Source organism: Periplaneta americana, chromosome 15, assembly GCF_040183065.1.
Source record: "Periplaneta americana isolate PAMFEO1 chromosome 15, P.americana_PAMFEO1_priV1, whole genome shotgun sequence".
Lineage (NCBI taxonomy): Eukaryota > Metazoa > Arthropoda > Insecta > Blattodea > Blattidae > Periplaneta > Periplaneta americana.
In genome coordinates this window covers 148754727-148898905 of record NC_091131.1, presented here as the reverse complement: position 1 = coordinate 148898905, position 144179 = coordinate 148754727, and the positions used below count along the sequence as shown (strand labels likewise).

The 144179-nt window shown below is 35.6% G+C and overlaps 2 protein-coding genes and 1 long non-coding RNA gene across 3 annotated transcripts; 2 read left to right on the top strand and 1 right to left on the bottom strand.

Moving 5' to 3' along the window:
• The first annotated feature begins 72899 nt into the window (after positions 1–72899).
• Positions 72900–109673, top strand: LOC138715443 (uncharacterized). The gene is made up of 4 exons (XM_069848348.1): positions 72900–74454; positions 76697–76876; positions 90601–90744; positions 109554–109673. The coding sequence occupies exons 1-4, from the start codon at positions 74208–74210 to the stop codon at positions 109556–109558; spliced, it is 576 nt and encodes a 191-aa protein (XP_069704449.1). The 5' UTR covers positions 72900–74207; the 3' UTR covers positions 109559–109673.
• Positions 109674–115761: 6088 nt separating this feature from the next.
• LOC138715442 (uncharacterized) lies at positions 115762–138708 on the bottom strand. Its single transcript, XM_069848347.1, has 2 exons — positions 137616–138708; positions 115762–115838 (listed from the first exon to the last, which is right to left on the bottom strand). Exon 1 carries the CDS (start codon positions 138652–138654, stop codon positions 137749–137751), a length of 906 nt encoding a protein of 301 aa, XP_069704448.1. The 5' UTR covers positions 138655–138708; the 3' UTR covers positions 115762–115838; positions 137616–137748.
• LOC138715441 (uncharacterized) lies at positions 126303–136062 on the top strand. Its single transcript, XR_011336340.1, has 2 exons — positions 126303–126540; positions 135860–136062. It is a non-coding gene; the product is annotated as an uncharacterized lncRNA (long non-coding RNA).
• Positions 138709–144179: the final 5471 nt, after the last annotated feature.

Sequence of the window (144179 nt, the reverse complement as noted above, 5' to 3'; positions counted from 1 at the left end):
TGGTTACTAATCACTTGCTGCTGTACTGCTACATATCTCGTCGATTGACCCCTCACTCGGTGGACAAACAACCACCACTGTTGTCAGACATCAAATTCTGATGTGTACTCGGCTGCACATCGCAGATCATGATGCACCACCACTCCAGTCGAATGCTGCCCGACAGTCACTTCCAATGGATGATGTCCGGAAAACAGGAGTAGGGATTTTAACTGACAAATTTGAAAAAGCACCCATAGTAGAAGAATCACACAACAAGACAATGGCCAATCAACATGCATAATTTGCGGGTACTCGTGTAAAGGGGGTTAAGTCAAATTATAAGATATGTAAACTTCTCTTCTTTGGTACTGAACAAAACCCCTTTGTCACAAAATACAGAGCACTGTAACTGCATCATGGATGGAAGCATGATTTAACAGAAGTAATTGTGGAGGGTTCAAATCTTTACTTATCCCACTTTAAGTTCATACTTAACCCCTTTACACGAGCACCCGCAAATCGTTACCCTCATTCGAAGTGCCAAGTGATATGATCAAAAGCAAAGATGATAAGCCACTAGGATTGCCATCTATGTAAAAGAAAGAAAACAAACAGAAATATATGAAAAAGAAACACGAGGGAAATGGAAACAAAATGGCATTAGGACACAACACCACATAACTTATACCATAAATTTAAACTCTGATGATTCTGGTTCCACTTATTGAATTTAATTTGAAGAGCATTGGTATTTGTTAGGAAGTGGTTTGTTATTTCGCTCAGAAAACTCAATGGTGATTTCCAAGATCTCAAACCATAAACGTCAAGAGGCTGAACAATCGGAGTTGTGTGTTTTGGAATTGTTAACACTTCCACCGTTTTGCCTTCTGGAGTTATTCTTTCCATGCCTGTCTACCTCAGCAACTGGTCCACGAATCTACCAAAAGAATGCTATGATCACTGACAGATGGAAAGCATAGTTCTTCAAATAACTTGAAGAGGTCAGTTTTCATAAGCTTCCTCGATTTTGAGGGCAGTGCATAAACATTTGGGGCCTTAAACTTTTTCTTCTTCACGATGGCAATGGAGATAGACTTATATGAGTGTCAGGCGATTATTTTGAAATATCATATCTCAAAGACTAGGTCTTCTCTGGATGTAGAAATTTATAGGGAGATTTATTTCAAACGGAACATATGGGTGAAAAATCGTTGTGAAAATCCATTATCATTTAGTGAGCTTTCCTTGTCAGTTCACTCTCTTCTTTTCCTTACACTCAGATAGGTTTCACGAGACAACAAATGACCTATAACTATATTGAAAGAAGAGACTACACGTCCTACACGTGGTCTACACTTTTAATGTTCATCCAATAATGATTAACATTCAGATTCAATAAAGCTAAAGCAAGACTCCCATGTGCAAATTGTATCCGAACAGCAACTGCAACTGCCAGTTAGAAAAGCAATCAGAATGACCAATACCAAAAATAGTAAGAATGTAGACTCATGCTCATATTTTTTTTATAAACAGCTTTCCCAATGACGGGACTGCCTCATTGGACAAAGCATAATAAACATATTGAGTGAAAACAAAAAAAAAGACCACAAAAGAGAAAGGAAGGGAACGAACAAAAGGGAAAAGTAAGTACAGGAAAGATAATAACATGCATAACAGGCCTAAACATAGTAAACAAACAGATTAGATATTCGAGCAAAATTCTCCCTTTTTAAGAAACAAAGTACAGAAGGTATTTTAAAATGGCAAGTGATCCTCTGATAGTGGCAAGGGAAACATCACGAATGAAGTCGTTCAGCTGGAACTTCTTGCAGAAACTGACAAAGAGGCGAGGTATTGTGCCCCTAGCGCCAACCATTAGCCCAACTACTTCAATGGAGGTGAGGTGATATTTCTCCAAATAGAATGGAACTGTGGGCTCATAAATTCTGCATTTTTCTGCGTGGACGTCAGCGGGCTGTTGTCCCTGTGCCTCGAACCTGACTGTCGGGTCGATAATGTAGGCGGATGTAGAGCCTCGTGGAATGGCAAGCATGTCAATTCGCCGACAGGATCCCTCTTGAGAGATGCCGTGGACTTCTTCGTGTACACTGAGACCTTTCTTCCTCAAGGCTTCGGCAATCATGGACCTGATTCTGTGATGTCTAGAGTTCCGCAGTGTCTCGCTGAAAGGACAGGCACCCAAAACGTGACCAAGAGTTTCAATCTCACTGACGCAACGACGACAGTGGTTTCCGTCTCGGGACCTTCCTGGTATAGCACGCAGCGGACAAACATTAGCTGTCATTTTAAGAGCTTGTCTCCATTCACTGCTAGTGAGGCGATCAGGTTGTCGGATCCATTTATTAGCGGGAGTGAACTCCTTATAGAGGATGACGCCTTTCCCTTTCTGATTTAAAGAGCACCATTGAGTGTCAGAGGGAATAGAATTGCTACCAGTTGAATATTTGCTAATGAAATCGGGAAATTTTAAATAGGTACCTATATTTACTTTACTTTACCTATCACGTAAATAATATTATCTTATGTAGGCTGACCAGACGTCCCCGATTTCCAGGGACAGTCCCCGGTTTTGCGTTGCTCTCCCCTGAGTGCAAATGTCCCAGTTTTTGTCCCTGGAAATTAATTTTGTCCCTAGAAGTTTTGATTTTGTTTCAGTAACATTTTGCACGTGAATATTTAAGTATCGTGTTGAAACTCCTACGTTTCATGCTCATTTCTGAACGGTTCTCAGTATGAGACAGAAGAACCAGCAAGCACAATATGAGATAGTCTGCACTCTTTAAGAAGAACAGCATCTTCGCCTTCATTCACTTTGTGCAGAAGCATTAGAACTGCTGCAGCATCCATTTCTAAGTAAGTAAAACAACGAGGAGTTTTGTGACAAACCAACAGGTGAAAGTGGTATGATGTTTTTCAACATAATAAAAAATCATTTACATTTGAAAATCTTCTCAAAATAGTGTCCTTAATCATGTGTCTTTCAGTCAATAATTCATCAGTTGAAAGACTTTTCTCCACATTGAACTCAATCTGGACTGATGAAAAATCAAGAAAGAAAATTGAAACATCTTTGTTACAAGTGAAAACAAACTTTCATTTCTCATGTGAAGAACTTAGTGTGAAGCTGTATGGGAATAAACAGATCCTTAAAGAAATACATTCTTCAGACAAATACTTCTAAACTGTGTGTATTAGAGTTCAGTGTTTACAATATTTTGTGAAAGACTTCCATGCATGCGTCAGTACTGAAATTGAATTCTTAGTGGCCATAATTATTTATAGGAGTTACTTGTGTTTATGCATTTAGTTCAAAAAGTTAAGATACTCTACAAATTTAGTGTGCAAAATTCTGTCATTATATCTACTGTTACATGTATCTTCTGCAACATTTCAACGGATAGTGACTAGGTAAGTGCTTGTGTTTTCTTTAAAAATTGTCGATGTCCCCTGCTGGACCATAAAAAATCAGGTTAGCCTAATCTTATGCTTTAGAGAAAACTGGGACATTTGACATCCTGGACACACTCTTTCGTGAGAGGGGTACAGATATTAGAAATTCGAGTTTATCCTGGCTAAACTGGGACATCTGGGGACCCTACTAAGGTAGCAAGAAAGGATACCATATAGAATAGAAAAGTTATTTATGTGCAAGAAAATCTGACAATGACGGTGCATTTTATTGTGATTTGGTGATTCATACACTATCTGCAATATCTCGTCACAATTTCCTAACAGTTTATAAGTGTTACTGTTCCTGAAGCGTATCAAGTTCTTAACCCTCCTGCTATCAAAATTTTTCACAACTTACTATTACAAAGGAGGGGTGATAAAATTACCGTCATCAAAATCATATACCGATCTTTGTTAAGCATTTGGAATATAAACAGTTGATGTATTATTGACTATAGACTTACAAAAAATATAAAAATATAAAATAATCATCCTATTTTTAAAAATACAGAGTGATTCAAAAGTTCTGCTTCATTTTGTTGAAAGCATAGCATACCAAAACTAATGAACTTTAGATATGTTACCGGTGACACTATGAGGCAACATATACAGTAAATTTAAATTTACCTCCCTTCCATTTCAAGACAAACTGCTCAATGCTATATAGTTCTGACATGGTAGAAAACACATTTACAAACAATGAAAGTCACAGTACTATAATATAAATTGAAAATCACTTCAGTTAATTCTTTAAATTTAAATACAGTGGGGTTAATTGGGGATGCTCGGGTTTTGCAGGAGCCATTCCCCACCAAGAGAAGGCATGATCACCGAGAATAGTGCATCCACATTCTCGGCACGCAAGCAATGAGTGACACTGCAGTTTCGCTTTAGTTGTGTTGTGTTGTGTTGTGTTGTGGGAAGTAAGTTGGCTGTGAAAGTTATAATCTTAAAAGTTTAAGTTAAGTTTAAAGTGCTCCATGTAGGCTACTGTTGTATAACGTATTCATTAGGCGAATGTACTTATCTGCAGTCTATACAATATATGCATATGGAAACGAAAATCTTGTGTGGCAACAAGATGCAAATTTCGGGAAAAGTTTCCAGATAGACCTGTTCTAGCTGTCAATAAAATAAGAAGACTTTATAAGAAATTCATTTGGACTGGTTCGGTAAACGATGAAAAACCGAAAAGAATGTCCTGTTCTGTCGAAAGAGAAATTAGACGAGATTGATGAAGGATTGGAACACAAATCTCAAAAATCCCTCAGAGTTTAGTGCAGGAAGCTGAAATAAGTAGAAGTTCTGCTTGTGTAAAGACAAAATTACTGAAATTAAGGCCCTACAGAATGCAAGAATGTCACACGAACTTAAACGAACTTAAACAGAATTTAAGAGATGCAATAAATTCGGTCAGTGCTGAAGAACTTGCGAGAGTGACTGCAAATTTCTTAAAAAGATGTGAAATGTATGTTACAGTAAATGGAGGACTTTTGAACAACGAATGTGAGCTTGGTAAGTATTGTAACTTCTAAGCATTGTAACAGTAGCATTGCAGGCCTAAAATGTGTTTCCCGCGGTAACCAACACATTGATAGCTGGGCTGGCTTTGGACGAAAACCTAAGCGTCCCCAACTAACCTCACTGTATTAGAACAATATATATATATACGCAACCATGAGCAGTGCTGTAGTTGGGCCGGTACGCCATACCGTCTAAAATAAAAATTTGCTATTATCGTACCTGAAAAAAAATATCGACTCGAAAAATTTATTAAATATGTTTAAATAATCTTTAATAGACTTTTAAATGCAGGATGTAAGGTGCACTGAAGCCTCAATTTTAGGCAGGGAAAATGTCTTGTTTATCCTTTCCTTATAAGGCAGTAAGTTGGGGGGGGGGGGGGAGTGAGTGAACGAAGATGAGGTATTGGTGTACAGTTGTCTCTTGGTAGTAGTCGGGTGTTTCATATTGAGCTCAACCACGTTTAAAAGAAAAAATAAATTCGTACTCGAAAACTAAGTTTGCTATGACAGATAGACTAAAGAAAGGTGAAAGTGTAGCAAGTTTAGCTGTAGAACTGTCTATACCAGAGAGTACATTAGCGAAATGGAAGAGCAGTATTACTGGCAACAGTGATTTTGATACTACTTCCAGTTCAATTCTTGAAAAAAACCAGTAAAGAAACCAACTATAAACAATGGACAGTCTATGCTCTTTCTTTGCTCTCTCAAAAGGCTGAGTATGTACTGTGATATATTAAGGAAGTAATTAATTGATGAACTAGTGGACTTACTCGTGTTGTAAGTCCACTAGTTCATCAATTAATTATATTCAAGTGTTAAAAGTGGTGTATGCAAGATTCAAAATGGATTAAGGAAGTATATTTTATGCGGTGGCACAAGCAATAATTAACTTTATTTTATTTATGTGTATCTTTTAATTCTCTAGAGTGCAGAGTTCTTCCATGAAAAAGATGTCACAAAAGTTTAAAATTTTTTCTTGTTTTAATAATCGTCCATTTATTTATCAGGTGTTTAAATTCAACCGCAATAAATTTATTTCTTTTAAAGTATACCTATTTGTTACACTATTGCGATCTAATTTACGAAATTTCCTCGATTCTCTGTTGGTAAAATTACGATAAGTTATACAATGAGAACCTGAAATAGTGAACATTGTTCTTGCGGACCCTGTAATGTGGCTGAACTCTGAGTCAGTGTCCTCCATCCTAGAACCGAACTGCCTAAAATAACACTGCCTATAATTCAGACTCCACTGTATTTGAAAAACATTTTGATATCTGGCATAAAAGTAGCAGCTGGCATCTTATATCCTTTGCTTAAACGCTTGTCCAGTCGTTGTTTTATTGAGCAACATGGTCTGATACTCCAGGGGTAGTTGTGATTTGCTAATTTCAAGTTTGCATACCACCATCGTATTTATATCCTAATTAACACTAACTTCATGGCATGGCGCCTCAAGAAATCTGCTACACTGATTCGCTAATTTCAAAACTTGTGTAGATGCCTTCGCATAACACTAATTTTATGATGTGGTGCCTCAATAATTCTGCTGCACTGATTCACTAATTTTAAAACTCGCTCATAATGCTAGCAGTTTGCTAGAGGAGGGAAATATTGTTACTTTTGTGTGTTCATGAATCTTGACTCCAGTTGCATATTATAGATTCTATTCCAATTAAAACTTAAGAATGTGAATGAGCATTACTGTAATGAACGATATCTGCACTAAGAAAAGTAATACTCTTCCAGTAAAAGAGTTTCTAGGTTTTTGTTCCTAAAAGTGTTGGGTCACCAGTGTCAGCGTTTATGGGGAGAGGATGGTATTTTTTGGGGAAAAATGAATAAATAAATAAAACAAATTCTTTAAAATACTCTGTGATATGTGTGGAATGCATAGCATAATATTTTGTGGGTATTTGTGCCCTTATCGGGTGTTGAGTCGCCATTTTTAAACTTTCTGCATTATGGATTTTTAAATCACTCGCCCACTTTTATTGTTGTTTCCGGTAAATTTAATTTTCAAAAAATTTTTTTTTTCTTTAAAATACCCTTTGATATGTGTGGAATGCATTGCATAACATTTTGTGTGTATTTGTGCCCTTATCGGATGTTGAGACGTCATTTTTAAACTTCCTGCGCTATGGATTTTTAAATCACACGCCCGCTTTTAACGGTTTCCAGTGACTTCATTTTTTTGCTACATTGCCAGACAAAAATGGATATAATTTCTGAACTATTAAAGATACATGAATGAAATTTAGAACACACATTCTTTAGACTATTAGGAAACTTCTCTGTAACAGAATTTTGTTAATTGATTTCATTTTAAAAATACGTCCATTTGTTTGCAAGAAAGGAAATCAGAAAATTGTTATTAAATTTTAATTGTTTATTTTACAAACGTAGGGACTGATATCAAAATTCTGTTACAGACAGTTTGTAGAACATGCTTTTGCAAATACATTGCAAAAAACTGTTTGAATCTATCTTTAAAAACGGTTTAGATATATCGGTTTTAGTACAATCCTGCATTGGGTATATTTTTTTCAAATTTGGGCCCCCAAATAATTTTCTTTTTTTCAAAATATATTTATTTTGTTGAGTTGCCACAGCTATGAGCTCTCTACATACAAAAAATTAATATTTTACACCAAATAGGAAAAAAGTTAAAAAAAAATACCATACTCTCCCCTTAATTTCTTGCCTTATATGCAATTGTGGCTGTGATCTGGAAGAAGGTCTGCAGAGACGACTGCATGACAAAGAAGCAACCTTGGAAAAGAAGTGCAGTACGAGTCCATACAAAATCTAGTCTGACCAAGGAGATTTCAACAGTAGCCTCTAAAATTGCTTCCAACTGAAGCACTGACAATGATGATCTCAAAAACATTTGTTTATAATAAAATAAAATCTAAAAGGAAAATGTTTTGAAGTTATAGAAATAAATAAATAAAAATATAAAACTAATAAATCAAATTGTAGTTCTTTGTTAAAATTCAAATATTCTAACACCACCTATATTACAGTGTGCATCTCGAAAAAAGCTCCACTAATAATTATTTCAAACAAAATCACATTTAGATAAACCATAACACACAGAAATAATAAGTAAAAAATTGAGAACAAAAGCTAATGGTAATATAAATAACAATATAAAAATTGGTGTATAAATAAAATAATTTAGAAGCAGACTAACTTAGAAATGAAGAGAATTAAGCTATAGATTGAATTTCACATCCGGGAATTCTCATGACATATACTACGAAGAGGGGTAACCAGATCACCCCACATGAATAATGTGAATTCTATCTTAAAGTAGATTAACCCTTTCAGTCACGAATTATGATTTTCGTTTATAAAAGTCTAATTTTGTTCTTGACTCTTTTTAAGTTTTTGTGAATTGCCCAGTTCCATTTTTACAGCATGATGCCTAGATTTCCAGATATGAACTTCCCACTTGAGAGGACAAGGTAGTTAAAAGGACCTGTCAACAGCTGTCCATGAAGCGGAATTGGAGTTGCTGTCCTCCTAGAGGACGCAGTGAATGAAGGAGTTAATTATTTAGGTTATTCTTAATTCAAATTGTTAGTAAGCATATAACGGACAAATACATGGAATTTCAAAAAAAAAACATGAAGAAAAATTAAAATAATATTGACGAATCAACAATGGGGTAATTCTGTTATCCCTCTGGGTAGCAGGAGGGTTAATGAAGAACTTAAAATACACAAGTATAATAATTTTAATAGAATATTCAAACTTACATTTACACTTCTGATACTTTTTCTGTGCGTTTTCTGACCATAAGTTAATGGGGAAAATGATGTTAAAAGATAGAGAGAAAGACTCTGCGCATGCATAGAACACCACCTAACTTACACTGCTACATTTCCAGAAAACTTTTTCTCTCTGAGTAAAGAACACGTCTGCTTGTCATGTGGTTCTAAAAAGGGTATATTTCCTGCTTCTGTTGTGTTTATTTCATTTGTGGGGATAACGCCATAGTGTGTTTGTGCATTACGCTGTGCTAAGTAGGCATCCTCGTGTTTTTGGTTTCTTTTTTAGAAACAATGGAAATCAGGAAAGTTGAGGGGTCCACTCTGTATTATTCTATCTGTGGCATTTGAAGAGTCAACTTAGAAAAAAACTTTTATTCATGTGGAACAACTGGATAATGCATACCATACAGCAGTGCCAACTATGCTCGCCATTGGGGCTCACGACAGGAAGAACTTGGCTGTGAGATCAAACTGTGCATGCACGGATTCTCTTGTAGTGTCAGCGTGATCCTTATCTGGATTTATTTTCGCGTGTACATTCCAAATCAAATGAAGTTATCTTTGTACTACAGTTATATATCTTGCATATACGAAGGTTAGGTTTAGTTAATTTAGGTTTTTATTAACCAAGTCCGCGCATGCGTAGTTTGATGTCACAGTAAGTTCTTTCTGTCGTAAGCTGCATGTGTCATTAGTGACCAGGCCATACTAAGCCATGTGAAACAAAATAGAATCGAAATGTTGCTAGTAAAATTGGTGATGATATTCTTTAATACTAATTCCCTGCACTTTTAAATGCAAGATCTATGGAGTATAATGACGACTTTTTTCATAACACTAAAAGAAGATATCATAACACTTTAACACGGCGAAATTAATGAGAAATATGATGTGGTCCAGGGAATATCGTTCAAATCAACAGTGTGTGTAATTGACATTAATACATTATCTCCTCGTCAAACCCCAACCAACCTTATCACTGGCAAAGTGTGTAATTAAACTAATGTACTTATCTCCTTATCTAACCTTGTTGCTAAAGTCTATTTTATATCATGGAGTGCAGTTTGGTGGCTCCTTTGAACACCCACTTACAGATTTATGACTAGAGCACTGCAAAGGGCAACAGGGCAAGGGTTGTTAATTCACCTTGTGTACCTGCAGAGGTCTGACTCTGCGGTACACAGGATAGCTGCAAGCAGTAGGTACAGCGTAGTAAAGCTAACGTCAGTACTGAAGAAACATAAGAACAGTTCGGTTCTAGTGTTACGATGCCTAAGGCGAAGCAAATTCATTCAGCGAAGTTTAAGAGACTTATTTCTGAATATGGTGATATTTTTTGTCGCAACGAAGATAAACTATTCTGCAAATTGTGTAAAATATCAGTTTCAGTAAATAGAGTATATAATGTTCGAAGACATGTAAATAGGGATGTACACAAACGTGCTCTCATGAAGTTCAAAGAAGAAGGTGGAAAATGTGAGGAGGGTCATAGTTCTTCATCCGTGTTCCATGAAGAAATGTGTGATGCGTTTTTAGCAGCAGATATTCCTCTTCACAAACTTAACAAAACCTTGTGCAACTTTTTGGAGAAATATACCGGTAGATCAATTCCACATCCATCAACATTGCGCAGGACATATATACGGAAAAGTTACGACAAGTGTATATACGACATAAGAAATACATTGAAAGATAGTAAGATTTGGGTGTCAGTTGATGAGACAACAGATACAGTTGGTCGTCATGTGGTTAGTGTTGTTGTCGGTGCAATGGATGCAAGAGGACCTAATGGACCATATCTTCTTACGTGTGAAATAGTATATATAGTGAATTATAGTTCAGTATGTACTGTATTTGAAAATGCTATGAAGTTGCTGTGGCCTTCAGGTGTTAAGAGTGAGAACGTTTTCTTATTTGTGACAGATGCAGCGCCGTACAGGATAAAAGCTAGTATATATTTGAAGCTCAATTTCCCCCATATGATTCACGTAACGTGTCTCGCCCATGCCTATCATCGTACTGCAGAAATAATTAAACGTCAGTTTCCTCGTGTTGATGAACTTATTAGGGTTGTGAAAAAGATATTTGTTAAAGCACCTGCCCGCGTAAAAGCACTCAAGAAGATATGTCCTGGTGTATCTCTTCCTCCTTCTCCTATACTTACTCGTTGGGGTTCCTGGTTGAAGGTCTGCAGTTATTACTGTAAATATTTCGACCAGGTCCAGAATGTTATTCAATCATTTGATGTGAAAGATGCATCTGCAATACCAATAGCCCAACGTCTGTTGATTGATTCAAGCATAAAACAACAATTGGAATACATTGAATCGAATTATGGGTTTATTTCTGATTGTATAACAGCTTTAGAAAAATCTGGTACAAAACTGGTTGATCAGATTTCCCTATTGCGAAATATCTGGAAGAAAGTGACTCAAGTAGACGATAAAATTGGTAAAATAATATCTGTGAAAATAACAAATATGTTGAAAAAAATTGGTGGATATTATAAACTCTGCAAGATTAGTGACAGCATTTCTGGAGATAAGGATTCCCTTGAAGAACTAACAGAAGTTGAAAAAAATGTTGCACAGGATTTTACGTATGCCCCAGTTGTTTCAACAGATGTAGAAAGAAGCTTCTCCACATATAAGGCCATGCTATCAGATAGACGACATTCGTTTCTCTTCATAACTTACAAATGTCATTTGTTGTGCATTGTAACAATATTTGGAAGAAATCTGATAACGTATCACATGTGCATTAATAAATCACACTCATTGCAAAGAAAAGGAATGACAAAAAACAATTGTTCAAGTGCTTTTGCGAATAGAATATCATGAACCCGTTACAAATAAACAGTGATTTTGTTTGTGTTCTATATGAAATCATACATGTAAAGTATATATTATTTGTTTGGGATGAAATGGTTAATTAGTCTTGTAATTTTGAAATCTTATTAAACTATCTGCATAAAATTATTTGCAGAAACGTCAACACATCGTGTACATGACTGTCGCTTGTACACAGGGAACACGCCGAGTAACGTCGGAATCCTTGCTATGATGCCATTCTGTCTGTCATGTGCTCCGTCTGCACCGCTCTATTTATGACTTTCTACACAAACACCTCTGACCAGTCCATCGTCCCAACATTGCACAGTTGCCACAATCTTGGCGATCCTCGAAATGAGAGGATTCGTCCCCGTCATCCCCATTTGGACGCCACGTGTTTTGAAAAAGACAATGTAATATCACGAGCCGACCACTTAATGAATACTACAGAATACAATCTCAATTATACTTTCATGCTAACTGACGGAATTCTTTGAATTCAGAAAATCTTTGGCAACTCTGCCTCCACGTGGATTTGACAGGATCCTGTCAATTCTTCTGAACGAGAGTTGTGATTGGTTACTAACAGGTGAAGACAAGATTTCCGTCACAGTAAGGAAGACATTTATGACAACCAATTAGTAGGGGGCAGAAGAAGGTCTGTCGGCAAAGTCCTTTCTATGAAACTGCATTCCATGAAATAAAATGGACTATAATAGTGAAGCTACCTCTCAATAATGTTGAGAACGGAGGAGCGAACAAGAAAAAAATAAATTTCTCCTGGTAACGACATCACAGTAAAAGTCATGCCCTTATGTTGGCAACATTATGTACTTGATTATCATTGCAATGGCATGTTGAAAGCTGTGGTACCTAATTCTCCAGTTCAGTGATTTATTTTTTTCTGTGATGTTTCAAATTATTCAATCAGTTATTTGAGAAACTACACATGTTTCCTTCTGCCAGTTTTGAGAAAAGTGTAAAAAGCTGATTTGCAATATTCTTGACTATTCTTAAGAAACTTACTGTGTAATATGAAGGCGCATTGGTGCCCGAAATGTCCAGTGCATGTGTGATTTCTCAAATAAAATATTAGTAGCAAAAAAAAATCAGTGTATTTTGTTTTAAGTATAATATAGTTTTGTTAAATTACGTTCCTATGTCATAATTTAATAATTATATATTTCAAATCTTCCTTTATACTGCAAAAATGGAAGGCAAAATTCTATATTTTTTGTAGCTACAAACATTCATATATTAAAGCTCTTCGGGTGCTGTAAAAGATTTTGATTTTATCCTCATTGAGAAAATACTTTGTAACTTTTTCACATTATATTTTACATTAGCAGATGAATAATTTTGCAACCAGCCTATATGTTCTTACTTTTGTCATTATCCCAGTGAATGTATGCATGTTACTTTAATTTACATTATGTTATCTCAAAACCCGAAATCCATCAAAACCAGTTTCAAATAGGGCTAGTAAAGACTAGTTTAAGCAAACAAGGGCATAAACAAAAAGCGTATATGCAAAGTGAGTTTTTGTAAGGTCCAGCCCAGCTCTGGGCACAACAGGGAATTGAAACGGAACTCTGAAACCCCCACCCATGCCTTTTTCGCTTACACTGCCTTATAAACAAACACACAAAAGGCTCTATGCATCGTGATGGATTGCAGGTAACCAGCGAGAGCTGAAAGTTTGTAAAAACTATGATGCCTGCCTTCTACAATCTATCACTCAGCAATGCTTATCTTCCTGTCTACTCATCTCAACCCGGGAAGGTGGAGTGGGGAGTTAAGGTGAAATCTGCAGTGACTCGATTGAGTTACTAGTGCCCAGGCCTGGTCTAGCCTAAACAAACCAAACCGAGCCTGTCACTGATTCTAGACTTACGAAAACTCGCTTTTTATCTATGTTCATTTGTTTAAGCAGGTCTGCCAAGTTAGCTCTGTGTCAGCACGTCTGCCTCCAGACTAGCCAGCGGGTTTGATTCCCGATGGGATCAGAGATTTTCATGTAAAATTTGTGGCAGTGCAGAACTTCTAATCACTAAATTGTGCACCAATATGCCTGGGTTAAATCCCAAATCTCTCTGCAGTGCATATGAAGAGACGGCATATGTCACTGTTGATAGTGATTAGACCATTTGATGAAGACGTTAAGCCTGATGGCCCCCTTGTTGCTATTCGACAGGAGTAGGCTATGTGCTGGCACCAGGTTTCCCCTTCTCCCTTCCTCACTTTCACTATCATCCTTACTCATTCCCTACACTACACTTACACGAACACTTACACATACGCTCATACTAGTACACAACATAACTCTTCACATGATACACATCATGTACAGCATGGCCTGCCGAAGTGGTGTACAATTGAAAATGGATCATAGTCCTGCCATCTATCCGAAATATGCGGAATCCGAATCACGCAAGTGAAGTGGGTAGGCATTAGATACACGCACACATTTAAGCTAGTTTTTACCATACGATGAAAGAGTAATGGAACAGAAAAATTCTCTCCGTTCCATTACTCTTTCATCGTATGATGACGCAGAATATCTGCATGGAAATATCATATGTACTTCGGTACATTAAAATAATATATAGTTTTTACCAGTTGAAACTGATTTTAATGGATTTCGGGTTTTAACCCTTTGCTGCATAGTGGTTGCTCAGAAGAACCACCGTTTTCTTTCCTTCTAAATTTTATGGCACAGATATTCCGTCAAGGAACCAGCTCTTAAGTATACATAGAGGTGCCAACTATGTTTTGAAATTGTGTACAGAGTTAAAATGTTTAAAAAAATTGATCGAAGCTTTGTTATGATCCATTAAATGAAAAACATAAAAAATTAATTTGTGCTGCAAAGGGTTAACAGTACTGTTAACATATACATTTTCAAGTTAACATACACATATAGCCTACACAGCTTAGATTTGCCTCTAATAAATATGGTTTCTTTGCAGGTAGATGAATGAACGTTATTTAGAATCATATATTCATTTCCTGCTGCCTTTAACTTTTTGCTTTCATTCTGTTCATTGCCAGACTCTTTCAATTTCCCTTCTTAATGACTGGTTCAGGAATTTGAAACATAATATACGCAACTACCTAGTTACACTCGCTAAGCTATAACACCAAATACAGCAGACCAGCTGTTACAATATGTTGAAGGAGGGCAATGCACACGAAAATCATTGCTACTTGACACTTTTGTAAGCAAACTGGCGTGGCTGACTGGGTTGTGGCGTCATTGAAGCCATTTGATGCTCATAGGAACTACTTACTAAGTTAAGAATTTCACTTAGCACTCTTGTAGGGAAATGCAGAATATGAAATAACTTTATTCTGCAATAAAATATGAATTGCACTTATTTATTTTTAATTTGGCTCTTTAGCCCTTTTGTAAGGTTAAGTAGATACTCAATTAAAAGTGAGTTAACACAGTTTTTCTTTCCATAATGAAGGATGGATTGCTTAGCAAAATAATTTCGCGTGAATATCTTTATGAATTTGTCATAGGAAATGAAAATTCTGTGCTCACACTAAAATATGTTTTAAATGTGACAGCATCATGCATTATACAAGTAGGTATTTAAATAAAATTGAACTTACAGTGTTTAATCCTCCTCGAGGCTTGTCCTTCCATAGAAACGGCAAAGTCTTGAATACAAATGGTGTATTCTGATATATTATATCGTCAGTTCCAATAAATGAAACTTTTGAAATAAATAATATGTAAAAAAAATGTATATAGGCCTAAGTTTACCAGTATTTAGATATGGTGGTAGTTTCCTAGTACCCGGTACTCGTTACATATGTCTTTCGTTGTTTACACAGTGGCTTCTTTCTGGAAAGAATTTTAATAGTTTGTTACTAGATGCGATTCTAGTAAGTTTGTAATATACTTTTGGTCCAGGGCAAATATACATCTCTTATGATTATACAATAATGGCTGACTTAACAGCTTGTGCAGCGAATACCTGGTACTAGGAAATTTCCAATAGGTATATAGTAGGCTATATAGCAATGAAATGATTCAGTAGAAATTAATATAATGCAATTGAAAGTTATCACATTTTTACATGTCGTGTCATTCAGTCAGATCACTGCTTGTTTAATTTGTCCACAATGTAGAACTGGTTGTTAAATGTTTTAGATTAAAAAAAAAACATTTACAGGATGGAAGAACACTGACAATACGATATTATCAAGCATTTTAATATTGCACAAAACATAATGTAATAGTTATTTAGATACTAATGTCGTAACGTTTTATTTTACAATACGAGATTTTGTCAAACAAGGCTGCAGGCCGAGTTTGATAACCAGTCTACTATTGTAATATGAAGTTACAACATGTGTATCGTACAAAGTTTTATCCACTTTGATAAAAAAATAATGTAAAATTGAATATTGTCTAGATATAAAATCTTTAAGGCCAGCTATATCCATTTGCTTTCGATTCATATAGAGGGCCTTGTACGAGAAACATTTGAAGCTATATACATTTGCTTTGTAGGTGATCGATTCATATAGAGGGCCATGTACAAGAAACATTTGAAGAATGTTATTATTGTCGGTATTGTCACCATGACTATTTATAAATATAAGTGTCAATGGTATTGCATTAACAGCTGTACTGATTTATTAATTCCAACAAAATCGCGACAGAGGTATGAAGAGGAATATAAGAAGTTTGAAGAGTGGTGTGAAACAAAAAGTAGAGAATAATTCTGAAAAGTTTATGCTAGAATATTTTTCAATGAAAAGTGAAAAGAAGAATCAAGTTCTCTGTGGATTCATTATTCTATGCTGCGGTGTACGATATCACTGAAGAAAAACGTGGACATCAATCAGTAAGTAGACACAATAATTGTTAGCTTTTTAAAGCAAAAAAGTGAATTGTGAAAATGTTACCATTAATGTGTATAACAAATAAAAAGCTTACAAGGACAAGGATCCTGCTGATCCAAAGTTGCACTCGGGCATGGGTTCGATACCAGCTTGTGCTCATTACTGGTAGTTTTTTCCGAGGTTTTCTCCAACCATAAGGTGAATGCGAATGTCAGGTAATCTGTGGCGAACACTCGGCCTCATCTTGCCAAATACCATCACGCTATTACCAATACAATCGATTCCAAATATCCTAGTAGTTAATACAGGGTCGTTAAATAACCAACTAAAAAAATTGCAGAGAGCAATCAGAGTGGTATAATGAAGCATTAATGGTTGAAGTGTTGATCAAAACTTTTTAGTGGTGGTGGTAGCAGTATGTGTAAGAAAAGTAAATAGTTGGTGTGCTATGGTTGATGTTTAAGGAAGTGCGAAGTTAATACAGTGCTAATAGTACCTCCCTCATGCCAATAACTCTGCTACAGAAAAGAATAATACAATTATGCCTTAATAAACCCTTGATTATCCTTCAGAATTGTTATATTCAGGATTTAAAGTATTTGACTTCCATCAAATTTATAATAATGTATTATTGAATTTCGTACATAAAAACCGAAATACATTTAATTTATATTCACATAAATATAAAACCAAAAGATCAGAAAACATATATTATGCTTAACAGAACCTAAATGTATCATAGCTGTAGCATATAATCACAGTAGCAACTTCGGTCCAAGGCTTTATAACATGATAACTTAATAGCTAAATTCCCAAATATACAATTTATTAATGCTCCTTATTTAAAAAAATCAATTAAAAATTCCTGTTTAGAGAGAAAATTTAAAGTTCAATTATTGTGATATGTGTTTTTTCTTCTTCTTTCTTCTTTTTCTTTTTTTACTTTTTACTCTGTTATTTAATAAAATGTCTTAACATTATGTGGAATACCCTCTGAGCACGAGTATGTAACTTACTCTTTCTGGGGATGCTAGAATATTTTTATGTAAAAAAGCAATATGTATCTTTGTTCTACAAGGGCTATTCATACAGTTACTTCTGTTTATTTTTTACAAACCTGTGAATGACGTTACAGAATTGGGTTACAATATGTTTGAAAATGTACACTTTATTTTATTTTTCCACATAGTTTCCAGTCACATTGAAACACTTTTAGCATTTGACGAGCTTTAAAATTCCGCAGTCGTAGAATTTGGCCACGTGTGACTGAAGCCAACCTACGATGCTGGTTTTCAACTCTTCGTCATCGTCAAAGCACTTCGAGCCAAGCCACATCTTCATGTGCATGAAGAGATGGTAATCGCTAGGCACCAAATCTGGGCTATAGGGAGGATGATCCAATACTTCCCAGTTGAACTCTTGCAGTTTGGTCGCAGTACAACGCGCTGTATGCGGCCGGGCGTTGTCATGCAGGAAAATCACCCCAGAGCTCAACATGCCACGACGTTTGTTTTGAATGGCCCTTTTCAAGTTTGTTAGTGTGTTACAGTAATGCTCAGTGTTAATTGTGGCATTCCTCTCCAAGAACTCCACTAGCAAAATTCCTTTTCTGTCCCAGAAGACAGTTGCCATGAGTATCCTCGTGGAAAGTGTTTGACGACACTTTGTGGATTTTTTCGGGGAGTGAGTATGGCTCCACTGCATTGATTGAAGCTTTGTTTCTGCATTCACATACCGCACCCAAGTCTCATCTCCTGTCACAATCTGATCTAGAAAAGCATCACCTTCTCTTTCGTAACGCTCAAGAAAGGACAGTGCTGCCCTCATCCGCTGACCCTTTTGTTCCTCAGAAAGGAGTTTAGGCACCCATCTGCCAGAAAGTGTCAAGTAGCCCAAATCTTCGGTAATCACTTTGTACAGAAGAGTACAACTAATCTGTGGAAAATCCTCACTAAGGTCTGACATGGTGAACCTGCTCTAACCTTTTCGTCAACCAAACGAATCAGATCTGCATTCACGATACTCGGTCGACCACTTCTTTCTTCATCATGGACATTGATTCGCCCATTTTTGAACATACGACACCATTGTCTTACACCACCTTCACTCATTACGTCTGGCCTATAAACTTCACAAAATTGACGATGAATTTCACTGGCTTTACAGTTTTTGGCCACAAGAAATCTTATTACAAAAAGTACCTCACACCTGGCGGGACTTGTGATGCAGCACACATTTTGACAGCACGTGGCTCAGGGAGGAACAAAGACAAGACCTTGACTCTACCGCTGCTCGACGCATACTGCTTCAAAGTACACTCCACCGCAAGAGTGGCACCATTGTCTGTGTTGTTACGCACGCTATATGAAAATGGAAGTTACTTTATGAATAGCCCTCGTAGCAGTAAAGTATTATTATTATTATTATTATTATTATTATTATTATTATATTGTTGTTTCAGTACATCACTGCCACTTCTTATGAATGCCATTGTGTATTTTTGATCTAGAGTAGGGTGACCAGATTTCCAAAATAAAAAAACGAGATGTTTATTAAAGTTGACATGAATCAACATTTTATCTAAACATTCATTATTAGCTTACTTGTGTTTATATAATGTCAGTGAGCAATAAGGTCCAGTTTTATTTATTTTAAAGTAACAAATACTACACTGTTTACAATAACTAGGTTATAATAATTATGCAAGTATATAATATAGTAGTATGGATACTTGTCTTAAGTCATTGTTGACAATTTTTTATGTTGCAGCTAGTCTGAATTAAATAGGTTAACTTATCTGTTTAAAAATACTTCAGGTTAATTGGACCTTACAATCATATTCATGTCACTGTATTCTGAACTTGTTTCGTAACAAAATTTTTTGCCTCATATTACCTTTTAACCATTGGTGATATTCAAGAAATTTAACACCAATTCACTCATCTGTACCTACTGTCAGTGACTCAGGAGAAGACGAGAGCAGACTGAGGAGAAAGGGATGTGAACAGATAATGTACGACAACACGTCAATATTTGTACTGCAGTAAGCGGAAACATTAGGTCTCCTTCTGTTCAACTTAGCTTTAATTTCCATACGCATTGTAACTCATGTTTCCTGCACGAGTAATAACCTGGCTACTGGGATGCTTATCTGAGCGATCTTTATAATAACCAACAGCGATAGTCAAGAAGGTCACATTCTTTCTGCTCGTCTTCTCCTGAGTAATGGACAGTATGTTTAACATATACGGTATATGTCCATGGTAATTGCAAATATTACTGAGAAATAATAAGTATTTTAACATTCTCCATGAAGATCAACTGTACAATCTGCATCATATTTCTTTGATGAGTGAATTTGCTTTCCTTCAAGAAACTATAAAAGCCCATGCAAGACACATTTTTGAAATTACATTTTGTGATTATGGTTTTAACTGCAAACTGATTCCTTTCGTCAGACCAAATTGAATTCAACAACGAAAACACTCTTTCTGATGATGCATTGGTACCAGGTATTCCTAACACAAAACTTACAATCTGAATTATGTTTGTAAAACTAAGTTAATGTATTTATCTTTCATAATAAAATAGAAGAAAAATAAATACGTTATCTTGATGATAATTTAGGGAAATGCGATGCCATTTAAAAAAACGAGACATTTGGCGCACTGAGCATACTTTTCTCGGGACAGGGGACAAGAATCTGAAAAAAGGGACAATCCCATTGAAAATGGGGCGTCTGATCACCCTAGTCTAGAGAAAATATTAATACTTTCTTACAAAAACGTTCTTATTTTTTACGAGTATTATTGTAAAAGAAGTGTATTTTCCCTGGACCAAAAATACAATATGGCATGCTAGAAAGTGGCGGTGATGTGCTAAACATTTAATGTTAAACTAACCTGATGTAACAGTAGATGATATAAAGTACTCTGCATATATATTCTGTACCGGTACTAGCGTGATACATTGCGATTTTCCTTTATTTATAGCTGCTTATTATTACCTTATTTACTATTTTTATAATCAAATTTTGAAATTTGTAGTTACTAGGAGAGAGAACCAAATGTTAGGAAATTAGAATATCACCACTGCATTTATACATACAGTCCGCATTTCACGAGAAGATCCGAGCAAAAAATGCGAGTTTATCCCCCACTTTTATAACCTATCCCTGTTGCGGAACCGGCCGTCCATTGACTGAGCCTTGCTTCTACCAGCTGGCCAATGACACCACTCCTATCCACCTGCTCCTTCAAGAACGCTGAATTACTGGTTACTCTCTCCTCTTACTCTGGAAGGACCATACTCCCCTCGCAGGGATCCTCTCGTGAAATTTGGACAGTATCTGCTTTCGTTATTCCTGTAGTTTTCTTTAGTTTTGCTTTCTTCCCTCAGAGAGATGGAAGAATGACGGTCATTTTCTTGTGGTATTCCTCAAAGTTTTATTGGAATGCCTTAGATATTTTGCATTCTACAGAATTTCTTTTATTATTCATTAAAGTGTGTTGTATTTTGTTCAATGCACTCTATGTTCACTGTTGATGAAGACTGAAATAAATGTTATATGCACAACCACAATTAATGCAGTTCGAGCATGCTAAACCCCTTTTGATGTCACGGCAAAAAACCGACGAACTATGGAACACAGCAGTTCAAGTAAGACAGGATACACACCAGTCGATACAGACACATGAAGCAGTATGCATGGAACATTAAGCATGCATCAAATGAGAATAAACGAACGCCTTTAGGTGCTACTAGTCAGGCCAGATAATGCAAGACACAAACAACATAATGCATGTGCCCTGCATCATAACCAAGATAAAGCATGCTGATTCTTTGTGTCGTACTTCATGCAACCTGGCCACTACAGCCCAGAGTTCAGTTGTCAGTGTACACTTTCTGATCATCATGGACTACCAGAAATTTAATGCGATGGAGAGACATCCAGTTATTTACGACTATACAGGAGCAGGTTATTCAAAGAAGAATCTCATAGATAAAATTTGGGCAGAGATAGCTGCAGAAGTAAAACATAAACTGAAACAGGATTGTCCGGGAAAGTAGCTATTTAGTTCTCGTATTTATTTGTTTTAAAATATAAATCTCCACTTAAATATAAATATCCCACTTCATAACAAGTTTTATTAAGTCACTGGGAATTAATTGCCAAGGAAGAACTACGCTAGACTTAAAAAAATAAGAAACTGACCTATCCCTCGTATAGACACTTTTATCTGTAGGTCAGTCATCATACAGTGTGCGGAAATCATTTCGAACTACTGTGGCATCAAAGTCTGGAATATTTTCCACTGTAGGTTGGCATATTTTTCTTTCTCTTGTTTTCTCAAAGTTGTGCAGAATAAGTGCACACTTGATAATGATACCAATTGACAGTTAAATGCTGTGTCCAGGACTTTAAATTTAGAACATAACATCCCAAATGCACATTCTACATTCTTTCTAGCCCAGGATAGCATATAGTTAACAATTATTCATCACTCCTTTGTCAATATGATCTTGGGCAACGACCGCATCATATGCTTCAACAAGGGAAATGTCTCATCAGCGAAATAAAAAGAAAGTTTAGTTTATCTTGTGTTCGTAATGGGCAGCACAGCACCAACTAGTGTTGCCAACTCTCCCGTATTATCCCCAATTTTTAACAGTCTCCCAACTTTCGTATTTTTCTTCTCTTCGATCCTTTTTCTCCCTTATTTTTGCATAATATAAAAATTTATTTGAAACATTTAATTTTTATATGAAGGTGATTTATATGGTGGATTCTGTTGTTCCAGAGATGCACTGAAATGTGCAGCTAAGCTTATGCAAAGAGTGTTTTCTTTTATGAACAGTAAGTGAACATATATATACATACATTCATATATGAGGTCTCGCCATCCTCATTGAATAATCGAGACTACTATTTTTTGTTAGCAGTCAACATGTAGATACCTATTAATTTTGAGAAAAATTTGTTCCAGCACCGGGAATCGAACCCAGGACCTCTCAACTCTGCGTGCTGAATGCTCTTTCCAACTGAGCTATGCCAGGACACAATCCATGGTGCCAGCCGAACTCTCCTCATTATATCATCAATGGACTACTACCTGCATTTTAGACATATACCGGTAAGTCATATATGCAGGAGCACATATCGACGGCTTAATGTCAAAGAGCACTAACTCCAAAATCACAACTTTACAGGAGAGGCAAAAAACAGTTTAATTGTGTACATTTTCTTATGTTACTGCCTTAATTTAAGAGATATGTTGATAAAATTTAAACCATATGTAGAGAATATAACCCTAAAGACAATACAATACATATTTTCTAGAAATATTTAATATTGTCTTAAAAATTAACACATTTTGGAGATAGTGTTCTTTGTTACTAACATGAAGCGTTCAATTTTGTAGATAGTGTTAAAAATAAATGCCGAAATTTTGAATTCAAACACTTTAATAACAAATTATAGATCTATTTGACAATGCAAATTAATAAATTTAACTTATTGTGGTGAGCAGCAATTATCATATTTCTTCGTCTTTATAAAGGAACATTATCTAAACTCAGAACATATTAGCATTATTATAAAAGTACCAGTTAATATTATTTATAAAGCATAAAAGCATAATATTAGCATTATTAGTTCAATTTATACTATTATCTAAAATAATAATTTTAACAGTGCACTTATAAAATTATAAAAAAAGCAAAGTTATCTTCATTTTTACATTGCATTTTAGAACAACAGTGCTTTTAAATAGTTGCTAATGTTACTTTAATTTACCACAGCTGATGAGGGGTTTGGACGAAAAAGCTATTTAACTAATGATCGATTTATGTTAAAAAATAGCAAAGCCAACAAATTCAGTTGATTTAAAAGTCTATCTGCACCTAATGAAAAGAAAATGCACACTTAACTCAGAATTTATGCCCTAAATGACATTGAATAAAATTATAATCCGAATATATTATATTTTATTTGATTGAGTATTTTATGTTTTGAAGAGTATCAATATCCATACCTCTCATATAAAAATTTAAAATTTCCTCTTAATTTTATAATCACTCATTGCTCTTCATTTTGAGATTCTTCTACTACGATTTCCTGTTCTCCATTTTTAAGCTGGTGTAAAAGAAATGGTAATTTCCTGGTATAATGTTCTGTTTACACAGTTGCAATATATTTTTCGTTTGATAATCTTGTAGATTTTCAGTGCCCCATTATGCTTTGGTTTAAGCTGAAGATTATCCAGCCTAAATCCACGTGTAATCTTCCTCTGTACCTTGAATTTATGGAATTCTTCATCATAATTGTATTTAAAAAATATGCGTTCACTGTCACATTTCCGATACTGGAACCACACTATATGCAGCCATCTTACAATGTTTCCATTAGTGTCAACTTTCTTGTTCTTTATTAATGTCTTCTGAATTTCTCTTACATCATTACATTACTCTGTTCCACTTTTATTTTTGATACAGCTCTAACTATAGCATATCACCCTGATGGATCAAATATTTCTGTATATTTTGCTGTTTTTTTTTCAATGTTTGCATGAACTGTGTCCATTTGTGAATGTCCTGGTTAAAAAAAAATATGTTCAATTTGAGATACGTCCAAAACATTCACAGCGTAGAGGAGCATGGATGATATAAGCACATTCCGGTTTTGTCTTCCACAGGTATCGGACATGAAACAGAAACTTTTACCATTCTGCAGTTTTTTCATTTGAGCAAAGAGACATGATGGTACCTCTGCAGCTCCCTTTCCTGCAATTCCCTTGTTCTATATAAAATTTTCAGCTGTTCTGATGGCTAAATCATACACGGTCAAATTATATACAGCTAATAATCTAAGTTTATAAAACACTAATTCCGTTTTAACATTTGGACTGTAACGCACAGCTTCGAAATCAAATTTTAAAAAATAAAGATTGTTTACTGATTCCATAATTTTGTAATCGTTTTTTACTTGACAAGCTGCTTCCTTTCTTTCAATGTCGGCTGATGAACTGCCTCCGTCTCTATCTTCTTACATTCAGGCATGTGATCATATTTATAACATTTATGACATTGATCCTTTGTGGGATTATGGAAAGCTATATTAAAATTATTTTTGAAAATGTGACGATAATATGAAAACTTTTCTGCCCGAACATTAGCATTCCTGAATTTTTCTTTGTACAATTCATACATTTTTTTTTTTTTTTTTTTGTAAATTTAAATCACAAAACAGAATATCTCTTGCAGTGTCGTTTCTTATGCTCTTGTTGGACAGTACTCTTGAAAATTAAGCAGTGTGGTTCACTATATATTCACGAGTACTTTCAGATTTCTTCACTCCGGGCTCAAGCTTTCCTCTTTGATCAGTATCTATTATGTTATTGTCACTTTTTTTCAAAATATGTTCTATTATTGTGTTGGATATATCAAAGATGGCGAGAAAAAACTCCTGCATACCCACACCTTTTCTTTATTTTTCATCAGGAAAAATGGTGTTTCGCCTTCTAGATTCATCCTTTTTGGATTTGGATTTCCTTCACTTCTGTAAGGCCCATAAAAAATTACCGCTTCAAATCGTTAGTCTCAATATTGCAATATTGTTTATGAATTTCATGTCTGTCTTCAGCACTACATGAGAGGTTGCATTTAAGGAGACATTCTGTACAATCTTTGTCTAGAACTTTTTTACCAGCAATTTCTTTCCTCTATTTAAGGACTTGCGGGCTTTTCCTGTTATCTGGCGTTGGAGATGGACTAATAACAGCTATGCTCTTATTAGCTTAATCACACATTCCTTGCGAAATTTTAGATGTTGCTAAAGCCAACTTCACCATAACCTGCCCCTAGTATTCAAACTGAGTATTTCTTAGCTCTAATAAAAGAGTATCAAATTATCAGAACAATCCTGTGCTGTGTTTCTTACAAACTGTAAACTTATTACGAACTGGATTGATTTAAGAATGCTTATTCAATTAATTAAAAACTTATCAATTCTCTAACAATGAACAGTATGGTATAAAAGTATAAAAAAGGTTACTAATAATATTTTGGAAACCAATTTTATCAATGTATGGAAGAAAAAAAAAATTCTGCAGTTAACTATATCATTTGGTAACCATAACATTGTTATGGTCTCTGTGACATCTTTAATATTTTTCCTGCATGTAATAAACACTTATTTCTGAAAAGTAGACTACTCTCAGACATGTAGAGTTGTTTATTTTAATACAATTATTTTTTTATTTGTCCTATATAAAATATATAAAAATTTACATAATGTTTTGTGACCTAATTTTTCTATTTTCAAAGAAATGGGCATTATTGTAGTCTACATTTTCCATAAATGCATGTTAAATCAGTGTACAACATTTCAGAATTCTATCTCTAATCGTTGTGGAGTTACGAAATAACGTGTGAAAATTTTCAAATTTTCGAAAATTTAATTTAAACTAAAAAGTGAATTCTAAAAATTATTATTAGTAGCATTTTTTTAAATACTTTTATCAGTTATTTAAATTCTAACAAGTCTAGTTGTGGTACCTTGTAATTTTTTTCCAATTGTAAGTTCATTTCCTTATAAAATTTTAGAAATTTACAGCCTGCATTTTTTAATAATACTTGTGGTCATTCACGTACATATACCCTTAGGCTATGCATTGACAGTCTTGGTTCATTGTCGACAAGAAAGTGACATCCATCATTCTTGCAGTGGACTCTTCATATTATACAATGCAATATGCTTACCATTTAATAGTACTAAAAATTTGTATACAATACTGTGAAATGTCAAGAATTTATCTACAGAATAAAAAGTGAGATATTAAGTAATTTTTTAGTTTTATCTTAAATAATGGAGACTTTTGGTTATAATTCTTAATGTCTTCAGGAAGACCATTGAAAATTGTTATTGCCATGTAACGCACTCCCCTTTGATAGCAAGATAAATTTGATAATGTGTATGAAAATCATTCTTTCTGCGGGTATTTGTGCTATGTATGGCTGAATTAGTTAGAAAATTTTCTTTATTACATAAGAAGAAATTTATTAAAGAGTATATGTACTGATTTGTTAAGGTCAGAATCTCTCATTAAAAAGAATGGTCTACACGATTCTCTATCCTTTGCTCCAACTATTATTCTAATTGTTAAGGAGACAAGGAGAACAAGTGTGGGTTATTATTATACTTGGCTCGGAAACATGACGGCCTCTCTTCTTGGAATTGGTAATCCCTCATAAACCCCCATCCTCTACTCAACCCCTAGCCGCGTGGCAGAAATACAATAGATCTCAGCATTGCCAAATCTAGTAGTCATTGCCTCTACCTGTTGGGTTTCACCCGTTCTCAGTGTCTTTGTCGATGCGTTGTTTTATACCGTTGTGCGCTTCAATATGTCTAATTTATTCCGGCCATGATTAATGAGTGCTGTAGCAGATGATCCGCAGCCAGGCCTCCTGATACACCTGAAGATCCAGGACCATCACAACAAGAACAACAAATAACACCGTCGAAGAAAACAGAGTATCTTATTTGCAGAGGAGCGTAGCTAAGAAAACAAAGTGTTAAAATTGTGTCTAACGTTAGAAATTCTATCCATAAAGTAATCGAAAGTTCAGGCAGTTTAATAAGTATAAATCTTAATCACTTAACATCGGACGCAACCGGCGGAGTTGGATATATGGGCATAGAAATTAAGAATTACGGTTCACCAACTAAAGAGAAAATAAACAAATTAAAACAGAATTCGGTAAGTAAGATAGACGATTTTATACGTGATTTACTTCGCCGAACAGTATGTGAACAGTATGCGAAAGAGATATCGCCAACAGCAACACCATCCTTAGCAACCTAAATAATAACATTATTCACAGCAGTGCTTAAAAGTTTTCTAACTTACAGCAGTGAATTAAATGTTTTAAATCACTCTCTACATGACAACCAACATATTAGCAATAGTAAAATGAATGTATATGAACTTCTTCGCCAACACATTACAAAGAAAAGCCCTACAATTTAAAATTAAATTTACATACCAGTAATGAATAAAATATTGTATAGCACACTAGAGTAAACAGATTTTATGCGTTTGTGGAAATTATCACCCAAGGCGAAGTAGATAAAATCTAACTTTACTCTTTTGTACTATACATTTATAACTATTCAATGGTCACAGTTTCAGAAAATTTTACCAGCGCAACATTCTTAATTAAGTACAAAATTCTGGAACTTCAATAACATGAGAATTTAACACTTATTATAGAAGTCTACATTTTTTTGTTTATTTAGGCAAAACATGTTAGTGAAAATATAAATATAAAGTGTTTTTAAAATAAGTTTGTTCACTTTTATACCAATTTTGTTTTAGTATTATAAATTAAGGTATATTTACAAAGATAATATAGTCTTTCTGAAAATCGCGGTTTCACGGAACACAGTTTGAAAAGCGTTCGCAAATCACAATGACTTCAAGAATTGGCAACTTGGTTAAGGGTTTATCCCTTGCGCGTGCCTGCAGTTAACTGGTGAAGGGTATGAGGGAAGGTCGTCATGTTTTCGTGCGAAGTATACTACTTATTTATTTATTCTGGTAAGGTTAAGGCCATCAGGCCTTCTCTTCCACTCCACCAGGACAGTGACAGTTAATTCCAGAGTTAGTCCACTGTTGTGGCTGAGGGGTTAGCGAGTCTAACTCTAAACCCAGTGGGCACAGATTCGATTCCTGGTCGGGACGAGTTGCCTGGGTGAGGTTTTTCCGTGGTTTTTCCCTCACTCCTATGGATGAATATCAGGCAATTTTATAAGGCAATTGGAACCCCACTCAACTTCGCCACTTCCTTTCCTCCCCTATCATCCTTTCATTCATCATCCCGTTACTTCTTCTGGTTTTCAGATCATTCTACAGGCGGCCCTCCGAAGCTCCTGGCTCTCTCAACCGGCCTCTATGGATTGTATTCAAGTGATGATGGATAGCTTCTGCAACGGAACCCGGGGCAAACCTTCTCTGTGGAGGACTTCTGCCTCGGACCGTTAAGGGAGCCTTGGGGGGGTTGCCGAAGCAGGAGTGGTATGTGGATTCTGTTGGCTGTAGGGACCAGTTGTTAAGGGGGTCAAGTGGTTAGGTCGGTGCGCATAGGGGATTGATTGGTGGGCACGCAACTCATCCCATATAGGGGGTATACAATAGACCTCAGGTCGTAGTGCGTGGGATGTTCCCTCCCTCCTAACAAGAAAAAAATTCCGGAGTTATCATTCATAGGTACCTTCTGAGGAAAAAGACGTAGTTCTACGTGGACAATGGATAAAAAAAGAGAACAATAGGGCATACACTCATTCATTCATAGGGGTCTGCTGGGGTCTTCGCTACAAGTTCTTTATCAGGACTGGATAGCAAAATCGTGACGTCATACAAACGGGGCATGCAGAGCATGCCATTTCTCTTGAGTATATTTAATAGCGGTGCTTGGCATTATTTACTCTAGTTAATAGTAAATTATATTAACAAGACAGTAATCAGCATAATTATTATTTTATCTACTACTACTACTACTACTACTACTACTACGGTACTACTACGTACTGCGGTTGTTAAACGAGCGTTGATCGACTTCTTTTCCTATTGTGAATATATGCATGCTGAGCAGTCTTACATGTACCAACATAACTTACGAGACATTACAAACATTTCACACTAGTTTGCAATGTTCCAGCGGCATAGAAATTCGGCCATTTTCATACCTCAGGGAAGTGTGTAGTGGTAACAAAATGGAGTGTTATGACAGACTAGTTTAGACAGGTTAGTTTAGACTTTTATTAAGTCTTACGTACTTATCTGTGACAGGTTAGGTTACGGTAGTTTAGTTTGTTAGTTTGTTATGCCTTGTATAGGTAAATCTGTGTTAGGTTAGGTTAGTTTAGAATTTTAGTAACAGGTTAGGTTAGATTAGTTTAGTTTAGGCTTTTATTATGCTCCGCATATACGAAACTGTGACAGGTTAAGTTAGAATAGTTTAGGCTTTTGTTATGCTTTGTATAGGCGAATCTGTGAAAAGTTAGGTTAGGTTAGTTTAGGATTTTAGTGTTAGGTTAGGTTAGGTTAGTTTAGGCTTTTATTATGCTTTGCATATACGAAACTGTAACAGGTTAGGTTAGGATAGTTTAGGCTTTTGTTATGCCTTGTATAGGCAAATCTGTAACAAGTTAGGTCAGGTTAGGTTAGATTAGGATTTTAGTGACAGGTTATGTTAGGTTAGTTTAGGCTTTTATTATCATCAAGATGAAGGTGAAAGCGATTGAGTATGGCGCTCTTGAACAGGTAGTGGTTTTTTGTTTTCTGTGTTGGCAGTTCAAGTCAGTCTATTCCAAATTCGGCGGAAGTCATTCAGAGCTCGTTTCTTACTACTGTTAGTACAGAAAAACGACAGGAATGAGCAGTTCTCTAAAGAAGTAGAAGCAGTAAAGTTATTCTTCAGATGTCATTTAAATACATACTGTTACCGGTAGCCTACCTGTTTTTTATGAAAGTCTGCACTTTTCTTTTTGTTCCTGAAGCACCGGCAATACTATCTTGTTTCATTTTAGAATATTATCCAATATAGTTATGGCTCTAGAAACTAGCATACTTGTGGAATGTCCGCAATCACACACTGTAAGTCACCACTTCTATCAACAATTTCACATTGTTCACGTATTAATGTTTTTAAGAGACGCCTTTGATTTGTTGCACCGACGAAGACAGAGTCGAAGAAAATTGAAGAAGTTGGTATCTCTCAGTCTATGGCGCCAATAAAACGAGTGTTGCCAACTGGACGGAAATTCCGTCAAAACTGACGGAATTTCAACGTAGTGGACGGCAAAAAAAAAATGGCTTTGATGGGTGACGGATTTTCTGGCGGAAATTACGATTTACATCAACTTTTGACATTTTTAGCTGCTGTCATTTTTAATTATTTAATTTTTGGAAGATTTTACTTTTTATTTGAACAGCCCTGTCTGTTCCGTACTAAGTTTAAGAATCCCCTGTTTCATATTTCCTCGTAATCAAGTTAGATATTGACGAAATATTATATTAATCAGGATTGGTAAGTAAGTTGTGTTAAAATTTTCTTTATATATGCTGGGTCTTATTATTATTTTTTTTTTTAATTTTGACGGATTCTGACGGATTTGTAGGTGTTATACTGACGGGATATAATTTATGTGTTGGCAACACTGAATAAAACAGCTGAACCTTATTTGAGAAAATAACTCATGCAGTCTAGGGTTAATGAAGTCGCTCTCATATTTGTCCGAAATTAAACACTGGAACACTTTATATGCAAGTACAGTCACATTTGTTACGAATTGTGTGCGCCACAAGAGTCCGCCCCTGTCTATTATTCTTAAATAATTATTCAGTTCTACTGTATAACTGGAATATTCCAATGTCTGATCACTGTATAAAACATGTCTACATCTAACACACTTTACTACTACACTTACACACTTGGCAACATAACCTGCAATGTAGTAGGCCTATATCAGCGCCATCATATTATTTTTTCTACCTCAACGTCCTCACAATCAAAAATAACATCTTCACAACCACATTCCACAACAGCATCCAAATCTCCCCTGTAGTTACAATCATCTCCACTCCCATTTTGAAGGGATTTTTAGAAGTAGACGTTAGTTGTTCATTACATAATTTCTCTAGCTGTCTAGCATGTTCCAGTTGATTCTAGTGTCTGAAATGAGAATCATAACTCGAAAACCTCGCTGATTCAGGATGTTTAGAATTGATACTGCGAACTCGTAAAGCTTTCCTGAAGTCAAATTCCTTACAGGAAAAAGACTTTATGGTATATCTTTATTGTTTGACAGAGTGACGTAATCATAAATTCTTGCACTGTGGTAGCAAGTTGCAATTTATCTGCGAAATCCTGTACGGTGTTTTGCCACCCTTAAAAGAAATTGCAGGTTTAACATAAATGTCGTCCAATAATAAGTTAACAACTTTCTCGTGATCTTCTAATGTCTGAGCCTTTTCAGAAAGATATTTTAATGAATAGAAATTTGAGCTTTCTGGACTCAAGGAGTGGGATAGCTGTCTTAGGTAATTAGGATAAGGAGTGGTGAGCACATTGGAACTCCATAATTGTCTGTAGCAGCCGTGGCGAAAATGTGATCATGCGCCGAGCCACTGTGTAACCTGCAACGTGCATAGCACCTATGGAGGGAGGCGGACACCCGAAGGGGAAGTGAAGCAACTGTCTGACTTATTAACGGATTTTCATTTTCCTTACCTCAAGCGCTTAAATATAATTTTATACAGTACAAGGCTACAAACTAATGTTTAGCACGTGTAACGAAGAAAGAAATGAACAAGGAAACATAGGACACATTATCACAACCTAAAATTAACTGTCTTCAGAATGTCTCTGCGATAGAGTTTCAGAATCAGGAATTAAGTCACTTACTGCCAGTCGTAGTTGATCACGAAGGTATTTGTCTGTCAGTCGTGATCTGAATTTGGTTTTTACTATTTTCATTGTTGAAAATAATTTTTCACAAATGTAAGTTGTAGCGAACATGGCTTCAACAGAGCAAGCGAAAGAACGAAAATTCGGATATTTATTTTTTGGCAAGATTTGAAAAGTTCAACATTTGTGAAATATTTACATCTAGCTTTGATTTAACATCACATTGTAAATCTGTGAGTTTAAACTGAAGATCTAACCGCATTATTCGTACATCTGCTGAAAAAGAATCGACGTACAGAGATAATAATAATAATTATTTATTTATTTTATTTATTTATTTAGATTATTAATGTGCAAAACAACAGCACAAGGCCAATTACTGTTTAGCACAAGATACAAAACAAAACAAAACAACAAATGATGATGAGAATGAATGATAGAAAATGGCAGTGAGATGAAATATAATCAATAAAATAGTCTACATTAATCAACTGACCAAATTCAACAAATAAATAGTACAAATAATTATTAAAATTAAATAATATTGTAAAGATATGCAATTGACAAGAATAGTATGATACATATCTTAAAAAATGGCATAATTAATAAAACTGACATAAAGACTCAAAAGATATACTACACATTAAATGGATCCAAGTTCAATCCATGCAAATTAGCATATTTAATACATCTGCAGAGGCAGGGTTTGGAATTGAACGGGTTACATCAGCTTCTTGTCTATGCGGATGACGTGAATATGTTAGGAGAAAATACACAAACGATTAGGGAAAACACGGAAATTTTACTTGAAGCAAGTAGAGCGATCGGTTTGGAAGTAAATCCCGAAAAGACAAAGTATATGATTATGTCTCGTGACCAGAATATTGTACGAAATGGAAATATAAAAATTGGAGATTTATTCTTCGAAGAGGTGGAAAAATTCAAATATCTTGGAGCAACAGTAACAAATATAAATGACACTCGGGAGGAAATTAAACGAAGAATAAATATGGGAAATGCATGTTATTATTTGGTTGAGAAGCTCTTATCATCCAGTCTGCTGTCGAAAAATCTGAAAGTTAGAATTTATAAAACAGTTATATTACCGGTTGTTCTGTATGGTTGTGAAACTTGGACTCTCACTCTGAGAGAGGAACATAGGTTCAGGGTGTTTGAGAATAAGGTGCTAAGGAAAATATTTGGGGCTAAGCGGGATGAAGTTACAGGAGAATGGAGAAAGTTACACAACACAGAACTGCACGCATTGTATTCTTCACCTGACATAATTAGGAACATTAAATCCAGACGTTTGAGATGGGCAGGGCATGTAGCACGTATGGGCGAATCCAGAAATGCATATAGAGTGTTAGTTGGGAGACCGGAGGGAAAAAGACCTTTAGGGAGGCCGAGACGTAGATGGGAGGATAATATTAAAATGGATTTGAGGGAGGTGGGTTATGATGATAGAGACTGGATTAATCTTGCACAGGATAGGGACCGCTGGCGGGCTTATGTGAGGGCGGCAATGAACCTTCGGGTTCCTTAAAAGCCATTTGTAAGTAAGTAAGTAATACATCTGCAGACCGGAGAGAGAGATTTAGAATTCCTATTATAAAACAATTTATGAAATCTTAAACCCTTAGCAGGAATATGAAGACTGATATTGCTTATGACTGATTCACAATCAATATCACCCTTAATGGCTTTACAAAAAAATAAATAATCAAGATCCTGACTTCTGGTGAACAAACTACCGCAATTGAAATATTTGCAATTAATCTCATAGTTATGATCGGAATTTGGTAAAAATCTATAAGAACACAAGGAAATAAATTTTCTTTGAATATTCTCCAATTTAGCCAAGTCAGTGGAAGTAATGGAGTTCCATACAACAGATGCATATTCAAGCTTGGATCTAACTAACGTATAGTATAAAATTAATAAACACATAGGAGTGGAAAAAGAATAAGTTATAGATCTAATTAGACCAAGCATCCTTAATGAATGGGTATAAATATATTGCACATGATCATGGAAATATAATTTTGAATCAAGTAGGACACCAAGATCTCTAATACAACCTTTCTTAGTAATTACAACATTACTAAGAGAATAATTAAATTTTAGGGAAGTAGTTTTCCGTGAGAAGGAAATAACAAAAGTTTTGGATTGATTAATTTTCATTCCATTTTCAACAGACCAATGTGAAATTCAGTTAATATCATTTTGAAGAATTTTACAATCAACCGAACTATTAATTTTACGAAAGATTTTGAGATCATCCGCAAATAAAAGGCAGCTAGAACTTATTCTTTTACTTATATAATTTATAAATAATAAAAATAGGAGAGGTCCCAATGTAGACCCTTGAGGAACTACGCATAATCTATTAAATGGAACCGAGAGAAAATTACCTAGTCGAACACAAGACTGTCTATCTGTTAAATAATTTTCAAACCAATTAACGTAGTTAGTGGAGAGACCAAAATTACTTAATTTATTTAATAAAATTTTGTGAGGAACAACATCAAACGCTTTGCTAAAATCAAAATAAATTGAGTCAATTTGACCTTGATTTTCAACTATAGGCATTATAAGATTCAGATAGGAAACTAAATTAGTAGTAGTAGATTTCCCTCTTGTAAATCCATGTTGGGCCGAATTGATCTTATTTTTGACATAAAATGAAATGTGTTTGTGAATAATTTTTTTCAGAAAAATTGTTTAGGATAGAAATGGGTCTATAATTAGTAACACTGTTTTATTACCGTTTTTGAAAACTGGAATAATGGATGCTTCCTTCCAAAGTGATGGGTAAATTCCTGTTTTTAAACTAAGATTGAATAAAAAAGTTAAAATGGGTATGAAAATATTAGAGCAACCCTTGATTATAAAATTAGGAATGCTATCTGTACCTTTAGATTTATTAGGCTTTAGCTTTTTAATAGCTTTAGTTACATCATCGAATGTAATTTTAGGCAGGGACAAACATTCAGTAATATTAGAATGATAAGTAATGAAATTAGAGTTACAATTTTGTTGAACAGATTTAAATTGACTAGCAAATGCATTTGCAATTTCTTTTTCATCTGTGATGTGAACGCCATTTATTATTAATTCAGTGGGATTGCCATTAGTTTTTCGAAAAGTTTCTACATATTTCCAAAATTTATTTGGTTCATGCTTTAGGTTATCATCAATTGATTGTAACCATTTGAATTTATCGGATTTAATCATGGCTTTAACTTGTTTTCTAAAATTAGAAAAAATTTGATAATGATGATCAGTTTTATATTTTTTGTAATTTTTATGAGCTTTATTTTTTTTCTTTATAAGCTGACGTAAATCGTTTGAAAACCATTTAGGATAGTGCGATTTTTTTAACAAAGGTGACAGGGACACAAAGAGATATAGCATTGCATATAATTTGAGACAAGGAATTTGCAGCAGTGTTTACATCAGTAGTCTGATATATGCTAGTCCAATCATAATTGTATAGAATAGAGTAAAGATTCAGATAATCACCTTGAGAATAATTTAAATAAGAACTGATTTGACAGTGTTCCGGTAACGATAAATTTACTTCAATATAAATAGAGATAGATGGATGATAAATGTCCTCTAAAACTAGAGAGTGATCGGCAAGTTTAACTGTACTGTTATTGACATTAGTAAAAACCAAATCAAGAAGATTTTTACTCGTAACGGTAGAGTTAATTTGATTTAATCCAAGAAGGCAGGACGAGGAATATAAATCCTTAGCCTTAATTTTAGAGTAATAATGAGTGTCATTAAGATTGGAACCAGTTGACCAGTCCATACCAGGAGTATTAAAATCACCAAGGATTACTATTCTAAAATTATGAGTGTCAAGATTTTTTTCAAGAAAATTAAGATAAGATTTTAAGTGAATGTGATCTGTATCAGGAGAGAAGTAATGGTTACCAATTAACAGATTAATACCATCAGTCATTCTAATTTCAACCCAAACGCATTCACTAATAATTTCTAAGTCTAAACGCCTTCTAGTGAAAGGTTACTGGTTGCTAATCGCTGTTAGGACACCACCACCTCTTTTTTTTATTAGTGTCTTCAAACAGTCTGTCTGCACGAAACACAGTATAATTATTAGGAAATAAATTTGAATTAATAACTGACTCAGATAACCATGTTTCAGTGAGACAGATAATGAGATCATTATTACTCACTATATTTTGAAAAATTTCATCAACTTTAGTATTAAGTCCACGAACATTTTGGTAGAAAATCTCAAGATGATTAATAGAACTGAACATAGAAAGTGAGAGCGAACAAGACTAAGATTGAGAGGCATTTCCCTGAGAATTAAGAGAGTTCGAATTAGCAGAATGCACAAAGTGCTGCTCAGGCTTTAATTTACCATAAAATGGTGCAACTAGGCAACCAGCAGGCCAAACTTCAGGTTTGTTAATGGAATCGAAATCCCTCACATCAACAGTGATGTGAAAGGAAGAATATGATTGATATTTAGTTTTTAGTTTAGTTACAACAAGAGATCTTAGCTGAAGTTGATTCTTCAGGGAGTCCTCTATACTGTTTGTGTTGACTTTGGAACTAAATCTCGAAACAAATAGAGATTTAGTTTTAATTCTCTCAGGGGCCATTTCAATGCTACTCATGGCCAATGTTCCAATAATAATAATAATAATAATAATAATAATAATAATAATAATAATAATAGTAATAACACTTAACCTTTTAATGTTTCATGAGTGACATGTAGTATAATGCCGTTTTATGTTATACAACCGTTTTCCTCGTAATACTTGTGAACAATTCATATATTTAATATTCTCATCATATTGGCAGAAAAAAAAAAATCTTTCATTTTTGTAGAGGTACATGGTTTTGAGAGAGACATTGCGATGGTACGCCACTCGCAGGTCAGAGACAAATACAAATGGAACGGAGTTTGACTCCAGTGAGTGAGAGGGTGGGGGTTGGGGAAGGCAGGAAGCAAGAGAAATGCACAGCTATCATTGTGAGCCACAATGTGCTCATGAGTCATATTTTCGCCACGGCTGGTCTATAGGATGGCGGATTTGAAAAATAATTCAAGGATGCCCATACTAAAATATCAATCGAGTATTTCGGCACTTTGTTGTTAACAGTGATACTTGCTCCCATAGGCAGAGAGAGAACCGTTTTCTTTGGGGGGGGGGGGCAAAGAAAAACCATAGAATCCCCATATAACAGAGTTATGGGGGACATCATTTACCTTCGGGGGCATGTTTCTTACAGGTACATCCATATCCGCGATATTTCGGACAGAGTTGTATAGGGCTTGAACTGTAGGTCTACTACATATTATAATAGGGCATAACTTAAAACAAACTCCTTCCTTGTTGTCTGTAGTACAGAAATACATGCATACATCAATAAAATTACGTAACAGTACTAACAAACTTTTTTTTATATGAAGCTTACTTTCCTGAAGATATCATAACAAATGTAAACTCTTATTTTATTTAATCTCGTTTTTAAGTTTATACATTATACCGGAATCACTTTTCTTTTTTCTGCAACGTTGTGCAGTATGTTATTCATATTTCTCAAAGTGGCGGCCTGAACACCTGCAGACTTCTAACACATGAGTACAGGCTGTTACAAAAGAAACATTACAATGCTTTCATTTCTCAAATGAATGGAAATATTGAGAAACCCGAAATGTCCACTTTTTTACGAAATTGAGTTACATTCCATTTTGTATTCTACACACCAGGACGCATCATTCTGAAGAGAGACACTACCAGTGGCGACTCGTGATATTTTTTGTTTGTAGATTGATGACTAATGACCAAGACAGAAAATAATAACAACAATAATAATAATAATAATAATAATAATAATAATAATAATAATAATAATAATAATAATAGAGCATGAGCAACTAACTTCTTGCTACAATTAAATTCTTCTAAATGATCAAATACAACTTCAGATATTCTTTCGGGAGTCCTGTCATCTGAAAGTCCTGTTAATATTTGTGTTTTATTAGCCTATAGCTTATTTTATTTATTTTTATGTAATTTTGGTTTCGATTCATTTTATGTTTTATATTATATCATTTTAAATTATTATTTCGTTTATTCCGTTCTTTTAAAATGACCAATGAACTGCATTTAAGGAGGCTACAAGGGTACTTGAAATTCGTATTGTAGTCTCTGACAGGGTTTCCTCACCACCACCCAGAAAGAAGGGTCGTAGTATTAGGATATACGGTCATATCCTCAAATGCGGTTAAAGGCAAGCCATACCCCGCCCTTCGCACTCATCCCTGTCCGTAACTTCACTGCTAGAAAAAACCGTTTGCTGTAAGATATTTGGATGGTTCCTCGGAAAGTTTTCCTAAGGTCTGAGATGTGCAGTGGCGACAACTCACGACAGAAAGTGAAAGTTTGAAGAAAATTATTACATCAGGAAGCATTAAAAATGAAATCAGTAATTGAAATGTTTTCTCTCCTCAGAGGCACGAAATTAAACTGTAGGATCATCCTCATATCCTTCATGGAGGAATCGCCATCATATCCTATGCCAGAATTCAGCTCAACTTATTTCCAATATGAAGAGAAACCACACATGTTCAGGACTTGTGGGGTTTCTCAATATTTTAGATTCTTAGATTGGCAGCACCTGCATAAGATTTACCATCAATTAATTAAAAATAATTATTATAGTTTGGTAACATTGTATATTAAATACCATTTTCCCCAGCACAGGGGAGGTTTGAAACAATCACACATTACTTCCCCATAAGAGGCCATTCCTTCCTCCCCTGTGACCGTGATTTTGGCGTTATAGAAAGGAAACTGAAAAGGACAATCAGTTCAAAAATAACTTTAAGTTACAGTTCCAGAAAGAACTGAAATATTGATTTTAAAGAATGGTGGCCTCACCATTATCGCAAGAATACATAGCTTAGTCTCTGGAAACTCAAGTGAGAGGAACTTCACGTTCTCAGTAAGAACCATTTTAAACTGAATTCCATCCGTTTCATTACTCCAGTGAAAATCTCAGAGTTGTAAAAGCAAAAGTACACATAGGTAGAAGAATAATGTAACATACTTTTGTATTATCAGAACGTTCATTGATTCCTCATACCATATAAAGGAAGTTTGCCAAAAAAAAACGGATTATCTGAAAAAGTCCCACAGATTCCATCCAGAAAACGAAGGGGTGCAGGAAGTTTACATTATGATTACACATGAAAATGATCGAGTATTATAATATGACATTGATGATTTGTACCCTTTGTTCTGAAGAATGCGCGCTTCCTCCTCATGGGGGAAGAAATTTTCTCATGAAATTTCGGCTAGTGTAGGCCTGTGGGACCGATGTGCACCCAGCATCGTGATGTACTTGGGGAGCTGCGATAGGTCGCGAAAATCCGGTTTCGCAAACCAGCTTTGACGGCTGGGGGCATCATCGTGCTAACCACACGATACCAGTCCACACCTGTGGGGTAACGGTTAGCGTGTCTGGCCGCGAAATCAGGTGGCTCAGGTTCGATTCCCGGTCGGGACAAGTTACCTGGTTGAGGTTTTTTCCGAGGGTTTCCCTCAACCCAATATGAGCAAATACTGGGTAACTTTCGGTGCTGGACCCCGGACTCATTTCACCGGCATTATCACCTTTATCTCATTCAGACGCTAAATAACCTAAGATGATGATAAAGCGTCGTAAAATAACCTACTTAAAAATACCACATGATACCTCCATTCTGGTTGGATGATCGTTCACCTCTGCTTCAGCATGTGGACGTGAGACCAGCAACTGGCTGGTCGGTCTTGGTCCTTAATGTGCTGTAGTGCCACGGATTTACTTTTTCATTATTATTTTATTAGGTTATTTAGCGTCTGAATGAGATGAACGTCATAATGCCGGTGAAATGAGTTTGAGGTCCAGCACCGAAAGTTACCCAGCATTTGCTCATATTGGGTTGAGGGAAAATCACGGAAAAACCTCAACCAGGTAACTTGCTCCGACCGGAAATCGAACCCGGGCCACCTGGTTTCGCGGCCAGACGCGCTAGCGTCCACAGGTCCGCAAGTGTGGACGATTTACTTTTTGACTTTTACCCTTTGTAACCGCATATTTATTATGTATTCACTCTGACGATGCCATGAAATCATTGTATTTCCTAAGGCTAATAAATATCTATCTATCTATCTATCTTTGTTGTGAATAAAAATTTAATTTTATTGTTCTAGTCTGACGTTTACTCTTTGAGTACGCATAAAAATAAATGAATATTGCATTATATTGATGATCTGTGGATGTTTCGAAATAAGTAACAATTTTTACTGAATAAGAATATAATTTTAACGTTCTATTCTGAAGCTTAAAGTTTGACTACACATGAAAATGACTATTTTATTATATTGATGATTTGTGAAGGATTTGCAATCCTAAGTAACAATTTATTCTGAATAAAAATTTAATTTAATTGTTCTGTTTTGAAGTTTATAGGCTAGTAATACTGCACATGAAAATGATATATTGATGATTTTTTACAGTTTTGCAAAGTAACCATTTGTTGTGAGTAAAGATGTAATATTTTATTGTATTCTGCTAATTAATGTATGTTCAAAATATTGAGAAACAACACATACCCAACGCTTTTATATATTTTTTCTCGGAAAATAGATGTCGCATAGGGATGAAATCTACTGTATATCTTTAACTTACTGTACTTAACCTCATATATTTTTTTACGGGGTCAAAGTTTTAGATAAAAGTAGCTGTGTGGTTTTTGTCGTTCATGAAAATTGTACTTTTATGGACGTGTGTGGTTTCTCAATATCCCATTCAAATGATGTATAGAGATTATTATACATTCAGAAATTTAAAATAAAGTATATTATAGTCCAGACACATGGTCTGAAGACATTAATTCGTCAATTAAGCACAGAAACTTAATCATAAACGAAAACAAAAAACATCTTTTGAATTAATTACTTTCTAAGTTTAATATACAGGATGATTCAAAACCTCTGCGACAAACTGCGGCAAACTCTGAGGAGTGATAGGTCTCTTTTTGTTAAACAACCTATGTCGTTTCAAAGTTACCGTTGAAAATGTTTTTTTGCACGGGCGTACGTCAATGTATGTGAATGTGTGCACCCCTGTTTGTTTGTTTGTTTGTTTGTTTGTTTGTTTGTTGAGATGTTTGTAAGAGAAGAGAAGGGTTGTTGTTGTTTGTTTATGTTTATTGTCAATGCCTTTTCGTTTCAGTTCTGTGTAATCATCAATTGAGAATGGATGTTTACGCGGTCTTCCACCAGTGCGCCAGGGATGAAGAGACCCATCGTCTCGAAAGCGCTGATAAAGTCGAGCAAACATTGTGTGGTGAGGGTGATTGCTGTTTTGAAACTGTTGTTGGTACATGTGGAGAGCTCTTCTTCCATTTCCGCGAGCCTCCCCATAACACATTACCATGTCGGCTAACTCGGGAAAAGCGTAGACATCCATTCTCAATTGATGATTAGACTGAACTGAAAGGAAAAGGTATTGAACATTAAACGTAAACAAACAACAACAACCCTTCTCGTTTCTTACAAACATCTCAACATTAAAACAGGGGTGCACACATTTGCCTACATTGACATACGCCCGCGCAAAAACATTTTCAACGGTAACTTCGAAACGACGCATCAAAAGACATAGGTTGTTTAACAAAAGAGTTCCTTATTATTAGATCTGTCACCCCTCAGAGTTTGTCGCAGAGGTTTTGAATCACTCTGTATAAAGAAAAAGGAGTTGACACAAGTTTGGGGGGCAGTGCCCCCATGCCCTCCCATAACTCCGCCTATGCTTGCTCCTTCAAAAACTTAACCTTACTGTATAGTCCAGGACTTTAGTCAATTTGATCGCAGTAGTTGCGCAACAAGTTTCAAGCTAGTTCAATTTTCTCGTTTGGTGATAAATTCCAAATTTTGTAAGACTTCAAATGACTCAACAGAGTGTCGAATTTAGACCACTTATGCATTATCATATCTTTGCCAAGCACCCATTTAAATTTAGAACTAGCAATGGAAATGTCGTTGTTTGAAATATTAATTCTAAGTTCGTTAATTACTTTTAAACTCGCAATAATTTTTGGTACAACAGAAGTACTGCCAATTTTCAAAAATACAACGTTCAATATCATTTACTATTACCGTGAACCCATCAATTTTCATATTTTCGATACTACTTTTGTACTGGTTAAAATCTGAAATCACGTCATTTGCCAACCACTTGCTAAACGCATCTTCATCTCTCGCCTCCGCTTCTTGTCGTCTTTCTTCTGGTTCTTCACGTTTTTGTTTACATTCAGAGGACAAATATGATGGCTGATTTGGAAGTTTTGAAGGGACTGCATCATCTGTGAGTTTAGGTATTTTTCTGGGCACTACAAGAACACTACCGTCACTTCGAACTGCTCTTCCACATTTTAACCAGTTCAAAAGTAGGATCGAAAATATGATAACTGTCTCTGGTAATCGACTTGGATACCACGAAACCTGCGACATGAGTAGCACAAAGGATTTTTTTTATTTTACGACGCTTTATCAACATCTAGGTTATTTAGCGTCTGAATGAGATGAAGGTGATAATGCTGGTGAAACGAGTAACGAAAGTTACCCAGCATTTGCTCATATTGGGTTGAGGGAAAACCCCGGAAAAAACCTCAACCAGGTAACTTGTCCCGACCGGGAATCGAACCCGGGCCACCTGGTTTCACGGCCAGAGCACAAAGGAAACTGGATTCTGTTCACTATGTGAAGACGGTTGTGCACCACTCAATGACAGTGAAATGGTGTGTGAACTAGATCCATATAATGGAAAGACTATTATGAAATTTAAATGTGTGGAATACTATTAAAAATGTGTTAGAAATGCTCTACGCCAACTAGCAAAATCAAACAATCTAGGTTGTAGAGGGGGGCTAACGCACAAACTTATCAACAAGCTCCAGAACTACTTTGGCATTGCTTTGAGGGCCAATACTGGCAGTGCAGAAGATACGTGTAGAGCAATCTGGGCTTCCTTGTTCCTTATCGCAGCAGATGATGACCAGCCTCTCCATGCTAAGTGTCCAGTGCGTGAAGGGAGTTGGTGTCCTTACCAAGTAGTAAAAGCCAAAGGAGAAACATGCAAACACAAAGGACCTGGCATGAAAATAGATATCGTAAGAGCGATTAAATCTGTATATAAGAGGTTGATTGACATAACATTGTTGGCAAGGTGCTTACATAGAAAAACCCAAAATGTGAACGAGGCGTTCAATGGAACAATATGGAACAGGTGCCCCAAGGAAGTTGATACAGCTCAGGAAACTGTAAATTTGTGTGTTAGTAATGCTGTGTGTCATTTTATTTTTGGATTCAGAAGTAGAAATTGAAATTCTAAGGAGGATGGATGTAAACCCTGAAACAAACACCATCGCAGGAGTTGCCGCATCAATGGAAAATGAGGACAAAAGCCGCATCAATGGAAAATGAGGGCAAAGCCGCATCAATGGAAAAAGAGAACAAAAGTGCCAGAAAACATCAACACCTAAAGTTAAAACAAGGAGGAGGTATCTGAGAGACAGAAAGAAGCTGAAACTGGACCAACATGAAGCTGCTGAAGGGGTGACATATGAAGCTGGAGGCTTCTATGCTCTGAAAGTTCGTGGCTCATTTCCTGTAAGTAGTAATTTTAGAACATTTAATTTTTTGAGACATGATATCTCAGCCAAATATGATGATTAAGGAGCGGATTCCTATGTAATTAAATATCATTTTTGTTTGTGATAAAACACAATTAACAAAGTTAAAAATTCCGAACATGAAGTTTCAAGTTTAAAACCCGAATTTTATTTCACATAAAAACACATATTTTTACAAAAAATTGTGTAAATACATATTTTCAGGAAATCTATTATAAACACATAAATCTTGGAGTTTTTTTACTTAAATAATTTTTTACAAGAATTTTTAAACATTTTAAAACTAAATCAATTATGTAACTCAGAAGGACGTTATCTTTTTAAGAATTCTTGGTTGCTTCGTGTTTCTAAGCGCTGTGTGGTGTATCCATGGTACATTTTTGTAATAGTATCGCCTCAAGTTCTGAGAACTGCTAGGCAGCATATCAGTGTTATTATTAGAGAATAAATTAAAATGGACAAGAAGGAGAGATCTTGCAACACAAAATTAGGAGTTTATTGTTGCTGAAGATGATTTCATTCAATGCTTTGTTTGTGAAATACAACAGATAAGAGCTCGGGTATGAATATTATTTTTTTTTCTTAATTTAGACTGACCAGAGGTCGTTTACCAAAGTTATCTCTTTTGTTTTCTGTTTTCGTTTTTCATTTGTTTTCCTTTGTTTTACTTATACTATACAAACACAACACCCATGCCCAAGGCGGGACTCGAACCCACAACCCTTCGGACCAAGTGATAAGGACATGCCATACCCCTACCGCTTGAGCCATCTGGGCCGACATTTTATTTTGACCGGCCAGAGGCCATTTACTGAAGTTATCATTGTTTTCCTGTTTTCTTTTATTTGTTTCCTTTCACTTAAACTAATACAAACACAACACCATGCCCGAGGCGGGACTCGAACCCACAGCCCTTCAGAGCAAGCGGTAGAGACAGTCCGTGCCTCTAGCGCTTGCGCCACCCAGGCCGGCTAATTTAGACAAATCTCTCACCTCTCGCTCGGCAATAAGTCTTGTGATTCCCTGTTATCGGCTTCGTCAATCGATATCCTTCAAGATATACTGAAAGATGGTTGTTTAAAAAACGATTTGGCTTTCCTATTAGCAAATCTAATCTTTTTGTGTGACACCACAAAAAAAAAACTCGATACATCCAAAAACCTGTTGTCTGAAACAGGGAGGTGCGTGCAGTGAAAATTAAACTAGACTCGCTACCAGGTTCAGAAGTACAAGTACTAAGGGACAAATTCCAGAATGTGTTTGGGAAAAACAGTAGATATAAAAAAAAATGTGTAAAGTTGCTCAAGTATTGGAGGGTGTGCCTGTAGGTGAAATTGACGGTGTATGTGTTTGTGACATTCCTCTCTTTAAATATGCACGTCTGACGTCCTGTGATGTGGAAAGATCGTTTTCACAGTATAAGTCGTTGTTCAGAGATAATCGGCAAGCATTTGTGATGGAGAATTTGGAGATGACCTTTGTTGTTCACTGCAATTCTCGGCCAACTACTAGCACTCAAGTGTGGTTGGTGAGTACCTAGTAACATTTTTTTTTTCCAAGCTAAGTAAGGTATTTTTGTCATATTTAAAGAAAATATTTTTTAATTTTTAGCAAATATTTTCATACTTCTAGCACATAAAAATAAATATATTTAAATTTTTTAGCACATAAAAATCCGCTCCCTAATGATGATACCAATAAGATATTGGTATCATTTTGAAGCTTCCTTAGTGCCTGACAATGAATAAAATTACAATAATATAGTTAATATCTTTGGATTTTTTTTACATAATTATGGAACATAAAACACTGTCATATGTTACATATATGGTAATATTTAATTAATGTAAATGAAAATAAAAAATAGCTCTATGTCAGGCATTAAACAATAGTTTTAGCTATAAAATAGTGAAAAAAACTGTGGCTCTATCTTGAAAACTGCATGAGATATGTTTCAGTTTTAAGTCAAATTTAAAAACAAAATAATTTTTAGAAACAATTTAGAAACAATTTTAAGGGATCTGTTCAGTTCATTCTCTTTCCGGTACCATACTCAATTGTTTAAAAATTGTATAGGGCAATATTATGCAAAACAAAATTGTTTATATGTAAAGGTGTACATATAGGCTACCTAAATGCAATTTATTCATTTTGTTTGTCTATAGTTGAGTTGAGATGTCTGAAAAGTCTAACCAGTTTAATTAAAGATAGAATCAAGAAGGTGCTTTCAGATGGTACAACATAAAGACATAAAAATTACATTATTTTGTTTTGTTATAAAATAAAATTAATTGCTCTATTGAAGGACAACGTTTTATAGCTTCTTCTTCTTCTTCTTCTTCTTCTTCTTCTTCTTCTTCCCTTCAAGTATTAGGCCAAATGGCCTGTTACGATCTCACATTTTATAGCTAAAAGAAAAAAAATAATGACATTTCATCAACATACTCTAGGATTCTAGAATTTCGTTGAAATTTTTTAATTTTCCGAAAACGAAAGCTTCGAAAATTGGAATGCAATGTTCATTACAGTGGTCAACAGTCATTTTGCGCCAGACATAAAACTAACAAATTGTTACTAATTTCGACTCATGAATTAAAAAAAAAATAACAAGAAAAATGTTCCATCAGTTCGGGTTTTCGAGGTGAACAATATAATTTTCTATGTATTTTATTTAAAAAATTTCCGTATTTCTTGTGAAACTATTTGTGATGACCTATTATGTGGAAAACAATGTTAGAAGCACTTGTAGAAATGTAAATTATTTTATTGCCCTTTTACGAATCGATTTGGAGGAGGTGAAGCAGGTTCGCGATATGAATTCGCTAGAGTTTACATGATTTTATTGAGATGTGTATTTATTTGATGACACTACTGTAGTTTATATTTTGCAATATACTACTCTGTAAACACCATTTATAGAAGCAGAAATTGTTTTAATGCCCTTTTCGGTGTCATTTAGAGAGGGAGATTCGCCGCATGAAATCACTTCAGATTACCAAGAGATTTCCTTGGTGTTAGTATTCTGTGTAAGAAGTGTATTGCTTTAAAATGTGCTTTAATGATAACATTCAAAGTACGAATGTTTATATGAGCGAATTTGAAGGTTGTAGCATTGCTTCTTAGAATGCAATTAGGTTACACAAAATCGTTCTGTGCGAATGGGACAGTCACACTCGAAATAAGCATTATAAAATAAAAGTATGGCCAATGCAACAATTACTAGAGCCAGGGAAGAAAAATATTATATTATACCTCAAAGTAAAGTAATTTTATCCCGTTTACACATTATGTTAGGGTTAATGAAGAATACTGCTAAAGGGATTACTCATGAAACTAATGCATTTAGTGACAAAAAAATGAAAGAGAACGTTTTCAATGGACCACAAATTACAGTAATAATGAAGGACAATCACTTCGAATCTTTGTTGGAAGGAAAAGAGAGAGCCGCCTGGATTGCATTCAAGATTAAATTTTCTGGGTAACCGTGAAAATTTATTTTTATTTTATTGGGTTATTTTATGACGCTGTATCAACATCTAGGTGAAATGAGTCCGGGGTCCATCACCGAAAGTTACCCAGCATTTGCTCGTATTGGTTTGAGGGAAAACCACGGAAAAACTTCAACCAGGTAACTTGCCCCGACCGGGATTCGAACCCGGACCACCTGGTTTCGCGGCCAGACGCGCTGACCGTTACTCCACAGGTGTGGATACCGTGGAAGTGAGTACTACGAAGAACTAGTACAAAATTTACTGTTGGCGTTTGACGCTATGGGTTGCCCGTATCCCTTAAAATTCACTTCATTTACTCCCATCTTGACTTCTTCCCTGAGAATTGTGACAAATTCAGTGATGAGCATTGTAAGCGCTGTGATGAAGAAATTTTATTTAAAAAAAAAAATAGCAAGGACAGTGAGTACTAATATGATAGCAGACTATTGTTGGACTTCAGCTCGTGATGTACCTGATGCCCACTATAAAAGAAAATGCAGAAAAAGAAAGCTGTAATCTTCTGAATAGTGAGTATTTAACTTTATGGTCATTATATAAAGCAGGATTTTCAATAGATATAAATTCGAAAATTTCTCAAAAAGCCGTAACCTAAAACTGCTTTTTATTGTCATATTCGTATTCAAGAGGTTCAAATTATGTAGAAAACTTTTATCACATGCCCAGTGCAAAAAAAAAAAAAAAAATGTTAAAATTTGTTACGCAGTGATCAATATTAGTTTTAAAAGTAACTACTACGGAAATAGACATTTATTTCAATGAACGAATGTCGAATTAACCTATTTCTATTGTATTATTATTTTAAAAAGTTTTGACTCCTACAGATGTTTCTAATCTATGTCTTCTATCAGTAAGTTCATTACCACATGACTGACATAATGTAGTATCAGAAACTGTCGTAGTGTGATAAAAAGCGGTGAAATTTCACCTGTCTACTTTCACTTGTCCAAGAGAAAATGGGGACACATGCAAATAAATGTAATTTTTTAAAAACCAAATACACAGATGAACACGTGGTAAGAACTATATTTCCTTAACTACACAGTCGCAGTTCATCTCCTAACTATTATGAAAACGCAGCCAACATAGTATAGAATTAATTTCTGCTACAAAATTAATAAAACAAGAGGAAGAAGATCTCCAAGCCTAAGAGTGAATTTTATAATAATAAAAATCAAGTAACATGAGTGCAATACATAACTGCATCATAAAATGTAAGTTATATCAGTTTCTTTACAAAACTTAAAAATAGGGTTTAAATATAAAATACGAAAACGACAATATTTAAATTCCATTGCGGCCGGTTGACTACATTTAAAATCAGGTCGAAAGTTGTCAACACAAGTACCATCAATTTTCTCACCTACAGCTTCTATTCCCTGACGCTAGTTCCATTTTTTCATTCTCTATGGAATTCGCGTTCATCTCTCAACGCGTAACAAAGCCCTCTTCAACAATGCAAATGATATATTGGACCGCCATTATGAGTTTTGATTTCATTTAAAGCAAGAAAAGATAGCGCATTATGTGTATTGTGGAGCTCGGTTCGATTCTCATGGGACAATCAGGATGAAGCTCTTCCCACTGAGGTAAGCTTTCTAATTATATTACGATTCCTGCTTGAAAACTACAACAGCAAGTAGGGAAAAAAAAACATTTACGTTTTGTAGCGTCAGTGGCTATTCTAGGAATAAATGTGTATATTAGGGGGCTGATAATTAAGACTACATTGGACAGGCATATTTAGAAACACTAACGAATGCACGACGTAGTTTAAAAGTTACTGAGGATAATGAGGTTTTGTGGTTTTAATACATTACACTGTTTTATGACCATCCTTCCTTACTAATGAATAGTAATAAAATAAATCATATAATGCTACACGTGTGAAAGTTTGGAAACATGTGAATCGTAAATAGTATTTAAACAGTATTTTAAATTTGGATAATACTGCAAAATGTATACAAACTCACGAAAATACGAATCAATAAAAACATGTAATATCACCAATAAAATTATTATAATATAATCGTACTATCCGAAAATATGTTACTGCGAAATTCTATCTTTATAATCACGTTGCAAATGTAGTATGTTATGCATTGTGAAAATAACAATCTCTTAATTTCTAAAATACCGTTAAGCCTATACGTCTCTCAGAATATTAGTCTTTATGTTAAAAAATGACTTATTGCAAGTTTATATTGTATCTGTAATCTGTGTATAAAATAAGAATTAATATAATATGTTCTGAATTTGTGAGATATAGTTTTCCAAGTCATATTAAAAAAAACTGGGTATGATATAAGTGGGTGTACAGCGGTCAAGGGTAAAAAATCTTCCAATATAAATTAAATTACTGTATATGTGTACATATTGATTCGATGCTGAAACTGATCAGAAAGAGGAAAAGGAATCATATTTTCGTTGGGTTTTACTTTGTTTATAGTTTGATTTTCTATTCTTTTATATGTATTTCTGGTGGTGTGGAAGAGAAGGCCTAATGGCCTTAACTACGCCAGAATAAATAAATAAAAACAAATAAATATATAAATTAAAAAAGAAAAACCTTGAACGTCAGGCACATGATGACATGTTTTCTTTTCGGTGCCTGATTTACAACTGTTTTAAATTGAGTTAACGCTGCCAGGCATTTCGCTAAGGAGTTCATCAAGTCATGTAAGTGACGTTAAGTAAAGATTAATCTTAGCTTAGTAAAGGCAATTCGTTTTGGTTGTCTATAGTTAGATTTCCGAGATTTCCGAAAATATAATAAGCAGTTTAATTAAAAACAGAAGCAGAAAGGAAAACCCGTGCAACGCCGGGTGCTTTTAGCTAGTTATAAAATAAATATTAATAATTATTTTGATATCATTAATGCTATTAAAGATCTAACAGGAAATATAATATTTATCAGTTGCATATCTGGATTCTCTGCGTATTTATCCATGAAAACAAATTACAGTACAAAAACAGGCTAAATGAAGAAGCAGAAATGAGGCTACACCTTCCCGCCCTAAAACCAAATAATTATACAAACAATTTGTAGCCTTTAAAAAAGAACATATTCAACCCACCAAACAGAACAATTAGGTTCTAGATTTTATATATTTACGTGTGTTATTTATTAAATACTATTAAAATATATTAATATTTGCATCGTAAGGATTATTTTTTTTAATTTATTCTTTTAAAAATTTTATGAAAATTCTTTGTAGGCCTACTCTCATTAAAGCAAATGTGCACTTTAAACTAAACTGAAAATGCAAGTATTGACAATGTATGTGCATTATCAACACAGTTTCAATCTACAGCTACACCCATTTCAATAAATTTGTAATAATAATTACTTACAAATGGCTTTTAAGGAACCCGCAGGTTCATTGCTGCCCTCACATAAACCCGCCATCGGTCCCTATCCTGTGCAAGATTAATCCACTCTTTATCTTCATATCCCACCTTCCTCAAATCCATTTTATTATTATCCTCCCATCTATGTCTCAGCCTCCCCAAAGGTCTTTTTCCCTCCGGTCTCCCAACTAACACTATATATGTATATCTGGATTCGTCCATACCTTCTACATACCCTGCCCATCTCAAACGTCTAAATTTAACGTTCCTAATTATGTATGTATTTATTCACACTGCAAATGGATAAATACCCGGTGGCAGTGGTAACTAATTACACTCAATAATTACAATAATAATAAAATACAGTCATAATATTAATAATAAAATAATAATAGCAATACTTATATAATATTAACAAGGAGCATCCTAAATTAAATGAATTACTTAATATAGTTTAGTTAATTAAAGTAAATCTAATTTATATGTTAACCCTAAGTTAGAACTTAAAACCACGAGTATATATGATATATGTACAAACTTGCACAAGTACCTTTCAGCACTACACTCATTTCGCTGTCAATTCACTCACTGCACTGGAACTAAGACACATTTTACTGACACTATCCTGATTTCACTAACACTTCAAAAACATTTCTCTGTTCAAATACTTTGCACTACCACTGTAAACTATAGAACTTCACTGACACAAACACACTTCACTGACACAACACACTTCACTGACACAACACACTTCTTCACTGATACAACATTTAAAATAACAGAACATCAATTACATTCTTATTATTCCGTAGAATTGTACTTACTATATTAACCTCAAATCGCTAGCCTAGACCCCATTACAAGCACTATAACTCACACCCGTTCACTATAAATCTATTTTTTCTGCCACTATAACTCTCAGAATTTACTTATAAGCTTACTGCACTTTCACTACAACACACTCCACACTCAATATAAATCACTGGAGATTTACAATAGTTCTGTCCTTACTTACTATACTTGTAAAACCAAAAAATAGTCTGCATAATGTATTACCGTCTATTAGTAAAGTCCTTAAGCCTAATTATGTCAGGTGAAGTATAATATGCATGCAGTTCTGCGTTGTGTAACTTCCTCCGTTCTCCTGTAACCTCATCCCTTTTAGTCACAAATATTTTCCTAAGAACCTTATTCTCAAACACCCTTAATCTCTGTTCCTCTCTCAAAGTGAGAGTCCAAGTTTCACAACCATACAGAACAATGTGTAATAATAATAATAATAATAATAATAATAATAATAATAATAATAATAATAATTCTAACAATAATTCTAACAATAAAGGACCTTCGAAACCCTCCCATACCACATATGAGACTGTTATTTGATTTGCGTTGTGTTAATTCATGTTCTAATGAAAGTGAGAAATGTATTAATAATAGTAATGAATAGCCATTTTTAGAAAGGAACTAAGTCAAAATTTGCTGCTATTCACATTAATTTTTATTTGTTCTTGTTTACGTTATGATGCACAATTCGGTCAATACAAAAAATATCTTCGTAGGTTACACAATGCACGTTATTGAAATTGGTGTGGAGTGATTTATTATGGATAGTATACAAGACTGATTTAGAAACGTGTTAAAGGAATTATTCTTACATCAAATGTATGCTTCATGGACTAAAATTATCGTATTTTATTGTTTAGATATAATTAAGTTAAGTTGAATTCACAAACATGTTGAAGAATTTCTTCTTGTGCAAAATCGGATGCAGCCCGGACCAAATGATCATATCTTTATTATGTAATTTACTTTATAAAGTTTGTTCCCGCATGGTTAAGAATAGATATTGAACTGCCTACTCATGCGCAGGGTACGATTAAATATAAACTTACAATTAAATAAACTATTGAGGGAAATTAATATAGGGTTTGATAATTAGTTGCTAAATATGTCTTATTCATTCATTCGTTCATAGTGTTCTGCCCAAGGTCAGGTCTTTCACTACAACCCAGCATTCTCCAGTCTTTTCTATTTTCTGCCTTCCTCTTTGTCTCCGCATGTGATCCATATATCTTAATGTGATCTATCATCTGATATCTTCTTCTGCCCCGAACTCTTCTCCCATTTACCATTCCTTCTAGTACATCCTTCAGTACGCAGTTTCTTCTCAGCCAATGACCCAGCCAGTTCCTTTTCCTCTTTCTGATCAGTTTCAGTATCATTCTTTCTTCATCCACTCTTTTCAACACAAATTTGTTCCTTATTCTGTCTGTCCATTTCACACGTTGCATTCTTCTCCATATACACATTTAAAATGCTTCTATTCGCTTCTCTTCACTTCGTCGTCATGTCCATGTTTCTACCCCATACAATGCTACTTTCCACATAAAGCACTTCACTAAATTCTTCTTTAGTTCTTTCTCCAGAGGTCCGCAGAAGATACTTCTGTATTAGTCTTATATCCTTGTGAATAATGGTTATAAATTTTTTCAATTTTGATCGCTTTATATCATAATTACAGACTCTTGTTTTTGTAAGTTTTGCTACTTTAGCCTATTGCTTATATTAATTGTTTATTTTGTCTTCTTCTTTCAGCTTATCTACAGCGCGGTTTTGATCTCCCGACCATGAGCATTTGCTCATACGAGAGACAAATTCCTTAATTTATATATCTATTTTTGTTTAAGTATTTGACACGTACATTTTTGTTCCACGATGTAATAGCTCTTTTAATGAATTTTTATGTCTTTTGTATTTAACACCTATTTTTGTAGTTTCCTGATTGCAATAATTGTAATCGTTATTGTAACATGATTGTTTCCTAAATAAATTCAAAAAATTACAAAAATATAATAATAATAATAATAATGATAATAATAATAATAATAATAATAATAATAATACAAATGGCTTTTAAGGAACCTGCAGGTTCATTGCCGCCCTCACATAAGCCCGCCATCGGTCCCTATTCTGTGCAAGATTAATCCAGTCCCTATCATCATATCCTACCTCCTTCAAATCCATTTTAATATTATTCTCCCATCTAAGTCTCGGCCCTCCCAAAGGTCTTTTTCCCTCTGGTCTCCCAACTAACACTGTATATGCATTTCTGGATTCGCCCAAATGTGCTACATGCCCTGCTCATCTCAAACGTCTGGATTTAATGTTCCTAATTATGTCAGGTGAAGAATACAATGCGTGCAGTTCTGTGTTGTGTAATTTTCTCCATTCTCCTGTAACATACCTCTTAGCCCCAAATATTTTCCTAAGCACCTTATTCTCAAACACCCTTAACCTATATTCCTCTCTCAAAGTGAGAGTCCAAGTTTCACAACCATAAAGAACAACCGGTAATATAACTGTTTTATAAATTCTAACTTTCAGATTTATTGACAGCAGACTGGATGATAAAAGCTTCTCAACCGAATAATAACAGGCATTTCCCATATTTATTCTGTGTTTAATTTCGTCCCGGGTATCATTTATATTTGTTACTGTAGCTCCGAGATATTTGAACTTCTCCACATCTTCAAAAGATAAATTTCCAATTTTTATATTTCCATTTCGTATAATATTCTCGTAACGAGACATAATCATATACTTTGTCTTTTCGGGATTTACTTCCAAACCTATTTCTTTACTTGCTCCAAGTAAAATTCCCGTGTTTTCCCTAATCGTTTGTGAATTTTCTCCTAATATATTCACGTCATCCGCATAGACAAGCAGCTGATGTAACCCATTCAATTCCAAACCTTCTCTGTTATCCTGGACTTTCCTAATGGCATACTCTAGAGCAAAGTTAAAAAGTAAAGGTGATAGTGCATCTCCTTGCTTTAGCCCACAGTGAATTGGAAACGCATGTGACAGAAACTGACCTATACGAACTCTGCTGTATGTTTTACTGAGATACATTTTAATTAATCGAACTAGTTTCTTGGGAATACCAAATTTAAATAAGAATTTCGTATAAAACTTCTCTCTTAACCGAGTCTAATGCGTTTTTGAAATCTATGAATAACTGATGCACTGTACCCTTATACTCCCATTTTTTCTCTATTATCTGCCGAATACAAAATATCTGGTCGATAGTTGACCTATTACGCCTAAAACCACACTGATGATCTCCAATAATTTCATCTACATATGGAGTTAATCCTCGATTAAAACTTTAAAATCATTATTCCACATTTCCGAAATTTTCTAGAAACATCAGGAGCCCATGCAGTTGGAAGGCATCGACGCCAAGAATGACATGCAGCCCATGGAGTGGGAGTCTGCAACTAACCCAGTCGAACATCTGGCTGCAACAGAATACCAGACAATGGAATGGGATACCCACTGGAAATAATGCTAGTGAACTAATCTTTCGCCAACAAGGTAAGATCTTGCGGCTTTCATCTTGTTTATTAGGTCACATAACTTAATTAGCATGAACTATTACTCCAGCAGTATTTCTGGTCCGCACTGCACTAGCAGGAACCTGAGGATTTAAGATTATTTACCTCCAGAAATATAAGGCTTTTGTTTTCAGAATTATTCTAATTCAGTGGTGGGCAAAATGAACGCAACCCACAAGACAGGATTTAAATGGCAACTACATACCGTGGGAGGGGTTGCACTCTACAGTGCAGTGACGGATTTACAGACAGTTGCGCCACTACACCCCTACCTACCATATGTAATTAGAATAGTCCATTCGCGTAATATTTAATTAATCATTTTTCAAAGTCATTTCTTCGAAATTGGGATTTATAGCTGTGTATGCTGTTTTCAGTTGCGCATGAAGATGAGCATCGCTTAAGGGGAGTCTGTACTGCCTATCCCAGCAATGTAATTTTCATCTAATTTAGGTGCACTTTTCTCGGGACTTACATAAGATACACATTTGAAATTTTTAGGGGTTATTCTTCAAGTATTATTGTATGTGACAGGCTAAAATTACGATCTTTATCTTTTATTACTCTGCTTTACATTGATGGGATGGCAGTACAGACTCCCCTTAAGCGGGATCTGTGGCTGGACTTTATAAATTTCATTTTAGAAAACAGCTGTTCGCACTTAGGTTGATGAATACATACCGTCATTTCCCATAACTATGGTCCTGGAACACAACTATGGTCCACGATACAACCATTCAAAGATCATTGCAGAAGTAACATAGACCGTTCGTAGATAGCTGCAGTGACTTGAATTCAAACTACAGTACAGCAAGAATATAGACAAACGACGTACTACATTATGGAGTACAAAATTTGAATGGTTGTATCGTGGACAATAGTTATGTTCCAGGACCATAGTTATGGGAAATGACTGTACTCGTTATTTTTGAAGCAAACTGTCTAAGCAGTGGATATGTAGTACTGAACATCTTTTAAAAAATTTTAGCCCCCAGTAGACCTTCACATTCTGCTTTCAAGAAGCCATCATTCTGCAAATCCAGTACCTCTAACTGCAATTCTGGGATAACATTTTCAATTTAAACATGAAAAGGAGTGGCAAAAATATTGAAATCTTTCTCCATCCTTTGAAAATCACTGATTCTGTGTTCTTTGAACTCGTATAACAGGTGATCTATTTTAAGAATGTACATATTTAAGTTCGCGTCCTGAATATTTGTAACTAATCCTAAACATGAGAAATGAAAGAACCGCCTTTCTTGCAAGTGTGATATCCTCTCGATTCATATGATTCTGCGAAAGACATTGCATCACTAATGAAGCTCCGAAGTACAGCAATCCAGTATAATCCGCCACGTACACGCGCAGTATTTTCATGGAGTGGGGGAAGGGAAAGGTAGGGGATAAGTTTGATGCTTCACTGAGATCTGACGTCACTGCGGCAATGCCGCAGGAATGCCCACCATTGTTCTAGTTAAATGATTGCATTTTCATAACATCTTGAACGGGCAATTTTAACGAAGTTAGAACACTATGTTTTTTCGTATATGTTTTGTGTCTTTTGGGATTTAGGCAAAACCAACTGTTAGAGACCGCGTACAAAAGTATCAATCACAGATCTACGAGTATGTACTGTATAGATACGGAAAAAAAATTTGGAGCTCCCTTATTGTTCAAGTTTCGCTTACAACACACGCGCATGTGCAGTAAACAAGTGCCCCTGTATATATGCTACTTGTGGACAGTCGTGCGAAACTGTTGCCTACTTACCAGTGGACTTCCATCAAGACTCGCTCCATGAAAGAATTTCGAGAAGAATAAGTACTCAGTGCGTTTGAGAATGGGTAGCGCTTCTGTTTCATTACGATTTTATTGAGACGGGCTGTTCGCTCTTAGTACCGCCTGTTCGGTCTGCTTAGCTATGCTTTTTCTACGTGAATCATCAGAGGACTGAAAGCAAGCAATGGTCTCTTAAACCAAATTATAGTAATTTAGCAATTCCTTCTAATGAGAAAACATAGGAACTTCACAAATTTTAATACCTTGCATAGTATGTATTGAAACAATTAGAAACATAATTCGACCTGGTGTGTACAATAAATACAGAAAGGCGGGAGTAAGATTATTCCAATATTCATGTTAAACAATGTGACGTATACAAATTTACAATATGAATAACACTGGGCAATTCTGTAAAGCATAGCCCAGTGATGTCAAAGCAAACGCATTTTTCTGACCTTGATGTCGTGCGCGGGCAGCAAGTGCTAAGTATGGAAAGAGGAAGGGTTGTGTATATGAATAAGCAACCTGTTGGGTTAAGAAAACAGTGGTGCACAAACTTCAAACGGAACGTGAAATTTTATGTCGTTATTTTTATATGGCTTCTTTCTGTTTAATGTTATCTATATTGTCTGTAAAACAGAAGTACTAACACTGATTTCTTAATATTGTACTTGTGTTTTAAATCTTAATAACATAATAGAGAGTTAAGAAGGAATATTCACTTATATTCCTTAGTAGTATAATATTATACTGTATTAAGTGGATGAAACACATCATTCATAAAGAAAGTGATATTCCAAAGAAAGAGACTGAGTATGACATGATAAGTTGGAATTTATATTGATTGTATCTTTAGCCTTACAAAAGTAATCAGTAAACTAATCAGGTTCAATTTATATTGTGATGAGTAGTCAGACCAAATGAAAAAAATACTGAAGCTCCACTGGCAGTACCTCAGTCTGGTAAGATGCTGATTTTACTGCATCTACAAAGTCTGCAAAATCATATACTTTATATCCACGTCTTTTCACTGACCGTTCTACTTTGTGATGAAAGGATCAGAAGCCATTAATGAATGGCCTGGTTCAAAATATCTTATCAAAATTTCATTAGTACTTACTCCATTTGAATTAACAACGTAAATCAAAAATGAAAATAATGTCCAATTTTTGTTCTGGACCGTGCAGTTGTCCAACCATAGAGTAATTTTGAACAATCTCTCTTGTACTTGAAAAAATTGTAGAAAGTGCTTACTATTTCTTCTTTGCTCCTTTTAAAGAGAGCCTCGTGCCGGACAGCTGCAAACGGCTTGCACATTTCCCCCCCCCCCCCCCATCAGGAACGAAGCTCTCATGTAGACAGTCAAACACTTGTGAATATAGCTACTTTAAATATGTCCAGTCTTGGCAACAAGATAACTTTTTGAAGATCTGCATAATAAATTATTTTGTTAACCTCTTCAATTTTTTCAGCATCTTCTCTGTATTCGGCCCGAGATTTTGATGCTCTCTCAATATGTTTTCCACATTTTACAAGTTTAAAAATTAGTGTTAAAATTTTCCTTTGTGTGGCTTTGCATGCACATTGAAGATTTCACAGTTTATCGGAAGATATGTCCATTTCACTGGCTACCATTCTGTACTTTTCATATGAACATTTGTAATTAACATTCTGAGTAATAAAATCATGGTGCATGTCAGTCAGAGTTATATCACTTGGTAAATAAAGACGATTAGATGCATGTTCCCTCCGGTAATGTACTAATGTGATATGGTAGGATTAAATGAATTTATGTGTCTACGAATAATTTCATTGTCCATTTCGTTGTCTCTAAAACATATGTGCATATGAACTATCAGTCCAATAGTGATAAAAATATACATTATTTTACTTACATGGTGATTATAATGGTGTTTCTAAAATAAGGTTGAGTAGAATCAATATTCTGCGTCTTGGCTACATAACAACTAACAAGCAAATCAAAATTGACATGTTTTCAATAATAAGCTAGAAAAATTAATCGGAACACTCCTTGCATATTAATTTTCATGATCAACAATGAATTAATTATAAGAACTATGTTTAAACTATGGGAACTGAGCATTCGGGTAGTGGCGATTACATGCTGAGAACGGATTAAAACACAAAGGATTTGTTACTAATGCAGTTACGTCTAATTTGACTAGAATGGCAAATAGGAAATACTAAGCGAAAAGAACGTATGCCTGAAAAACGGCCTTTTTGCTTAGAAAAATGAACTTCCGCCAAATTCGCTTAGGAATTCATATTAATTTTGAGATACGGCTTTCATTAAATCACATCTTAAAGGCACAATTTATTGAGAAACGGCCATTTCCTTTAGGAAATAGATATATTAGCATCTGAAGTATCCAATTATTTCAAAAACTGATTTTCAGAAAATCCTTGAGATACGCCCTTTTGGCTTGGGAGGGCAGAATATGCAAGCTTACTAATGAACTGATGGTGTGGCTGTGTTTTCTTTGGGATATAGGATTGAACTTGAAGTAACAATATGTATACTTATTACTAATTTCGGAAGTTTCCTAGTACCCGGTTCTCGTTGCATAAGCCATTAAGTCGCCATTGTTGTATATTCATAAAAAGATGTATATTTTCCCTGGACCAAAAATATTTTACAAACTGACTAAAATCACATCTAGTAACAAACTATTAAAATTCTTTTGAGGAGAAACATTAAAAAAATTAGGCGTTACATAAACCCTGATATGAATCCGAAATTTAACCTACAACAAAACTGTTTTATGTGGAAAATGAAGATACTATGTGCTACGTTAGACTTTAATCTCTGAGTATTATGATAATAATAAATCTCTTTTATTAAACCCTTTTATACTCGTATTATGACAGTCTTTCCCCAGTCATTGGGAGAACTTTTTAGGTGAATTAAAGGCAAAGCTTTCATTTTATTAGAGTGTAATTATTTTCTTTTTTCAGAAAGTAAAAGAATTTAATTTGTGACGGTTTTCCACATAAACTTAAAATTATGGGAAAATGAAAAATGGTGATTTTTGAGTTGTGATTATTTTATTCCAAGGCAACGATTTGTCACCAACAGATGTTTATAACGGTCATTATGAAAATTGTTTATAATTTACATTATCGTTATTTTAAATGTTATGTATTATTATTATTATTATTATTATTATTATTATTATTATTATTATTATTATCATCATCATGTTACAGTATTATTTATTTTTATTATGTAGCACTTATGGCCGAATCCAGAAATGCATATAGTGTGTTAGTTGGGAAACCGGAAGGAATAAGACCTTTGGGGAGCCCGAGACGTAGACGAGATGAATTTGAGGGAGGTGGGATATGATGGTAGAGACTGGATTAATCTTGCTCAGGATAGGGATCGATGGCGGGCTTATGCGAAGATGGCAATGAACCTCCGGGTTCTTTAAAAGCCATAAGTAGGTAAGGTATTTATTTATTAATATTGTACTGTTTTAATAGAACATATTCTTGAATATCCGTATAAAATCTTTGAATCGTAATTTTTTCACAGTTATCTAATTTTTAACAAATTTCAACCTGTTTAATTTTGTATAATAAAAAATACTTGTGTTATTATTACACTTACATTAAAAGTTTAAATTAAAGATATGAACTGTCAAATGCACAAAACGTTAGACGAACGTTTCACAATAAAGTCAGAACCAGGGGCGTATACTGGTTAAAGGGTTTGGACTACCGCAGACCCTATTATTACACAAAATATATCTAACAATTACTTTAATTTTAATTACTATGGTAAAACTAATAATACAAAATTATTACATTATGTTATATTATAAACTTTTTCTTTTGTAATTTCCTTGGGCTACCGCCGGTAGCCCGCAAAATACGCCCCTGGTCAGAACTCTAACTAACGAACGGGTGAATACCACTCTTAAGATTAATTTAAAATCGGCAATGCACAATATTTAACATCTGCACTGTAAAACTGACAAAACAAGTTTTTCAATATGTTTCACAAGAAGTTAGATTTCATATTGTGTTGGCTTTATTTTATTAGGCTGTAGGTCTCTTTGTAATAAAGATAGCATGATTATAATTCGTACGTGCCGCGGCATCAAGCACAGGGATTATATTGAACAAGGATTAGGAGGGCTATGTCTTATGTCGATGTAGATTTTGTTACTCTGGCAGTGAAAAATTAGACAAAAGAAAACGATTATGGATACAAAAATTACTCAAATCTAAATATGCCATTTTTTTAAGTTCAAGGGGGGGGGTTAAAATCCCGTAACCCCCTCTTACGTACGGCCGTGTTAGGACCTGATGATGTTCGACATAAGTGAAGACGTTAGTTCAAATGATATAAAATTGTATTAAACATGAGTTATTGACGGAAATAAAAACTTGTAAGTAAGATTATTTAAGTTATCGGAACCACAATGTCATCAAACTATGACTCATTCATTCATTCATTCATTGTTCTGTCCAAGGGCAGATCTTTCACTGCAAACCCAGCTTTCTCCAATCGTTCCTATTTTCTGCCTTACTCTTAGTCTCCACATATGATCCACATATCTTAATGTCGTCTATCATCTGATATCTTCTTCTGCCCCAAACTCTTCTCCCGTTCACTATTCCTTCCAGTACATCCTTTAGCAGACAGTTTGTTCTCAGCTAGTGACCCAACCAATTCCTTTTTCTCTTCCTGATCAGTTTCAGTATCATTCTTTCTTCACCCACTCTTTCCAAACCAACTTCATTTCTTATACTGTTTGTCCACTTCACACGCTCCATTCTTCTCATATCCACATTTGAAATGGTTCTATTCACTTCTCTTCACTTCGTCGTAATGTCCATGTTTCTGCCTCGTACAATGCCATTTCCATATAAAGCACTTCACTAGTCTCTTCCTTAGTTATTTTTCCAGGGATCCGCAGAATATGCTCCTTTTTCTATTCAAAGCTTCCTGAGCCATTATTATCCTGCTTTTGACCTCGTGGCAGCAGTTCATGTTACTACTTATAGTACACTCCAAGTATTTGAAGCTGTTCACTTACTGTACTGCCTCATTTAGAATTTGAAAGTTTACCTTTTCTATTTTTCTTCATCGATATTTTAAATTTTGTGTTTTGTTGTTATTATTATTATTATTATTATTGTTATTATTATTATTATGTTGGGTATTATTTATTAATATTGTACTATTCTAATAGAACATAGTCATGAATATCTTTATAAAATCTCTATAACGTGATTTTTTCATAGTCAATTGTTAACAAATTTCAACTTCTGTTTAATTTTGTATAATAAAAATACTTATGTCATTATTATACTTACATAAGAAGTTTATACTGTATTAAAGATATGAACCGTCAAATGCACAAAATGTTAAACGAACTTTTCATAATAACTAAGGAACGGATGAATACCGCTCTGAAAATGATTTTAAAATCGACAACACTGATTTATGAATACGAAAAACGTTAGTTCGCTGATCATACACTGGAAGTCCGCGCTAAGAATGTCTATGAATATGACCCATAGACATTAATTTTCATTTATTTTAATAATATTAAATTAATATTCAATATGACTCGGTTAAGAGAGAAGTTTTATATGATATTCTTATTGAATTTGGTATTCTCAAGAAACTAGTTCGATTAATTAAAATGTGCCTCAGTAAAACTTACGGCAGAGTCCGTATAGGCCAGCTTCTGTCCGATGCTTTTCCAATTCACTGCGGGCTAAAGCACTGTCACCTTTACTTTTTAACTTCGCTCTAGAATATGCCATTAGAAAAGTTCAGGATAACAGAGAGGGTTTGGAATTGAATGGGATACATCAGCTTCTTGTCTATGCGGATGACGTGAATATGTTAGGATAAAATCCAGAAACTATTAGGGAAAACACGGAAATTTTATTTGAGAAAGTAAAGAGATAGGTTTGGAAGTAAATTCAGAAAGAAAAAAAAGTATATGATTATGTACGAAATGGAAATATAAAAATTGGAGGTGGAAAAATTCAAATATCTTGGAGCAACAGTAACAAAATATAAATGATACTCGGGAGGAAATTAAACGCAGAATAAATATGGGAAATGCCTGTTATTATTCGGTTGAAAAGCTTTTGTCATCTAGTCTGCTGTCAAAAAATCAGAAAGTTAGAATTTATAATACCGGTTGTTCTGTATGGTTGTGAAACTTGGACTCTCACTTTGTGAGAGGAATAGATGTTAAGGGTGTTTGAGAACAAGGTTCTTAGGAAAATATTTGGGGCAAAGAGGAATGAAGTTACAGGAAAATGGAGAAAGTTACACAACACAGAACTGCACGCATTGTATTCTTCACCTGACGTATTTAGGAATATTAAATCCAGACGTTTGGGATGGGGAGAGCATTTAGTATGTGTGAGCGAATCCAGAAATGCATATAGAGTGTTATTTAGGAGGCCAGAGGGAATAAGACTTTTGGGGAGGCGGAGACGTAGATGGAAGGATAATATAAAAATGGATTTGATGGAGGTGGGATATGAAGATAGAGACTGGCTTAATCTTGCACAGAATAAAGACCGATGGCGGGCTTATGTGAGGGCGGCAATGAACCTGCGGGTTCCTTAAAAGCCATTTGTAAATAAGTAAGTAATTTTAAATTATGCGTAAATTCAAAATATAGTTCTAGCTGACAGCTTCAGAATTGTTTTTGCTTTTAAACATTTTCTGTGAGGGACTTACATTCCATGATAAAGAAAACTGCGTATGGATTTTTAAATTTGAGAATTGGTTCACGAGATAAATATTTTCTTACAAATAATAATTTTTGCTTAATAATTTTCTTTAATTTTTTTAAAGTTAAAAATTCATGTCATGAAAAGTTTTCGGTAAAGAACTCATTCCATACACAGCTTTGTGTATTGGACTAAGCTGGTATTATTGCAAAGTTTCATGTAAATCGGAGTAAACTGAAGCCTTCAACATAAATGATCCCATTAAGTTATGCAACTCCTGAAATAATAGCCGTTCTATGTTGACCAAAGCCCTAGTTTTGAGAAAACTTTATTTTTAGTGGGTGTGGTAGGTTTAAGAGAGCTGCGCATAGCATCTTAAAAATGGTCACCAGAGCTTTAAAATTTGTAGGTGGGGATTAAATATAGGACAGAATGTTAAACAAATTATGTTGTTGTTTAGTCAACTGTTCGAAGACAGGTTTGAACCTCACAAGTGACATCAACAAAGCACTGAGGCAACTAGACCAGGAGATAATGGGGTAGGGTGGTCAGTTACTTTTCCCCTCCATTGCAAACATCGCCGACTAGCTGCATATTACACTAGACAGACTTCAGATGCATACAAACAATTATTTTTCCTCTAACACATATCGTCAAGTGAGATGTACTGCCTGATAATAGATAGGCTATACATATCAGCCAGAACTTCAATCAGAGGATATAAACAATTGAAGAGTTCGCGGGAAAAACGATGAATGTCACAGTTTTGTTAAGGTTGATGTCATTATCTAATTCAATGGATCACTGCGAAATTTAATGTTGTTCTTATGAAAAATGGCAAAAAGGAGAATTAGCACCACGAATACAGTAATTTTTCCTTTATTTTCTATAGAAACAGCACTACATCTTGCAGTTATAGACTCAATTAGATCATTATGTAATCCTTAACAGAAATGTGAAATTCATCGTTTTTCCCGCGAGCTCTTCAATTGTATAAGATAATTATTTATGGAAAGAAACAAAAATGTTTATTTTTACTATTTTGGCCAAAAATTCAGTCCTAGTGTCCCTCAAGGAAGAGTTTTCATGAAGATTCTAAATAAAAAATAGTGCAATAAGTAGTTAAAATATTTTGTATATTTGTTTCATTTCAGTAAGAAATCTTTACCAATATTCCTCTCATAAAACTAGAAAAATTTGTACGGAAGTGTGTTTAAAAATATCCTAATTTAGTTTACCCTCGAGCATATGGATGCTAGAGCCCGATAAAATGTTAAAGAAAAGAACATCCAAATTGGCTACTCGGAGGAGACTTTTTTAGAAAACGAGAACGAAAGGGCTGAGATTCCCGCATGCTTTACTATAAATCATTCCACATTAAGAAAAAGTCATTGGTTTCATGGACCTTGCAGAGCACATTGTGGAAGCTGTGGCAGGCAGGCGTTTCTGTGCCAACTGATCATTTGATCGAACAGCCCTATATGCTCAATGCGTTTTTCTTAACGTGGAATAAGTCTATAGCAATCAGTAAAAAAAATGAGCTTCTCCACCATTCCTGACAGACTTTACGTGAGATAAAAGTTTTTGAGCCTATCAAAAGTTGTTGCTTTGTCAGCTGTCCGAAGACAGGTCTGAATCTCATAAGTGACACCAATAAGTCATCACTCATGAAGCAACTAAGCCGGAAGATAATTGGGTAGGTGACCAATTTCTTTTCCCCTCCATTGCATACATTGCCGACTAGCTACATATTACATTAATCAGACTTCAGAATTATATGATACAAACAATTATTGTTCTTCCTCTGGCACGTATTGTCAAGTGAGATGTACTGTCTGATAATAGATGTACATATCAGCCAGAACCTCAATCAGAGGTACTATCAAAAGTGGCTGGGAATATTTCAGCCTTAATTCTGCAGTAGCCAACGACTGGACAAGAAGTGTATGGTTACAGAAATAAGAGAATTGATAACTTGAGTTGTGAAACGAAAAGACGAATAAAGGATTATGAGAATAAATAAATAGGTCTATACAAATCAGTTTGCTATTATATCACTGTCTCTATAGCACTGATGAATTCTTAGAGTTGCTCTATCTTAGATCTTGTCTTCAAGATAATTCAGAGTAGTTAGATGAGGAGTCTATTCTACAATTTTACAAGTATTTGGTTTACACACTGCAAATGGTCCTTTTAGCTGAAGTTGGCTCAGCCTATAGTTTTCTAAAATTAAGTTCCAGATTTTGTGTATTTGTATTTAATATTATAGTCATTTATTATATTTAATACAGCACTGACGAAAACGAAAATAATGGCTTTTAAAGGAAAGGACCCAGTGAACTCAAAAATTGTAGTTGATGTTAAAATTTTCAAGCAGACGTCACATTTTAACAGTCCAGGTTACAATGTTTATTATAAGAAGGGTATACATGCAGATGGGGCTCATTGCAATTTTACGAAAAATTGGTTTATTGGCTCCGTCTATAGCATTTTCAGAGGACTTTCATTTAACATAAAGTGAACTGGAAAAAAAAAAAAAAAAGACTAACAGCGATTAGTTCATTTTAAAAAACACTGAAATTTAAGGGGACCTGGTAAGCCAAAAAATCTTGAATTTTTCATTTTTCATTTATCTTTCAGATGAGCCATGATTTAAGTTTGTATCTTATTCCTAAGTATGTTTTTTTTTTTTTTTCGGTTTAAATGAACAGTGACATTTAAGTGGGCGTGTCCATAGGCAGAGAGAGAACCATTTCCTTGGGGAGGCAAAGGAAGACATAATTAATTACCTCCTCCTCCGTTATAGCTTGACCGTGGTACAGTATATTGGAATATGATCAGTTAATAAAGGTATTTTCGGGGGGAGGGGCATGTTTTTTACAGTGTTACATCCATATCGGCGATGTTTCAAACCGAGTTGTATAGGGCTTGAACTGTAGGTCTGCTACAAATTATAATAGGGCATAACTTAAAACAATCTCCCTCTTTTTCTCTCTCATGCAGAAACACATGCATACATCAATAAAACTACGTAACAGTGCTAACAGAAATATTTTTATATGAAGCTTACCTTCCGAAGATATATGAAATGTAATTTCTAATAATTATTTTATTTAATCTCATTTTTTAAGTTTACACATTATACTGGGATCACTTTTCTTTTTCCTGCATTGTCGTGCAGTATGTTATTCATACATTTCGAAGTGGTGGCCTCAACAACTGCAGACTTCAAAGACAATAGTACAGGCTGTTACGAAAGAAACATTACAGTGCTTCCATTCCTCAAATGAGGTAGTATAGGAATTCTTATACATTCAGAAATTTAAAATAAATACAGTATTATAGTCCAGGCACATGATCAGAAGACATTAATTCATCAATTTAAGCACAAAAACTTAATCATAAACAAAAATAAAAAAAAAGATCTTTTGAATTCAATAGAATAATAGAAAAAAAAAAAAAGAGATCAGACAAGTTGGGGGGGGGGCAGTGGCCCCCATTACTCCGCCTATGGGCTTGTCTCCTGTTCATCTAGCATACTACCACAGTCTACTATATACAGTCACGAAGCTTGAGTTTTGAGGGTGCTAGAAACAATAGACTGTGACGGTACTATTTTGTATTGCCTGTAATGAGGCGATATTAGCGATCCTAGTGGTGAGCAACTATCTAATGTTTGCATATTTACTACGTATTGAGCTTCGCGACTGTATATACTAGACTGTGATACTACTATGTTAGTTTCAAATTTTGCGCCTTATGTGCGAAATTTTTTCATTGTAGGGAATTTATGTGTATTGGCACACCTGGTTTACCGTCTGTGCTTTGTTTCGTAGCAACGGATTTGTTTACAGTGTTGTGATGTTATACACGTGCTGTACGGAGTTCTATTATTAATTGTGTTACGATACAGTTCAGTTGCATTATAGAGGTGCATTTTGTGATATTTTCTTACAATATGGGTTACAAAAGTAGTTTGAAAGTATTTAAGAAGAGAAGAAATGTTGGTAAACGTAAGAACACTGTTAGTAAGGTGAATTCTAACCTACAACCCTCTAGCACATGTGGTCAGTGTGAATCTGTAAATAATGGCTGTGCATCAGGAAAGAAACTTGAAGATTCTAAAATCAGGTATGAAACCCTGAAACAAGAACACAGTGTTAGTGATACCAATGGGGTTATAGATGTTGGCATATTATCTAGTGTACTGCAAAATAATGTATTCTGTAAAGGCTGTGGCAAAGGTGGGATATCTCTTGAGGTAAAAAAGCATATTGGTCTTGCTGCAGAATTAGTTTTAAAATGTAAATACTGTGAGTATGGTGTAAATTTTTACAACTCTTCATCTATTGATATTTCAAAGATAAACCCAATAACAGTGTAAACTCTACACAGTAAATGTTTGACTATGTATGGCCTTAGGGCTATAGGAAAAGGTAAGACAGGTGGAGAGACTTTATGTGGCATTTTGAATTTGCCACCTCCTCCAACCAGGTCTACTAGATATAACATAATAATTGGATCTGCGATTGAAAATGTTGCATTACATAACATGAAGGTTGCTGTGGAAGAAGCAGTTGCAGAAAATGATAATGTCAGAGGCATATCAGCTGCCTTTGATGGGACGTGGCAGAAAAGGGGCCACATTTCACTAAATGGCGTTGTGACGGCAACTAGTGTGGACACTGGCAAGGTAATTGATGTTGCTATATTATCAAAACATTGTAGGTGTGAAGGTAGAACAACAAATAAACATGAAACCGATTGTGAATGTAATTACAGTGGGTCAAGTGGTGGAGTGGAGGTTGCAGGTGTGACGAACATTTTCAATCGGTCACTCAATTCATATAATGTGAGATATGTGAAATATTTAGGAGATGGGACTCTAAGTCATTCATTGCTGTTGAGGAATTGAAACCACATGGGAATGACGTACAAATTAGAAAATTAGAGTGCCTAGGCCACATACAGAAGAGAATGGGCATTTTGAGGAGACTGAAAACCAGTGTGAAGGGACAAAAATTATCGGATGGTAAGGGTTTATTAGGAAAGGGGAGGCTAACTGACTCAGTTATAGACAAAATTCAAAACTATTACGGCATGGCCATAAGACTTCTATTTACTATTTTCCCGAAACACATAACCACAGTGGACCATATGACGATTCACCACTGTTATTCTCATCCCAACCGACACTTGAGACAGGCATTGACAAGAACCGAGTTCTGAATGGGAGAAGTGAAGGCTGATGGGTGGGGGAATACCTGCTAGGCCACGAGGCCACAAGAAATGTGCCTGAGTTTCAGCTTTCCCAGTGCAACCTTAAAACCCGGGGAAATGCAGAAGCCAGACACGGCATGAGTGATCCTGGCTTCAGGAACAAATTTTACTGCAAGACAGGTCTATATACATCACAAGGTTTTCTACTTCTACAACTCTATATGCTTCATTGAAAGAACTAATATAATAGCTATGATATATACGACTAAAAACCACTAAAATTTTGAGTTTAAGAAAACAAAGTGACTGAGGCCCAGCCTCACTTGCCTCAGCCAATCAGCCGCCACTGTACAAATCTACCAACATGGAATTTCATCTCAGACTAAAACCTGTCTTGACCCTTTATACCCATTGGTGACTGCACATGATAAGGTCGCAGGGCAGATCTTGCCTCCTCTGCTATACCAGATAATGTTGTTGTTTTCTAATGCCAGGCGTTTGACAGTAAAGTCATTTGACCTCTCCCACTTCAATATTTTTCAAAGATATTATCATGGCCAGCCACTGAAGCACAGATTTTGAGGTGTTCCGAATCCATTTCTTGGTTTGAGTTGCACAATGGGCAGTTAGGGGACTGATATATTTCAATTCTATGCAGGTGTTTGGCCAAACAATCATGGCCTGTTGCCAATCTAAATGCAGCTACAGACGATTTTCGTGGTAAATCGGGAATTAACTGTGGATTTTGATGCAGAGAGTTCCATTTTTTTCCCTTAAGATTGTGTTATCAAATTTTGTTTGTTGAAGTCTAAGTATGTAGATTTAATAAATCTTTTAACAGAGTAATACGTAGATTTAGTAACAGGTCTGTAAGTAGCAGTGCTGCCCTTCTTTGCTAAAGCATCCGCATTCTCGTTTCCCAGGATTCCACAATGGGATGGTATCCATTGGGATACAATTCTTTTATTGAGTGATATTAATTGAGAGAGCATTTTAGTTATTTCTGCTGTTTGAGATGAAGGTGTGTGTTTAGAGACTATTGATAGAATAGCTGCTTTGGAGTCTGACAATATAACTGCATTCTTAAATTTATTGATGTGGCATAGAAGATTCCTGAGACTTTCACGTATTGCAATTATTTCACACTCAAAACTTGTTGTCCCATATCCAAGAGATCTATAAAGTAAGAAGAGACAGTACGTAACACCTGCACCGGCACCTTGTTCTCTGGAGATCAAGGATCTGTCGGTGTATAAATGAAGCCAGTTTTGTGGAGGGTACCTAATATTAATTGTCTCTAAAGACAATTGTTCCATTATTTCAGTGTTTACTTCTGATATCAGTATTTCTTCTGTTAAATTTAGATTATATTCTATATTTAATAGAGTTAAGGGGTTTGGTTTAATTTGTAAGTTTTCTTTTAAATTTCGGATATTGATTTTCTGTTTTAATTCTTGAACAATGGATATGAAACTTTTTTGAGTTTTCAATCTACAGAGAGGACTGTATGAATGCCAATTGTTTCCTGGTAACCTGATAAGTTTTTCATATTGAATCAGTGCTTTTTCTTCTATTGTCATTTTGATGCTGTTAATATTGGTGAGGAGTCTCATACAATATACGAGATAATGTGTAGTACATTATTAAAAGATTATGGGCAAAATGAACTAGAAAAGCAACTCAGCTAAAATTTTACATATGTATGACGACACTTACTTCTCAGGAAAGTGAATGGTGGGTAATGTAATTAACATGAAGATTAAAGCCATATAGAATCCTCAGAAATTAAATTTTTACATACAATAAAAGGATGCTCATGAGTGGACCAGATTAGAAATGAAATAAGAAAATAATTAGAACACGAACCTGTCAATGAGCAGATAAAATATGAACCAAAGTGGAGTGAACATGTGAAGAGGATGAACAGTGGTCAGCATGGAAATGTCGGACACATTATAGAAAAGATTTGGTAAATGTTGGAGTACTGAGCCAGGACAGTCCACGAAGATGAATATGGCGATATACTCTTGTGTATTATCTAACTCTCTATTAGTTTGTAAATATGACATGTCCCATGATCTAGTGCATGTAATAAATGGTTATGGTTACGATCAGGGCGCGGATTTTGATGACATGTCACCTTTCTTTTTTTTTACATTCTTTGCAATGCCTGTAAATAAATACATTTTGGATATGAGCTGCTGGTTACAGAAATGTAGAGTTTTTGTCATTCTTAGGTCATTTTTCGCTGTTTTAATTCTTTGAAGTCAATTTTTAAATTTAGAGAGCTTTTTTTTATCATTTTTCAATTTTAAAATGATTTTTTTAGTAGGCCTAATTTAAGCTAGTCTTCAATGACGAAGTAAAATTTCCCAATATAGAAAAACTCGCAAAATTAGTACTGACACTACTTCATTCAAACGCAGAACTTGGAAGGATTTTTTCGATAGTCATGTCAAAAGGAAGAGGAGAATAGAATAGCACATGAAGCTCTCAGCTAAGTTGTACGCTTTGCTTCCAAATAAAAGAATTGAACTAGAGCACCTTTGAAGTCACCAGCATCCATTTTAGTTTCTGTTATTGGGATACATGTGCTAGATGTGGAGGAGATTTGGTGGTTGGTACATCCACCCTTCTCTTTTATTGTAGCTGAATGTTTAATTATGACCTAATTAATTATTTTATTGTAGCTCACACTGTAAGTTGTGGGAAAATTTGTGTTCGTGTGGGAAATTTTTATACTTTTATATGGGAATACCATAGTAGACAGTCTGAAGAGCTGTTAATTTAAGGTAGTATATTTTGACTACTTATGCATAGTATTGTTTGTTTTTAGGTCTGTTTTTTCAGCATTTCAGGTCATTATTACAGCCCGAAATTTTATGTCCTAAAAGTTAAGAATGTCACTGAGTGTAGATGAATAGAAGTAGGCCTAGTGCCCGTGAGGAAAGTTTTAAGCTTAGTTCACAAGAGTCCATTATGTAATAATAGACAACAGAGTCAGAAGGACTGAGCAATGGATCTTGTAAACCGTGTGCTAATTTGTAAGTGATGTTAAGAGGATTAAAGACCTTTAACGATACCAAAGGGAAAATACTGAATGACAAGAATGGCATTTCAATGAAGTGGAGGTATGGCAATGATCTGTAAATCGTGCGCTAGTTTGTAAGTGGTGGTTAAGAGGATTAGAGACCTTTAGCAGTACCGAAGGGAAAATACTGAATGACAAGAATGGCATCTCAAAGAAGTGGGGGCATGGCTTTTATATTAAACTATAGCGAGGAACAATATTAACTTTTAGCACCTAAAATTCCGGGTTCTAGCCATTATAATATAACTTTTTGGGTCTTTTATAGATAATTTTTTAAGTAATCAAAATCCTCACTCTGGCTGAGGATCGTCCCATACATCAGGGGCAATGTGGTAGCTGTACAGGCTGGTCAGCACCAGAGAGAAGCTGTGTCATATGACGCCTTTCCCCCCACAACACACGTGATAGACATGAGCTTACACTCACCTTTGGCACGGAGTACGTGTGTGCAATGCCCAGACTGAAGACTGACACAATCCCCATGACCTTGCAATCGGGAAAACCTGTAAAACTTCCTATAGCTTTGCCAGTTTTCAATTCCATTACAGCAGTTTCTTGATTTCATCATCTTATTTATCGAAATAGAAACATCAATTTTGAGGCGTACTTATGACATTTCACTAGTTTCTGTGGCATCTCATAAACATTTCAAGACATATTCAAACATTAATAAGGATCATTTAAATATTTCTGCTGATGCCCAGTTCACTCTCTCGTTGTACAATTTAAGTTCTCTGCATTGATTGATGATTCAGTAATATAACCGTATAAAATGTAGATATAAACAAATTATATTATTAATTAAAGTTTTACAATTTAGAATATTATGCATTTATTGTTTACAATAAATTATATTCTTTGAATGTAACTTAAACATCCTTCAAGAGCTTACTTGTATATTTTTGTGAATGTAAACACATATCCCTTCAAAATGATCTGATGAAGAGAATTGAGAAAATGCATTAAATTTAATTGGCATTGGGTTGTAACAAAGGGCTGCCATATGCCTCGGACAGTCCATGGCTTTATAGTGTAGGGAGAAAAGACTGATGTCCACGATTTTGAATGAAGTCGGACAGAAATCTGGAAAAATGCAGTAATTTGTAAGATACTGTTCAAATGATACTCAAATGGGTGCAAGATAATACATCTTACGAACTCAGTAAGAGCCTTCTGTCTGACTAGGTGATAAAATTTAATTTTTTCCTACTGCACAACAAAGAGGAAATTTCTAAAAATATGATTTCACACGAAATCTCGGTAAATTTTTGTCGCAGTTGTATTTCCGTGGTGCAGTAGCCTACTTAGAACTGCTGCAAATGGTAGAATTGTTATTTCTCTCTACGTGGATATAATACCAACGTTCAAAGATCATTTTCTTTGATGAATGGCCAGTGGATACAAGAAAGAAACAAATTATCACTTAAGTTAGTAAACGCATCTGCAGATAGAGTATAATGTAAACTGCAGTTAGCTTCACAACTCATCCTTCCTTCTCTTCACAGTTCTGAGAAGTATGAAAGGTTCTGTGACTGTGATCTACAGACATGAATGGTGTGGTGCTAAAATAAATGGTAATAATGTAAATTGCATGCCAAATAGTGTGCTAGATAAGGTAAAGTGTATCACTGAAGTGGCCAGTCTCATCCACATTAAGTAAACAAGTGATATTAATGTGAAAAATAAATTATATATACAAGTTTCTTATAAATTCCTGCGTTTTTTCCTGTCGATCAAATTGACTTTTGAATCATGTACTGATTTCTTTGTTTCTTCATTATGGCAACCCTAGTTTTAACAAGTTTCTATTGTTATGACATTCGTAATGAGAAATAAGATCAATTAGTATTATTTTCATTTAAAACGCCCCTGTATTCGACTGCATGATATTTAGAGTGCAAGTTCCCTATGAGCTTGAAATTTCCAAGATAGTAATTTATCTTCCGTGACTGTACCATATTATTATTCTGTGAGCCCAACTTGAGTGGTAATATTGAATTTCTTTAATCTCTTCTTGACACAAAGTCGGACATTATCTAGTGAGATTACTGTCGATAAAAATCAAGTAACCTAACAATAATGTAATACATAACTGCTTCATAAAATGTACGTTATATCAATTTCTTTAGAAAAATTAAAAATACGTTTTAAATATAAAATATGAAAACGACAATATTTAAATTTCCTTGCGGTCGGTTGACTACATTTTAAAATAAGAAGACCAGCTTTCTTGGTGTCATGCTCGATAAGTATCTTAGTTATCTTTTCACATTGATAACCTTTGTAATGTTTTAGACTCAATAAGGGGGGCAAAGACTAATTGGGATTTCCCAGTCTCTGATTGGGTCAAAAACCCTGATGGAACTGATATTTAACCCTAGTGGTAAATTTCGGTGAAGTCCGGAGGGCCTAATTAGTCAAATCCACTCTCCTCACCTCCACGCTGGGGCCCCCTGGGATCTTTCAAGATGCGAAAGAGAGAGTGGTGTGCGGAAAGCAATGGGAGGCTACCGCATTTATATATCCCAAGAAGATATGTTGAAAATGCCATGATGAGTCTTTCCCTGGTAAAAAACTCCGGACGTAAACTATCCCCCCAATCAGATGTCCGGGTGGGGGATACTGGGGAAGGACATGTCATGACACAAGACACAGAAGAGAAGAAAAGAAGATCAACGACTGCAACGAGGGATGAGAAGACACCAGTTCTACCGGGTGAGTTGGAAAACATGAAGGAAGCAATGAGAAGAAACAGAGTGGATGTGATGGGAATGTCAGAAGTGAGGTGGGAAAAAGTGATGAGTTGATGAGTGATGAATAGGTCTCGGAAGTTGATGAAATATCATATTTTTTCTTATACTTCAGAGACAATGCAGGATACAATATAAACTCTTTACACTTCAATAGAGACCAATATAGCCTACTTTTATTTTGCATTTATTTGCACTATTTGGTATTTTATTGTTTTTAGGAAATGTTCTACTTTCTGTTGCATTATTGCCCTATTGTTTAGAAAGGACCTTTTTTACGGTGTAATCATAGTCTACATTCCAGAACCTACTGCGGATAGCGTCATGCAGGAATTTGCCTTATGGTTGCAACAACCTTAACTTCTGATCACGTGTGTGATGTGATTGTCCCCCATTCAATGCAACAGAACAAATACTGCAGCCGCAGTGCTCGCAGTTAGCATATTGTATTGCACAAGTAAAGACAGTATTGATAGAGAAAGTGCTGCTTCTATAGCAGTTTCTCAGGGCTTGCTGGCTGATCCTCAAATTAAGGAATGTCAATGTTGAGGTTTTCTCTGCAGTTTTCCCTCAACCCATATAGAGCAAATGTGTCTTTATCACGCTTGTTTTTGCACTTAATTATTTTATTCAGATGCTAGATAATAATAGCATTTGATAAAGAGTCGTAAATTAACGCATGAGAAAAGATTACTAGCACACGGGTTCAAAAAAGTGAAAAATTACTTCATTATTATTGATTTACTGCATTTGTTAAAAGATTTCAGTATTATATTAGCGTATAAAATGGACAGTTTCTAATAACATTGCAGGAGGAAGATGACTGTTTGTACAACAAAGATGCACTTATAATACATCACATAAGTATTTTGGCATTATATTTAATGTGTTTGAAATTTGTTCCAATAAACATAATACTTCGAATACTTCCTACAATAAAGCATTATACTTAAGTAAACATACAAACGTGGCCAACATGCTGTCGTGTTAACACTAAACATCATTACACCGTAATAATTATTATAATTTACGTACTTCAGAAGAATGCTCTCCAATTGAGACCACATTTCTAATTTCATGTGTGCACTTACCAACTCTGTGATGCAATGAATATCATTTTGATTATTTACACACAATTGCACTGATAAATTGTCATATATTTTAATACATCAATATATTTGTGACACACCCTCAAAATTAACCAAAAAAAAGTACAGAAACACTGGATTGAGATTAATGATCCACCTGCTATCTTTTTTAAAGTATCTATGTTACATAGGTCATCAAACGAATTAATTTTGTCCATTTGCAAGCACTTAATTTGTTGCTGCCCAAATCTTTGAATGCACTTGTTAGCAGGGTCCATTCTTGTTGAGGAATAAGATTATCTATTTGTTCCCGTAAACCTGGAAATAGTTATAAGAGATCTGCTTTAGGATTATTCTTGCACATTTCCTTCTCTGTCTCTAGAAATATGTACTAGATACAAATCGTTTACTTCAAAGTGTTTAATACACACAACTGAATGCTTTGTTGGCGTGAAAATATTTCATAGTATACGAGTAGCTTCCAGCCACATAACTTATCTTTTCAGTTGGAAATTTGAGAACTGTAATGTAACACACTCACTTAAAGCACTCTAGTAATTTTTGGTACACACAGAAACATAACATTTAGGAGCCATCTGTAAATAAAAGAATATGGATGATTTAATTTCATTTTTTAATAAAAGTCTAAACTTCTTCATTTCAGTTCTCTGAATTTATTTTTCTTAGAGGTTATGCCATTACTACGTGCTTCATCTTTTGATTCCTTTTCAGATTTTACTTTTATGATTCACTTATAGTTAATAGTTTAATTTGGTGATGTACATGTTGTCATGCTACTCTCCGTCCAAGTGGTTATGTCACACAGTCGTCAAAACAGGGGAAATGATATGACAATTACTTACTTAACGGGGCCCTTTTCTTTAAATTATTTTAAACAGTTGTATAATATTATGTAAACTTCCAATTCCGTACAGCAAATATTTGCAGAGAAGAACTTAACAGCTCAGCCACTAGCCCTTACAGAGAGGACAGGAGAAACGAGTGGGACGAACTGGGATGAGACATAACCTTTCAGCTGGACAGTACCTATTTATTCTCTTCATAGTTAACTATCAGTGTATTACGAAGATTTCAGTTCAGAATTACACTGCCTTTTAGCTCGACATGATACAACTGGCAAGCTGATGATGCTAGACACTGCCACCCAGACCTCGAGCAGCGACCACTTCGAGGAATCCAGCAGACAGTACGCCGAGTGGGAGGAGGAAGTCAGGCTGGAGGAGCTGCAGCATCTGCAGAGAGTGGCGATTCGTCTTTTCGACTTCTCTATGTACTCAGGTACAGTAACTGTTTACATCCTGAAGTAGATGCTCTTTCAGCTATGCACAAGCAGAATCCCAGAGCAGTGCAATCAACTAGTCGGCCACTATTGTTATTCCATTTCAACATGCTTGGGATGGGAACATTTAAAGTAAAACTCAATTTAGGCCATGGCCCTTAAAATTAAAAATATTTGATTCTGATTTAGGCTACATTCATTCCCTTTACAAATGTGTACGGCAAATAGCAAGCGCTGTAATAAAAATGGCTGATTTGTCGGCATTTCCAGCGCAAAGGATTGCGGTACTCTGGATATCCACATACTCTGTGAACAAGTTCAGGAGACTTGGATTCTTACTGGTAGGGAATAGGGCATTTATCCAGTGGATTCACTTGTTCAATTTGCCTTAGTTCATAGAACCTGTTCTTAAATGTTTGTAGTTAAAACAAATTAGGTTCTTGACATAAAAGGAAGAATATTAATTTAATATTTTAACACGAAATTATCTAGTTTTTTAATTTGACATTAAATATAATCGTGTCATATTATTAAATTATTGTTCCTTATCCAAGTGTGCAGGCAGTCAAAACAGAAATACAAAATCGACGGCCCAGCTTGAAAGGGAAACAACTCAAAATTTAAAGTTTAAAGAAAGCTGCATTTTGAAGCTTTATGTTGCTGTGAAGAATCAGAGGATCGTTTAACTTAATCCAAATTCAATTAATCATGTTTTATGTATGGTTGAAGCTTTAAACTTCATTTTTCTCACAACTTTAAATTTTGAGTTGTTTCTCTTTAGAACTGGCCTGTCGATATTACTATGCTTGCAGGCTTGAGACTGATCTGCAATTACTTTGGCAGCCGTCTACCAATATCCCTTTCTCTTTGAGTGCTAATATCGCATACACAATTATGAACCATAATTCATTATTCAAAAACATAATTTAAATAAATAAATATATTTTCAGCTACAAAATACATTATTAAGCACATTAATAAGATAGGGTAAAGGTTGGTAAAATCGTGATATGAGTAATATCGTAATAGTTGGTATGAGAATTTATTACAATTTTACTTATCGAGACAAAAATCTGTTTTTTTTTGACAATGTATTAAGGACAAGTTCATGGACAAGTTGCTGCATCAAATCGGTCCTTCTCTCGCTCTGTAAAAGCATGATAAGCTATCAAACACAGTAGCACGATATTACTCTTATCACAATATTAACAAGATTTACCCTACTTCGTTTTCCTCTCTCCTACAATTTGTTATTCCATTTGAATGAAATATATTATTTCCTTCTTTTAAAGTATTGACAATTCATAGGGAATGGAATATTTCTCGAATTTTGGAAAAAAATATTTCTCAACATCTAATTACAGTAAATATACATTATTCAATTCATTTATGCCTGATTTGAATTCGTGAAACATCGCGAAATCCGTATCAAGTCGGGAATGCGATTTTTTAAGCAATTAGCGAATTATGTGCGCGAATTTTCAATTTTTAATTTTTTTTACTACAATCGATAATCGATAGCTGTCGCACAGATAAGGTCGATATTTATAGTCGCTAGTATTGCACATTCGATACTGAATCTGTTTTAGTCAATGGTCAACGAGCTAGAAGGTTTTAATTCAAATACCTGGTCTAAACACACTCCTGACATCATATCTGATATATGTAGCGATGTGCGAGAATCGTATTGTGAGCATTGTGAGCCTGCTGAATGCCATATTATTTTGGACGTGTTGAGTGTGTTTGTTTTATTTGTTTATAGTGTCACACATAGGCGAAATAACATTATTGTGTTCCCGTGCAAGTGAGGCTACAAGAATGCTTAATAATAAAATAGCTCCAATAGAGCTTTCCAGTATATAAGGCATAGGTTTTATTGCACAGACAAAAGTGCAGTCATGTGTAAATTTTGTAATTGTGAGGTCTCGTGGGAAAGAAGAGATACTGTTGAGAAAGATTTGAAGTTGGTAAAACATGCATCGGCAATTAATTTTCGCAAGGAAGACGAACAATCTCTTGTGCTGACTTCTATTGCCACTTGTTTTTGCAGTGTGCAAAACAAAAAGAAAAATTGCGAATATCTGGGAAAAAGTGTTGGAAAGACTTTATAAAAACGAACATACCAATTTCCAAGCTCGAAAACGAACAATGTGAAAATACTGAAAAATTTAATTGAAAGCACCGATTTTCCCATTTGAAAATCCCACATTTTGCACTTTGAACTCAACAAAAAATTCCAGTCTCTAACGATTCAGAATGCTTTATGGTTGCTGGGTCGTTAGTAGTCAATAACATTTAAGCTGTGCTCATGTTTGAATCTAAATCCACACAGCAATCAAGTCTTCAAAAGGCTTGTTTTTTAAGATCTGATGCATGCGAGGTGAGAGACCACACTATACGAGCAATAGTGAGTAGTTTGTAAAGCTAAGAGGTGCGCGGTCAGAAGTGCGTTCCACCATGATTGTCTCAAATTCGGCAATCCTGACTATGAGGCTTTTACATGAGGTGGGTCCTTCATCTTTCCATGCAAGAAATGTTTATCATCAGAAAGATTGTCAAGGGGTGACAGTACAAAAGTTCATGTCAGTTCACATCATGTTTCAACCAAGCTATCACTGGTGAGAGAACAACAGGATGGAGTCTGCAATAGATTGCCTACCAAGAAAATTTTATCTTCTGAGAGAACACTAAGTCTGCCAGAGATACGTACATGATACCGAATCTCTTACAGTCCAACTAGAAACAGTAAGATTAAACATGCAAAATACATTTGATACTCTCAGTCAAGTACTTAGTTATGTCAATATTCTAGAATCTGACATAAGAGATCTAAAAGAGAACTCTTCACTTAAAAATTACATGTGTTTGCTAGTAGCTAACAGAAATTCCTCCAGTGTCTTGACATGGTAGTGTGATCCAAAAAACCGAACTTTCAAAAATTCAAATTCCCACAAGGCTAATATTATGCATTAATGTGTAAAACAAGCACAAAAAATTTCATTAAAATATTACCATTTACAAGTCGCTCCAGAGCTGAGAAGTTTATAATGTGTAACATAGTGAAAGAAAAAAGTCAGGGCAGCTTTTGAAGGAGTAGAAAACTCTTATCGGTGTTTGGATAAAAGTTATAGAAGAAACTGTTTCTATTCATCTTCTTCAATGTCTCATTGTACTTTTGGAACAGGTTGATAGTGCGTTCTGTCGTGTCATTTACTACTTCGTCTAAGAAGAGCAATCACGAAGTTCCTTGAAAACCACTCTGTAGGAAGTCTGTGCAGGAAAGATTGAGATTTGTCTCTTCCTATTTCAGTCTTCAAATAAATAACTGGTTCTCAATGTTATAGGATTCTCCAATTTCAGGTTTTCCAATTTAGCCATGTTCTGTAGTCATTGAGGAGTATCAGGTTTCTGTGGAGGCTGCAAGTTTGTTACTATATTTTCCTTTTTTGCTGGTTAAACGAATTGAGTCCGCAACAGACCACATTATTTAAAGCCTGTTTAGTAAATGATGATGATGATGATGATTGTGATGATTTTTCTTTTTCTCTGTGGTCACTTGGTCATCAAAAAGCAACTAGATGCTCAGAGAGAAACCAAAGATGTTGGCAAAATGCCATAATAGCCTATAATTGTGCTTTCTTATCTACAGTTTGGTTGGGATATTTCTTATGGAGAGTAAGAAGCTTGATATCATTATATGGACTTTGAATACCAACAAATACTCTCTAACATTAATACTAGAAAGCTTTCCTGTTTAGCATTGCAAGCGGCGGCGAAAAGTAACAGTGCTGCCATCTAGCGGCTTGAAACGTTCGCACACTCCGTGCGTCGTGCTGGATTACGTGAGGAAAAGAGGAGAGGTGTGCATTTGATTTCAATAAGAAGCTGCAAAGCAATAAATAGTATACTTTAGAGTCACTTTGTTCATAACATTTTTAATTAATAACAAATTACAAAGTTATTAGAATAGAAATGAATTGATAAATTCTCATATTTTCAAATTTGATGAAATTTAGTTGTGCATGACTTTAGCAGCTTTCATACATCGCTTGTTTTCTTTTTTAGCTGTATGGTTGTCCATTTTATTTTTGATGTAACAATTTATTAACACATTGAAATATTTATCAATGAAGACATTGGCACAGTCACTGCAAATGGACATGTTAACAGGGAGCACTACCATTTTAACTAGTTCTTTTTTTACACCAATTCTAGTTTTATAAATAACATGATCAGTTTCTTTGAAAACATCAGAACACAATTGGCTGAGCATTAGAGAAACATCATTAGGAAAAAATTTTTGAATCTTTACAGTATTTTTTATTTGCGATGTGCGTTGTTACGTCATTGTTGGGGTTTTCTTTACAAGATAAATTTCTTCGACAAATTTCGTGATTTATTCTGCTACACACCCAACCTGCAACATAAGCTCTTGCATTTTCTTGCAACACGGTTTCTTCATTTGTATGCTGTACATTTTTGTCATCAACAGTTACATCCAAATCGGAGACATCTGTAATGCCTGGACTGCAAAAATTCAATTTAGCTGCCTCGATATCTCCTTTCTTGAGTAAGAAAGAACAAACGTCAGCTTCACAGTTGCTTGTTTCAGGAGGACTTAGGAATTGATTCATCATGATTGCCCGAATTGTAGCTCTAAACTTCGAGCAGTCTGGAGTTACGTTGTTTCCACCTTTAGATCGAATAATAGAAAAGAGATTTTCTATGCAGTCTTGTGTTAATCTTCTTGTTATTAAAAATTTAAATCCATAATTATAATGCAATTCTTTCCATAGCAGTTTTAAAGATTGTAAATTTTCTAGCCAGCCATTTATACATTTTGGGTTCATTTTCCTGTTGTTTATTACCTGGATATTTCTAAATGTTTTTTTCTATTTCATTAAAAAAATTCCAGTGTGTGGAATTTTCACTTAGTGGCCTATTTAAGGCTTTACTAGTTTGGAAACTAGAAGAGTTAAAACAATCAAAAGCTTTATCCATGAACAGGATGAAGTCTGCAGTAGGTTGAGCCTCCTCTGGTAACTGTTTGAATTTTATGAGTGTTGCCATAGCTTTTCCTACAGAATGACTTAATAACTGTGTAGCAAGGCACACTCGCATCAGTGTGAATGGTGGTAGATTCAAGTGATTAAGTTTTACTTTAGGACAAAGTCGGGGATTCATATCTTTATCTATAAAATAAAGTTTTTCTAGGTATTCCCACTTAATTAATTTATCAAATAGCTTAAAATTATAATGTTTTAAATTATTCCTTACGCTCTTAATCAAATGTGGTGTATCATGAAACAAATAAATTTTTTTCACCATTGTGTTCAAAATAAGGCTGTACTTCATTACATCCAAGCAGTCTTCTCAATTTAGTGTTGTTTGATCCTTGGTCTGAAACAATCGCTTTAGGGATAAATCCCGTATCTTTTATTTCATTTATTTCATTTCAAGCAGATGTGATTTTAAAATCTCTGCAGGCATGGCATCTTTCGATAGAAAATAACCAATGGTTTGCTTAAAATTTTTACACATTCCTCGAATCATAAAAACCATTGCTTGGTTTGCAAGTGGTACCTCTGAATCTTTTACGTTAGTTGGAGATTGTTGGTTAGGGCTGTGTATACCCAATTCAATGAATCCCTAAAAAATGTCCACTTTAGCATTGTACGTTATTTTTTCCTTCAAATACATTTCATCTACAGCAAGTGTTACTACCTCTTCATTTAGTGGCAGCATTCCAGACTTTACTTTTAATAATTGTAAAATGGTGGGATTTGTACCGGGGCCTTTACCAAATCCATGAAGCCAATTTCGGAGAGATCTGACTGTTAGCAAACACAATTTTCTCCTTAAAAATCTGTAGCCCTGAGGTGAGCAATAATGGAGTGCCAATGCAAAACTTTTATCGTAACTGGAATACCGCCTTCCCAATTTTTTCTTTCTTTTTAAGCGCACTTGCGACATAATGAATTCATCATTAGAAACAATTTTGATTAAATCAGTATTTGAACTGGTTGTCTTCAGAGCTCTCACTTCCACCCGAAGGGATGAAATAATTTTTTTGTGTTTAGATACCAACTTTTGAGCTGCAATCAATTTCTTAGAAAGTGTCTTTATCAGAAGATTTTGAGCCATCTTTGACCTTTTAGGATTTCTTGCATCTTAAAAAATAAACAGGGACTTAATTTAGTGAAATATTAATAACGTCTTGAAAGTCTAGGGCTAGGTAAATAATATTTTGCGAATAACTAACTGAATCAGTTTTTATGAGAAAACATGAGTTCACACACTTTCTTCACAAAATCAATAATTCGTATTTTTATGTTACGTATACAATATGCGTCTATTTAGTTTGAAAAAGTCATGACTTTCTATATTTTATATGGAGAAACTATAAAGAAATTGTGTTTGGTATGATGGAAGGAAAGTAGTTTTATGCAGTTTAATAACTGATTAACTTAGCACAGAGAACATGTTATTGCTAATGTACTATCTGATTATGAGGTACCTGGTAGAGGACTATCGTCATTTCTGTCTGGAATCGGAGAACCTGTCACCTCCTCGATGGAAGGTCTAATGCGTTTCTTTAGGGACCTTCGTGGTTCTTTCATTGTACTTTGACCCATATTTTCGGAAGAAGGAGTTGTTAAATTCAGTGAAGGAATAGCTGTTCTCTTCAGACTGTTATTAAAAAAATATATGAAAAATTAACAGGTCTATGACTCATTTGAAACTTCGGTACTTTTCCAATTACACCTTATTTTTACTTACTCCTGACTTTTCAAATTAGAGTTATTGAAGTCCGATAATCTAAAGTGAGCTGAACATATTCTGTGATTTTTGTACAGATACTCTGTTCCTCTAGTTTTAAAAGTTTCGTCTAGGTCCTGTCTTTTACATTTATTTACCCATATGGCACATCTATAAGACAAAAACAAATAACAGTAATAATAATAATAATAATATGATGATGATGATGGTGAGGACACGAGACCTGTCATGTGAATCGTGCAAGTGGGAAAAGAATGAGCTAACAGAAAGAGAGTTTGTTTCACGATTAAAATTATACGAATCTACTGACACGAAAGTTCATCTCAGACTAATTATCTTCCTTCTCCATACCCATTGGTGAGAGCCACAACACATGATAAGGTCACAGAACAAGTTATCTACTGACTGTACTGTAATAATCATCATCATCCTGTGGCAGAAAAGTAATAGACTACTCGTATTTACATGACTACTCACTCACCTACTCACTTCGGAAATCTGAAGAACGATCTAGCATCTTTTTGCCAAGCATAGTTTTTACAGAAGAACACAGAACAAACAATTCCACTTTCCCTGACATGTTGTGGAACAGCCATGAGAATAATCCTTACGACTTACACCACGTGTTGAAGTACAAAACTCTTGTTAGATGCAGTTTACTGCGCTATGTGTCATGTTATCTTCACTGTCAACATTCCCTGTCGTTAGATAGCACTGATGAGTCATTCGCCTCTCTTATCGTGAACTTTCCAGTATTAATGTTAGAGAGTATTTGATACCAATAGATGCTTTGTTCCACTCTCTAATGTTATCTAGTGTCTCAGCAATGGCTCCAGCTACAAATACTGTTGCACAATCTGGAAGACTGACTCTATCCAAGGCACTGACTACTTTAGGTGACTGGAATATGTTGTTAGGGACGCTAGGTGTGAGGAGGGAACCTTTGAAGCAAGTAATAATGTTGAAAATCAAGATAATGGTTCAGACAGTCGATATGCATTCTTGCTATCAGATGTACTAGGTGATTAACATGATGAAGAGGGTCGGTTGCTCTTCCTTTCATGGATATAAATTCACTTCTTCATGTCCACCAAGTTAGTGCTGTGGTAATGCGACTGCCTTCAAACTAGCCGGCTCAGGTTCGATTCTCAGCAGGTTCAGAAATTTTCATGTAAGATTTCTACCTCGGGACTAGGAGAGATGGTGGTGCACAACTTTTACTCAATAAATTGTGCAGCAGTATGCCTGAATTAAATCCCAAATCTCTCCACGTGCATATGAAAAGAAGGCATATGTCACTGTTGATAGAGATTCACCCATCGGATGGGGACATTAAGACTGGTGGTCCCCTGGGTGCTATCAACAGGAGTAGGCTACGTGTCAGCACCGGGTTTCCCCCTTTCTTTCTTCCTCACCTTTGTCATCGTCCTCATCATTTCCTACACTACACTTACACATATACTCACTCTAATACACGACGTAACTCTTAACAGATACACATTATGCATATTGTGGTCTGTCGAAGTGGTGTGCAACTTGAAAATGGATCACAGTCCTGTCATCTATCCGCGGTATGCAAAATCACGCAAGTGAAGTGGGTAGGCATTAGACACACACAGATTTCACTTCTTCGTACCGAGCTCTGGTTTCTTTTGCAGCTGTTTGAGATCACTACCTTCCATGCTACTTCAAAATACTTTTCTCTTTGCTTTTCAAGAAACATCTGGCCCTCCTTATTTCCAATCTCTTTCATTGCATATGTCAAACAACTTGCCCAGATCTCTTTAATGTGTTTTGTTTCATTATATTACTTCCTTGCTGTCTAGCTCTTTTTTTAGATCCAGATATTTATCATAGTTTGGGAAGTTTCTTAACACACAAATCTATTCACAGAGTTGGAATCCTTGCATGCTCCCTTAGATCAATTTGTAAGTATGTTGGAGGGGCTTGTCTTTGTCCAAGTGATGAAACTGTACACTTGGACAGTGGCATGCAGTGACCATTCAGACAGCCGAAGCACTGAATATTATAATTGTTAGATAAATAATAGTAAATCAAGGGACTTGCCTTGATAAAATCACAACTGATAATAATTTAAAAGAACATATATTAAAATAAGTAGACCTAATATCAATTTAAATTTCTTAAAGCTACCATTATACAACATTTGATATAAAATAACAAGCTTCTGGCTTTAAACTCACCCTTGGCACTTCTCACAGTAAGATCAACGGAACTGAAATTCAATCCTTCTCTCCTGGGAAGCAAATTTGGTAACCACCTCATCAAAGAACTCTTTTTTTCTTCCTGAGTTCTCCTAGTAGGCATGCTTCAATTGGAATAATTCCAACATGAGATAGTCTCTCTTCTCCAGTAGAATTTCGAGAGTAGCTTTTGATTCTCTTCAGCATTGAAAACGACCTTTCTACTAAAGACGTACTCACAGGAATTGTACAGTCACGGAAGAAAAATCTGGCCGATGAGCAGCAAAACTCATAATGTTACTTGTGCCGGTTTTGTTGTGATTATCACAGTACAGAGTGTCTAAGAGGGATAGTGTTTACCTCCCTTCGAAGTTCCTGGGCTAGGAAGGAGAGGCTTTCGGACTCTTTCTGTTCAGAATGTCTAATAGGGACACTATTGACTTCCCTCATAGCTGCTACGCTTCGAGAGACTGACGTTCGGAATGGTTTTGTTTAAAGTCTATAATATACTGTATTTGTATAATTGCAATGTTTGTTGTGTTTTAGTCGACATATAGAAAGTTGTTTTGCCATTGGTTTTGCCATTGCGGATATGAAGAATGTTGTTAATGTAATTTTCATCCCCTATGTTCGTCTGTCTTCACTCTACAGGCATACTACATTTATGATTTATGACCACTGTATAGCCTACTTCGTGTTTTTTCTAGAGTCCTAGACACGTGACCCTGTCCATCTTTACCAACAGATTTTGTCTATAAATAGCCACAACCACTTCGAAAATCATCATTAGTTTTTCAGTTCGATAGCTATGGACGTCAAAGCCAAAGTAATTGCACTGATCGAGGAAGGCGGATTTAGTGTGGCGCAAGCTGGAGAACGCTATGGAGTTGCGACTAGAATAGCGTCCAGATGGTGAGCGCAGTATCAAGAGCAAAGATACGTAACTCGTAAACCTTTTAGTGGAAGACCCAAGGCATCAACACCACAACAAGATCTTATGTTAATAGAACGTTCGAGGCACTTTCCATTTCACACTTCTAAAATGCTTGTTGCCGACACGGGATTTCCTGCTTCCAACAGAACGGCTTCTAAAAGGCTCAATGGTGCCAATATTGTGCCGAGAAGAGTGGCGGTAAAGTTCTGACTGAAGACCATCGAATTGATCGTGTCGCATTTTGCCAAATGCATTACAACTATCCATGGCAAGAGGTCATCGTTTCGAATGAGAAAGTGTTTATGAACCACAGCACAGGGCCAGTGCAAGTATATCGACCGAAACAATCCAAGAGATTTGACCCTGAATATGTGGTCCAGAGGCAACGCATTGGTCGTTTGTCCATGTCGATGTGGGATGGATTTCTGGTTATGGTGGCGGCGCGCTATGGAGGATTCATGGGCATATGAATGGGCATCAGTACACCAATATACTGGAAAATGTGATGCTACCTAGTGTGCGTGTGTTTCAGCCCGAAAACAAAATAAAATTCCAACACGACTTTTCTTCCGTACACACATGTGTTGCCGTGTAGCGGTGGTTCAACATTCACAGGGATGATGTCGTAGAGGTTCCATGGGTGCCAAAAAGTCCTGACTTAAATCCCATAGAAAATATGGGGCGGAAGTGTAACGCGGTGTTAATGAACAACTACAGGGTCGGCATCCTAGGTATACGGACGTATTGTGGGATCTCGTTTCAAATGCTTGGGATGATGTTGCATTGTCAGATAGATATATCCACAACCTTGTTAATTCTGTACATAGAAGAATGGATACAGTGAACAATGCCAATGGTTTCTGGACAGATTATTAAGTCCAGAAGGAAACTATTGTATATCACTAGAGCTACATAGAAAGAAGAACATTTTAATTTGTGATAAAAAGAACATTCAATATTAATTATTTTACTTCAGGAATGTATATTTTCCCTTATTTTCAGAACTAAAGTAAATACTGTAGGTTTAAAAATAGAATAAATAAATGAGTTATAGTAAACCGCTTATATAATCAAACGTTTCCTTAAATCGCACAAAAATTATTTCTAATTAACAAATCTATTTATGTTCCTCTTTCGTCACTATTATTAATTGTTTACCTAAATTAATTTATATATATTTATTTCAATTTATTTTAATGTTCACTTATACCGTTTGTATTGGATTACTTCAATCAATTTATATTTATTCTACTTTATCTGACTGTTGACTTCTATATCGTCTTAGAACGAAGTTCCTATGTATTGTATCTTTCTCAATTTTGTTTACTCTTCGTCATATTGGCAGTCTGTTTTGCCAGGAAGATATTAAAATAAGAATAAACCATAAATAAATGTAGTATGAATAATTTCAAGGGGAAATTGTTCCGGGGCCAGGTATCGATCCCAGGACCTCTGGTTGAACGTACCAGCGCTCTACCACTGAGCTACCCGGGAACTCCACTCGACACCGTCTCAACCTTTCCCTTTATATCCACACAACTCGCATGGGCTGACGAAACGCCAGAGACCCACAACGAGTGCACACAAGCTCTGTGTGACTTGGAATTGTGGTTTTCTGTTAACGTACACAGTAACGTATATATTATGCAAATCTAGTCTTTCAGGTGAAGCTCCCTGTAAAGCAGATTTGAATAATTTCAATTCTGCTTTACAGGGAGCTTCACCTGAAAGACTACATTTGCATAAATGTAGTATGTCTATAGCAGCTGTGCCCAATACTAAAGTTTCAAACTTAAAATTAAAAAAAAATATTTGAACAGACCTGTATTATTAATTAATATAAATTACAATAATCACTAATTAGCAAGACATTTATGTAAATAATTTATTATTGGACGATATCTGTGGCCCTCCAATAATATATTTTTTTTAATATTGGCCCGCAGTATTCATAAGGTTGAGCATCCCTGGTCTATAGACTAAAGAGAGACGAACAGAGGAGATGATAATGAAATCAGTAACATTCCTCATACCCGCAATGGTAAAAACAATGAAATAACAAATTTCTGTAGAATATAATATAACATAAATATTTATTTTTTATTCAGACTAAATGACTTATCAGTGTTTTAAAGAAGATCAATAAAATTTATAAAATATATACTCATTGAAGTTGAGGTTAAAATAATGCTAACGTTTTGCGCCTATTGGCATCTTCAGGCACTTGAGCCAACAATATCATGTGATACATTAATTTACAGTAAAAGGCATGGCTGTTGAATATATACATTAATCAATCTTAAAACTAACAGATTAAAATCATTTGTGCAAATTAAATGATAAACTATAGTTGAGTTAATTATTGTTTTGATATGTATGATAGTTGAATTAATTATCCTCATCTCTACTTAAATTTACGACAATAATTAAAACAACTATAGGACACAAAGATTAAATTGTAGATTTAAAATGGATTCAAATAAAATAAAATATTACCTTGTAATAAAAATTGATTACTTCTATAATGTCTTATTAATGCTTACATTTGATCGTATAATTTTACCAATTACTGGTATGTGCCGTTGTTATTGATGTAATTATATGTATTATAATGATATAATCTTATGGTTCTTATTGATTCCAATATTAAACTTCATATTGAGTGGACGTCGAAATAATTTCAGATGGTTGAAACGTAGAATGCAGGTATGACTTTCAACAGGAAGTTGAGCTGTTCATGATGCAATTCATTCTATAATATATACGTATCGTAAGTAACTAATATAAAATATTGCTCAAAAGCCTAAAGGTGGTAATAGGCGAAAACGTTAGCATTATTTTAACCTTTAACTTCAATGAATATTTATATTTATACATTTTATTGATCTTTTTTTAAAACACTGATAAGTCATTTAGACTGAATAACAAATAAATATTTATGTTATATTGTATTGTATATTGACTTATCTGAAAATTACTACTACAATGCTTACTAAGAAAATTTTTGTAGGCCTATGTCGACAAGAACACAAGAGTTTCAACCTTATGGAATGTGAACAGAAACAGTCCGAAATCCTCTCCTTCCGAGACCAGCAACGTTGGGGGGAGTAAACAGTATCCCTCTTAGATACTCTGTACTGTGATAATTACAAAAAAACCGGCGTAAGTAACATTACGAGTTTTGCTGCTCATCGGCCAGATTTTTCTTCTGTGACTGTACACAGTAATGTCACTAACACATTAAACTGCTGAAAACTTTTTTTCAGCATTGAATTAGTACTCAATAGTTTTGCAAGTTCACTCATGGTTTTATTTCTAAACTCTTTACTGCTGTACACTACAATCAGCTCATTTTTCAATCGAATGATGTCGAAAAATTTTCCATATGTATCTATGAGATTTTGAAAGCAACTTTCTGGGAATTGGTTAGTATATTTTTCATAGTTTTGAGGCGACAATAAATTTAAAAATTTCAGTTTAGAATAATCTTGAAATCTTACATCCAAGTGGTTATCAATATTATCAAACACTTCGCAATAGATGCGTTTATAGTTGATATTTTTTCTCTTCAGAGGCTCACCTACTTGAGACACGGTTTCTTGGAAAATCCCTTCATAATCGTGAAAGAAATTTTGTTGAAACTTAAAAACTGTGGGCCAAGGACTAAAACAATCAAATTTCAGTAATTGTAATTGTTGTGTAATGTCTCATTTAAAAGACTGACAATATTCAGAGACATTGAGGTGATGACAGAGTGGTAAATGATAATAGAGCATTGAAAATGTGATGTGGTTGTTTTGCACAGAATTTCATACTGACGTGGCACAAAGACATACGTCCCAAGGGCCACACCATGTGTTGGGACGTGTCAGATGTACAGAACAAGGCTGCAGTGAACTTATTCCCCTGTCATGGCATGCAGGGAAATCAGCTGTGGCGATACAATCCGGTGAGCTAATTGTGCCTTCGAATTCTATTTTATAATTGAATCAGGAATTTTCAAAAGGGACTAAGTCTGGAAAAGTAAATTTGAAGAAAAAGATATATAACAGTCCAAACATGTTGATACACAATTTAAATGTGTACATTCTAAAGGACTTCGTTCCTTTTAATGCTGAAATCCAAGAAGAGTGTATGGAGACCCAGAAATGGGCATAAACTCAATTTACAAAAAATATGGACTTGGTCCCTTTTTCAAATTCCTCATTCAATTCTTTCTGTCATATATGAAGAGCTCACAACCAGAGTGGATCAAGTCTACCAGTGGTCAGTTTGTGGATTAATGCAATCTCAGATGAAGAAAACTTAGATTTATTCATTGCCTTAACAAACTAAGTCAATAACTCATTTGTTACTCCAGAGAGGGCAGCATTTCCTATGGAAAGTGAAGGTTGCTAAGCATGAGTCAGGTACTTTTAAGATTCAATTTCTCAAAATTATTCCAGAAGGACTTGGTCCACTCTGGTTGTGAACCCTTCATATATTTTTACATTAATTTCTTTATTGACTACTAGAGTTCCACGAAAAATTTACTGGTCTCATTTCTTGCCCACGTCAAATGTAGCTCTATCAGTCATCATTTTCAACCATGAACGCATCATTGTAGGTAACGAATTCGGTGTTAAGAGATACTTCTGTCTCATACACAGAATTCTTTTAACTGCCAGACTCATAGAATCCATGATGGTTGGAATGACCATAACCAAATTTGTTACCAACTGACTGATCATCAAGCTACTTGTTTATATATTAATTAGTTCCTTCAGTCCTTCCTCTGTTCTTTACTTTGTTAGTTCACTTATTTATCTATCCATTAAGGTAAGATTAGAGACCTTGTATTACCAGTGTTAAATTCACCATCTTTAAGTACCCTTATCACAGAAAGTGTTACAGATATGTCTGTGAATATTTTAAACTGATTCTTTGTTATCTTAAAAGTGCTGAGCTCTTGTTTAAAAAGTGAACTTTGTGAAAATAATAAGTTATGACTTTCTACTACATATGCACTTTCTTCCTGTCTGTCCTATGTAAAAATGTGGACAACTATTGCATTTTAGTTTGTAAGCCCCAGTTGAATTATATTTATTTGAATGTTTGATGTGATTATTTAGATATTTCTGTGTTGTGTTTTTGTTTGTACCTATGCTATCTTGTGTTTTAGTTTTCTGAATGAAGTTGCAATTTTGTAAGTATTGATATTGTGATATGTTAATGTTATGTATTTATTCTCACGCGGTGTTTGTGTTGGTTTGTTCTGTTTTTGTTTTGTCTTTTTTATTAGTGTATCTATCATGTTAGGATTATATCCATTGTCTTGTGCTATATATTTTATTGTGTTTAGTTCTTCAGTATAGTTGTCATTGTTCATAGGTATGTTAAATATTAATCTGTATGTCATTGTATGGAAAGCTGCATGTTTATGTTGTATAGGATAGTTCGATGAATTCTGTATGTGTGTTGTAGTTGTGGTTTCCTGTATATTTTGAATTCATGTCTATTATTTGTTTTGGTTATGGTGATGTCTAAGAAATTTATAGCTTGGTTATGTTCTGTTTCTATTGTATACTTTAATTTGAGATGTATTTTGTTGAGTTGTTGATGTAGGTTTTCTATTTGTCTTTTGTTTCCATTATATAGGACTATTATGTCATCTACATATCGATGCCAGTACATTATTCTCTCTGCGTGTTTGTTGTTGTCAGTGTTTAGTATGTGTGTTTGTTCTATATTATGAATGAAGATTTCAGCTAATATACTTGATATAGGTGAACCCATTGGTAATCCTTCAGTTTGTGTATAATATTTATTGTTATGTGTGAAATAATTTTGTTTTGTAATAATCTTTCTTTAATGTTTCTAAATCTTTTGTCCAGAAAGGTTTGTAGTTTGGGATCTTTCCTCAGGGCACCCATTTCTTTGCTGCTTTTAGCATAGTTGCACAAATTATGTCGTTACATTTGTCTGGGGATTCGTTCATATTAATGGAGAGGTTATTTTTTAGATCTTCTCTAAATTTAGTCCAATTGGATTTTTTAAAATTCCAAGAACATCTGTTATAAGATTTGTTTGTAGGTTTCTGATGTAGTAAAATAGAAGTAGCAATGATTTTGTGGCCAAGTCCAGGGTCTTCCAGAACTTTCCTGCTTGCCTTGTTATATATGTCTGAAGATATTAGAGTTAAATCTGGATTAGTTGTTCCATGGGAATGAAGATATGTTGGAGGGTCTTCTGGGTTGAATAATAATTGGATTGATTGGGTGTTAAGAAAATCTTCTATTGAATGGCCAACAGAATTGATGCCTAAATATCCCCATTCTTTAGAATGACCACTGAAGTCTCCAATTATGAGAGTCTTTGGTGTAACTACTATATTGTCCAAATTGGGTTTGTTATTAGGGGGTTATATATGCTATACATTTTGAAGTGTTATTTATCCGAAGTTCTATTTTACAAATTTCAGATTTGTGAATAATTTCAAAGGAAAAATTGTTCCTGGGCCAGGTATCGATCCTGGGACCCTTCGCTTAGCGCATGAATGCTCTACTGATTGAGCTACTCCAGGAACTATACAAGACACCGTCACAATTCTTCCCTTTAAGTCCACACAACTCAAATGGTTTGACAAGACGCCAGAAACCCAACTTTGAGTGCACACAATTCTGTGTGACTTAAATTGTGGCTTTCTGTTAACGTACCTACAGCAACCAGTGGCGTATACTGGTTTAAGGGTCTGGGCTACCACTGACCCTATTATTACACAAAATATATTTTAAAATCCCTATAATAAAATTCCTTACCTATTTATATGTGAATTCCAGACGTCTTGATTGGGACGAAAATACTTTGATGACTTCGTCATTGAAATTACAGTTGGGCCACTTGCGAAGTTTCTGTAGAAATGACTTTTCAATGGACATCAGTGCCAAGCCGGATAAACGTTCTTGTGTATGAGTTGATCTACAGTAGGATTTTATTCGCTTCAACACAGAAAATGTTCTTTCTACCAATGCTGACGTAGCTGGTATTGTCACAATTAATGTTGCCAATTTAAGGACTTCAGGAATAATTTGGTTCAGCTGGTTTTCATATATGGCAGATAATATTTCGTGGATAGGTTTGTTCGAAAAATCAAAGACTTCTGCTGAATATATTACGCTTAATTTATTTTTCAAACGTACTTGATCAAAGTGACTGTTATAGGACTGAAATAATTTGTTTAGTGCCTCATTCGGGAAGTTTTCTCTATAAGCAAAAAATTTTTGAGAATCTATAAGCTTTCCATAATCAGAAAATCTGTCAGTAATTTCCATGTGCATACGATCTAGTATGCTGTAGTACAGCTGCCTGTATTTCAATTCATCATCTCCTTTTCTTCGCTTTAATGGTGGTTCCATTGTATTGGCTGAAGAATTTTCATTTTCCATATTACTCCATATGGACGGAAACCCACTACGTCTGAACTCGGATATAGTATTTTTTAACTTTGATACCTCTTGCAAGCAGTATGCTATGTCTAGACTTTTTGTCTGAAGAATATTGTAGAGCACATCTGTATGTGCGAACACTGTAGCATAGACTTCAAGAAGAAATATATTCTGAAACTGTGTGAAAAAATACAAATATCCTTGAGCCTGCACAATTACATCATCATCATCCCAGTTTTCTTCAGAGTCATTACAAATGATATTTTCAAAGAAAGCAGTCAGTTGTTCTCTGTATTCCTTTACTGTATTTACAAGCCGAGATGTAAAATTCCATCTAGTTGGTGCTATTTTTGGGAGTTTCTTTTTCATAAATTCCTTGAGTTTTCCTGATCTTTTAGGAGATGATGAGAAAAATGTAGCTAAACCCGACTGTGTTTTGAAAAAAATGCGGCATTCTGGGATGGATGAAATAGTTTGTTGCAAAACTAAATTGAGAACATGGCTGTAACAATGGACAAATAGTGCTTGAGGATAATTTTCTTGAACTTTCGTTTTTAAGCCATTAATATTTCCCGCCATAACTGAAGCACCATCGTATGTCTGTGCAATTAACTTATTGCCGACATTGTAGCTATTCTGCTATAACACCTTCCACATGCTGAAACAAAGCAGCAGCAGTTTTGTCCAAACTGACATTTGTGAATCCTATAAACCGTTCTTGAACATTGGCAGTACTGTCGACGTATCTTAAAACAGTGGACGATTGACTCTGATCACTTGTCATCAACAACAATGGCCACAAAAGGTGCTTCCTCTATTTCAGATTTTATGTTCTTTATCATAACCCCACTTATAGCAAATATTAAGTAATTCTGAATTGCGGGAGAAGTACCACGAAATACTGTTGAACTCTCAAGATGATTGGCCAGTAAATGGTCAAATTCACTTAAGGAACTTAAATATTCAATATAATTTCTTCTATTGTCTGATTCCACACTCTCATTATGATCCCGAAAAGCCAATTCTTGTTTTCCTAGCAAGTAGACTGCGTTAATAAGACGCAGTAAAATCTCCCGATTTCTTTTCACAAGAGCATTGTGTGGTTGATGTGTAGAGCTTTTTGCTTATCTAGCTGTAAATCAATTCTTGTCTTCCCAAAGTTTGCAAAGTTCATGCTACTACAAATATGAGCTTTTGATTTGTCGTGTTTTAGGACTGCCGTTCGAAGGGAGTTCATGTTAGAAAACTTCTCTTTTGACCACACATTAGTTTCGCGGCTAAATAACAAACATGGCCAGCAAAATAGTTTAGACAGTTTAGAGCTACCACACAACCAATTCCACTTACCATATGATGTTGAAGTGAAATGGCGTGTGTACTCACACTGTTTTTCTTTTACGTTCATGGACAAATTTAACTCAGGAGTTGGTCTTTCCATTTTCACAATTTCAACTTTCTCGTTGTATGTACGACGGTTAAAAGGCACTTTTATTAAACCTTCTATTACACAGTCATTTTCAACACAAACCTCTCCAGAAACTTGTTCTGTCATATTTTTCACAATATCACTTAATTGGGAAATTAAGAACTTCATAATTCACAATTAATATAACTCTTAGACACTCGAACAAATCACAAATTTAAAATACTGAACTGCAAGAACACAATCACATTCATGAGCTAGCGTACTAAGCCTATTGTTGCTTCGCACCTTCGAAGAAACCGATCACGAGAGCGGCAACTCACCCGGCCTACACTGCACGATAGAAACAGGTGGCGGGGGACAGGCAGTTGTGCGACAGGACAGCGTGAGCGGAACGGTCACAGGCTACCCCTCGTAGCAGCGGTTTCTGCAGTGATGCCGCCTTGACAACTTGTTTCTTTTCGAGAGCAGAGAGTGCATATAAATCTAACAATTGCTTTAATTTTAATTACTGTGGTAAAACTAATAATACAAAATTATTACATTATGTTATATTATAAACTTTTTCTTTTGTAATTTCCTTGGGCTACCACCGGTAGCCCCGGTAGTCCACAAAATACGCCCCTGACAGCAACAAATATATTATTCAAGCCTGCTTCACAGGGAGCTTCTACCTGAAAGACAGATTTGCATAATATATTCGTTACTTCAGATTTGTCTTCCTTAGTCATTTGTTTAACAATGTTAAAGGTTGAAGTTATTCCTCTTTTGATGCCAACTAGTATGCCACTAGTTCTTTGTCTTGCTTTAGGTTGTAGAAATGTATTGTAGTTCTTGAAAACAAAGAACTGTAATTTTTGAGCTGTAACATTGGCTTCCATTATTGCAAACATATCAATGTCTTTATCTATTAGAATTTTATGTATTTCAGTTTTCTTGGTTTGATTAAGGCCTCCAGCATTCCACTGTAAGACCTTCAGCTGAGGTAGAATTATATTGTGTTTTGTCTTGTTATGTGATGCTAAAATAATCCCCATCCGGAGATCCAAATGAGGGGACTTTTTCACCTCCGGAATATTTTACTTCGGATTGTATTTGTCATTTGAGCATGTTGGATGGTCGTTTTTTTCTATGTTCATTAAACATAGTTCAGGGGGCACCACGAGAAGGCGACCATCATCACCCCCAGAACACCAATATAGCGCGACATATTATTGTGGCAGATGGCTAGCCTTGTTTCATACTGAGATTTAGTGAATTGATATCTCCTCTCTAGTCCCCCTCAAGCTTCCGAGTCAAGGTCGTAGCCATGCCTTTAGAGGTTTAGAGACTTCTGCCACAAATCTCACACCAAACTCTGTATCCTGGAATGACTGCCAACAAGGATGTGAGTGAAAACCAAGTGTTACGATACATCATTATTGCAAACTTATAGACCTATTGTTACTAGGTATAATAACTCAATAACTCTCGAAGAGGAAATCTCAAGCCTGGTTTGACAGAGTGTGCTATGAAGAAAGGCAGAAAGTCAAACTCCTACACAGAGCAAGGAACTCATCAAATACAGAAATCTTGAAGCAATATAACGAAAAAAGAAGACATTACAAGAAACTACTGAGAGAAAAAAGGGCGAGCCATCTTGAAAAGGAAGCGCAACAACTGATCAAATTTGCAATGGACGGTCCTTTTACAGCCCTCAAGACAACAAGACCCTCCTTTCCAAACATGATACAAATGCAGATTTGGGTAGACCACTTTCGTGAGATTCTGAACCAGAGTAGAAGCGATGCAGCGCTGCCTGTACAAAGCAGTCACCACCCAATATTCCCAAAAATAACGGAGCAAGAGATATTAGCTGCTATAATGGGAACAAAAACTAGAAAAGCAGCAGGGTCGGACGGCATTGCAAACGAGCACCTTAAACTGGCAGCACCACACCTAATCCAGACATGGACTCAGCTATTCAACAAGTTCCTGGAATACGGCACCATTCTGGAAAAGTGGAGACACTCCACCATCAAAGTTCTTTATAAAGGCAAAGGTGCTACATCCTTGCCAGATGCTTACAGAGGCATAGCGCTGGAGAATCCACTATTCAAAGTCTTCTCAAAAGTTCTGACAAAGAGGCTATACGACCTGACAGACAAAAGGATCCCAGGAAGGGGAGAGCCACCTTGCATGCCATAAACAACCTGTTGTCCGACATCCAAGTGGCACTCAGACATCCCAAAGGGAAACTATATACAATATTTATCGATTTCAAAAAAGCCTTCGATCTGCTCGACAGACAGATCATAATGAAGAAGCTCGAAACGATAATTGGAGACAACTACCTGACCCACATCATCAGGTGTATTATGACAGTCAACAGGGTGACCATAGACGACAACGTAACGACATCGACACCTATAGTTCAAACGAATGGAGTCCTCCAAGGTGATCCAATAAGCCCTCTGCTATTCAATATCACCACGGCAGATGTCGTCCAAGCGCTAAAAATATCAAACTGTAAAGCTACCATATACTTGTACTCAGATGATATGGTCCTATGCGTGACGAAACATAGAGATCTACAAGAAAGTTTCAACACCCTCATAGCATGGACAGAAGAAAACGCACTACGCATAAACAAAAGCAAGACTTTGCAGATGGTCTTCAGAAAAGGAGGAAGAGTGGCAACACATGAACTGGTGTATTATGGACAAGAACCACTGAAACAATCAAGCCACTACAAATACCTCGGAGTAAAATTCCAAACAACGGGCACGTGCTTCAGCAAACATATCGCGGAAAAATCAGTCGCAGCCATAAGAGCCATCAATGACATCAAACTCATAAATAGACTATCTCTGGACGCAGCAAAACAGCTATTCACCACAAAAAATTTTCGAATATTCGCCTACGGCCTGCAAATAGTATGGATATATCTGAAGAAGAAAGATCTAGAACAACTGGAGAAAGTAAAAGCCACGTTCCTAAAAAGAGTACTTGGGGTGTCAAAAATGGCCCCCTCTGGGTAGACTTGTATACTAACTGGCACGGGAACCATTTCTGATAGAAGAGCTGAGGCTATCGCACCATCTGCTGGCAACAGAACAATATGACGATCTCCTAGCAGAGAGAATAAGGAAGCGAAGCGAGATCGATATGGACTTCTACGCCACAGAAGCAATGATAAATCGAGCATGGGCGAATCCAGACCAACCACAGCGTCATGTGCTAACTCGATTCTCCATTCACGGCTTCCATCACAAGATCTGCAAGAAACCAGATTTCCACCAACCGGACGAAGACTGTGTGTGTTCCCTGTGCGGATGCAAATGCAAACAATACCATCTAGAATACTGCCCAAAAAGGACGAAAAGCTTAAAAGCTTACAGCAAGAAACACCATTTATAGACTCTCAATGCACATTTTGTGTGCAATTCTACTTTATTATAACTCAAATTTTTTGGGTCTGCTAAGCCTCAAAACCTATTAGTTTGAGAAAAATTCGTTCCGACACCTGGAATCAAGCCACACTGGGACACGATTCATGGTGCTGGCCGAACTCCTCTCATTGTATTATCAATAGCCTACTACCTGCATTTAAGACATTCAAGTCATGTATGCAGGAGCGCATATTTAAATGACTGCATGGTCATTTTCAACAACAGTTCATGAGTTACTGTTAACATTGATATATACATATATATTCTTATATGAGGTCTTGCCATCCTCATTGAATAATCAATGACTATAAGTAGCCATACTGTAAATATCTATTAATTTGAGAAAAATTCGTTCCTTCACCTGGAATCGATTCATTGATTATTCAATGAGGATGGCGATACCTCATATAAGAATATATATGTACCGGTAGGCTATATGAGCCTCAAAAGCCTCTTAAGAGCTTAGTCACTGACAGATATTCCCCTCAGAATTTGTCATTTGAGCTCAGCACGTGGAACGGCCAGGCGCTACATGCCCAGCAGAGTAGGCGAACTGTCTGGTCTTGCCTAGGCTCTCTGCCCTGATTATGGAACCTGTATGTAGTTTCGAAACGTTAGAAATGTTAGCTCCAGGACATAGTGCAATATCCAAATCACATTCACCGTGAAAACCTAAAAAACACATATGAGGAGCATCGTTTCAAAATGTGTTATGTTCCCGAATCCTAATTTTACAGGAAGCAATAAAAACTTTTCTCTCCTAAAGTGTTTTGAATATGTATAAAAATGAACTGCCATCGTGTTAATATAGACATTTATAAGTAATACCGATAAAATCTGAAATGTGTTTCCTGTCACAATGCGGAGCAAGTTGACTTTTAATTTGTTACTTAATACGTTTTGAAACAACACAGACAATTTAATATGTTTTGATCCAACACCTTTTGTTTCTTACACAATGCTGTTTCATTTTATTTACCTTCTTATTTCTTACAAAATAACAGAAATGGTTATTTGAGATTAAATATTCTGTGTTCCCGTATTTCTTATCAACAAAATTAAAGCTACATTGTTTTTTTTAGTACCCTTTAGTCTAAAATGAATACACATAAGTAATATAATTATGAAAATACAGTCTTTCAGAGTCTTTCAAAATCTGATTCTTCATGAAGACGTTCACCATGTGCATTATTTTCACTAGAAGATCCTGTATCAATGCTGAGGCAGAAGCATAGAATCCCACTTCATCCAGTTCTTCCCAACTATCTTCAAATCTCACTTTCAGCAAAGTATCCACATCGTTCTTTTTAGGATCAATAAGATTTGTGGCTTTGTTATTCTTCTTACTCCTCGTTTTATAATACAAGTACCTACTTTGAAAGGATCATCATATCTAAATATGGGTTCCATTTTCAAAGTAACCTCTGATTTTCCATTTTTATAGATCCTTTTCAACGTAACCCTTTTCATATCCTTGATTCTGTCCACCTTTTTGTACTGTGAAGCTAGAGATTTATAATCTCGAATTGTCCAATTTTCTTCTAAAGTTTTAACGGAACCCACTGTTTCATAAACAGCCCTATAATCATTAGGGATAATTAACTTGCCTTTCTTGCGCAACGTTTTCTGTACGACTCCGAAAAGTCTATCAGCTGCTAATAATTAATGGCCCCATACTGGAAAATGCATTAGAACTTCGGAAATGTGTGGGGGTGCCTTGCTTTGGAGCCAGAAAGGAAGGATGTGTACTATGTGCATGTTTTCGTTCTGCCCATTGCATCTGTCACAGAAGTCTTATGCAAGTAACATCCTGCTCAAAGTTGAGAAATGGCATTACTCCTGATGCCACTTTATTTGCCCCTCTTCCACACTGAGTCTCGTTCCATGTATAGAATGTTGGGAACTTTGTGGGAATGATGCATAGTGAATTGGAAACTATTAGTTGTAGAAAGGCCCAGTTTTCCCCATTGTGTGTATAAGGAAATGCATGCAGTTTAGAATATAATATCATCTCAGAATGTGATGTTTAATTCAGTTTATTATAGTAACACAGCTAATGTACTTACTTTGCTTCCATTTCGCGATTTCTTTTTGTTTTTGTTTTTAGTCTTTTCCTGATCCTCTTTGATCTTTCTCCAACTATTGCATAACTATCCATTTTGCACAAAAGTAGTAAGCAACCGTTATTCATTACATCTTACACAGATGCTGACAACTTAGGCATTTCGTTCAGGTCAACCAACGAATGGAAAATGGTTGGGAATTTAATACGATTTGAACCGATCAGTTTCGCGAACATAACACGATTTGATCCGATACATCAGAAAGCACATACAAAAAACACAGAATATAATACGAAATGGTCCAATTTTGTTATGATATGTGATAGAAGACATGCTTATAAGCGCGAAATCGCATCAAACTAAATTTCGATGGAGGGGGGACTTAACACGTTTTGAAACGATACTCCTCATATAATTTAGAGTTATATAGAAAGTCTAACTCCAAACTTGTTAGCAGAATTTTAGAAAGTGACATTGTTTATGCATTGCCAAGAAGAGACAGATGATAGTTTGGGGAAATTGCATAATGCAACCTAAAGCATAAATGAGTTCAGAAATAGAAATTAAATAAAACTTGATTGAATGTAACATAGTAGCAGCAGCAGTATCTATTGCCAGGTACTTGGAAGTTCTCCATTCATCTTCTAGCTTTGCAGTACAGTATAATTTAGAGTCCAAATCCAAAAAATCTGATACCAAAGCTGGACATTTTCGTAAATGTTCTTGATTCATCAAAGAGTCTTCTAGGTTACACAGGATGCATTTTGGTGAACGAAAAATTTCAATTTTAAACAGGGTGCTGACCAGTTAGCATCCGAAATTTTGCTACTGAATCATGTCGAGAAGAATCAGATACCTTATATATTCTTTTTCAGTAAGTAATACTGACCAAGATCTATTATTACTGTTTTCTTAAAATTTCTTCAGAATTTTTATTTGAAATTTAATTTTAATGTAACATAACATGACTTAAAATACAGATTAGCCCAAAAAAAGTATACACTGTTTGTTTATAAATAACTTTAGAACAAATTCAGACAAAATTCTCATTTTCGGGGAAATTGTAGCTTAATGGATAGGTCGAAGAGGTGCTGTCGAGTACCCAGCACAGTCCTCAGACCTAACACCAATTTCTACATATGGGGGACCCTAAAGGATGTCGTTTATTGGGAAACACCAGCTACACTGGATGTGCTACGAGAAAAAATCAAAATTTAACGTCATGTGCAGCTATGACACTGGACACATTACAGAACTTAGTTCGTGGAGCAGTTCGGCGGCATCAATAGTGTTTGGATGCTGTTGGTGGTCACTTTGAACAATTTCATGAAAAACGAGAATTTTATCTCAATTTGTTTTAAAGTTACTGATGAGCGAACAGTGTATACATTTTTTTGGGATACTCTGTACTTAATATTTAAGATTTTTACAAGGTAACTTCCTTTAACTGATCAATTTCATGGTAAGATATCCTAAACATGAAAAATGGTTGATAAGCGTCCCATAATATTAATATCTGGTACATATTTCGTTAAACAGTTACCTCATACTACCTTCAAATATGTAACATTTTCTCTTGTACATTGTTTTATTCTTATGAAAGTGACACAGGATTTGATTTGCTATGTTTTGATTTACAAAATGACATACCAGAAGTTTTTAGAAATTCATAATTAGTGAACAACAATTTTCAATAAAATAACTGTGTTCCATGTAGTTCTCACATGCATTCAGGTCAAACATATTATATCTATACTAATAATAAATCTGTAGCCGAAATTTTTCTGGTAATTTTCGATTTTCCAAAAATAATTGGTCCTAACATATATAATTAACCGCCCTGAAACCGAAAATCGCTTTTTTGAAATTTTTGTTTGTATGTCTGTCTGTCTGTCTGTCTGTCTGTCTGTCTGTTTGTTACCTTTTCACGCGATAATGGCTGAACCGATTTCGATGAAAATTGGAATATAAATTAAGTTCGTTGTAACTTAGATTTTAGGCTATATGGCATTCAAAATACATTATTTAAAAGGAGGGTTATAAGGGTGCCTGAATTAAATAAATCGAAATATCTCGCTTATTATTGATTTTTGTGACAAATGTTACATAATAAAAGTTTCTTTAAAAATAATTTGCGATAAGTTTTATTCCTTGAAAAATGTTGATAGGACTGATATTTAATGAGATAAATGAGTTTTAAAATTAAAATAACTGCTATCTAAGGCCGTGTAATGAATTAAAAAACAAATGACTTCGTTTATAAGGGGCCTTGGACACAACAATCGAAAGCTATGAAAGATAGCCTACAGAGAATATTTCTGTGTTTGTATGAAGCTAAATTAATCGATTTGTATAATTAATTATTATTTCACCATTGGAAAGTGTAGTTCCTCTAGATGGACATAATGCTATAATGTTATTACAATAACTTCTGATATAATATAATATAATATAATATAATATGTAATATTATATTATATAATTTAAGTTATTTGAAGGGTTCACAACCATAGTGGGCCAAGCACCATTTACTGAATACGTAGAAAACAAGGGTTAAAATTAAGATATTACCATAATTCAATGGAAACCTATAACAAGTAAAATAAAATATACACATTAAATCTAAATGATGTCAATCTTCATTAAACTATGGTTGCATGTAATAAAAATTAAGAAACAGGTTAAAGGAATTGTCATTGCACCAAATGAGTGTCTCTGGACCAAAATGATCGCATTTTAATTATTTTGATGCAATTTAAATTAAGTAACATATTAAACGATTTATCCTTCTATCAAACACGAATGTTCCCTGGATCAAATGTCCTATTTTAATTATGTAATTACTTTATATTTATTTCTAACGGGTGCAGCGGAGCACACGGGTACGGCTAGTATAATAATGAAGTTAATTTACGTAGTCAGTAGCCATGGATCTTTTTATCCGTGATACTATAGCTCACGCAGGAGCAGGGCCGACTAGCCAGCTGCTGGCTTCACGTTCACGTGCCTTAGCAGATATGAACAGTCATTCAAACAGTATTGGGATAGTGTGTGGTTGACACAATGATTTCCCTCCTTCTGTTATACATAGCTGGGCAGGTGTAAGACACTAGATTTTACTACTCAATATAGGTACCTCCCAAATTTCTCAAGATGTTCATTTTCTAAACTAGTCGAAATATAAGGAAAAATTTTTGCCAAATACCTTACACCATGCACCAAGTAGCTGCCAGTGATCGAAATCCTCGGTGAGGCCAGATGCAACTAGTTTAAGTGCCTCCGATAGAAAATGTTTATTTATGATATTAATTATTATTGTTATTATATTATTAATATCATTATTACTGTATTATTATTAATATTAGTCTATTATTATTACTAGTAATGAAAAATAATAATTTCACTCACCAAATAAGCTGTTATGCTGCGAGTTTCAGCGATTGTTTCAGTGTGAGGAGGCAACCCATATTATGTGTTGAAATTCCCCTTTCTTTCTTTTCTTTCTATTTTTTCCCTTGACAGCAACGAACAAGGCCAACAGAGAAGTTTATTTTGCACCACGTTACCACTTAACCATCTATGTTGCCCATATCAGGATGCAATAGAAACTCGCGTTTTAAGATTATCTGTCAGAAAAATTGTCAGCAATGTCGTAGGTATCTCGGTCGGCTCTCTCTTTATTTAAGACTTCCTTTCTTTCAATATTATTTCTTCTCGAAAAAGGACACTCTAACAATGAATTAACTACACCAGCATTATTTCTGGCATTTGTTTCTATTTATATTTTCCGAAATACATAACAACATTGGCCCAGATTCACTACACGAAGTACAATAGTACAACACCCTCACTTAAGTCATAAACTAAGACATAAGAGGAGAGAATAGTGTGGGTCTCTGCCTGCCAAAGAGCTGGAATGTTTGTTATTTATGGCCTATTTAGGAAGACAAGTCACCCTATTCCCACGGTTAGGAGGAGTGAAACCTGACCAGGCCAGACGAATTGTGCCTCAGTTACGTTTTAAGTGCAACCTCAAAAGCCTGTGAAGACACATGAAAATGCAGAAGCAGACCCGCCACAAGCGATCCTGGCCTCATGAACAAATTTTACTGCAAAATAGGTCTATATACATCACAAGCCAGACCCGGCACGAGCGATCTTGGCCTCATGAACAAATTTTATTGCAAAACAGGTCTATATACATCACAAGCCAGACCTGGCATGAGCGATCCTGGCCTCAGGAACAAATTTTACTGCAAAACATCACAAAGTTTTCAAATGCTTCTACAGCGATATAAGCTTCATTCAAATAACTAATACATTACATAAAAACAAAATTTGATTTCAGATAAGCCAAGTGACTGAGGCCCGGGCTCACTTGCCTCAGTCAATCAGCCGCCACTGCATGCACCCACAGCGCAATACAAAGATGGAACTTACATAATTAATAATAAGAATAATTTCACCTTATTGTGTACCTAGCTGCAGTGCAGCAAAATTAAAAGATAAGCAAAACTTAAACGTAATATTACTCTTTCACTGTTGACGTACACAGTCAATAAAAATTCGAAATGAAAATCTTTCTTGAAGAGTGAGAAAATAAATACTAACTTCGAGGTGATCTGTTCAGAACAGACATTTACACTTCAAAAGTTGATAAGTGGTATCCTTTTTTTTTTCTCGCGTTAGATGGGGGTCAAAGTGAGAGAAATGTTGAGAAAGAATGGTCTTCTGTTCTCTGTTTCAGTTAACATCATGATCAGGAAAATGCTCTTGCATAAGATGCTTCAATTTGTAGTGGTAAATTTTGGAATAGATACAGGCACCGTGCATGGGTCTCAAAATCGTACTGGTGGCACCGCGCAGTGTCTCAATTCCTAATTAACTATAGGCTCGCAGTCATTCACTAGTCATGTGTGATATAGAAATTACATGCGGCTGATAAAATGTTGTAATATTAGTAAGAATGTGTTCATTGATTCATAGTGTTCTGCCCAAGGGCAGGTCTTTCACTGCAAACCCAGCAATCTCCAGTCTTTAATTATTTTATAGACTCAGTGGAAAGTTCAGTACTGCTAGAGGAGTGTAAAAATGTAACTACAAAGTTCCTGAAATATCAGTGAAGTTGTTTGGCATTTAAATCAGATTTCAGACCATTGAATGAGGGTGAACAGTCATATTACGAAAATATTGATATACTTATATTTGATGTCATGACTTCATCCCTCTTAACTCCAAATATTTTCCTAACACTTTATTCTATAGCAAACTTAACCTCTGTTCCTTTTTCAAAGTGAGAGTCCAATTTTCACAATCATACTGAACAACCGGTAATAAAGCTGCTTTATAAAATCAAACTTTCAGTTTTTTTGAAAGTACACTTGACAAAAAATTATTTTCAAACGAATAATAGCAAACATTTCCCTTATTTATTCTGCGTTTAATTTCCTCGCGAGTGTCTTTATATTTGTTGTTGTTGCTATAAGACATTTGAATTTGTCTACCTTCTCAAAGGATAAAGTTGGAATTTTTATCAATTTTTATATGTCCAGTTCATATTAATTTATGTTCTGGTCAAGATACATAATACTTTACTTTATTTTTTCGAAATTTACTTCCAAACCAAACCAAGTAAAATTTCCTTGTTTTCCCTAATATTTCTTGGATTTCATCATAACATATTCACGTCATTCGCATAAACAAGAAGAGGATGTAATCCGTTCAATTCTGAACTTTCTGTGTTTTCCTGGACTTTCAAAAATGACATATTTTAGAGCTAAGTTAAAAAGAAAAAGGTGACAGTGCATCTTTTTGTTTTAGCCCACAATGATTTGAAAAAGCCTGAGACAGAAATTGGCCTGTACGGACCCTGCCGTACATTTCACTGAGACACATTTTAGTTAGTCGAAATAGTTTCTTGGGAATACCAAATTCAACGAGAATACAAAAAAATCTTTCAGTAATCCATCTATTACCGGTACGCCTACGTTCAAACGGACTTAAGCTTCTCAAAAGAATATCGGATAAATTTTTGTACAACGTCAATAAAAGTGGTATTCGTAGAAAGTTATTACAATTAGTATTTTTCCTCTTCTTAAAGGAAGATACAGTTATGGACCCCTCCATTATTTTATTCTGGTTCAATTTCCTTTTCTCAAATAGCAAGTAAATGCTTATTTCACCAGATAATGTTTTACACCCTCTTCCATTAATTTTGTGCACTGGAATTTTATCGATACCTGAAGACTAATTTTTTCAGCTTTCCTATCACAATTTCGACTTCAGAAAGTCTGGGATCTGGTATAAATGGCTCAGAATTTTATATATTATATTTTAGTTCCGATCATTTCTATTTGGCCTATGTAGACTTAGTGGTTCCCAAAATAGTTTTTCTATTTGTTCAGGATGGAATGAGAGTTTGTAAGCAAGTCACCGTTCTCATTCTTGATCGCGTTTATCCTTGCCTGATATCCTTTCTTGAGGGGTTAGGTACAACTTACAGCAGTGCATTTTTTGGAAATATCCAACATGTTTTTCCGTATCTTGTACAATAATGAAAATTGGTATGTGTAAAACACTGTCCTTCTGCTATATCTAAAAAAATATTTTTATGATTTAAAAAAATTATTTATATATATTTTTCAAAATTCAATATAGTGGCAGTTTACTATGTAGTAATGAAGCGTTTTCCTTATAACTCATAAACTTGTTAACTTTTTTATATTCTCTCTCTTTTATTTTATTGCTGAAACTCATGTTTACCCTTAATAAATAATATTTTTTTTTTTATTTTGTGTTAGAAGAAAATATTGGTATTTGACTATTTTTAAAAATGAATTTATTTTTTATCAGACAATCTATCAAACATAGAGAAGTAATCTTGCATCATATTGTAGATATGACATGCATAAATACACATAAAACATTTCATCACAGAATGTTGGTTAGTTTGTTAGTTATGTTGGAAACGTTTCATTACTGCACAGTGAACTGAATTAAAGAAACGTAAATACATTTTTTTTAAATCGTAAAAATATTTTTTCATATAGCAGAAGGACAGTGTTATACACATATTAATTTTCATTATTGTACAAGATACAATAATGGAGAAAAAAATGTTGAATATTTCCAAAATTTTACTTGCTGTAAGCTGTATCCAACCCCTTAAATTCCTTTATGTCCTTATATAAATGTCTAATGTTTTATTCTTAGTATTTGTTTCTATCTCATTTTGTTTTTCCATCAAATAATAACTCTTTTTGTTCATAAGTTTACAACTTTCTTCCCGTCTTTCATTGACATTATAATTTGTAATAATAATAATAATAATAATAATAATAATAATAATAATAATAATAATAATGAAAACAATATAAATATGCACTACGAGAATTCTAAGTTTGTACAATATGTTAAAAGTGATCACAATGGAGAAGTTTGAGAAACACTGGCATAATGTATCACAATAACAGTTATTATTAAATTTAATTCAAATTCAAGTAACTGTTACGAAAATCTTCATATTCTATCCATAATTTAAGAGTAATGTATTGCACGAATTAACAACTGCTTCGAAATGTTTGTAATTTTTCATCCACCCACGGTACGAACTCACAATATTAGAGGCCTTACAGGTGGCCACGAACTGATCACATGTTCCTCAGATAACAGCTAAATTGACATGAACTCATATTTCTTCTATGGTCCTTCTATTATCGAAGCAGTCTCAATGTTAAAAGGAATTGAAACACATTGATTCCCATAACTGCTTGTATTCCACTTGGTCTTATCACTTGTTTGGGTCACATAATCCCATAGCTCATTATGGATTCATTTTACCTTAATATTGTTATGCCTCAGGGCTTAAGAACTCCCTATAGCATGATTTCCTGTGGGGTGTCAAATCTGAAACAGTCCAGTGAGAGGATTTTTTGGCGGCAGACAGTGATACAGTAGGATGGTGACATCGTCTGGCAGGGATCGAGGACCATGTCGTAATGGCATCGGCAGAGACAAGAAATATACCATTGTAAGTAACTTGTTATGTGTATTTGTATGTATTTAATACGTCAAGTATAGTTTCATTCACAACTAATTCAGTGTGGAATCTTAAGTTCAGTAACCATGTAGTTTTCCTATAATATCCTGAGAGTCCCAACTCTTTCAGTAAAATCGTTTCTTTTCCATTATAAGTGTAATGGTGATATCAGAAATCCTGATAGGCCTAAGTGTGAGCGGCAGTCGAACGCAGTAGTCATTCGTTCAGGAAGTCATCCGACCTAAGTTGACGGTGGCACAACAAAAATGGTGTTCAGAGGCGAGATACGACGTGAACTACTCATAGACGCGTTCTATTCAATATGTAGCTGTCTATCAGGATACAAGGGAAACTACTGAATAATGTTTATATATTTCAGACTGATAATAATGTGTCTACACTCTACACCAGATGTCTTTGGAGCAGACCATAACAAGGGTCTCAATGCATCTCATGTTATCGCTGCGCTCCCATTGGTTGGCGAGTCATTATTTAGCTGAGAGTGTTGTAGACACTAGCGCGTGCATATCCTGGTTACGAGACTATTTAGAGACGCGTCCACTACTACAGTTTCTATTGCGTCTAGCATCTGTGCGGTGTATGAGCAGACGACAGCAGTACAACTAGTGACTGATGCAAGAAGGTATGTTCAAAGACACATTACTTTATTTTTCACTTTTCGTTATATGAACGTAGTCGATTACTTGAGGTGCCTAGAAGCAAAGTCAGCAATCTCCACTTTTTTTAGAAACTTATATTATGGCAGCATTGGATCCACCTTGGTGTTTTCTAGCAATCTCCAGAGGTGAAGCAAAAGCAGCTGTAAAAGGTTTAATTTTCATATTGAAAACCGGGGTTAGAAGCAAAGGCAGCAATCTCCATGCTCAAATTTGATAATCTGAGAAGCAAAGCCAGCAATATCCACATTGGCCAATCAGAGAATCCCATTTGGTCATGTGACCGTCAGCTGTCTTCTTTCCTTTTTCTCATTGTTATTATGGTTATTACAGTGTCAGTTCTATTTCTCTGAGGTAAAAGTAAACTAAATTACTTTGTTTTAATGAAGACAGCTATCATAAAATTTCCAGTAAAATGAATAGTATAGAGAAACATTCTCAAGAGACCAAGCAACAATAATCGCAATGAGAGGTGAAAACTTTTACTTGCGTGACACAGGCTGCTTTAAATACATAACAAAAAAAGAAACTCATGTCACTCAAATGGTTCCAAAACGCATTCCACCTCTACAACCAAATCTTGTGCAACCTAAGAAAATTTCTGATGTCAAACGACTGCTTCAAATCCACTTCAGTGAGAACTGGCGTCAGAACGCAAAATTGAATTTTTACAAGCCGCCAATTGACAATGTTGATACATTGGACTTATCTAATGAGGTAGACACTAATGACTGTGCGTGTGAACTCATGGAAGATTCTCCAGAATTGTGTGTGTAGCAAGATGAACAATAAGACTTTTCAAATGTTGAATATTGTGAAAAAAAAAATTGTATGTTTTGTTATCCCTAAAATAATGCTTATAATTCAGAATTAAATTTGATAATTACACATGACTTCTGAAATCTGCAATAAAACCTGGCAATCTTCCTCATCTTACATGCAAAGACTATAATATCCATATCTGAGAAGCAAAAACAGCAATCTCCATATTAAAAGCTTTAATATATTGTTCCACAGTTACTTTGAAGTAAAGATACTATGTAAAATTGCTTTTCCGATGTCTATTTACATATGAAAATAGTTTTTGATGGAATTGTCGTTCAGTGAACACCTCGAAAAGTTTTTTGCTTCTACTGTAATATTTTCCAAAGTGGAGATTGCTGACTTTGCTTCTAGGCACCTCACTTAATTCATACACATATATTTAGTATCGTGTGAACCGCACTCTCTTGCATTTCGTTCCGTTTATATCTGCTCCAAAGACATCTGATATAGAGTGTAGTAGTTAAGTTATTTTATAAGAAATGTGTGTTATAGTGCATAGTGTATAATATGATGCTACGTAATAATTTGCGTGTGGCGGATACTGGCTGATTCCCTCCAGTAAAACAAAATGGCGCACAATCTCGAACAAGCTATTGTTAATCTTGTAGTGTAGGCTTTAGCTATTGTTGATTACAAACCGAAGTAACGGAGAACTAAAGATCTATCTTCAGCTACCGCGTTGAAAGAATGGACAGGCTTACCAGGCAGCTTACCGATTTATGAATTTTTCAACAATATTGACGCCGCTGCGCTATTAGAAAATTTAAGTGAAGAAGATAAGAAACACATACTCAGACTTAAAATAGCAGGACCAGCATTCGAATTTTTGCAAAGTAGACCGGATCTCATTCAAGATGGCGCCACCTTCGCAGACCTTAGAGCCGCGTTTGAGGAGAGATTTAGGGGAAAAATGCCTGATATTTCTATTATGTATAATTGTAGAGCTACAAACGGCCGCACAAAAGGAAACGGAAAGCCCAGAAGCATTTGCGGATAGGATTAAAGCTCTCAGTTTAAAAACCTTAAAAGAGACAAGGGACTCGTTAGAAAGACGCATACTCACAGAAGAGACGGAACGTCGATTGTTAGGCGCATACGTAGCAGGATTAAGAGGGGAAATAGCCAAATATGTTCGGTTAGGAAGGCCAAAGAATGTGAAAGATGATGTCCAGTTAGCCGTCACCGCGACGAACGAAGCGAGACAGGAAACAGGTCATCGCGACGTATTCGTAGTAACAGAACATAAATTCCGTCACAAATGTCACCGCAACGGGCACATGACTAAAGATTGCCGTACGAAAAAGCCACTTTCCACCCCGCGTCACCAGCAGCGCAGAGACGCTAAGGGAAACAGTCACTACCAATACACCAATAGAAATAGAGGTGCCGCATATGGATTTCGTAGGGATACTACAGTGTATTACTCTTGCCGAAAAAGAAGTCATAAAGCAAGAGAGCGTTTTCGTAATGGATATGATAGTCCAAACCAGGGAAATGGGGATGCCTTGGCTCCAAACCTCGTAACGTCAAGGCAATAAATAAACCATCCGCTTGCACTCTCCTCTTTACCAGTTCACGCGTGGCAGGACTCCTGGCCATCGCAAGGGTAAACGGGAAGGTAACTAAGTGGTTAGTAGATACAGGGACAACCATATCAATCGTCCGACCAGGGTTAGCAGGGAATACAATTAATGATACCGATAAAAGGGCGATAAGTATTACCGGGAAGAGTCTTGAGATAAAGGGAAGACAAGATCTTGAATTAGAATTTACTAATGCGGTAGGGATCCCGCACAGTTTTATAGTATGACCAATAAATGCAGGCCCGGAAGTAGGTGATTGCTAGGTCTAGATTTTCTACAGAAACATAATTGTATCCTCGATGTAGGAAGCCGAAGGTTGAAGACGAAGGAAGGCTGGGTTATAAATTTGGCAAGCGAATCCACATGTCACGAAAAGGTAGGCGTAATTGATTTTGGAACGGCCACCTAAAATAGGTCAATGACTCGAGCGCAGCAGACGCAGAATTTGAGTCCGTCGCATTAAGTAGAACACAGTGAGAGGGAAAAGTCAAAATGTCTTAGGAAGACCCACATCCTAAATCTGAATCCCGAGGCGTGGTTGTTAGAAATAGCAAGGAAGCTATTATACCGCCAAGAAGCGAAGCAGTTGTCTTAGGACGGGTTAATGGAAATACCACCAGGGAAGGGGTAGGTTCCAATAAGAGAAATGCGAAGACATTTCAAGACAAAATTCCGATTATTCTCGAGCCGGCGAGTTTCGGAATAAATGGTGCATATGTTGCTAGAAACCTCAATGACAATCGAGCCAAGTAAGGGTCAGTTAGTCCCCGTGAAAATCATAAATTGTACGGGAGAAGAAATACGAGTGCATAAGAGACGAATATTAGGAGAAATTGAGTACCAGTATAGTGATGCCTCACCACAAGAACACGATAAGTCCCCATTGTAATGTTGTAAGTGCAATAAGCGAAAGTTCAGATAGTATTGTAGAATCTATCAGCTTAGACCATTTGAGCGAAACAGATCAAGTAATAATAAGAGAAGTTCTCCACGAATACCGAGATGTTTTCCAGGATCCTACACAAAATGAATTAGGGTGCACCAGTAAGGTGAAACACAGGATTAACGTAGGAGACGCCCTACCGATCAAGAAAACACTCTATAGGTTGCCGCACAAGTATAAAGAGGTAGTCAAGGACATGTTACAAGGACATGCTAGATAAGAGCATAATCCGACCGTTTGCCAGCCCGTGGAGCGCACCCATAGTTTTAGTCCCAAAGAAATCACATGATGGAAGCGAGGAAATGCGATTCTGTACTGATTTCAGAAGTCTAAATTCTGTTACCCATGGTGATTCATATCCACTCCCTAACATCGTAGAAACACTCGAAAGTTTATCTGGTACTAAGTACTTCAGAAAAATTGATCTATTCAGTGGCTTTTGACAAGTCGAAATTGAGGAAAAAGATAAAGAGAAAACTGCCTTCGGTACACCCATGGGGACGTTTGAATACAATCAAATGGCGTTTGGTCTAGTAGGAGCCCCGAGTACTTTCCAAAGACTAATGGATGGAGTTCTAGCAGGCTTAAAAGGCGAATCGGCTTTTGTTTATATTGATGACGTCATTGTCTACAGTTCAACAATAGAGTAACACACAGAGAGGCTAAAAGAGATTTTGCAGTGTTTAAGAGACGCGAATCTGAAAGCACATCCCCTAAAATGTACTTTTGCAGTACCCGAAATCGAGTACTTAGGTCATGTAGTGGACTCGAGAGGCGTACGTCCCGACCTATAGAAAATTCAAAATTCCAGTTCCGAAAAACGCAAAACACATAGATCATTCCTAGGTCTAGCAGGCTATTACCGTAGACATGTTGACAACTTTGCTGAAATTGCTAAACCATTGTCAGATCTCACAAGAAAGGACACCACATTTGTTTGGACCAAAACAAAGGAAAATTCATTTAGCACGTTAAAAGAAGCACTGTGTAGTGAACCAATCCTGAAATATCCTGATTTCAGTAAACCATTTATACTAGCGACAGACGCATCAGGAACTGAGCTAGGAGCCGTTTTATCTCAAAAGATAGAAGGGAAAGAGCACCCAATTGCATATGTCTCACGAGTACTACAAAAATCTGAAAGGAATTATTCCACCACAGAACGTGAGCTATTAGCTTTAGTACAGGGACATCATTTTATTTTTACTTGCATTTTTATTGTACCTGCATTTCTGAATGTACTTCACTCTCACCCCTTCACTAATGTCCTTGCTCCCGTCAGACACACAAACTTACGGCCGCTGTTACATTCGAAGTCTTCAAGCAGTGAAGTAAACACTGCAGTGTATAGTGTGTTTCATAAATATGATTGCGTTTTCTATAGAAGAAAGAACCTATATTAATAATATCGTACTAAAAAATTATATTCAAGAAACGATAAATTCATTTTCAGAGAATATGCTTCAAAATGTTTTTAATAATATGCGTACTGAATTGAAGCCTGCATTGTAATGAACGGCAACCATTTTCAGCAACTTGTTTAAAAATTCAGTTTAGCTTTTTTTGAATTCAGGTGGCTAGAAGCAAAGGAATGCTAGTGACATAAAGTGTAGTGTTGGCCTATTGAAATATTATAGTGTGGTGATACTAAAGGGTAGAAATAACCTAAAACTAATATACGTAAGTACATTAAATTGAAAAGTGAGTGAAATTGAATTTGTAAATAAGGTACAGTATATACATAATGTGTGCTATGGCTGCTCTGTCTGGAAACTGTCGTAGTTGTAGAAGGATTGTAGTGAAAGGATTGGTATGTAATAATTGTAATTTCTGTTTTCATTGGAAATGTATAGATATAGATCCTGATAATTTTGTTGACAAAGGTAGTTGGGAATGTAGTGATTGTATATATGATAGAAAGATGCGCGATCAACTGGAGAGAATCAGAGCCCTAGAATTGGAATTAGATGAGGCAAAGTGTGAAATTAATAAATTGAGAGCTTTGAAGGATAGCATTAGTGTTTCGAATAAAGAGAGATCTCACACTTGGATGAAACCGAAGAATTCCAAATCTAGGAGTAGACGTTTCTCCGCGGATGATGCTGCATCAATCAAACTGACCAACAAATTCAGTGCTCTTCAAGCAATGAATGTTGATCAGGAGAACTCAGACCCAGTATCGACACTAGTAAAGGTAAGTCAGAAAACAGATAAGGTTAATGATTGTAGGAATAAAGTATTGATTTTAGGAAGCAGCCATGCAAGAGGTATTTCCTCACTTTTGAAGTCGAAACTGGGCGTTGAGTTTGAAGTATCTAGTGTATGTAAGCCTAATGCTCCTCTCAAGAATGTTGTTGAGGATATGATGAAATTGAGTTCAGATTTTTCTAAGAGGGATCATGTAGTTATAGTGGGTGGGCCAGGTAATAGTATTGATAACGATTGTAACTATTCTATTGAGAAAGATGTCAACAACATAATTGAGATGAGCAGCCATACCAATGTGGAGTTTCTTGGTCTTTTCAGCAGGTACGACAAGCCGTATCTTCACAGGAGGGTGCGGAGCGTGAATATGCGGCTTGAGCGGGCTCTGATGAGGCCTGGGGCATCACACATTGGTTTGATAGATGTAAGCCCTATAAGAAGGTATAAATATACGTCACATGGCCTGCATCTGAATGGTAGAGGCAAGGAGCACCTTTCGGTTCTTATTGCTAATAGCATCAGAGGCAGCCATGTTAAAAAGCAGAGTTGTAATATTCCTGTGTTAGTTAATGCTAGGGCTTCTCCTTTTTTAGATTAAACCTCCCACCAGTAAGGTGTTTGAAACAAGTTCAACTAAATTGTAAATGCTCTGATGTTTCTAGTAATGAACACAGTAACTTCACTATTTTTCATCAAAATATTAGGGGATTAAAACAAAAAACTGATGAATTGATCACTTCTTTAGCAACTCAAAAGCATAAACCTCAGATATTATGTATAACTGAACATCATATGAAGCAACAGGAAATACTACAACTGTCTTTACATGGATATGTATTAGGTTCTCATTTCTGTAGACATGTCTTCCAAAAAGGGGGTGCCTGTATTTTTATCAGAGAGGATCTATTATTTAGTAAAATTGATGTATCTGATTTTTGCCTTGAACAAGATATTGAAATCTGTGGAATACAAATTGGTTATGAGATATCAAATTTAATTATCTTATGTGTTTATAGGGCGCCAATGGGAGATTATAAGAAATGTACAACTAACTTAGATTCATTATTGAAAAGACTTTATAAACCACATACCGAATTTGTAATCTGTGGTGACATAAACATAGATTATCTATCAGAAAGCTCACGTAAAAGAAAATTAAACTCACTTCTTGAAACTTATAATCTTAGTCACACAGTAAGTTTTCCAACCAGAACACAAGCTGGAAGTAGTACTGCCATTGATAATATATTTATAGATAAAAGTAGATTGAATTCCTATTCAACAGTACCATTAGTCAATGGCCTGTCTGATCACGATGCACAAATTCTAAGTGTTTTCAATATGAGTGAAAAATTCCAAAGTGTTAATCTAAAAATAAAAAAAAGGATTATAAATGCTGAATCTCTTCATCATTTAAATACATGTCTACAAAATGAATCTTGGGAAAATGTATATAGTACCGATACCATTGATGTTAATACTAAATTTAATGCATTTTTCACTACATTTACGAATTATTTCAATGAATGTTTTCCAGTCAAGGTGGTGAAAAAATGTAAAAGTAAAAACACGTGGATAACTCAGGGAATTAAAATATCATGTGCTAGAAAAAGGAATCTATATTTAATGAGTAGGAATAGTGATGATCCTCATGTTCTTAATTACTACAAGAATTACTGTAAAACTTTGACAAAAGTTATAAAAGATACAAAGAAAATGTATCTGAATGAAAAAATACAAAATTCAGATAATAAGATTAAAACTATTTGGGATATTATTAAAAATGAAACTAATCGAATTTTTTTTTTTTTTTCATATACTTTTATTTAAAAACAAAGAAATTAAAGAACAAATACAATTTAACAGCTGTCAAAAATTCCAATTAATGTGTTTACACTTTTTTTTTTTTCATTACATGATTTTTCTTCTTCTGTAAGCAGCTTCATCATACAAGTCTGAGGCGTTTTGTTTTATTCTTAGAGAAAGAGAGCTATAAACACAAATCAATGACTGTGGTCGTTAGAGTATTGAATGCGATGATATATAAGATCACCTAAACATTTGTTGTATTTTTTTTTTTTTTAAGAAAGTTCAATGTCTTTCAGTTTTAAGAACCATGTCTTAGCTGGAGTTACAAGTAACATAGATTGTTTTTCATCATACAGCACACGTTTCAGTTCACGAATTTCAGGATGTTCACTAGACAGGACGTAATGCACTACACCATGAATAAGCCACAACTGAGTTTCAAGGTTTTCACTTGAACCAAAATCAAAATGGAGTATTTTCCGTAGAGCATCATTTGGGTTAGTCGACATATCAAATTTACACAGTTGATGTTTTAGCCACGTCCAGATAGTTCTAGTACCTTGACAGCCTATTAGTCTGTGTTGAATGGTATCCAGTCTATTACACTTTCCACATGCTGGCGAATCTACCATGTTGTGTTTATGTTTCTTGGATTCTGTTGGGATGACGTCATTAACCATCATGTAGGATGTTACTGACCATTCTGTTGGCACATGCAGAAAATTTAGATTTTTCCAGATGCGGGACCAGGGACGATTTGGGAATTTCTCTTGCACAGAAGGCGTCGTAGTCATACGGCTCCGTAAGACTTTGTAGATAATTTTAGAGGTGCGCGGAGAGTCTGGCTTCAGTTCTGCTTGTTGGAATTCTTTCAAACCTTTGAAAACACAGCGATACGCACCTGAAACGCTGGGTCCATCTACGTGTTGGTTGTTCCATCTCTGAATATCCACGACATCCCCACTACCTTCCATAGACAGCAGTATCCGTCGTATCAAAAGCGATTGGGCTTTGATTGCTACATCAACCAGGTTTTGACCGCCTTTACCCTTTTTATTACGAAGTTGAGATCTACTGATTCGATATACATGACCTGACCAAATATAGAATCCAACTGATTTTTCCACTTGTTGTGAAAACTTTGCAGGCATTGGCAATATTGAAGCTGCGTACCAAATTTTGGATAAGAAAAAAGTGTTGATATGCCAAATCTTCTGAAGTAAGTTGAGTTTGCGAATCTTGTGTTTATTGATGACATGACGTACGGAGTTAACTATTTGTTCCCAATTACGGGTAAGCATTCCCTCTAATGTAGATTTGAAGTATATTCCTAGAATTCGGACTTCATCACGCACTGTGAACAGAGATGGTGAGAACTCAGTCTGCCAAGCCCCCAAAGGCAACAAAGATGATTTCTTGTAATTCAAATTCGCTCCAGAAGCCAAGTTGTGCATCTTCACCGTGTGTACCACAATTTGTTCGTCTTCAGGGTACTGGAGTAGTACTGTCACGTCATCTGCATAAGCCCGGACTGTAAAATGGAGACGTTCAGGTTGAAGCTCTAGCATACGATTGTGTATCGTGCGGAGAAATGGTTCCAATGACAGAGCAAATAATAGCATTGAAAGCGGACAGCCTTGTCGAACTCCCCTCTTAATTGGGAAACTTGACATAAAGTATCCATTTAGTTGCACTTTTGATCTACCAACAGCATAAAGCTTTCGGATAACGGATATCATAAAGTGTGGCACATTAAGTTTTTCAAGGACCATGAATAAGAAAGAGTGATTAACACGATCGAAAGCTTTTTCAAAATCTAAGGATAGTATCACAGCTTGTTCTGTGGGATGCGCTTGTAAGTATTCAACGATATTTCATAAAGCAGATAAATTCCAGAAAATATTTCTACCGGGTACGCCGCATATTTGTTCCTTTTCTATCAAATGTGGGAGTAACGGTTTAAGTCTATTGGCCAAAACTTTCATCAATATTTTGTAATCTGTATTAAGCAAGGTAATGGGACGGTAATCGGCAATGGTACGAGGATTTGTTTTGGGAAGTAAAATGATTATGCCTTCTCCAAAGTTATAAAGCTCTTCTTGTGTAGTGAAAATGGCATTGAAGGCTGCCAAGAGGGGATTTTTTAAGATATCCCAAAATGTTTTATAAAAATCATATGTGATGCCGTCATTTCCAGGGGATGTGTTTGTTCTTGTGCCTAACAATGCTTGTCGGAGTTCCTCTTCATCAATCGGCTGTTGTAGTAGTTGTTGATCTTCTAGGCTGATGTGTCGATTAACATTTTGTAATAACGAATTACACATCTCACTCGATATGGGATATTCATTAAAAAGTTCTTGGAAATGTCTCGTGGCCTCATGTAAACAGTCTGAAGTTGTCGAAATTTGTTGATTGTCATTGGTCCGGAGATGATGAATGTATTTTTGATAACCTCTTTTCTTTTCTTTCACTACATGAAACAATGTTCCTTTCTCCTTGTCCATTTTGGATTTGGGTCTACACCTTATCATCACGCCCTGCATTATATGTTCATGGAATTGAAATATTTTTTGTTTAATTTTATTCATTTCCTCGTATACCTTTTCTCCTTTCTGAATCTCGTCATGTAGTTCATTTAGTACTTCATAATAAAAAGAAAGCGTCGCGCGTTGCTCACGTGATTTTATTGACCCTACGCGCTTAAAATATGATTGGATCGCCGGCTTGACTGTGTTGATCCAATACTTAAAAGGTGAATTAGCCTGTAAGGGTCGCTTTTTGTTGATTAGATCAGATAAATAAGTGCTAAAATCATTTTGATCGTCTTCTTTGCTATATAATGATGGATTCAGTTTCCAATAACTACGTCCTGTGGTAGCGAGCTTTTCTTTTATTCTGAGGGTCATAGTAAAACATTCATGATCAGAAAATGCTATGGGCATGACTGTTGCATCGTAAATGGCATTACTGGTGTCCTTATCCACATAGATTCGGTCCAATCTAGATGCCGACTCCCCCCGAAAAAATGTAAACTGCACCGTTGTAGGATGGAGAAGTTTCCAAGCATCTTTCAAATTTAATTCTTCAACTAGTTGATTGAGTATATTCAAAGAGTGAAAATATTACTTGCATTAAAATCAATGATAGTAAAATAGATAACCCAAAATCAATTGCAAATCATTTTAACGACTTCTATATAAATATTATTCAGAACTTAAACATTCAAGATTGTGCAGAAGATGCTGCACTTGGTTACCTAACTGATGCATTTAACACTGAGTTTTTAGGTCTCAAATTTATTCCCACTACCGCAGCAGAAATCATGCATGTGATAAAACAACTAAAAACAAAATATTCCTCCGGATATGATGAAATTCCAAGTAAAGTTCTGAAAGCTTGTTCTGAAATATTATCCCCTCCGTTAAGCTATCTATGCAATTTATCAATGCAATGTGGTATTTTTCCAGAAAGACTCAAATATTCAATAGTAAAACCAATATACAAAAAGGGAGATAAATGTACTATTGCTAATTACAGACCCATATCATTATTAACAACATTTTCAAAAGTGTTTGAGAAAGTTATGTATAATAGATTATATCATTACCTGGAGTCCAACAATATATTAGTTTTAGAACAGTTTGGATTTAGAAAACAAAAATCGACAGAGAATGCTGCTTTTAGTTTGGTGGATGAAATACTAAATTCATTAAATTCGAAACTACATGTAGGTGGGATTTTTTGTGACTTTGCTAAAGCATTTGATTGTGTAGACCATAGTATATTAGTAAAAAAATTGAAGTTTTATGGCATTAAAGATGAGATGTTGGGTTGGTTTACATCGTACTTATCAAATAGAAAACAAAAAGTAGAAATAAATGTACCAAATAGCCATAAAGTTACTTATTCAGAATTTAGAAATATTAAACATGGTGTTCTGCAGGGGTCAATTTTAGGTCCATTGTTGTTTCTAGTTTATATTAATGATTTAGCCTTGACCATAAACAATTCATCCCATGTAATTTTATTTGCAGATGATACAAGTGTAATTATTTCAAGCAAACAATACGATCATTTTATAAACACTTCTAATACAGTGCTGAATCTAATGAATGAATGGTTCCATGCAAATAAACTAGCACTTAATGTTGATAAAACCAGTGCAGTCAAATTTAGTACACACAATAGTGCTCAGGTTTCCTACAGTATTCGATTAAATGGAACTCATCTCAAAGAATCTACAAGCACAAAGTTTCTTGGATTAGAATTGGATAATCACTTGAACTGGAAAACGCATATAGAATGTATTACTAGTAAATTGAGCTCTGCCTGTTATGCATTAAGATCCTTATCTACTATTGGTGATATAAACTTACTTAAAATGTCATACTTTGCATATTTTCACTCTGTAATGAAATATGGATTAATATTCTGGGGTAACTCGTCTGAAGCTAAACACGTTTTTGTTTTACAAAAGAAAGCTATAAGAATAATGGCCGGTGTGCATAAAAGGACCTCATGTAAAAATATTTTCCGAAACTTAGAAATCTTGACTTTACCTTGTGAATACATTCTTTCCCTAATGATGCTGTATATTAAGAACCAAGATAAATTCAGTACTAATCAAGACATTCATCCTTTTAATACAAGACATAAATCAGATCTTCATCTACCCTCTGTTAGTCTAAGCTGTTTTAAAAAAGGAGTTCGCTATTCATGTATAACAGTCTTCAATGCACTGCCTAATTATCGTAAAGATTTGAAGAACAACGAGAAAAGGTTCAGAAAAGAATTAACCAAATTTCTACATACTCATACCTTCTACACAATTGATGAATTGTTTATGCTTGTGAACTGAATTATTCTACTTAAATGACATGTACAATTGTATATAGCTCAACTAAAATATGTTTTTATATTGACTTAATCTGTTTACTATGTATTGTATTTTTTGTTTAGCATAACTGATGAATTGTATGTACTGTAAATTGAATAGTATACTGTATAGGTCAACTGATGAATTGGTTAAGCTTATAAATTGAATTAATCTACTTCATATGAATTGTATAGCTTAACGAAAATAAGTTTGTAAATTGAACTAATTTGATTGTATATGTTTGTATAGTTTGGCTGATGAATTGTATATGTTCTTAAAATGATTACTAGTCTGTGTAGCTCTACTGATGAATTGTATATAGACCTACTGTAAATTGAATGGTAATATGTATAGCTCAACTGATGAATTGTTTATGATTATAAATTGAATTAATCTACTTGATATTAATTGCACAAATTTGTATAGCTTAATGAAAGTATGCTGCTTTGTATTGTATATATTTGTATAGTTTTGGCCGATGAATTGTATATGCTTTAAATTGAATAGTAATCTATAAAGCTCTACTGATAAATTGTTTGTGTTTGTAATCTGAAGTAGTTTGCATGATATGTATTATCAATTTCTGTATATCACAACTGGTTGAATTGTTTATGCCTTAAATTTAATTAAATTGTTTTGTATTATAATATAGCTCAACTTATGAATGATCGTTTGCGTTTGTAAATTTAATAATCTGATTGGCTATGTATTGTATACTTTTAGTAGAGCCATCGATGTTGCTCAGTCGACAGACTCGCTGGGCTGCTGATCCGGAGCTGCGTTCGGGCTTGGGTTGGATCCCCCTTTGGACTTTGGTTTCTTCGGAGGTTTTCCCCAGCCGTGGGACTGAAGCCGGATGGTCTATGGCGAGTCCTTGGCATCAACCCCTTTGATTTGATTACCCCCTTTGATTTGATTACCTGGTTGGGTTTTTCCGAGGTTTCCCCCACCGAAAAGGCAAATGCCGGGTAATATTTTGGCGAATCCTCGGACCTCATCTCATCTCACTACATCTCGCCAAAATGTAAAAAAATGTAAAAAAATTGTACAAAATTGTAAAAATTGTAGAAAATTACTAAATTGTAAAACTATAAAAATTTGTAAAAATTGTAATTGTAATATTGTAAAATGTTGACATGTTCCACATCTTAAAGCTTCATTGCTCATGTAAGATCTATGGAATAAAATAAATGAATGAATGAATGAATGAATGAATGAATGAATGAATGAATGAACATTTGTAATAACATGAGTTAAGTGCATCCAGTGTAAGCTAAAGTATCTAAAATTTTAGTGGCAAAGGGATATTTTAATCGCATCACACATTAAAATTTAAATAAAAATTTCACCGATTTTACAAAAGCTTAAATATTTAAACCCCATTTTCTCAAAAGTAACTTAAGTGCACTTACAGCCCTTTATTTATGTCCCCCTCAATTTAAATGCACTATCTATATTGTATTTTAACACCAATAATTAGTATGCTAAATAAAGTAGACATTACATAACGAACATAGCCGCCTGAAAAGTTGAGTTTTTGAAAAAAAAAATGTTACTACTCTACTGTATTTTAATAAATTCCGTAAAAGTGATGATCAAACTGAAATATATATCGTATTTCCCTACAACATAAATGGATACACTACTTTTCTCTCCTCATATACCTAGTAAAATGATTTGTTTACATATTGCACTAGTAACATCAAACTCCTGTAATGGAAGGGGGCAACAGTGTTTCCGAGTATAGCCAGGTTAATGTTAAAAATGTTGGTAAAAATAAAGTGATGTCCCTGTATGAGCTACAAAGTACTTTAGATGTTACCTATACGGTCACAAGTTCATCGCAGTGACCGACCATGCAGCTCTTCGTTGGCTAATGAGTCTCAAGGAGCCGAGTTCGAGACTGCTCCGATGGACGCTCAGATTCTCTGAATTTAATTTTCAGATTCAGTACAAACCAGGAAAAAAACATCAGAACGCAGATGCTCTATCTAGAATTCATAAAGTGCCCTTTGTTACAATCGACAAGATGGAATCTCAATCCGTTCGAAATCTACAATTGCCGAACCGCAATATGCACAATGGTTGAATGACGCAAATCAGTTTAAATTAGATGACAATGGGATTTTGTTTCGAATCCAAAATGACCGTGAACCTTGTTTGGTAGTACCTATACCATTGAGATTGACTATACTAAAAATATATCATGATTCACCAATCGGTGCACACCAAGGTCAAGGTGGACCTATGACTTATTAAGTCGAAGTTTCTGTTGGCTAGATATGAGATCAGACGTGGAAAATTATGTTGCAAATTGCATGTCATGTTGGGAAAGAAAAACAGGAAAACATCCTGTAGCCCTCTTCAGGAGTTCGGTGAAGTGGTGAAACCTTTGAATTAGTTAGCATGAACATCCTTGGTCCATTTCCAAAGACCACTTCCGGAAACGTCTATCTATTGATTTTCATGGTTGCCTTCACGAAGTGGAGTGAAGCTATTCCGATACCTGACCAATCTGCGGAAACTGTAGCTAGGGAATTTGTCACAAAAATAGTTGCTAGTCATGGAACCCCTAAACAAGTATTAACTGATCAAGGCAGAAATTTTGTATCTACATTGTTCAAGGAAGTTTGCAAATTGCTACATATAAAGAAAATACAGACAAATCCGTATCATCCTATGGCGAATGGACTAGTTGAACGCAGTCATCAAACGTTCACGGCAATGATGTTTCACTTTGTGCGTTAAGACCAAAGAGATTGGAATAAGTGGATAGCTATAGTACAGAAGGCGTACAGAATTACACCCCACTCGGTGACCGGGTACTCCCCATTCTTTCTCTTGTATGGCAAGGAAATGCCTCTGCCATTTCCAGTTGATATGAATCCGAAATTTCCAAGAGAAAATATAGAATCCGACCCTATAGTTGGCCAAGCCAGGAAACTAGAGACAGCCTACAAAGTGGTTAGAGAACGGTTAAAGCAAAGTAAAACAACGCAAGCGAGACAGTACAACACGAGGCGAAATGTGAAACTTCAAACATCTGAGCTAGGAGACAAAGTATTCATACAAAGCACAGTGTTGAAAAAGGAAGTAACGAAGAAATTAGCTAAACCATGGACAAGCCCAGTTGAGATAGTAGAAATACTAAATGAAGTCAATTACCGCATTCGCTACGGAGACGGTAGAACACAAGTAGTTCGTGTAAATAGATTAAAGTTGTGCCGATGTCAGGTTGACGACATTCATCCTACCAAAAAATAATACAGAAAGTATGTATACGCACTATTGGGAGAATGATGAAGGACTCCTGGGAATGGAATCGAACAGAGAACCCCAAGGTGAAGGAATAATCAGTGAAATGTCAGGAACGGCGAAAGAAAACGCGTGGGCATCGGAAAATGAGATACCGCTAAGCGAATTAAGAGAAAGAGTAGGAAGAGATGAAGATTTTGAGTCCGAGGACGAAATCCCTCTCGCCTCATGGAAAGTGAGATCAGATGATCCTCCCCAGGCACACAATTCTGCTGAACCAGACCATGAGTTCGACTCTCCTCATAATTCATTTAATGCTCCCAGTGTGAGTAATGAAACAGCCGAACAGAGGAGCCAACCAACTTCACCTCGCTACGGATTGCTAACTAGAAATATTTACTAACCTATTGGATTACAGATTATCTAATTGTTGTCGCAAAAAAAAGTGATCTAATAAAATATGGGGACGAGAATTATACTCTCTGTTCCCCGGATGTAACAATATTTTCAGCTACTCAGCCGCAATTCTAGCCAGAGTAAACTGAGGAAGCCTGTGTCATCGGATCTGAACGACCTTCGATGTGATATCGTCCATTCCAAGAAAAACCCTAAGTATATTGTATAATGTTAAGTTGGGCATGAAGCTCGCCTGGAGATGCCAAAGTTCAAAATGGGACTTGTAAAATTTACTTCTACTTTTGTAACTTAAAATAACTGCATCATAAATAATTCTGTTCATCGAGTTAACTGTTATGTAATATGTATATAGATTTCGAAACATTTTGAACGATGACATAATATGTTTCTAAGCTTAGGATCAATTTAACATAAGGATATTATTGTCTTGAAGGTTAATATATATGTGTAAATATTCAAATCCAAACGTATCTCAAGTGATGATTTAAAGAAAAGACAGTTGATGTGAAAATTGAAGTTAGACATTCATAACTAAAACTCTTTCGTGGTTGAGTAAATGATTATCTTAATTTAATCATTGTGCTACTCGAACTTATGTACTGTATGTACTCTAGGCTTCGAGAATGCAAGACGTACTGCCGGATGCCGGTGGTGTAACATGAACAGCAGCGTAAGCAACGGGAGCCACGAAGGATAGGTGACGTCACTCGCCAGCTGGAACACTATCAGCGCCTAGCATGGGATTCAACCGCATGTGTCAGCAGAAGGAGAATATTGTATGTACGAAAAGGGATCCAACACAAAAAACAGAGTTAATACTTGAATGCTTTTAGGATAAACATTTTAGCTTAAGAATGGAGTGAATTACATTGAAAAAATGTGTGTGTGTGCGTGCGTGCGTGCATGTGTGTGTGTGTGAAGAAAAGAATATATATCGGGGCCAGAAAAAATAAAAGTGAATGAGTGTGAGAGAGAGAGAAATAATGTTATCTTAATAATATCCCATATTGTAAAATTTTATTGTAACGAAAAAGAAGTATCCAAAATCTATTATTGTACCTAGAGTTGATAAGTGTTATAGCTGGCGCCATGCAACGAACCGAACCAACACAAAATCATAGAATACAGTATCTCAAAGTTTAACACGGAAAATCCAAAACCAATTAGAATACATTAAATGAACGTTATTAATGATTCCGCTCTGCCTATGTAATTCAGCGACCACCAGATTCATAGTATACATGATGTGCATGTGAAAGCCAATGGCGAGGGAATAAATACCCCTTAAGCCTTTCTGAGCAGAAAGAGTCCCTGACACGAGATTAACTCTTGTGGTGTAGTCACATAAACTGTAAATGTTAGGGTTCGTTCGGAACCTAAGTCCCGAAATGATGACTCGAAGAAATTGTTGAGTATATTTATTATAATATATACAAAATACAAATACTGAGCTCAACTGTAGAGCTCCCAGTAGCAAAAGGCCCCTCTGGTAATGAATTCCATGCTTATATTATCCGAGGAAATGAAAAACTCCACCCTATGAGGTCATCGGCAGCCAGTTAGATTCAGAACCATATGGTCATTACCTCCCCATGAGGTCATTAGCATCCAATTAGGGGTAGATGTATTTTTAACCATGAGGTCATGAATAGCCAATAGTAGGCATGTATGGATAACATCTTTTAAGTTTATCACATGAGTGCTGCTTACTCTGACCATCTTACTTGTGATGAGAGAGTTAATGTTATTGTGGCCCTCTGCGCGTGATTTAAGATTGTTTATACACGTGCACTACAGACTACTCATGCGGGCGACTTCATTTCCTCGTGATATTGATACAACTAGACTCAGCTTGTTCCATGAACATAATACAGATTAATAATATATAATATTAATTCTAAATACAATATTAATTCGATAGATAGGTAATCATATCTCGTTATGCCTCTATATATGACACGCCCCTCCTTATTAAAAGTTTTACAATCTTTGTGAAGTTAAACTTTTCTTTTTGTCCAGTGAATTGGATCTTGAAGTGATTTTGTCATCCTACGTGACTGAGTGTTTGATGATAGTGATTCTAATGATTGAGCTTTAATCTGTTCTAACATTTCTGATACTTCTTCGTTTCGAATTGGTTGCTTTATTAGAGGATCTTGTCTTTTTGATTTTGGTATTAGTTCTAATTTTATATTTTCATGTTCATCTTCCGAACTAGTATATGAATCATTTTGACAAACAGTAGTCTTTTGTCCATACTGTTGATTTTTAATTATAATAGGCCTGCAGCATGATGAACAACCTTTCTTACAGTCCCTAATTGCATCTTGCCAATTACAATATCTGAATAACCATAACCCACATTTACGACAACTAGAACAACAACAACAACAACACAAGCATAATGCAATACTAATTCCAAACACAGTACTACAGTAAAACCAAGTAGAGTATGAATACCAGAATGATTGATATTCCATTTTATCTTCCTCCTTTTTAATTTGTTGTTGAATGTCATCTATTCTTATTCCCATGTACTTAAAGTCTGAGGTTGATGAAAGGATATTTGGATAAGGAAGTGACATTTTTATTTTTGGAATAACCTCTTCTTCCATTTTAATGAGACAACAATTTATATCCATTGGTACAAGAGGAATAATGTCTGTTGTTGAGTGGTTCATTACTTCATGTTTTATTGGAAATATCATTCCAACTGACGTTATTCCTTTACACTGTATGGGAAGTACCAATTTACCTCTCTTATACAATTTCACTTTTTCCTTCACTTCATCGTCACACACAAAAGTTATATCATCTACTTGTGAGGTTACATACAACCATTCATTACTTGGTGCCAAAGGAATCCAAATGGTTTCGCTTAACATCATGTATTGTTCTAGATTTATACATTCTTCAGGATAAACTTGAGTTGAGGGATGTATGAGCCCTGTCATACAGTCTCGTGTATTGAATAAATTTATGGGTATATTTTCAATGCATACTAAATATTTTAGTCCTGCCTTCTTACATTGATCAATTTGTCGTTGATTTAGATAAGCATATTTTGTCTTCATAGCGTTTGTAGCTATGTATTCCGTGTGAGGTTGAATAAATTTTGAAGTTTTATTATTCGGTAATTTTATTGGAAATGGAATCATATCATATAGACTGAATTTTTCTCTTTGCACAAGTGGTACCTTTACCCTATAAACTAACGACGTAGAAGATTTGAAAATTGTTGCAGTTAGAATTTGGTCAACCTGATCGTTTGAAAAAGGTGGTAATTGCAATTCAGGGGGAACTGCATTAGCCAAAAGATTCTTAATTTTTACGTAAGGTATTACCTGCGGTTGAATGATTCCTTGTCTTCCATTTACTACCATTGTTATTAGCAATGTGTAATACTCAAAGCAATCATGATATCCTAATTCTATATGTTTAATTATCAAATTAATTTTGGTTATCACGTCATTTTCATGTAACGTTTCTTTCCATTTCTCTCCCCATGCATTAGTAACTGTCTCAAAATTCTTTATTATTTCTTTTTCATTTAACGTTACTTCCGTGACTGTTTCGTTGATACTGATCAAACTAGACTTCAGTATTGTTAATTGATCTGCGCTTAATTGCAAAAACTTTAATTGTTCCGCCTGCATTTGATCCATTTTCCTTTTAGAGGTTTCAATTTCAGCTTCTGTTGCGGTTCCAAATAAAATACGAAATATTTCTCCTACAAAGCCTAACATTGATCTTTTGCGTCTCTGCTGGTTAGGACCAATAATTTCATCTAGAGTGACTTTTAATTGTTGGACACCAAACTTTCTTGATCTTATGTCAGTCAACCCTTGCTCACAATCGGTTTTATGAAACCATGTAAAATCCTTTATGGCTTTACATTCTTGTTCTAATCTTGTAATGCCCTTTTGCAATGTGTCATACAAATGTTGCACAGGTTTTAAATCTACGTACGTGATTACGTCCCAAGAGTATGGCGTAAACCACACATCATTTACATGATTAAAATATAAACCTGTTTGTCCTGAAATTTCGTCATTCTGTATTCTAATGCCTTCACTTACTCCTATGTATCCTAGAATCATTGCTATATAGAGAGTCATCCGCATGATGCTCTGCAACAAACAAAACAACATTGTTTTATTCTTTACATATTGTTACTCTGTTAATATGCACTATAGACCTCTTACGACCTGTTCCACCTATTTTACACAGTTCCACGTTTACTCCTTGTAAACCCATTACTTCGTATGGTCCCTCCCACAAAGAATCCAATTTTTTCCTGTTTTCTTTCCTAACGTAGACCTTCATGCCTACTTTTATCTTTATTTCCTTTTGTTTCCCATTGAATTCTTGAACTCTATGTTCCTTACTCTGGATTAATAACTCTCTGGCTTCTTGCCATGTTATTCTCATTCTCTGTTTAAACGTTGCAACAAAATCATCATAGTTATACAGAATCCCTGCCTTTTTCTGTAACTTCCCTGGGATATTTGCTATCCTTCCGTACATTACTTCATAGGGGGTATATTTCGTACTACTATGGGGCGTAGTTTTGTAAGTAAATACTACGAATGGCAACCACTTGTCCCATTCATCCTGTTTCTTAGTACAATAACATCTTAAATATTCGACCAACACCTTGTGAGCTCTTTCGAGACTTCCATTTGACTCAGGGTGATATGCACTGGTATGAATTTTGTCAATCTTAAGAATTTTACATATTTCATGAAATACCTTACTCATGAACTGGCTTCCTTGGTCTGTTAAAATTACATGACATATTCCAAATTGTAAAATTATATTATTTACAAAAGCTTGAGTTACAGATTCTACTGTCATGTCTATCATAGGTACTGCTATAATATATTTACTTAACATGTCCTGACATGTTAATATATATTTATTACCGTCCAGTGATTGTGTTAAAGGACCCACAATATCTAGTGCTATTTTATCCCAAACGTTTTCTGGAGTGTCTGTTATTTGCATTGGTGCCTTAGGAATAACCTGTTGTGTTTTATTTACTTGACATGTTTTACAGTTTCTAATATAGTTAGTAATGTCTTTTAACATATCAGGCCAACTACAATATAACTTAATTCGTTCATAAGTCCTTTGCACTCCTTGATGACCACCAATAGGACATTCGTGAAGTTCTTTCATTATTCTGTATTTTCTGTCCTCATCCATTTCCAAAGTTTTCCTTTCTACGTCTACATTGAAAGTTATTCTACTCAAACAATCGGCATTCACATTTCTCTTTCCTGCTTTGTGAATGACTTCAAAGTCATATTCCTCTAACAAAAGCCTCCATCGTAATATTCTTGAACCTGGATCTTTTATGTTCATCATCCATTTTAAGGGCTGATGATCGGTTACTAATGTAAATTTAGTCCCTAACAAATATGGTCGAAAATGTTTACAAGCCCATATTATGGCTAATAACTCTTTATCTGTTGTGCTATAATTTAATTCTGCTCCATTCAAGGTCCTAGATGCATAAGCTATCGGTTTATCTTTTCCAATTATTCCTTGACTTAAGATAGCTCCTATTGCCACGTTACTAGCATCCGTAGTTAATACAAATGGTTTTGTAAAATCAGGAAATTGAAGAACGGGAGCTTCCGATAGTGCTCATTTCAGTCTTTGAAAACTCTTCTCTTCTTCTTCAGACCATTGCCATGATTTACCTTTCTTTAACAGATCATTTAAAGATTTGGAAATGTTACTAAAATTCACTATAAATTTTCGATAATATCCAGCTAGTCCTAAAAACGACTTTACATCTTTAGCATTCTTGGGTGTAGGGAATTCTTGAATTACTTTTACTTTATCATTATCAGGGCTAATCCCTTCCTTGGTTATAATATGTCCCAAATATTTTAATTCTTCTTTCAGAAATTCGCATTTGTCTGGCTCTATCTGAACTTGATACTGTCGGAATAGGTCAAACACAGATTGCAATCGTGTATGATGTTCCCCTAATGTTTCTCCAGCTATTATTAAATCATCTACATAAACAAAACAACGTGTCCCTATCATGTGTGAGAGAATAGTATTCATGAAGCGTTGGAATGTGGCTGGAGCCGATTTTAATCCAAACGGCATTCTCTTAAATTCAAAGTGTCCGCTAGTTGTACTAAATGCTGTTTTGCACTGATCTTCCTCTGCTAAAGGAATTTGCCAATATCCACTGGCACAGTCTAAGGCAGAAAAGTATCGTGCCCTTCCTAATTTATCTAAAATATCTTGAATATTTGGCAGTGGGAAACTATCCCCTATCGTCTCGTTATTTAATTGTCTAAAGTCAACACAGATACGCCATTTTCTTTTCCCCGACACATCTATTTTCTTCGGTACTACTGACAGTGGAAAATTCCATGGACTTTGACTTGGTTTGATTATGTCCTGTTCTAACATAATTTCTACTTGTTTTTGTACTTCATCCTGGTGGGCTTTTGGTAACCTATAATTCTTTAATGTCAGAGGTTTATGCGGATTAATATGAGGAGTTGGAATAGTATGTGCCAAACCTTTTACTTCGGTTAGTCTATCTCCTGGCAATCTGAATATATCATTATATTCTTGACATAAAGATAATAGTTCCTCTTTCCCTTCTTTCACGTGTGCTAGTCTGATAGTTTGCTGTAAATGTTTTAGTCGGTCGGTTCCATATAGCGGTTTAAGATGAGTATTGCACAATAATTTCTCTAATACTGGGACTTCCGTTATGGTTTCTTCACTTTCTGACAAGTTAATTACAGAGACCATAAATGTATTATCCGTGCAAGATACTATACCTTCCACGACATACACTTTGTCATTAAGTTGTTGTTTAGGACAATATCTGTCTCCTATTTCTTGGGTAGGAAATGCGATAATAGTTTCACTCATTTTAGGTATTAGGTATGTTTGTGGAATTCTTTCATTATTGGATTGCCTTATCCAATCTCTACCTAATATCATATGAATGTTTGAATTTGGTAATTTTGGTATAACATATAATTTTGTCTTAACTCCCGCTATTTCCATACCAACCCATCCTTTTATATTCATAGTTTTACCCGTAATCCCCTTCACTTCCATGGGTTCAACGTTAATTGAAATATGTGAATGTACTTTGTCAGCTAGTATGAATGAAAGACCAGAGCCTGTATCAATTAATGCAGTGCATATCCCCTTTATGTCCTTATTTTCTAACTTTATTAGAAATTCGTGCTGTTGTTGACAGTCTTGCGTAGTACAACAACACAGCCTCGACTGCTCAGGTGTGTCGATATCTAGTTTCCCTGACTTGAGTTACTTCCCCTGGAAGATCCTCGGTTTCCTCGTAGACCACCCCTATTTGATCTACAATCCCTTGTATTGTGCCCTATGCGTTTGCAATAGTCACATACTGGTGTAGAACATTCCCTCGCGAAATGTCCTATCTTATTGCATTTATAACACCCCTTTATGTCCACCATGTGAACATTTTCTCTTTTAATCCTATTTCCTTGAACGTTCTGTGGGAAACGTTTCTGTACGGCATTCATGCCCTTATCCTGTATTTTTACGTTAGACCTACGGTCACAATCCTCAATGACTGCTCTATCTATTACCTCTTTCAATGACATTTTCTCTGATACCATTTTAACTGCTTCTCTTACTGCATCATGCAAAATTCCATTTATGAATACATTTCTACCTAGTTTAATAATAATATTCTGTCCTCCTTGTTTCTCTGCATTACTCCACTCTGTTGTAAAACGGGCAGTACTATCAATTGTGGCTTGAATCAACTGTTCCACTCTAGCCCCCCATTGAGTTATGCTTTCATTGGGTTTTTGTTTCACTTGACACAATTGAGTAGTATAGTAAGCAAAAGTTCTTTGAACAGAAAAATGAGTTTCAAGTTTCTCTTTTATTTCAGCCCAAGACGTTATAGTGGATGGACGAATGTTCAAAGTACATTTAGCATTACCAGTGATTTTGGCCAAAATGTATTTTACTAAAATAGGTTTTTGATCAACATGAACAAGTGATTCTGCTGCCTCTACATTGTCAATAAATTCAATTAAGGTAGAAGGTTCGCCTGAGAAACCTTTCTCAAATAATTTAGCTGCCGCAGTAATAGAGAATTCATTTGTTACTTGATGTTGTCTTAACAAAGTTGCTATTTGTTCTTCTAGAAGTGCTATGCGTTCTTCATTTTCAGGTATCAAATTATTTGGTTCTGCCATTGTTGTAGATCTAACGGGCCCTTTGTATTCTGTGAAATATACTATAATCTTAGGAAGATATATAAAGGATTGACGACGTTCCTCGGAACTAGTAGACAAAACTCACCCAGTAACTAGTGACTGTTGAACGAAGGCGCGCTCCCATCGAACGTGGATCCTCGGACTTCGGTTGTCAGGGCAGTCGTCCAGTGAGGCTGCTACGCGGGTCGCCAACGGCTGGAAGTGCCGGAAACCTTGATGAGTGACGGGCACCCCGAAGAGGAAGAGCTGAAGCAGGAACAACCGGCTCGCAGCTAGGGCTGTTGTAACTTCTTCGTCGTGGAACAACCAGGATCGATGAAAACAGCAAAGTGTTGAAAAGAATATCCTCTACGATGAATTAGTTGTTAATATGTCGATCATCATCACACCGTCGCTGCCACCAAGATGGTTTATGTGGTGTAGTCACATAAACTGTAAATGTTAGGGTTCGTTCGGAACCTAAGTCCCGAAATGATGACTCGAAGAAATTGTTGAGTATATTTATTATAATATATACAAAATACAAATACTGAGCTCAACTGTAGAGCTCCCAGTAGCAAAAGGCCCCTCTGGTAATGAATTCCATGCTTATATTATCCGAGGAAATGAAAAACTCCACCCTATGAGGTCATCGGCAGCCAGTTAGATTCAGAACCATATGGTCATTACCTCCCCATGAGGTCATTAGCATCCAATTAGGGGTAGATGTATTTTTAACCATGAGGTCATGAATAGCCAATAGTAGGCATGTATGGATAACATCTTTTAAGTTTATCACATGAGTGCTGCTTATTCTGACCATCTTACTTGTGATGAGAGAGTTAATGTTATTGTGGCCCTCTGCGCGTGATTTAAGATTGTTTATACACGTGCACTACAGACTACTCATGCGGGCGACTTCATTTCCTCGTGATATTGATACAACTAGACTCAGCTTGTTCCATGAACATAATACAGATTAATAATATATAATATTAATTCTAAATACAATATTAATTCGATAGATAGGTAATCATATCTCGTTATGCCTCTATATATGACACTCTCTGTAAACTCTCTCTGTTGCTTGTGTGTGTGAATGTATTCCAGAATCTAATCCACAATCACTAGGCCAGACAACAAGTTCAATGAAAAAGCACGTGCCATTGAGGCATCGTCTTTTTGAAATGAAGGGGCATTCAGTGGCGTATACTGGTTAAAGGGTTTGGGCTACCGCTGACCCTATTATTACACAAAATATATCTAACAATTACTTTAATTTTAATTACTATGGTAAAACTAATAATACAAAATTATTACATTATGTTATATTATAAACTTTTTCTTTTGTAATTTCCTTGGGCTACCGCTGGTAGCCCCGGTAGCCCGCAAAATACGCCCCTGGGCATTGTTATGCCTCAGGGCATAAGAACGCCCTGTAGCATGATTTCCTGTGGGGTGTCAAATCTGAAACAGTCCAGGAACAGTGTCAGCGGAATACATGGTCTTTAGCAGAAATGTAATACAATTCCAGCTTGTGAAGTAAATAGATGCTTAGCCAGCGTTAAAGAGTTTTGTCGCGCGAGCGGTAAATCACTGCCTACGATAAATGTATTCTTACGCCACGAATTACTGCTGGACTATTCGCAATGGTCCAGTGGAACAAAGCATGCATTTTAATTGGTTAAATTAAATCACGCATTGTTCGATTTCTTTTCTTACGCGTAATCTCATTAAAGCGACTTATCACTGTATTGCAATCAATCGAATTATTTGTAACAGAGGTTTGATTAAGACGACATCTTCAAGCACGAATAATCAAAAGGGGTTAAAGCCTATCTCACCTGTCCGATAGCGTGGGTGGTACCCCGTTCGGGAGACCGATAAGAGAACATAAAAAGTGATGGTGAGAGGATACAGTCGGATGGTGACACGGTCGGGCAGGGATCGAGGACCAAGTCGTAATGGCGTCGGCAGAGACAAGAGATATACTATTGTAAGTAACTTGTTATGTATATTTGTATATATTTAATAAATCGAGCATAGTTTCATTCATAACTAATTCAGTCTAGAACCTGAGTTCAGTAATCATGTAGTTTTCCTATGATATCCTGAGAGTCCCAGCTCTTTCAGTAAAATAGTTTCTTTTACATTATATGTGTAATGGTGATGTCAGAAATCCTGATAAGCCTAAGTGTGAGCGGCAGTCGAATGCAGTAATCATCCGTTCAGCAAGTCATCCGACCTAAGTTGACGGTCGCATAACAATATCATCTCCATTCCACCAATTCATTCGACGCTGAGTGACCTCGTTATATAACAGACTTATAAGCTGCCGGAAAAAAAAAAGTTCATACATTTTGTGTTTCCACGGTCGAATGTGGAAAGCTGCACTGTGTACTGCATTTTCGGCACTGTCCCCCAGAGCATGGAAAGAAAAAATATATGCACATATAATCAATTAACCGAAGTATAATCAAACTCACATCCCCAACACTTGTGTCCCTTTCCCTACTCCATCTACGCTGGTTATCACTAGCTGTGTTAAATTACATTCCAAGCATTCCGAAAATTTTTTAGGCGGCATTTACAAGTCTTTCAGAATTTTCGAAACAATTCCAGGGATCTACATGTAATTCACTGATTAGATCATCCAAGTTTCTTGCAGTATTGTAGGTCTACTGGCATGGCGCATTCTCAGGTTGCGGATCGAGGAGACGGCCTCCAGATATGGAGGTTAGTTGTGAATATATTGAATAAGCGGACAGCCGATGAGGGGTGGTCCTCCAGCGGGGGGGTTGGGCGAAGGGCTAACAACCCATCACCGTAAAAAGCAGCTTGTTACGAAACCTTCAAATAAGCCTCGGAATGGGACTGATTCTCTGGCACGACCACAGCAAAGGAATAAGGTTTTGAGATTTGGTACTGGCAAGGATAAACGTGATCAAGGATGAAACTCTCATTCAATCCTGAACAGATAGAAAAACTATTTTGGGCAACTACGAAATATACATAGGCAAAGTACAAATGATCAGGACGAAATTGAAATACAAACTGCTGAGCCATTTATACCCGAACCCACACTTTCTGAAGTCGAAATTTCGATAAAAAATCTGAAAAATTATAAGTCTCCAGGTATCAATATGGTATATGGTATATTTCTCAATATACTCGGTCCTGCTGGCCCTTCACATTTCTGTATTCGGGCCAGCATTTCCTTACTCACACTATTTACAATTTTAACAAAGCCGTGATGTGACCCTTGAAGCCTGTCCATGTTCCTTTCACTTTCACTTAATATTAATTTCTTGTCCTGTTCCTACATTCAACTTCATTCCCCTTTTCTCATAACTAACTAAATACTGCCGTCTTGTAAATAACATAATACATTTAACCTTACGTATTTAATATAGAACCGTAACCCTCATTGACTATTTCCCTAAAAATTCACCCTATTATTAAATACACTGACTAAGCACTTCTTATACTACACATTCGCGCTCGCAGCCTAGCACATTTGTTACACTTTATTTATAACCGTATTAGAACAAAACTATTATTCAATAACCCTGAAAAAATGTCGCAGTTCAATTATCCATTACATAACTTACACCAGCTATTATTTGAACCCACTAATACACCACTTTCTGAGATTATAAACAGTTTTTTCTTCTCTATTGTCCCCTCGTTTCGCACTCCTAGTACGATTTGCACTCTCAATATTTCCCCTTCTATTCCCCGCACTTATTTCATTTCCTCGATCACTACTCTCTTCTTTCGATGGTTCAGCATTCTTCTCTCCCCCTTCTGCCTTCTAACTCCAAGGTCTCCAACTCTGTTGCTGTTTGATGCTTTGCTAGTTTTGCCGACTTGGCCTTGGGCTGACGTCATTCCTGCTCGTCTACTTGATGATGCAGCCGCTGCCTTTGAGTTCATCGCCTGAATGGAATCTGATGATAATGCTGATTTTCTCCGACATCCTTCTATCGCAATCTCCTGTGTCGCTGCCCTCTTGCCTTCCGCAACTTTACCTTTTCTATTCATTCCGCTATTATTTACAATTTCTCTTACTTTCTCCTTTATCTCTAATCTTTTTCTTTCATCAATGTTCTCTTCATTTGACGGTGCATTTAAGTTTTCTAAACAAAATTCGACATCGAATAACTCTCCATTAATTTTCAATTTATCCTTGATTAATTTAGCGTAATGTCCATTTTGTCTAGCTGCTTTCATAAATGGCACTAAGACACTCCTTCTACACCTCATCTCGTATTCAAAATCTTCATCTATACTAATGCTCGAGTCTTTCAATGATTTCTTACTATACATGATCTTCTCTTTAATCATCCTGTTTGCCAGTTTGACCAAGATGGGCCTATTTTCCCCATGACCCATTCTATACACTTCTTTCACTTCTCCATTTCCTATGTCAATACCTAACCACTCCCAACACACGTTCACTATCACTTCATACGTGTCCCAAGACTGTTCTTGCACTTGCTCTTCAACACCAAAGAAGATCAGATTGTTCCTTCTTTTCTCTTCTTCTAAATATTTTACCTTCTTTTTTAATAGACTATTTTCCTTTTGAAGATCTTCCAGTTTGCTGTTAATGCTAACGATGGTCGCCTTTAGACTTAAGGTATCCATACTCCACAGATCCTTCACCTCACTTGTTATTCACTATAAAACGGCTTCCGTCTACTACTGAACTTTGCTACGTTAGCGGGCTCGCGGTCAATCACGTCTTGCTCGGCTGATTGCTCATTGAGAACTGATGCCAGGTATCGATAAAATTCCAGCAGAATTAATACAAGAGGGTGGAGGCGCATTATGTAACGAAATTTATAAGCTTGTACTTGCTATTTGGGAAAAGGAAATTGTACCAGAACAATGGAAGGAGTCCATAATCGTACCTATCAGGGGGACAAGACTAGCTGTAATAACTTTCGAGGAATATCACTTTTGTTGACGTCGTACAAAATTTTGTCCAATATTCTTTTGAGAAGATTAACTCCATATGTAGATGAAATTATTGGGGATCATCAGTGTGGTTTTAGGCGTAATAGATCAACTATTGATAAGATATTTTGTCGCTAATATGTTTTCGCGGGATATCAGCCGAGTTAAGATTTTGGAATGCTCCAAGCTTTCGACTGCTATCTCTGCAGCCATCTTCAGGGAAGTGATGTCCGAACAGAAAGTCGAAAGGTTATATAGATGTGGCTGTCTCAGGTGAAACGGGATTGGTTGGCGGATCGGCCAATCCGGGGCCGGGAATTGTCATCGCTCGTAAGCTCCGCCCCTCCTGGGATTACTGCGTGAAGTTTGGCGGGCGGCGAGCCCTGTTCCGCCGGTTGGAATCGGTTGCCGTCCTCGGTCCGTGATCTTCATGACCTTGATTGTAAGAGGGCCTGAGTTGGTCTAAGGCCGGTGTCCATGCCTGACTGAGCTGGAGTCCACTGTCTCTGTTAAAGTTGTTTTTCTCCAGCTTGATCTCTATGGCCTCCTTGATTGTACGATCCCAGTAGTGGCTTGATTTGTTAATGACCTTGGTGTGGTCAAACAGTATTTTATGCTCCTTTTCTATGCTGTGTTGCGCCACTGCAGATTTTTCCGGGTAATACAGCCTCAGGTTCCTCTTATGTTCTTTGATTCTGTCTTCTATTGTGCGGCCAGTCTGCCCTATGTATACTTCGCCACACTCGCATGGAATCTTGTAAATCCCTGGAGTCCTTAAGCCCTGACTGTCTTTAACCTGACGTAGATGACTCCGGATTTTGCTCTGTGGTTTATGGATGGTTTTGATATTAACCTTCTGGAGGATTCTGCTTATTTTGTGTGACACGCTCCCGCAGAATGGAATGAAAGCTTTCTTTGTCGGTTCTTGCTTGCTGCTTTCTTCTTAACTCGGCTGATATCCCGCGAAAACATATTAGCGAACCAACGCCGAGAAAGCCTCAAATCATACAAGATATTTTGTATTCGACAGATAATGGAGAAAAATGGGAGTATAAGGGTACAGTACATCATAGATTTCAAAAAGGCATATGACTCGGTTAAGAGAGAAGTTTTATATGATATTCTTATTGAATTCGGTATTCCCAAGAAACTAGTTCGATTAATTAAAATATGTCTCAGTGAAACGTACAGCAGAGTCCGTATAGGTCAGATTCTGTCAGATGCGTTTCCAATTCACTATGGGCTGAAGCAAGGATATGCACTATCACCTTTACTTTTTAACTTTGCTATAGAGTATGCCAATAGGAAAGTCCAGGATAACAGAGAGGGTTTGGAATTGAACGGATTACATCAGCTGCTTGTCTATGCGGATGACGTGAATATGTTAGGAGAAAATCCACAAACGATTAGGGAAAACACGGGAATTTTACTTGAAGCAAGTAAAGAGATAGGTTTGGACGTAAATCCCGAAAAGACAAAGTAAGTTATATGATTATGTCTCGTGACGAGAATATTGTACGAAATGGAAATATACAAATTGGAAATTTATCCTTTGAAGAGGTGGAAAAATTCAAATACCTGGGAGCAACAGTAACAAATATAAATGATACTCGGGAGGAAATTAAACACAGAATAAATAGGGGAAATGCCTGTTATTATTCGATTGAAAAGCTTTTATCATCCAGTCTGTTGTGAAAGAATCTTAAAGTTAGGATTTATAAAACAGTTATATTACCGGTTGTTCTGTATGGTTGTGAAACTTGGACTCTCACTTTGAGAGAGGAACATAGGTTAAGGATGTTTGAGAATAAGGTGCTTAGGAAAATATCTAGGGCTAAGAGGGATGAAGTTACAGGAGAATGGAGAAAGTTACACAACACAGAACTGCACGCATTGCATTCTTCACCTGATATAATTAGGAACATTAAATCCAGACGTTTAAGATGGGCAGGGCATGTAGCACGTATGGGCTAATTCAGAAATGCATATAGAGTGTTAGTTGGGAGGCCAGAGGGAAAAAGACCTCTGGGGAGCCCGAGATGTAGATGAGAGGATAATATTAAAATGGATTTGAGGCAGGTGGGATGTGATGATAGAGGCTGGATTAATCTTGCTCAGGATAGGGACCAATGGCGGGCTTATGTGAGGGCGGAATTGAACCTCCGGGTTCCTTAAAAACCAGTAAGTAAGTAAGTATTGTAGGTCTACTGAGACATCTACCTTGCGACAGAGATAATTTTCATAGAAAGTGAACTTTAAATCTTTAATAGCTAGAATCCACCCATTCAGGAATAAGACTAATTTAATTGCGTCAGTGTACAACATGGGACACTCCACTTTATTTTTGTTCTAAAGAGAGCCAAAATTACGAAATTTATTGCCCTTAAAACTACTCCATCGTCGATTATAATTTTACCATCTATTATTCCACATTTTCGAAATTTTGTAGGAATAACAGGAGCCCATGCATTTGGAAGACATCGACGCAGAGAATGACATGCAGCCCATGGAGTGGGACCCTATAACTAACCCATTCGAGCATCAGGTTACATCAGAATACCAGACAAAGATGGGATACTCAACAGAATTAATGGAATAAACGTTTCACCAACAGGTTTAGACCTTGTGGCTTTCATCTTCTGTACTATACTCCGTTTCTGGAATCTGTAGAGTATAGGAACCGAAACAAGTCCTTTGCGCAAGTGGTGAGTGGAGGGGGCCAGTCCAATGACCGCTCTGGGGGAAAACATTGATTGAAGACGAGAGTCTAAAATGCCACCTCTACCTATCACCTTCTCTCATGCGCATCTTACCCCATAGCGACTGTGAGCCGATGCAGCTCGCAATATACTCCCGCACTGATAGACTCCGCCCATTTGTTTGTCGTAGGCTCCTCCCAAATGCGTCGATTTACTCCACAGATTTCAGAAATGGAGTGCAGTCTAGGTAAAATAATTGAAATAACATGAACTATTACTCCAGCAATATTCCTGGTCCACAGTGCAGTAGCAGGGAAGTGAGGGTTTAAGATTATTTACCTCTAGGAATACAAGGCTTTTGATTTGAGAAATATTCAAGTTAAGTTATTGCTTGTCCATAACGTCTTGAATGGGCAATTCTCTTAATTCTTAAAATTAATTTATACCGATTTTTTTATAGCTTGTATATTCGAATGTGTGGAAATATGTAGATTTTAACGACTACAAAATAGTATGTGTCTTTTGGAGTTTAGGCAACACCAGTTGTTACAAACACAGATCTACGAGTATGTACAGATACGGAAAAAATCTGGAGTTTCCTTATTGTATAAGTTTCGCCTACAACACACTGCGCATGCGCAATAAACAAGAACCCCTATATGCTATTTGTGGACAGTCGTGTGACATTGTTGCCTAGATACAGGTGGACTCCCATGAAGACTCGCTCCATGAAAGAATTTTGAGTAGAATAAGTACTTAGTGCGTATGAGAATGCGTAATATTTCTTTTTTATTACGATTTTGTTGAGACGGGCTGTTCGCTCTTTGTAACGCCTGTTCAATCTGGTTAACATTTTAGTGTAACTTTAATGGATCAGTCGTGGAAATGAAAAGTGCTGTAACTTTAAGTATGCTTTTTATGATGTACACAACAAACACAAACAGCGAGAGTAAGATTATTCCAGTATTCATATTAAACAGTGTAACGTACACGAATTTACAACATGAATACTTAATACTAAGACTGGGGAATTCTGCAAAACATAACCTATAGAAAGTGTTGTCTGAGCGGTAGTTGTGTTTGTGCTGATCATCATGATGACTTGCAATGTTTGGACCTACCTGTCTTTAGTGTCAGTCCAAAGACAAGTGCACAGCACATAAAATAATTTTCACATGCAATTTCTCATCCACTCAAATGTGAGCTCTGCTAGACATATTTTCACTCAGGGACACCAAGATTCAAGGGGCTTTCATAGAACAGTACAAATTATCCCAAGCCTACCTGTGTGCCCCCAATCCACACAGCATTTGTTTCAAAATCTCTCTTATCACTGCATAAATTAATAATATTGAAGTGCTAGTTTCTTTAATCTTCACATAAGTTTAACTTCATCTTGTTCCTGTTTCACATCTAGGTATTGCGCAAACTGAAAATTAATAATTAATGGTATTTGTGAATTTAAAAATGGTGTCGTTCTAATTATTTTATTCTTAATGTAGCCAGAACATCATGTTTATTTCTTAGTAGGTAATAATGTTAATTTCACATATCTAGTATTTCAATGACATAACTTTAATCATAAATCATCCTGGAAGCCTAACTTTCTTGGTATCATGTTCGATAAGGATCTTAGTTGGCCTTTTCACATCGATGACCTTCATAATGCTTTAGACTCAATAAGGGGGGCAAAGACTAATTGGGATTTCCCGGTCTCTGATTGGGTCAAAAACCCTGATGGAACTGATATTTAACCCTTGTGGTGAATTTCGGTGAAGTCCGGAGGGCCTAATTAGTCAAATCCACTCTCCTCACCTCCACGCTGGGGCCCCCTGGGATCTTTTAAGATGCGAAAGAGAGAGTGGTGTGCGGAAAGCAATGGGAAGCTTCCGCATTTATTTATCCCAAGAAGAATAGTATTACAAATAACTGCATGATGAGTTTTTCTCCCGTAAAAAATTCCGGACGTAAACTATCCCCCCAATCGGATGTCCGGGTGGGGGATACAGGAGAAGGACGATTCATGCCAGAACATGAAAAAGAAGAAAGAAGACTGACGACTGCAACTGGAACAGGAGCTACTCTGCAGCCAGGTAAGTTGGAAAATTTGAAGAAAGCAATAAGAACAAACAGAGTGGATGTGATGGGAATATCAGGAGGGAGGTGGGAAAATAGTGGGGAGTTGCAAAAGGAGGCTAGCAATAGCGAAGGAAGCTTTTAATAGAAAAAGGAACATCTTCTGCGGACCTTTGGGAAAAGAACTAAGAAAGATAGTAAAGTGCTTCGTATGGAGTTTAGCATTTTGTAGAGCAGAAATATGGATATTACGACGAAGTGAAGAGAAGAGAATAAAAGGATTTGAAATGTAGATATGGAGAAGAATGGAACATGAGAATTGGACAGACAGAATAAGAAATGAAGCTGTGTTGGAAAGAGAGGGTGAAGAAAGAATGATGTTGAAAATGATCAGGAAGGGGAAAAGGAATTGGTTGGGTCATTGGCTGAGAAGACACT

Excerpts from the sequence above, each read along its gene's own strand:
- LOC138715443 (XM_069848348.1), top strand. The coding sequence starts at position 74,208 with ATGCGAAAGAGAGAGTGGTGTGCGGAAAGCAATGGGAGGCTACCGCAT. Across the intron at positions 74,455-76,696 it reads GAAGACACCAGTTCTACCGG|CTCGACATGATACAACTGGC; the intron begins GTGAGTTGGAAA and ends ACTGCCTTTTAG. Across the intron at positions 76,877-90,600 it reads CGACTTCTCTATGTACTCAG|AATTTCATACTGACGTGGCA; the intron begins GTACAGTAACTG and ends TGTTTTGCACAG.
- LOC138715442 (XM_069848347.1), bottom strand. The coding sequence starts at position 138,654 with ATGGATACCTTAAGTCTAAAGGCGACCATCGTTAGCATTAACAGCAAA.